Source organism: Phocoena phocoena, chromosome 10, assembly GCF_963924675.1.
Source record: "Phocoena phocoena chromosome 10, mPhoPho1.1, whole genome shotgun sequence".
Lineage (NCBI taxonomy): Eukaryota > Metazoa > Chordata > Mammalia > Artiodactyla > Phocoenidae > Phocoena > Phocoena phocoena.
Window position 1 is genome coordinate 17875003 of NC_089228.1, and position 144179 is coordinate 18019181.

The 144179-nt window shown below is 42.6% G+C and overlaps 2 protein-coding genes and 1 non-coding gene across 3 annotated transcripts; all 3 read left to right on the forward strand.

Annotated features, from left to right (window-relative positions):
• The first annotated feature begins 13584 nt into the window (after positions 1-13584).
• On the forward strand, positions 13585-102229 carry SHQ1 (SHQ1, H/ACA ribonucleoprotein assembly factor). The gene is given in 12 exon segments (XM_065885890.1): positions 13585-13727; positions 18573-18637; positions 20302-20424; positions 21421-21581; positions 27523-27635; positions 34083-34210; positions 44320-44474; positions 46731-46784; positions 49188-49311; positions 66347-66467; positions 101685-102188; positions 102190-102229. Coding segments are annotated over 12 exon segments (1731 nt in total).
• On the forward strand, positions 100043-100148 carry LOC136130151 (U6 spliceosomal RNA). Its single transcript, XR_010656341.1, has one exon. It is a non-coding gene; the product is annotated as a U6 spliceosomal RNA (small nuclear RNA).
• A 6266-nt stretch (positions 102230-108495) lies between the features above and the next one.
• Positions 108496-108993, forward strand: LOC136129526 (large ribosomal subunit protein uL11-like). Its single transcript, XM_065885891.1, has one exon. The coding sequence runs from the start codon at positions 108496-108498 to the stop codon at positions 108991-108993; it is 498 nt and encodes a 165-aa protein (XP_065741963.1).
• The last annotated feature ends 35186 nt before the right edge of the window (positions 108994-144179 follow it).

Here is a 144179-nt window from a genome sequence, read left to right on the forward strand (position 1 = left end):
AAGTAATCATTATTCTCACATCTACAACCATAGATTGTTTTGCCTGTTTCTGAACTTCGTGTAAATGGAAACATCTAGTATGAACTCTTTTGAATCTGGTCTTTTTTTTCCTGACATATAAACGTTCTTTAATAACTCTCTTATCTGAGTTATTTTATTACTTAGAAAGGCAGAGGGTATCTGTTTTTTGGATTTAAAATTTTTTTTCACTATTTTAAAAAAATTGAAGTATTGTTGATTTACAATGTTGTGTTAGTTTCAGGTGTATAGCAAAGTGATTCAAATATATACATATATTTGAACATATAGATATATTTATATATATATGCTTTTTTCAGATTCTTTTCTATTATAGGTTATTGCAAGATACTGAATATAGTTCCCTGTGCTATACAGTAGGTCTTTGTTTTTTATCTATTTTATACATAATAGTGTGTATCTGTTAATTCCAAACTCCTAATTTATCCCCCCCCCCCCCGCCACTTTCCTCTTTGGTAACCCTAAGTTTGTTTTCTATATGAGTCTATTTCTGTTTTGTCAATAAGTTCATTTGTATCAGTTTTTTACATTCCATGTATAAGTGATGTCTTGTATGTGTCTTTGTCTGACTTGCTTCACTTAGTATGATAATCTCTAGGTCCATTCATGTTGCTGCAAATGGCATTATTTCATTCTTTTTTATGGCTGAGTCATATTCCATTGTATATATACCACATTGTCTTTTGGATCTGGTCTTTTTGACTTAACTTGCCTATGTGATTCATGCATGTTGTATATAGCTTTAGTCCATTCTTTCTTACTTCCGTTTAGCAATATTGAGTGAATATACCACAATTTGTCTATTCTACTCTTGATGGGCATTTGAATTGTATCCAGTTTGGGCTGTTATGAATAATGCATCTATGAGCATTCCTGTACATGTCTCTTACTGGACGATTACCACTCATTTCTGTTATGTATCAAAAAGAGGAATTGTAGGATGCTAAGGCATACATACGTTTAGCTTTAGTAGATACTGGCAAATAATTTTTTAAGGTGGTTGTACCGATTTACAATCCCACCACAATCTTTTTTTTTTTTTTTTTTTGCGGTACACAAGCCTCTCACTGTTGTGGCCTCTTCCGTTGCGGAGCACAGGCTCCGGACGTGCAGGCTCAGCAGCCATGGCTCACGGGCCCAGGCGCTCTGCGGCATGTGGGATCTTCCCAGACCGGGGCACAAACCCGTGTCCCCTGCATTGGCAGGCGGACTCTCAACCACTGCGCCACCAGGGAAGGCCCCACCACAATCTTCGATGCCAAAAGAGCTGGGTAGAAATCATTTGTGCGTGATGGACTAAAATCATGTTCACTATGAATTAAGGAAAAGATTAGTTATGCTGAGGATAACAGGATTATAAGAGCTTTTAAAAAAGTAACATAAAAATTTGTGTCATGTATTCTCCATAGATATTGTAGATACTTTTCTCTAGTAGTTTTGAGGGACTGTAAGGAATGTTAAGGTGTTCCTCAAGATGTGCACATAGGTCAGGTACCTTCAACCTATTTCCTAGAAGCAGAACCTGAGACAAAGATTCGGATGCATGGGATTTATTGTGGGGTGTTACCCAGGGGAAACCCGTAAGGGAGGAAGTGAAGGACAGGGAAAGGGGAAGTGCTGAGCAAAGATACGGGCAGGGAAAATCTACTCTTGGCCCGATCCTGTAAGGAACTCTGGAGTGTAAGCCACACCGGACTCATCTGCCCTTTAAGGCAGTCTTCTGTACCCTGTACCAGTCCTCACAGTTGTGGTGGTAATTACTTCCGGGAGCCTTCCATCAATCTAGGGCAGTCATTCTCAATTGTGGACAATTTTGCCTCCTAAGAGACGTTTGGCAAAGTCCGGAGGTATTTGTGGTTCTCACCATAGCAGAGCTGCTATTGGCATTGAGAAGTAAGAGGCCAGGGATGCTGCTGAACATTTCACAATGCACAGGTGGGCCCCCCACAGCAAAGAATTATCTGGCTCCAGATACCTGAGGTGGAGAAACGCTGGACTAGAGAAAGTCTTTGGAGAAGAGGTCATCCCCAATGTTTGCAGCTAGTGACAGATGGGCTTCCCAGTTCCATAAAGAACATCTGGGCAGGGCATCAAAATGGTACCTTCTGTAGATGTCTTTTAGATATACAACATTAAACAATGAAGGAAGTTCATGGGACTTCCCGGGAGGTCCAGTGCTTGGGACTCCAGGCTCCCACTTCAGAGGGTGCGGGTTCGATCACTGGTGGGAGAAGAAAAATCCCACAACGCTGCACAGGGCAGCCAAAAAAAAAAAAAAACAATGAAGGAAGTTCAAAATGCAGTTTGGTTAGCATTCCCCTGTGATCTGCATTTCATCTAATGAGATGGGACTAGCATCTTGAAATATATGTTGCTAAGCCCTTAGCTACACACTGCACAAAAATGTCCAAAACAAAACAAAACAAAAATACCCTGGGATCAGCTGTAACTGTTTTAGATTTTCTTCAGAACTTTACTGAGCTTGTATGTATACAATTGGAATCAGGCTAAATCCTACCAGAAATACCCATGACTGTGCTATATTATTGCCAACACTGTGCTCTTTTAACAACTGTAATTTGAATGGGCTGACGGATTGGTGCAAGGATCAAAAATAGTTGTGCTTATAAAGGGGTTTTAAAAACTTTGGAGACATCATCAGTGTTAGATTCATGGTCTGTATCCTGTTGGGACCATCCCTTAATCCTCTTTTACAATCCAGTATTTATCTGTAAGTTATCTATGAATTCATCCAAGCCCTCTTAGAATCAGTTTGTAACTCAGAATTGCAAAACTTAGGATATCTAGTCCCATTGTATATAAAAGGATAATTGTTTTTCAAACTTCAAAATGTGTTATCTAGTTTGTATTCCAACTTTTGTATTTTTATTCTAGTTTTGTGATCTATGCTTATGATTTTACTACTGGTTTCATTTTTTTCCTCTCTCAAAATGAATCATCACCTTGTTAACTTCTTAAGAATTAATATTAACATTGATAAATAAGAAGGGTATAATTATGCTATAATATTCTTGACAAAAAAGTAGTCAAATTGAAATATTATAATGCTAAGTTAGGTGGAAAAAGTGAAAATAAGAGTATGAGACCATTTTTGTTTAAAATTGTTCTGTACTTTTTATGAATAGAAGATACATTTTATGAATTTTATGAATAGACTGAGTCTGAAAAGATGTATTCTAAAATAATAACAGGAGGAGCAAAACAAGATGGCGGAGTAGAAGGACGTGCTCTCGCTCCCTCTTGTGAGAACACCAGAATCACAAGCTGCTGGACAATCATCAACAGGAAGACACTGGAACTCAGCAAAAAGGACACCCCACATCCAAAGACAAAGGAGAAGCCACAATGAGATGGTAGGAGGGGTGCAATCACAGTAAAATCAAATCCCATAACTGGTGAGTGGGTGACTCACAGACTGGCGAACACTTATATCACAGAAGTCCACCCACTGGAATGAAGGTTCTGAGCCCCACGTCAGGCTTCCCAACCTGAGGGTCCGGCAACAGGAGGAGGAATTCCTAGAGAATCAGACTTTGAAGCCTAGTGGGAATTGATTGACAGGACTGGGGGAAACAGAGACTCCACTCCTGGAGGGCACACACAAAGTAGCGTGCGAATCGGGACCCAGGGGAAGGAGCAGTGACCCCAGGGGAGACTGAACCAGACCTACCTGCTAGTGTTGGAGGGTCTCCTGCAGAGGCGGGGGGTGGCTGTGTTTCACCGTGGGGAAAAGGACACCGGCAGCAGAAGTTCTGGGAAGTACTCCTTGGTGTAAGCCCTCCCAGAGTCTGTCATTAGCCCCACCAAAGAGCCCAGGTAGGCACCAGTGTTGGGTTGCCTCAGGCCAAACAACCAACAGGGAGGGAACCCAGCCCTACCCATCAACAGTCAAGTGGATTAAAGTTTTACTGAGCTCGGCCCACCAGAGCAACAGTCAGCTCTACCCACCACCAGTCCCTCCCATCAAGCCTCTTAGATAGCCTCATCCACCAGAGGGCAGACAGCAGAAGCAAAAAGAACTACAATCCTGCAGCCTGTGGAACAAAAACCACATTCACAGAAAGACAGACAAGATGAAAAGGCAGAGGGCTATGTACCAGATGAAGGAACACGATAAAACCCCAGAAAAACAACTAAGTGAAGTGGAGACAGCCAACCTGCCAGAAAAAGACTGCAGAATAGTGATAGTGAAGATGATCCAGGACCTTGGAAAAAGAATGGAGGCGAAGATCAAGAAGATGCAAGAACTGTTTAACAAAGACCTAGAAGAATTAAAGAACAAACAAACAGAGATGAGCAATACAATAACTGAAATGAAAACTACACTAGAAGGAATCAATAACAGAATAACTGAGGCAGAAGAACGGATAAGTGACCTGGAAGTCAGAATGGTGGAATTCACTGCTGCGGAACAGAATAAAGAAAAAAGAATAAAAAGAAATGAAGACAGCCTAAGACCTCTGGAACAACATTAAACTCAACAACATCTGCATTATAGGGGTCCCAGAAGGAAGAGAGAGAGAGGACCAGAGAAAATATTTGAAGAGATTATAGTTGAAAACTTCCCTAACATGGGAAAGGAAAGAGCCACCCAAGTCCAGGAAGCTCAGAGAGTCCCATACAGGATAAACCCAAGGAGAAACATGCCGAGACACATAGTAATCAACTTGGCAAAAATTAAAGACAAAGAAAAATTATTGAAAGCAGCAAGGGAAAAACAACAAATAACATACAAGGGAACTCCCATAAAGTTAACAGCTGATTTCTCAGCAGAAACTCTACAAGCCAGAAGGGAGTGGCATGACATATTTAAAGTGATGAAAGGGAAGAACCTACAACCAAGATTACTCTACACAGCAAGGATCTCACTGAGATCCAATGGAGAAATCAAAAGCTTTACAGACAAGCAAAAGCTAAGAGAATTCAGCACCACCAAACCAGCTCTACAACAACTGCTAAAGGACCTTCTCTAAGTGGGAAACACAAGAGAAGAAAAGGAGCTACAGAAACAAACCCAAAACAATTAAGAAAATGGTCATAGGAACATACATATCGATAACTACCTTAAACGTGAATGGATGAAATGCTCCAACCAAAAGACACAGGCTTGCTGAATGGATACAAAAACAAGACCCATATATATGCTGTCTACAAGAGACCCACTTCAGACCTAGTGACAGACTGAGAGTGAGGGGATGAAAAAAGATATTCCATGCAAATGGTAATCAAAAGAAAGCTGGAGTAGCTATACTCATATCAGATAAAATAGACTTTAAAATAAAGAAAGTTACAAGAGACAAGGAAGGACACTACATAATGATCAAGGGATCAATCCAAGAAGAAGATAAAACAATTATAAATATATATGCCCCCAACATAGGAGCACCTCAATACATAAGGCAACCGCTAAAAGCGATAAAAGAGGAAATTGACAGTAACACAGTAATAGTGGGGGACTTTAACACCTCACTTACACCAATGGACAGATCATCCAGACAGAAAATTAATAAGGAAACAGAAGCTTTAAATGACACAATAGACCAGATAGATTTAATTGACATTTATAGGACATTCCATCCAAAAACAGCAGATTACACTTTCTTCTCAAGTGAGCACAGAACATTCTCCAGGAGAGATCACATATTGGGTCACAAATCAAGCCTCAGTAAATTTAAGAATACTGAAATCATATCAAGCATCTTTTCTGACCACAACACTATGAGATTAGAAATGAATTACACAGAAAAAAACGTAAGAAACACAAACACATGGAGGCTAAACAATACATCACTAAATAACCAAGAGATCCCTGAAGAAATCAAAGAGGAAATCAAAAAATACCTAGAGATAAATGACAATGAAAACACAATGATCCAAAACCTATGGGATGCAGCAAAAGTAGTGTTAAGAGGACGTTTATAGCTATACAAGCCTACCTCAAGAAACAAGAAAAATCTAAAGTAAACCATCTAACCTTACACCTAAAGGAACTAGAGAAAGAAGAACAAACAAAACCCAAAGTTAGCAGAAGGAAAGAAATCATAAAAATCAGAGCAGAAATAAATGAAAGAGAAACAAAGAAAACAATAGCAAAGATCAATACAACTAAAACCTGGTTCTTTGAGAAGATAAACAAAATTGATAAACCTTTAGCCAGACTCATCAAGAAAAAGAGAGAGGGCTTCCCTGGTGGCGCAGTGGTTGAGAGTCCGCCTGCCGATGCAGGGCACACGGGTTCGTGCCCCGGTCCGGGAAGATCCCACATGCCGCGGAGCGGCTGGGCCCGTGAGCCATGGCCGGTGAGCCTGTGCATCCAGAGCCTGTGCTCCGCAACGGGAGAGGCCACAACAGTGAGAGGCCCGTGTACCGCAAAAAAAAAAAAAAAAAAAAAAAAAAGAAAAAGAGAGAGAGGACTCAAATCAATAGAATTAGAAGTGAAAAAGGAGAAGTTACAACAGACACCGCAGAAGTACAAAGCATCCTAAGAGACTACTACAGGCAACTCTATGCCAATAAAATGGACAACCTGGAAGAAATGGACAAATTCTTAGAAAGGTATAAGCTTCCAAGACTGAACCAGGAAGAAACAGAAAATATAAACAGACCAATCACAAGTAGTGAAATTGAAACTGTGATTAAAAATCTTCCAACAAACAAAAGTCCAGGACCAGATGGCTTCACAGGTGAATTTTATCAAACATTTAGAGAAGACCTAACACCTATCCTTCTCAAACTCTTCCAAAAAATTGCAGAGGAAGGAACACTCCCAAACTCACTCTATGAGGCCACCATCACCCTGATACCAAAACCAGACAAAAATACTACAAAAAAAAGAAAAAAGAAAATTACAGACTAATATCACTGATAAATATAGATGCAAAAATCCTCAACAAAATACTAGCAAACAGAATCCAACAACACATTGAAAGAATCATACACCATGATCAAGTGGGATTTATCCCAGGGATGCAAGGATTCTTCAATATACGCAAATCAATCAATGTGATACACCATATTAACAAATTGAAGAATAAAAACCATAAGATCACCTCAATAGATGCAGAAAAAGCTTTTGACAAAATTCAACACCCATTTATGATAAAAACTCTCCAGAAAGTGGGCATAGAGGGAACCTACCTCAACATAATAAAGGCCATATACGACAAACCCACAGCAAACATCATTCTCAATCGTGAAAAACTGAAAGCATGTCCTCTAAGATCAGGAACGAGACAAGGATGTCCACTCTCACCACTATTATTCAGCATAGTTTTGGAAGTCCTAGCTATGGCAATCAGAGAAGAAAAGGAAATAAAAGAAATACAAATTGGAAAAGAAAAAGTAAAACTGTCACTGTTTGCAGATGACATGTTACTATACATAGAATGTATAAAACTAAAAATGCCACCAGAAAACTACTAGAGCTAATCAATGAATTTGGTAAAATTGCAGGATACAAAATTAATGCACAGAAATCTCTTGCATTCCTATACACTAATGATGAAAAATCTGAAACAGAAGTTATGGAAACACTCCCATTTACCACTGCAACAGCAAGAATAAAATACCTAGGAATAAACCTACCTAGGGAGACAAAAGACCTGTATGCAGAAAACTATAAGACACTGCTGAAAGAAATTAAAGATGATACCAACAGATGAATAGATATACCATGTCCTTGGATTGGAAGAATAAATATTGTGAAAATGAGTATACTACCCAAAGCAATCTACAGATTAAATGCAATCCCTATCAAATTACCAATGGCATTTTTTACGGAACTAGAACAAATCATGTTAAAATTTGTATGGAGACACAAAAGACCCCAAATAGCCAAAGCAGTCTTGAGGGAAAAAAAACAGAGCTGGAGGAATCAGACTCCCTGACTTCAGACTATACTACAAAGCTACAGTAATCAAGACAATATGGTACTGGCACAAAAACAGAAATATAGATCAATGGAACAGGATAGAAAGCCCAGAGATAAACCCATGCACCTATGGTCCACTAATCTATGACAAAGGAGGCAGAGATGTACAATGGAGAAAAGACAGTCTCTTCAATAAGTGGTGCTGGGAAAACTGGACAGCTACATGTAAAAGAATGAAATTAGTACACTCCCTAACACCATACACAAAAATAAACTCAAAATGGATTAGACACCTAAATGTAAGACCAGACACTATAAAACTTTTAGAGGAAAACATAGGAAGAACACTCTTTTTTTTTTTTTGGTGGTACGCGGGCCTCTCACTGTTGTGGCCTCTCCTGTTGCAGAGCACAGGCTCCGGACGCGCAGGCTCAGCGGCCATGGCTCACGGGCCCAGCTGCTCTGCGGCATGTGGGATCTTCCTGGACCGGGGCACAAACCCGTGTCCCCTGCATCGGCAGGCAGACTCTCAACCACTGCGCCACCAGGGAAGCCCGGAAGAACACTCTTTGACATAAATCACAGCAAGATCTTTTTTGATCCACTTCCTAGAGTAATGGAAATAAAAACAAAAATAAACAAATGGGACCTTATGAAACTTCAAAGCTTTTGCAAAGCAAAGGAAACCATAAACAAGATGAAAAGACAGCCCTCAGAATGGGAGAAACTATTTGCAAACGAATCAATGGACAAAGGATTAATCTCCAAAATATATAAACAGCTCATGCAGCTCAATATTAAAGAAACAAACAACCCAATCCAAAAATGGGCAGAAGACCTAAGTAGACATTTCTGCCAAGAAGACATACAGATGGCCAAGAAGCACATGAAAAGCTGCTCAACATCACTTATTATTAGAGAAATGCAAATCAAAACTACAATAAGGTAACACCTCACACCAGTTAGAATGGGCATCATCAGAAAATCTACAAACAACAAATGCTGGAGAGGGTGTGGAGAAAAGGGAACCCTCTTGCACTGTTGGTGGGAATGTAAACTGACACAGCCACTGGGGAGAACAGTACAGAGATTCCTTAAAAAAACTAAAAACAGAATTACCATATGACCCAGCAATCCCACTCCTGGGCATATACCCAGAGATAACTGTAATTCAAAAAGACACATGCACCCCAATGTTCACTGCAGCACTATTTACAATAGCCAGGTCATGGAAGCAACCTGATAAAGAAGTGGTGGTACATATATACGATGGAATATTACTCAGCCATGAAAAGGAACGAAATTGAGTCATTTGTTGAGACGTGGATGGATCTAGAGACTGTCATACAGAGTGAAGTCAGAAAGAGAAAAACAAGTGTTGTATATTAACGCATGTATGTGGAACCTAGAAAAATGGTACAGATGAACTGGTTTGCAGGGCAGAATTTGAGATACAGATGTAGAGAAGAAATGTATGGACACCAAGGGGGGAAAACCATGGTGGGGTGGGGATGGTGGTATGCTGAATTGGGCGATTGGGTTTGACATATACACACTGATGTGTATAAAATTGATGACTAATAAGAACCTGCAGTATAAAGAAGCATACAAACAAACCAAAAAAACAACTGACACTAAATTTTTTGGGTTATTTGTATGGAAATATGTTAATATAAAATTTTCAGACGTTACATGAAATTTCTAAAAATCTTATATGATCTGGTATAATGTTAGAAGTCATAATTCTAGTTATTCCTTTAAAATGTATATCTCAGAAATAACTAAATTTCCTTGTCAATTGCATTATTATGAACTTTCATGAAATCGTTAACAGTAGTCATTTTTAAGTCTTTTGTCATTTTCAGACAGTTCTGGGTGTACTCTGATGCTTTCGCAAAAATGTTCCTGTAAAAGGGTTTCATCTTCAAGGAATTCATGGAAAAGACTCTGACAAGTACAGGTTTCTGGTAACTGACTATACTGCTGAACTGAATGAATAAGCGTTTTCAGAACTCTAATGGAAAACTGATGAATTCATAAAAGTGCTAACAAAAGATCAAGAGGAAAAAAAATTAATTCGATGGGACTGAGTGAAGTGATGAGGATGACTATAATTTTGGCGACTTTCTGTTTGAATAAAAAGAAAAATCTCACAAGGACTCAGAGGCAAAAAATATACAAATCAATTTTCACTGCAAAGTAAAGGAGCTGTTACAGTGGAGGATTCCTGGACTGAATGTCACTATTATGACATCGTAAGAGTGTGTTTCGTGTTTGGTAATTGCAACATTGTTGCTTTTGTTGTGGTCATCCATTTACAATGCTTGCTCTCAGTTTATTTATCTCTTGTGAAAATAAAATACAGTGTGTGTGTGAAAAAAATAAAAAATAATAAAAATCGGGAAAAAAGAAGGGAGGAATGACTTAGAAAATATTAGAACAACATAAGAAGTTTATAGAAATTTTTGTATCTGAAATGTACTGTCACCTTATTATCATAATCATTGATTAAAGGAATAAAGAGGAAAAATGTGAATTAAAAAATAAATAAAATAAAATAAAATAATAACAGTGGTTAAGGTGTAGTTTTCAGATTCTATGTAAGATCCCACCATCTCCCCAAAATGGCTCAGAGAATGAACTAGAGTTATAAACAGCTTATTCAGGAAGCTATTTCCAACACAGGTTAAAAGTATGTTCTTTAAGATAACGTTGTCTTACTTGCCTAAATGCCTGCCACCTTCTGGAAGCTAGGAGCACTTCATTAAAAGACTCCTAATAGTAGCACTTTGTAATAGGGTTGAAACTGGAATTGTTTATGGAAAAAAATTTTTTTAATTTGACATTTAATCTTGAGCCTTGTGAATCACAATTAAGTTTGTTAGACCAGAAGGGGGGCTAATTTAATATAATTGGAGATGGCAGGTTATATGCTTGTCCTCAATAAATTGGCCACAGAAAAAACTATTTTTAAAGTAGTGAAAGGCCATCCAAAAGTAGGCCTTAAGAAAATGGAAAAAACAAACAAAAATAAATAAATACAGCAACTTCAAATGCTCAAAAATAATGAAAATTTTCATTCTTGTTTGCGTTCCCTCTAAAGCAGAGTTAAAATGAAACGTTGAAATGATGTGTTTATTTTCAAGCAACGTCTATATCTAGAAACAGGAACTCAACTGGATCTTTGAATCGATATTGATATGCCTAAAAAAGTACCCAAGAAAAATAATAAAATAATGTTGCAGACTTACATTTATAGTGTGATAATGTACCCATGCACATACAGACATAAAGTAACAGGGTGCCTAGAAATATGTACATAGAAATATAAAAAGCTCTGCAAGAGTGGCTAGATGGATTACTCTTGGGGAAGCAGAAGAAAAGACCGAAGTTGGACAGCAATCAAGGGAACTTTATCTGTAGTCTGTTTTTTAAAAAAGAGAATGAGCTTCTAACTGGTGTAATTTATCACTAATTAGAAATCCAAGTAAACAAATCCCTGTTATATATATCAGTATTTTATGATATAGCAAATGCAATATATATTTCATCGAAATAAATAACAGCAGCAATGTACCATATACTCTTTCTGTGTTGCAATCTTGTGTGTGTGTGTGTGTGTGTTGCCAAACAAAGAGTAAAACATCCAGGAAATGCACAGCTCTACTTTGTAAAGTGCTTTCAAACAGACTTTCCTCATGCATAGCTTTTAATAATTTAAAAATATTAATGCTTGTGACCTCCAGGAATGAGGTCCCATGGTAAGTGTAAAGATTCTTTTTAGAGAAGCTAATTTGGAATGATCCAGCCAAAGGTCTATCTCAAGGGACCTTTTGAGAGCTTTAGTATTTCCAAGTTTGTATCAATTTATTTTCATTATTGAGTGCCTATTATTTATAAGGCCCAATATGTTCTGAAGCAGCGAGCCTTGTGCTTACAATGGGAAAAAAGTTGGGTATGTGGTAATATTAAAGGGAGTCAGCTCTATAGTATTTTAGAGCTTGGGCTCAGTTATCAGACTCACTTGAGTTTCAATTTCCATTGCACCACTCACTAGCTGTGTAATCCTGTGCAAACCATGGGGATATATAAAGCCTAGTTCACGGAGCTGTCAATGGGGAAATGAGATCATTATAAAGGATACTGTGCAGTGCTGGCACACAGTGAGTATTCAGTCAATTCAATTAGTTCCTCTGCCACCCAAGGAATGGATGAATGTGTAAAGAGTGCTCTTTAAACTGTTTTACACATAACCTCTTTGTCTTTATCAAAACTCCTAGATTTAAGCTGAATGATTTTTATTTTGAATTTTTTATTTTATTTACTCCTGTTAATATGCTTTAATGAGTCTTAATTAATTTTCAAGACTCATAAAAAATTGGAGGTTGAAAAGGCTTTTGAGGTTATATGGTCCACTGTCCCCAGAGATGACTTTCACCCATCTTCCACTGATATTTAAACCCAGGAAATAAAAACATTTCCTGGACTATTCTAGTTACTGGTGGAGTAACAGGAAATAAAATGACAGGGAAGAAAGGCCAAGGGAATATGCACGGGAGGAGGGAGACTAGTGAGAGAGGCATTAGGACAGTATGACCAGCATAGAGTAAAAAGGGGAAATACAAGGAAGAGAAGGAAAAAAGACAGAAAAGAGGACCTCGATTAAGTGTAAGGAGAAAAGTGAGAAAATGAAAGAGGGTAAAGTACAGAGGCATTGCAATTCGTCAATTGCAGGCACTAACAGTGTTTAAGAGTCAGACATTCTGGGTTTTGGTAATTGTAAAATGCATGATCATAAGACATACTGCTTAATCTCTGTGAGTCGTGTTCTTCGGAGTTCGTGGTGTAGATTAAACGAGCTAAGTGGGATGGACGCTCTCTAAACAAGAAAATTCTGTTTAAATAGGAGCTAGGAAGAGGAGAGAAAGTGGCAGAAAAAGATACAGGGAGAGGGACGTGTAGGGGGAGAAGGAGGAGATAGAAATCGGTAGAGACAGATGGAGAGGGAGAGGGAGAAAGGGGAATTGTTGACAAAGCAGGTGAGAACTAAGGAAAACCACAGTAACGATGCTTCTGTGGCTACTGCGGTGACGGCTCCAACACACCGAACACTGACAACTTGCCAGGTATGTTGTTAGAGCTTTACATGCATAATTCCGTGCTGTACTCACATCATCTCTACGAGTCTATGTTCCAGCCTCATTTTATAGAAGAGATATCTGAAGTACAGAGAGGTTTTGTAACTTCCCCAAGGTCTTACAGCTGCGAATAGGAGAGAAGGGATTCAAACGCGGGTCTCTCTGCCTGCAAAGCCAATGTTCAAATCATCTCTAAGAACCTCCAAAGAGGCTTGGTGGGTCTAAGGCAGACTCTAGCCCAGGTTCTTCCAAGTTATGCCCTGGGTTCAATTTCTGCGCCCAAAGGCTCATTCACCACTTTCCTTCTCCACCTCCCCACTAACAGCGTCCCGTCTCCACGGAGATCGCCGTGGGGCGGGACTTCCTTTCTCACGCACGAGCACTTCCGCCTCGAGCCGGAAGCGCCGTGTCTAACAGAAGGGGCACCGGACCGTGGGGACTTCTTGGAGAGTTTGAGCGGCAGGACTGCGACTGCTGCGAGAGTGACCGACTTGGGCACCAGAGTCCGGCGTGGTGATGCTGACCCCGGCGTTCGACCTTAGCCAGGACCCCGACTTCCTGACTGTCGCTATCCGCGTGCCCTACGCCCGGGTCTCCGAGTTCGACGTCTACTTCGAGGGGGTCGACTTCAGGTTCTACGCCAAGCCGTACTTTCTCAGGCGAGTTGCGGGTGCCTGGCTCCGGGAAAAGCGTGTTTTGGGGATTCATTTATACATTTATTCACTCATTAAATAACTGCTTATCGAGGGAGGATGAAAGAACAAGAGAGCACTTCTCAGCATCACGACTACGTTTTCCCGAGGTCCCTGCAGCACGTGCTGAGGAAGCGAACTCTTCCAGGCGTGCGTTCTGGATGTTGCAGAAGCTCATCCTTTCTTTTTTTTTTTTTTACATCTTTATTGGAGTATAATTGCTTTACAATGGTGTGTTAGTTTCTGCTTTATAACAAAGTGAATCAGTTATACATATACATATGTTCCCATATGTCTTCTCTCTTGCGTCTCCCTCCCTCCCTCCCACCCTCCCTATCCCACCCCTCTAGGTGGTCACAAAGCGCCGAGCTGATCTCCCTGTGGTATGCGGCTGCTTTCCACTAGCTATCTCTTTTACGTTTGGTAGTGTATATATGTCCATGCCACTCTCTTGCTTTGTCACAGCTTACCCTTCCCCCTCCCCATATCCTCAAGTCCATTCTCTAGTAGGTCTGTGTCTTTATTCCTGTTTTACCCCTAGATTCTTCATGACATTTTTTTTCTTAAATTCCATAAATATGTGTTAGCATACGGTATTTGTCTTTCTCTTTCTGACTTACTTCACTCTGTATGACAGACTCTAGGTCCATCCACCTCATTACAAATAGCTCAATTTCCTTTCTTTTTATGGCTGAGTAATATTCATTGTATATATGTGCCACATCTTCTTTATCCATTCATCCAATGATGGACACTTAGGTTGTTTCCATCTCCTGGCTATTGTAAATAGAGCTGCAGTGAACATTTTGGTACATGAGTCTTTTTGAATTATGGTTTTCTCAGGGTATATGCCCAGTAGTGGGATTGCTGGGTCATATGGTAGTTCTATTTTTAGTTTTTTAAGGAACCTCCATACTGTTCTCCGTAGTGGCTGTACCAATTCACATTCCCACCAACAGTGCGAGAGTGTTCCCTTTTCTCCACACCCTCTCCAGCATTTATTGTTTCTAGATTTTTTGATGATGGCCATTCTGACTGGTGTGAGATGATATCTCATTGTAGTTTTGATTTGCATTTCTCTAATGATTAATGATGTTGAGCATTCTTTCATGTGTTTGTTGGCAGTCTGTATATCTTGTTTGGAGAAATGTCTGTTTAGGTCTTCTGCCCATTTTTGGATTGGGTTGTTTGTTTTTTTGTTATTGAGCTGCATGAGCTGCTTATAAATTTTGGAGATTAATCCTTTGTCAGTTGTTTCATTTGCAAATATTTTCTCCCATTCTGAGGTCATCCTTTCTTAAACCTTCTTACATCCCCGCCTGGAAGAGATTCCGGAGCCACTGTAAAACGTGGAGTTTGGGACTATATCGCCTTTCCATTTTCTGTCCTGTTGCCCTAGTTCTTGTCCCTTTTTCTGTTTTCTTTTCGCTCTGCTTTAGTCGTCCTTGCCCTGGGACAGCGCGCGCTGACTTCCCAGCTGACCCGTCCATTTGACTTTTCTCAGTCCACGTTCTGTTCCCTGACCTCTTGGCTGACCGCTCCCTATTCCCTGAAATTTTCGCCTTCTTTGGCCCCACCGCCGCCAAAGTCCTCTCGTTCTCCTACCTCCTCGTTGTCTGCTTCTCTGTTTGGTTTTTGCCCCCTCATTGTGGTTGTTGCCCCCCAAGCCTCAGGGAGGGACCTTCAGCACTTGTCTGTTTGCATTTTTCTCCTTGAAGAACCGTAACAGCAGTTTGCAGCTAACCCCTTCTCCTCCCCTTTCGTGTGGCGGGCAAGCAGTGCGAGGTGGCGGGTTAAGTACTTGAGTGCATTGTCTCATTTTACCTGGACAGCGATCCTTAGAGATAGGCATTATTATTAGCCCCATTTTAGAGAGGACACAGCCAGATTATTCTTACTTAACATTGTCAATACCTTGTTCTCTCCTTTCCGCCAAGGGAAAATCCATTCTCCTCATCTTTCTCATTCCAGCCTACCTTTCCTGCCCAACTAAGTACTTTCCCAGCACAGACATTGTTCTTGAGTTGAGCTGGTTCCTTCACTGGGCCTGAATCAGTTTTGCTCAGACATCTATTAGGCCTTAACTTAATCCATCTATCCGAATATATTGCATTTCCCTACTTCTTCACTCTTTCGTTCTTTTGCTTGATTTATCGAGCTCATGGTATATTCCAGACTCTGTTTTTGGTATTGGGGATGTGGTGGTGTCTTACGTAGTTTTCATTCTAGTGGGGAGAGAAAAACAATAAACAAGTAAACATATAACTACAAATTGTGGTAATTTCTCTGAAGGAAAGTAAAGTGCACTGATAGAGAATAAAAAGGAGCCTGGGTTTATACAAAGTGGCCAGGGAAAGCCTTTCTGAAGAGGTGACATTTAAGCCAGAACGTGAAGAATGGGTAGAAGACGCTGATGGTGTTAAGAAACATTTATTGACTTTTTACTTCAGGTTACTGCTTTATGTAAATTATCTCACTTGATTTTAGGACAGTCCTATAAAGTAGGTTCTGTTATTTACCCATGTTACAGATGAGAGCGCAGAGGCTCAGAGAAAAGATATCAAATGAGATAGGATTGTAAAATAAATACAATACAATAAAAATTTCAAAATAAAAGCCACTTGCTTAAGTTTGGGAGTTTTAATGAAGACAAAGTAAGAGGACGTGTGAAGCAATTGCAATTTAAAGAGTAGTTTTAATACAAATTCATCCATTCCTTGGGTAGCAGAGGCTCGGGAGTTGTGGGTCTGAGCACACTTAAAGTTCTGTGACTTTTAGCAAGCTATTTAGTCTCAGTTTCCTAATCTGTAAAATGGAACTAATATTAGTGATCTTAAAGAGTTGATGTGAGGATTGAGATAATACATGCATGATCCTTATTACTGTGCCTGGTAATTATGTATTCAATAAGTGGTGGGTATTATTATTTATTAAGAGCATCTTACTGTTGCAGTTACCTGCTGCTAAATAACCAAACCTAATGGTGTTAAACAACAATCATTTAACTCCCTCTCCTGGTTTTTGTGCCTTAGGAATTTGGTAAGGGCTTGGCTGAGCTGTTCTGGCTTGAGGTCTTTAATTTAGTTGTAGTCACATGGTGGCTAGACCTGGGACAGGAAGGGCTGAAGCAACTGGGGACTGATAGGGTGGGTGGAGGAGGGAATCTCTTCTCGAGTGGTCTCAGGACCTCCCTGTGTGTTCTGTTTTCATGGTCTAGTTTGTGATTCCTTCAGGGAGTTGGACCACTTCCATGATACCTGAAGGTTTTAAGGGCAGATATTCCAGGGAGCAAGGCAGAATCCATGTCATCTTTTATAACCTAACCTCAGAAATCACAGTGTCACTTCTATATTATATGGGTTAAAACAGTTCCAGAAGCCCACTCACTTTTAAGGGGAGGGGACATAGATTGCACTGTTGGGAGGAGTGATGTGAGATGGACCATCTTTGGAAATACAGTTTGCTACAGTATACCAGAGATGGATAAAACCTCACCCCTGTCCTTGAGGAATTGAGAGTCTAGTGGGGAAGGCAGATCTGTGAGCGAATATGATTTCACCATCACGCATTATGAATTTAACTCTATAGTTACAAAGGGTTTAGGAAAAGGGAGATGATAATAATAGTTTACATTTTCTGAATGCTTGCCTACTGTACCAGCCACTAAGCTTTTTGCATTATCCTTTCTTCCTCAGAGTAACCCTAGGATAGATTCTGTTATTTTTCCCTTTTTATGAATGATGAATATGAGCCTTGAAGTTAATGAACTTGTACCAAGAAAGTTACAGAGCTAGTAAATGGCACAACTTGGACTTAAGTCCACAAAAGGACTTAATTTAGATTCTGAGAGTAAAGTTAGTGTTTGTATGCATGATAACAAACTAATTTATTCGTAACTGAATCTTTAGGCTGAGTTTAGAAGAGATTTTTGTTTGGAAAACGTGTTGTAGCTTCAGGAAACATTGGGATCAAAGGTAGGTAGGTTGGAAAGCCCCGGACCTTTTGGGGTCTGCCAAATTTGATGATGATGATGATGATGATGATGGTGATGATGTTAGAATAGGTGGCATGGAGGAGGGGGGTGTGGGAGGAAAGGAGGTTCATATTTTAAGTTTGGAGTGGAATGGAGTTGGCCTCATGTAGTACTGGTGAGTTTAAATTGTCTAGTCAGTATCAAGGCAGCGAGAGAAGCTTTTTTAATAGAAAAGTGACAATCAAATTTCTGTTTTAGAAGAATTCTTTTGGGGCCTCGGTGGAAGACTGACTGACCCAGAGTAAAACTGCAAACAGGGAAATCAGTTCATGTCCTTCAGTAGGAAAGAGGGGGAAATCCCCATATAGTATTAATGAGATATGAGAAAAACCCTTTTGCTTTCTGCCTTTTTTTGTACTACTTAAAAGTAGTAATTTGCCCAATATAAACAGTTGGTTTTGTTGGTTCTTTATTCTTTCTCATTTCTTGATTCTTTTTTGGAAGCTAATTAGTACACTTTTATTGAGCCCATGCTGTATCAGGCACCAGGTATATAAATAACTCCCACTAGGAAGGGAAAAAACTGTAACAGTAATGATATCTAATATTTATTGTGGCTTTTCTTTTTAAGTGTTTTATCAGTGACAGCGCCTATTCAAACAGAAAGATGAGTCATCTCTGATTTCTTCTTAGCTAGAGAAGAAATGTAAGTTATTTAGTTTGTAAAATTTAAATGCTAGGATTATCCTTTTAAAATTGTTGATGTTTACTATCACGGATGGTCCCTTATGATGCTTTGTAATTTAAGGACTTCATGAGACCTTTTATTAAATCTGCAGATTAACCCTTCCTGGAAGAATTGTAGAAAATGGAAGCGAGCAGGGATCCTACGCTGCAGATAAAGGTATTGCCTTTGGAATTTTTGTTAGTTTTTTTTCTTTGGATTCTTCCTGTTGGAGTAGTTAAATAATAATCTCATGTACTACGGGGACCTTTAGGTGTATGGCAAGTGCAATCTGCCCCTGTCACTCTTTATCGTTTCTTAATGTCCAGTGCCTGTTATTCATGGATTTTTAACAATTACATTTCCTCAGTCCTTTAAAGTACTTCACAATATTCTTTAAAGTAAAGTTCAATTGGTCATATACTCTGGCTTTGCTTTCTAGAAGTTTTATTTCCTACTTCTCCCTCCATTTAGTAAGTTAGATTGTTGGAGGTGACTGATTAGAAAAGATGTGGATGATTTTTGTAAGTTGTGAGTCGAATGTTTCTTTTTCTTTTTAAAAAATTTTTTAATTAAAAAATTACAGTTTTTAAAAATTTATTTTTTAATTGAAGTATAATTGATTTACAATATTGTGTTAGTTTCAGGTGTACAGCAAAGTGATTCAGTATATATATTCATATTTATATATATATATGTATTTGTATATATATTCTTTTTTCTTGTGCAATTTTCAATCTTAAAATTTAATTACATGTAAGTGAGAGAGAAACTGTCCATAGGGGGCATTTAAAGGCTGATTGAATTTTCTACTCCTAATTGATAAGCCCTTCATTTCAACTTGTCTTGAAACCATTTATTTTCCTTCTGTAGAAACCACTGGATTTTCCTTTGTCACTGGATCTGGAGTAAGAATAAACTTGTGTACTGTTGTGTGATTTATTCAGTGACTATTTATTGACCTCAGTGAACTAGGGTAAGGGAGGAAAGATGGGATGAAAGAGTTAAATGACAAAGTTCTAACCCATAGCACAGTATAACTAATGTGGTAATAAAGTATAATGAAACTGCCTTTCTAGGTAGTAAATCTGCTTTTAATTGCAGTAAGTTGCATACAGGAGTAAAGTTATTAAATCTTGAAAGTATATGGGGGTTTAAGAAGGTTGTATATGTGGAAATATTTGGGTTTAGTTGTAGCTGATACATTAGAATATGGGTTAAGTGCACTGAAAGAGGTAAACTGTTTTAAAATGTAAGAGTAGTGAATAATGTAATCCATTCATAGGCAAGCCTAGATGAAGCTGATAAACCCAGTCAAGGAAAGAAAAGGAGTACACAGATGGAATCTGGGTCTGCGTTAGACAGACTTTAGGGATATATTTCTTGAGATATCAAGAACTTTATCAAGCCGTCATTGCCTTATTTAAGATTTCATGTATATTTGAAACTGCTGCTGTTCTTCATTGGATTAAGTATCCTGATTTTCCCCCCCGAGTCCAGAAATAAATCTTATGAGTAGCTACGGGTAACCCTAAGCTATTGCCTTCTCAGGCCATTGCATTTTTGACTTGAACCTTTACTATTATAAATAGGTGAAGGTGATATTGGGTAGGATTTAAGCATTCTGTGGCTTTAACAGATTAATTTCTCATAGAGGTGACAGCTGAAACAGTGGTTCTGAAAAATCTTGTTTGAGCCTTTTTCACTAACTGTATAATAAGGGCGTAATTTTGGAGCTCTATGTAATAGAATTACAGTTTACCAAGATACCTGTTTCTTAACTGTATTTGTGAAGTCTTTGAATTTTTAAATCTAGCTAAGCATAAAACAAATTTATCTTTAAGGAATTTTTACCATTCGATTGCCCAAAGAAACTCCTGGCCAGCATTTTGAAGGGCTGAACATGTTAACTGCTCTACTGGCACCAAGAAAATCCAGGACTGCAAAACCACTTGTGGAAGAAATAGGTATGTTTATTGCCTTTGGGAGGAAATACAGGTAAACGAATATTTGTAATGCTGTGTGTTTCTAGGGGAAAAGGGATATAGCAAATAGGAAATTGGAGAAAATACTTCAGGTGACAAGATAAGGAAGTCATGTGACACCATGTGAAAATAGTTCATTTGCTGACACATAAGTTAAAGACAGAAACAACTCTGTTGAACCTGTAGGTCAGTCATGTTTTGGGACGAATTGAAATAGCATCTCTGTGTTTGGCAAAATATTGGCCTCTTGAGCTAAAATCAGAAGGTTACAATTCAGTGTAGTAAATATAAAGTGGACACTGCCTAGGTCAAGAAATGGAACGTTTCCCACATCCTGGAATCCTACCCTGGTTATTTCACCCTCCTTACTCTCCAAGGTAACCACTACCCTCAGTGTAGCCTGGTTTTGAATTGTATATATAATTCATACGGTAGGCGTTGTTTGCTATCTGGCTTCTTTCACATAACATTTTTGTGAGATTTATCCACGTATAGCTGAGATATGTTTTGCTTTCATTGCATTTATTATTTATGCATCCTGCTACTGATGGAACTTTGGGTTGGCTCTATTTTTTTTTTTTTTTCGCTAATAAGATTAGTGAGACTAGGGGTGGGCGAAATAGGTAAAGGGGATTAAGACATACAAACCGCCAGTGACATAATAAGCAAGCCACAGTGATGTAATATACAGTGTAAGGAATATGGTCAATAGTAGTGTAATAACTTTGTAAGGAGACAGATGGTGATCATTTCATAATGTTTGCCAATGTCAAATCATTATGTAGTACACCTGTAATGAACCTAGTATGGTACATTAACTGTATTTCAATTAAAGAAAAAAAAGAATAGCGGGGCTATTCATATCCTTATACATGTCTTTTGGGGACATGGGCAGGCATTTTTTTCCTATACTTTTTCTTCCCCAGGTTGTACCTAGGAAATCCAACGCTTTAACAAATTAGTATTTCGCACATTTAGGTGCTTCTGAGGTTTCTGAGGAAGGAGTAGAAGATGACGATGAAGAGTTTGATTGGGAAATTGAACAGTCCCCCTATGAAGAGGTACCAGAAAGTACTTTGAATCCGGAGTGCCACTATGGGTTTGGAAACTTACGCTCAGGAGTGTTTCAGCGGTTACAGGTATGTTTTTCTAAAAGACTTTGGTATATACCAAGGGTTTTACTATTTGCGTATTTTAATTTCAGTTCTGCTTATACCTGGAGGTTTTTTATGAAGATTGTAGGAGGTGACGTATTTAGAGCACAAACCACAGCTCCTTGTACGTAGTCGTTACACGGACGTTCACTCCCTTCCGTTGCACTGGCTGTGCTGCCCAGTCTCACTGCGCTTACACATGGAAGGTGCCCTGGTCTCCTTTTTTTTCCACTTCATTTGCTATTGTAGACTTGAAGTTTCCAAAATACAGAACAGAACCCCTCTCTCATCATACTTCCTGAAAAGCTTTATGTTTTATACCTCTAAAAAATGAAAATCGTATACTTGTGGCTTGATGTCTCTTCTGTTTTGTATGTAAATGAGACAGAATATTCCTGGTGAGAATGGGTTTGTGGCTTTTGATGAAATTGTTTAGTTCTTGATATACAGTAGGCACTTCTGTTTATTTACTCTTGATGGGGGTTGAATGTAATCTCTTGTTAAAATCTGATCGTTTGTCAGTTAGGCTAAAAAGGAATGACATTACTCTTTCTGTTCCTCAAACATTGTAGTAAATTCTACTTCATGAATGAAATGGAGTTTCTGGATTATTTTCTATTTGTACTACAGAAAACAACATAATGGGGTCTTAATTTTTTTTAAATGAAAGAAATGGTGGCGAACAGTTTTTGATTTTAACTTCATCCCTGTCTGGGTAGAGGATGTTAAACCTGCTTAGCATGTGGTTTATTATAGTAAGACATATTTGAGTCTGCTAAGGAAAGTTAAAGGACCTATGTTTTAGTCCCACTCGTACCTCTGTTTAGATTTCGGGTGCCGGCCAGTTATTTGACCACAAATCAGTTTTGTCTGCTCTTTGTAAAATAGGGATAAATTTGCTCACCTACTTTATAAGGCCATTTAGAAAATTTAAGGAGATGCTACATTGTGAAAACTCTCTGACAAAAAGAATAGGATGCTAGAAAGACCTCTGCCCTTGAGAAATATAAAATGCTCTCAAGACTCCTTAAAGGGAACAAAATTGGGAGTTACTTAAGAGCAAATATTGCTGATGAGATACTTCGTTCAGAACCTTATGTTTTTCTGCTGAGTTATCATTTCTCTGTATTCTCTCTCCCTAATCACATTCCCAGGTCATCTCTGAGGTAGTAAGAGTAGAGTCAGTTTTTTCTACAGCAGAAACTACAGCAAATGGATCTTAATTGTTTGGCTGAGAGTAGTATTAGTCAGTCTATTTTGGGATTACCCGTCTAAAGCTATAAAGGAATGAGAGAGAGAAAAAAAAAAAAAAAATATATATATATATATATATATTCTTTTTCAGATTCTTTTCCCTTATAGGTTATTACAAAATATTGAGTATAGTTCCCTGTGCTATACAGTAGGTCCTTGTTGGTTATCTATTATATATAGTAGTGTATATATGTTAATCCCAAACTCCTAGTTTATTCCCCCACCTAAGACCTTGCTCTGCTAGTAAACCAGCTAGAGGAAACTGAGACCACTATTGCATAAATAAGAGCTTTGAGAACATCTGTTTTAAAATGATGTGTTTAAGAAACCACTGTTTTCTCAACTAGTGAGAAAATGTTTTCTCCCAAGTTTATAGTTTCTCTGGTGCTGCCTTTGGATGAGAAAATATCCATAGAGTTTTGCTGACTACTCATACTTTACTAGTATTTTTAGTCTCTTTCCACCACCAGCCCTTTAAGTGAAATATAGCTTCATTTTTCTCTGACGATAAAAGTGATACGTATTCATTTTGAAAGTACAGTATAACAAAGAAAGTAAAACATCATCCATAATTCCAATACCCAGGTATCTTCTCTGAAGTGAATAATTTAACCCTTTATTGGGGGACAGGGTATAGTCCTTCATATTTTTTTTCCCACCAGCCATTTACACAGGGTTGGCTTGTGAGCATCTGTATTTTATACTGATACTGAGATGGAAATAAAAATATGTGTGCTGAAACAAATTCTCTGTCACCCCCCTCCCCATACAGATGCGTGCGCGTGCGTGCGCTCGCCCTCTCTCTCTCTCTCTCTCTGTCTGTCTCCTTTCTGAAGTTGCTGCCAGCCACAGGGCGCCTTTGGAAAGCTGCTCTGGCTGCTCCAAGTCAGGGCTTCACAGCAGGCTCCTGGTGACAGTGGCTGCCAGCAGCAACAATCCTAGAGTCTCTGGTCTTTAAATAGCTCTCCTAGCAGTGACCTTAGCAATGCTTTCAAAACAAAGAGAATCACTTTCACCCTGCTGTAGTGTGTCATTTCTCATCCTCTTTTCTTCCTTCCCTTTGGTTGACAGATGCCTTAGGCTGATTTCACTACCCCATGCTAACTTCACTTTTTAGTTCCAGTTTCTCTTGAGGGTCCAGTGGGCACAGGGCCGCTGCGGATGACCGTGCGAAGGACAGGCCTGGGCGGGGCTTGCACTGCTGTGGACGTTCACGTTCTGCGGGGCACGAGCTGCGCAGCTGTGTGGACGCCCTGAGTCTGGAGGCTGGGGGAGGAGGGGGAGAATCCTCTTCTGGCTGTTGAATTCTCACTCCCATGGGAACAGGGGCCTTGCCTGTATGTTTATTTCCAGGTCTCCAGCACCCAGAGCAGCGTCTAGCCCAGAGCAGACCCTCACACGCTGTTTGCCGAATGAGCAGTTTGAAAGTGAACACCAGGCAGGGTGCTGGGGGTACAGTAAGCAAAAACACAGACCAGATCTCTGCCCTCATGGGATTCTAGTGGAGAGACAGATAGTAATCGTCTAAAGGGCAAATCAACAAGATAATTTCAGATACAAGTGAAGGACAAGGGGGTGATGTGAGAGCCGGGGCGGGGTGGTGCTGTTTTGGCCAGGAGGCCCCGAGAAGGCCTCTTGGAGGAGGTGACATTTGCTGAGTCCTGAATGACGAGAAGGGTGCTGTAAGCGCAGAGACTCAGTGCTCCAGAGATGGCAAGAAGTCTGGTGTGTGGCTCCTGTGTATTTGGGCCAGAAGGGGAAGGTAGGAGATGAGGTTGAAGTACAAGACAGCAGCTAGATTCTGCAGCGCTTTGAGCCATGGTGAGAGTCTGGGTTTATTCTTGATGCAGTTAAGGTTTTGAAATGCCTGGGGTTACTTCGGTCCAGTTATCCTCAGAAATGTGAGTCTGAAAGATTATACCCCGTTGTTGACCTTGTATCTGGTCCAGATGAAATAATGAAGCAGGACATTATAATCCTCCCTGGCTCCCCAATTTTTTTTTTTTTTTTCTTACTACTTGCAAGTGAGGCAGCTGAAGAGGAGGGAGGGTATGTGCTCTCAATAGGAAGTCAGCGCCTGAGCCACAGGGAACAGCAGTGGAGCCAGGAGTCAGAGATAAAGCAACTGACGTTCTTGAATGATCACACCCTGTACTTAGGCCTTGCTCATATTAGTTCATTTAACCCTTCTAACAGCCTATGGGAGACAGAATGCTGTCCCTCACCCCTGCCCCTGATGTCCACGTACTGACCCCACGTACTAAGTACATGGCGAAAGGGACTGCGCACATGTGAAGAGGCTGAGGATCTTGCGATGGGACGATTATCCTGGATTATCCAGGTGGGCCCTGTCTAAGCACAGGGTCTTTACGAGAGGGAGGTCAGAGAGTCAAAGTGAAAACAGAGAAGCAAGCGCATGATGACGGAAGCCGAGGGAGAAGGAGCCTTGTGATGAGGGGCTCCTAGGCCAGGAGTGAGGACAGCCAGCCTCTAAGGTGGAAAGGGCAGGAAAGCACACGGTCCCGCGGAACGTCCGAAAGGGAACCAACTCTGCCTTCGCCTTCGTTTTAGCCCAGTGAGACTGACCTTGGACTTGTGACCTCTAGACCTCTACGTTTGTGTTGTGTTAAGCCACATTTGTGGCATTTCGTTACAGCAGCAAGAGGAAAGTAGTCCCAGCCTTGTGACGGAGGCGTGTCTAGTTTGTTCACAGTGAGGGTGCTGAGGCTCAGAGAGGTTGCACAGTTAGACTGGACCTGGCTTTTAAATTCAGAGTTTGTCTAACTCCAGAGTCACAGTTCTTCTACCTCATCAGGCTGTTTTCAGAAATGTGTGTGTGTCATGGTGGGCAGGAGGCAGGGAACTCCTTGGGGCTCGAAGGAGGAAACAAATCCAGGGACTGGAGGCTGCTGGGGAGAGGGACTTGGGGTCCCTGGGCAGGAAGCGGCTCTGAGTATTCATCCAGCGGAGGAGAGTCCTGCGGACACAGCACCGTCCTTGTCTCCCGCAGGGCCCGCTTCACCGCCCCTCCTGGCTCTGTGGCTGAGGAGCTGATGCCAGGCAGGTAAGGAGGCAGAGAAGCGAGGAAGAGTCCAGGATGTCCTGCTCAGGGGAGAGGTGCTTCTGATGGGTGAAACTAGAGCTCTGAAAGCGTTTTCCCATGGAAGCATTGCTGCACACTTGTGAACTTTGTATTGTGAGTGCTCTATTTACAGTTTATTTTGACTTGAATAAACTTGCGGGCTGCCCCGAGAATCTCTGTTATTTATCATAGTATGTCTATAGGAAAATACATTCTGAGTCTTCCAAAAGTAAATTGTAAAAGAACTTTTGGAATGCAAATTTTCCTAAGCTTGGGGACAGCCAGTGATCTGATTTTTGCCCAGAATGTTTGTACTTAAAAGTATTAAGATGTTCTGGATGTGACTTCCAGAAAGTTCCCTGGGCTCCTTCATTGTACTAGAATGTGCTTATATTAAATGTTGTTGATGTTACTTGAGCTCAGTGGATTGTGATAGGGATGAGAGATTTTTTTTTTTTAAGTGCAGAAATTATGATTGTGTGGGGAGTTCTGTATCCTAGTCTGTCCCTGGCCGATTCTGTGTAGCTGGTTTCATTGTAGTGATTTTGCTGTGCTATAGCTGCCGACTTTAAGCCTGGGTATTAGGCACTAACCTACCATTCAATTTACAAGTCTGTTCTAATGGTTTGCGTCCACAACTGTCTACCAACTTATTTCCCTTGACTTCTTTTCAGCTAATAGTCTTCAAGCTGCTTCCGGTTTGCCTACTATCCCTTGCGGTTGGTAGTAGGAAAGGGCAGACTGAAGAAAGAAAAAAAAAGAGCTTTAGGAGTATTTTGCATTGTACAAAGTTTCTTTCCTTCATAATTCTGATCAAAAGAAAAAAGACCATGTGGTATTGTAGGTGGTTTTACTAATACACCTGTTTTCTGTAGGGTTGCGCTTAGGAAACAAGCCATACAGCAGTGTGTATTCATCCAGGTGAAGATGATTATAGTAAGGTTGAATATTACTTGGGACTGGATTTGTAAATTTTCAAGTGGAAAGTCATATCTATCAAAATTGCCCTTAACAATTCTCGTTAGGGGTGAGAAGGGACAAGGAAATAAGGACAGAGCCCAGAATTAGCTTGGCCTTGGGGGGGGCGGGGGTCGACTGGATAGCCTGCATTTCTGTTCAAGACGAGTATTTACAGGGACACGGAAGTTACCAAGTTTTGGTTTGCTGATGTGGCACCCCTGGCAGCAGCAGCTCTGTCTTGGGTCTAGAAATTTATTTCATCTTGCCTTTCCTAACTTTCAAATCTCCGGGAGTAAATGGGGGGATGAATGCAGAATTAAATGTTCCTGTTTGCTTCCAGAGGATTACTCTGTTTTTCATGTTAAACTTTTATAGCCTTAATCTATGTTAATCAGTTTGTTTGTTTTAAGGATTAGATGACATAATTGATGTGAAAGCTTCTAACGGGGCCTGGCGGGTAGTTAGGTGTCTAACAAACATTTGCTGGATTTGAATCTAAATGTCACACGTGGTATCACGGCTTACCGATCAATTAGATTCTTCCTGTGTTTGGGCATTTTGTACAAAATGAGATTTTTCATCGCTGAAATAGGAGATAGCAATTATTCTTTCTTTCCTGGGTGTTCTTAGGATGAATTGAGTGATGTTATCGATCTTAAGGATCCAGATTCCACCCCTGCAGCCGAACGAAGGCAGAAACGCCTGGCTGCTGAGCTGGCCAAGTTTGATCCTGATCATTACCTGTGAGTATTGAGGGTTTTTTTTTTTTTGAGGATTGAATAATTTACTTGACGTTGAGTATTTAAAAATTTTTTGAGTATCTTTTTAACTGTTAGGTATGTGCTTTTTTGGACTCTAGAATTTAGTGATGGCTCACAACCTTAGTTGACATTTGAATTAACCTACAACTGTTACACCTCTGTGATCTTTGTAAGATACTGTTTTTCATTACCCCATTGCAGCACCAGAGAAGTCTTTTAATGTACTTTGAGTTTTTTCCTCGCCAAACTTAAAAATAGAACATTGCATTCATGAGAATAGTAGGTACCATTCTTTTCAGGAGACTCTTTGTTGTGATTAATGGTATATATATTGAAAACGTGTTTCAATTTCTTTTAAGAATTTGAATCTACATGTCCCACGTTTCTTGGCTGATCCAGGGTTTTCCCAACACTTTCATCCACTGGCACCTGTAATCAAGGATCTGTTTCAAATTAACAAATAACTGTTCATTGGGGTAGGGTATAAACAAAATCTACTTTTAAGTTTTGCTGTATTTCCCACCTGCATTAATTGTGTCTTGAGCCATCGTGTGTCTCTATCGGGCTTATATTTGTCTAAGGAACAGATCTAATTAATGGGCAGGTAAATAATCACTTGCCTCGGAAAGATTGTGATGTCTCTCATTGGACTCGATAGCAGCACTTCTTTCAAAGAAGTGGTTGTCCCCGGGCCTCTGTGGGTACTCAGTGGCTTTCCTAGGATGTGAGTCGTGTTTTGATGTAGACCTCAATTATTATTCTTCCCAAGTTCTGGGCCCACGATTTTTAAAACTGTTATATATATGCAGCTATCATCATCATATTCCCTTATACTTGTATAGTGCTCTCAGCTTGTCAAGTGCTCTCATGTGATTATTTAATTCAGTTTTCACAACAGCTGAGGAAAGGAGGTTAAGGGACTCATCCAAGGTCACACCACTACTAAGTGGCTCGGCCAGGACTTGAAAAGCGTCTTTCCATTTGTCATTTTGTGTTTCCTTTTCATGTACACTCTCAGTTTAACTGCCGTTGGTCTTGTGATTAACCCTCTATCTCCTGTGACACAGTGGGAGACTAATTGGAGTGGCAGAAATATATCCTGTGATGTGCAAATGGGCTGAGTGAAGTGCAGTGATGAATGGGGGAACTCTTGGACATCCTGAGGGAAGCTGAGTAAGAGCAGGGCGGGTTATATTTTGGAGGACGTCTGGGAGATTCAACTCCATTTACATTGCCATTTCTAATTACCTTTATCTCTCCAATTGTGATTTTAAAGGTCCACTGAAGAATAATTTGAAGAAACGCGTTTAAAATCATGCTGAATATTTAAAGCAGAAAGATTTCATTTCATTGTCACCAAATTTCCCGGGCAAGCATGAGAACAGATTGAGCCTTACAAGACAGAAATTTCGAGTGGGAGGGAGCTTAATTAGCAGAACTGCCTATCTCTTCTCTTCTAAAACTCGAAGTATAGGGATATGGTCTGAGAAAATCAAGAAACTGGAATTTATACTTAGCAGTGTGATATTAGAAGCAGCCCTTATTTTTCTCCATCTTCTGGTTCTTTATCCAGAAAACCACATTTTCTTTAACAGTATGCATGAAATGTTCCTCGCATTTCTCCAGGAAGATTTTTTTTTACACGAGTGGCTTAAGTTGAGTCACAGGCAAGTTGGAGAGTGGGTGTCAGGAGATAAAGGTTCTTTGTGACTTTTCTGGTAGGAATAAGACTTCAGCGAATTGTCATTTTTGCATTACTCATTACTTATTGACTGACTCACCCAAATGTATTGTATTAAATGAAGTGCAAGCAAAATTCTTTTAAATTTTCAGTGAATTTTTTAGCTCAGTGCTTTTTTTGTTGTTCTTAACGGTTAGTACAGTGGAGGAAAAAGTTTATTGTAAATTCTTATCTACCATGCAGACAGTACATTGCATGCATTGTATTAGACATTTATACCAATATACGTAAATGGGTAATACGTAATACATATATGTGCCAGTGTAATACATAATATAAAATATATTACATTAGCATAATGTATGACATTTTCAAGTTGTTTGACTTGTCCTCACAAGTCATGATGTCTCTTCATGTTGTCGGAGTTTTTAGGAGCTTAAGGAAAACTAATTTTAATTTCATCCTAAAGCGGAAAGGTAAATTGACTATGTACAAAAATGTACACGTTTCAAAGGCACATATAAATGACTTCAGATTATTATTGTTTTTAAAATCCTCTCTTGTAAAGTATGGGTACCAGTGTGTGACTTTTTTTTTGCCCCCTATGTTTTGCAGCCCAGCAGAATGCTGGTCATATAGATGATCCATAAACAATTATTTTTTTTTCTATCCATTTCTTGCCATTTATAATTCCTTTTGAGTAGTATTTTTGCAGTAAAATATGTTGAAGGCATCTTGAAACATTCCTTCATAGTCCTTTCCCTTTTGCTTATTATAGCTAAGTTTTCATATTTTCTCTTGCTGAGAGTGGTGTTTTCTTTTCCTTCCCAGGCAAAGTGTTTTTTAATTGTTGGCATATTTTTTACTTCAACCAGTTCATAAAATCTCATTTATTTCCTTCTTTGGGAGAAAGTAAAAGAATTTAGTCAACATTCAAAATATCTATGAGATAAGAAAAGGGACAAAAATGATCGTATAGCATTTGGGGTGCCTTTTTTTTGGAACAAGAGAAGGCCCTCTTTATTGTTTGTTTATTTTTTATTGAGATATATTTGATTTACAATATTATATTTGTTTCAGGTGTACAACATAGTGATTCAAAATTGTTATAGATTATACTCCATTTAAAGTTATTAAAAAATATTGGTTATATTCCCTGTGCTGTACAGTATATCTTTGTAGCCTGTTTATTTTATGCATAGTAGTTTGTACCTCGTGATCCGGGGCGTTAAGTAAAATTGTAATGTACAGTGCTACACATTTGTTAAAGAAGATGACAGACTGATCAGGGTTCTGGATTTACTGAGGAAATCTCAAAATGACAAGTAGTAATTAGAAGGCTGAGAAGAGGATCATCTGCTTCCAAGGTGGCTCTTTATTCAAAACAGCAACCTTAGGAAAAAGCACTGGGATAAGCATGTCACTTATTCATCCTTTCACATACGCACTTATTTGTTCAACAAATATCTGTTTGAATGACTTCCGTGCCAGGCAGCGTTGTAGACAGCAGGGAGAGTGTGGTGAATACAAGGTAGCTGCCCTCATGTGGCTTACACTCTAGTGCAGAAGTAGATAGTATTTGGACTGTGATAAGTGCTATGAAGAAAAGCCAGGTTAAGGGTTTAGAGAGCGACTGGGCATCTCACTGACTCCTTTGTTTCAACATATTCAAAATCGAACTCATCATGTTACCTGTAAAGTCTTCCTGAATTTTCTGCTTGGTGGAATGCCCTTTTTTTCATCCCAGTCACCCAGGTTAGATACCTGGGGTTCATCTTTGACTTCATTCTTATCCCACCCTTTCAATCAATCCTGAAATTGTACCGTTTATCTCCTTGCTCTGTCCTTCACTCCGTCTCTTCCTGGCCCTCGTCTGTGGTCTGTGTCTGGCTTGTTGCAGCTGTCCCCTAACACCCAGTTGGCATCTCTCATTCCAGCCTGCACTTCTGCAGATCCATCAACCATAAGACTACCAGCAAGATGTCTTAGGTACTGAGAGTGAAAATCTGCTTAAACCCTTACTGGGTTCTCCTTTGCCTACAGCATAAGCTTCTAACTCCTTAGCATGTATAGAAAGTTCTCTGTGATCTGGGCGCCACCTGCCTCTGTAGCATCTCTTTTGCCACCCCCTGCCCACATTTCATACTATGGTGGTGACGAATGTTTGCATCTCCCCGCCTGTACTACACCGCTTCTCACACAGTTTTTACTCCTGGTTTCCCTTTGCTGACTATTTCCCCACCCCGTCCCGCTTTCCCTGAAAAACTTTGACTTACCCTTTAAGGCTGGGCTCAGTTGTCACCCCCTGGCACCCTCCCTTCCAAGTTGGCATAGGAGCTGCTTGTGTGTTATAGCTCATCTTGTTTTTACCGCGTGGTTTTGTAACATTCTGGGTTTGTGTCTGTGGTTCCCATTAAACTGTGGTGCCCTGAAGGGCAGGGGCTGAGTCTTACTGATCTTCACTGGCCCGACCCCGCATGTAGAGGGTCTTCAGTGAGTGCTCGTTGAATTAATGGCATTTAAAAAGTTGAAAATAATTTATTTGGGAAAGTAGAACATCAGTTGACCTCAGATCTTGGGCATCATAAAGAATAAACCATCCCAATTTAGATGAGGGACTGTATTAGTGAGATTTTACTCAAAACACTTTGAAATTCTTTTGTGGGGTAGGGCATGAAGGTGGCAGAGATACTGTTCTACAGAAGCAATTTTCCCCAGTATTTTTCTCCTGGGGAGAAAACAACGTCTTTTCAGATGGGCTCTTCTTCTTCTACCCTTGACTTAAATGTCCTTGGTACCCCAGCTTTCGACACCCTTTCCTCTCACTGTGCCACTTCTTTCTCCCTGGGCACTCTGTCCTCTTCTTTGGCCTCAGTAACTGTCTGAATGCTCAGGACTCCTAGGTGTCTCTCTTGAGCATCAGATTTGCATGTCTGACCGCCTGTTGGACAGGTCTTTGTTTGTATGTCCTGCAAGGACACCTCAAGCAGCCCATCCCAAAGCAGAAGCCATTCCCTCTCCAGTCATGTCTGCTAACATCCCAAGTTAGCAAAGGGCACTGTGGTCCACCGAATTGTCGAGGCCAGTGTCCTGGGCAGCAGCCTGATCCTGACAGGAATTGATATTGAGAATTACTATTTCAAGATAATTGCTGTTCAGTTTTGTCCAGTAGGTGCCTCATGTCCTCAGTCATAAAAATTGGAATGTTTGTATTGGTTAATAGCTTGGGTTTCAGACTGAGACTTCAGTGGATCCAAATTGTGGCCACGCTTCTTACTGGTTCTTTGACCTTAACCATGATATACAATTTTTCCAACCCTCAGTTTCCACTCATGTAAAAGGGGAGTATTAATAGCACCCCTTGCCTGTGGGGGTGGTGTGAGGATTCAAGGAAATAATTGATGAAGAGTACTTAGTGCAGTGCTTGGCACATCCAAAGAACTCAGTGAGTTGTCTGTGATCTTTTTAATTTTAAAAATATTTCAGGGACTTCCCTGGTGGCACAGGGGTTAAGAATCCATCTGCCAATGCAGGGGACATGGGTTCGAGCCCTGGTCCGGGAAGATCCCACATGCTGCGGAGCAGCTAAGCCCGTGCCCCACAACTGCTGAGCCTGCGCTCTAGAGCTCACGAGCCACAACTACTGAGCCCGTGTGCCACAACTAGTGAAGCCCACGTGCCTAAAGCCTGTGCTCCACAGCCGGAGAAACCACTGCAATGAGAAGCCCACGCACTGCAAGAGTAGGCCCTGCTCGCCACAGCTAGAGAAAGCCTGTGCGCAGCAACGAAGACCCAACGCAGCCAAAAATAAATAAATGAAAAAAAAATTTCAGTATCTCAGTTGAAAGAAAAAATATTTAAGGTCACAAAACTGTGAGCTAGGAAATCCAGTTTACCAAAACAGCCAGTGTCTTGAGGTTCTAATTACCTGAAATATAAATGAATTTTCCACCATGAGTTATATACTTTTTGTTATTCTTTTCCCAAGAATATCAGTTTCCAACTTTGAGTGCAAGACCGTATAGTTTCTGAATAAGTGACCTCCAAGAGTATATTTTGAATGTAGCAGTTATTTTCCTAGTTAAAACTGAGAAAGTAAATTGCGGGAAAATTAATTTTTTGTTCTCTACAAAGGTTGCTTTTATCTTTTGCAATAGTTTTAAATAAAGGAACTATTAAGATTAGCACAGCTAAATAAAATAGATTGCATCATGGAAGGAAACATGAGTGCACATGCTAAAAAATAAGGGGTGTGTGTGTGTGTGTATGTGTGTGTGTGTGTGTGAGACATCTGTGGATATGTAGTATCCTAAATCTTCTCATGTGTTTATTTATTTTTTGTTGGTGGAGTGAAAAGATGCTTTCCTTTAACTATATAACCTTACAAAAATCTGTGATATTTGCAAACCTCGCACAAGCCCTAGGCTTCAGTCCATTGTGTGTTCAGATTCACTTCATCCCACATGGCTGTGGTACAGGGCATGGGACTTCAGAAAGGCACTGGTCTTCTCTGTACTTTCTGTCTAAAGAGATCACAGATGTCAAATATCCCTTTAGTCCAGTGCTTACTTTTTATTTATGACTATTAGTAACCACAACGAAAGTAATAGCAGTGCTCAGTCTTTCCTTGAAATGTACTTTTAGTCTGTATTTCTAGTGCAGATGTGATGAGTTAAGGTAAAATTTTAAAAAGTGAAAACCAGCCTAACTCTGTGTAACAAGCCCCTTCATATTTTTTTTTTCCCCAGAGCTGACTTTTTTGAAGATGAGGCAGTTAAACAGGTTTTGGAATATAATCCGTGGTGGATTGATCTGTATTCAAAAATGATGGCTTCTTTGGGAAAGAGTCAGGAACAAGAAAATCTTGCTGCGTTAGGTAAGAAACTCAAAATTAGGTCATTTGTTTACTGCCTTTCCTAAAAACACAATTATAATTGCCTCATAGAGTGAAGACGTTATTTTGATTTGTTAATTTTGGAAATGGGTCTTCATCCCAGACTGGGAAATGCCACTCAATAATTACACTTATTTGTCTTGGAAAATTCTTTTGGAATATGTTTTACTTTTGAATCATTGGGGTCTTTTAAATTTTTAAAAAATTTTTTATATTTTTATCAAATTTAGGGACACTAACAGAATATTTGTAGTTGTTGAATAATCTGCTTGAGAGATCTGACTATTCCTCTGTGGCAAGGGCATTTGAGTATTAGAAATGGTGAGAAGAGACCCAGTTTTCAATCCCTTTGTTGAATGAATTTGTTAAGTTCTTCCTAGTTTTTTCACATGTGGTTTCATGTGGAAGCAGAACTAATTATCTTCCTTTCTGTACCTTACAGAGAACAGGTGAGCCAGTTTTTACCAGCGAAGGCTGAGCTGGGGGTTTTATGAGCCACAAGAGACTGCTGTGCCATATTTAATATTAGGCTAACTGTTACACACAGTCATTTCTTAGATGGGCATTGTATTAACACCTCTAAGTGGGGGGTTGGTGTGTTAAGTCTGTAAATTAGAATTAAAACAGTTTCTAGTAGGTCAGTGTTTTCTGTTACACTGATTTAGTTACACTGTTACACTGATTAAAAATACTACACCTAGACTTGTGGTGTGGTAGTATATACAAATGCTGAATTTGTATATACAAATCAGTATTTGTATATACAAATCACTTTGTAGTATATACAAATGCTGAATTTTAACACTGTATACTTGGAAATTATATAATAAAAAGTATATTAAAATTTTAAAAGTCTATTCTGTGCAGTATTTGAGAATGAACAATTTTACAACCCCCCCCAAAATTTAGTGTTTAAATGAAAGGAATACACACACACACAAACACACACGCACACACACACACACACACAAACACACATGCAAATACGTTAAATGGAATATAGAATTTCCCCACTCCAAATTCCTCTTCTTGAAAGGAATCACTACAAACAATTTGGGTTTTTTTTTTTTTTTTTTTTTTTTGCGGTACGCGGGCCTCTCACTGTTGTGGCCTCTCCCGTTGTGGAGCACAGGCTCCGGATGCGCAGGCTCAGCGGCCATGGCTCACGGGCCCAGCCGCTCTGCGGCATGTGGGATCCTCCCGGACCGGGGCACGAACCCGCATCCCCTGCATCGGCAGGCGGACGCTCAACCACTGCGCCACCAGGGAAGCCCAATTTGGGGTATTTTTAATGCATATCCTGACACCTAAATATTTGCTTTAAGAAATGTGTACACATAGATTCATATACACTCTCTTCTCACTGCTTTCCCCAGTTTGTAGTGTATGCTGTACCTCTTTCATCAGCACCTACAGTCCTACCTGAGGCTTTTAAAGCCTGCCTAGTGTTCTGTTGTATATTTGTGTCACGATTAGTGGCCACGTGGTCTGTTTACCACTGGTGGGCATTCGGGTTGTTTACAGGGTTCTGCTATGGTCTGTTTTGACCACTCATTCTGAAGTAGCTGTTGGAGCACGGTATTTTGATCCTCTGCATAGCAATGCAATATCCTGCTATTTGCTCTCTTTCTAGAGCCTAGAAAGAACCTGTTATGTAATAGGTACTCAATAAATATTTGTAGAATAAATAAATATTGCAGTAAATATTTTTGTAGTTAGGTTTCATTAGAGTTTAGGTGATCTCTACCAGGTTGAAAAATTGCCATTGTAATTTTTTGGAATGGACTCTATGTTGCACAACGGAAACTCTTTTATAAATAATGACTCTTGTTTACATTGTTTTCAACAGATCCTTGGTTTAATATTTGATTTGAGTTTAAGAATCTTTCAGAGACCTCCCATATCATGTAGGCGAATTTTCAGGTACGAGATTGCTAACACAGTTTAGATAGTTAACTGTATATGCCATGTGGATCTGCTCAGAAAGTTCGCTCAAACTTAAATCATCAGTGCTCTCTAGTGAATCATTTTCCCCGGTTTGGGTTCAGTATTTTACTGAAGTGGTCTGGGGAGGAATTGGTGGTTGTGTAGTTAAGTTTTCTGTCCACAAGGGTGCGCTAGTTGCCCTAAAAATCAAGAGACGGCATTACCTTTGATTTGAATTTTAACTTGCTCTGCTTTGATCAATTGCAGCTTGTTCTAGGTCCTGTTTTCTGTGTCAGCCGTGCTTTGAGTTAGTTCTCTATGTGTAATTTTAGCAGAAGGTTAAGCCAGTCGGTGCCTTTAACCATTGGCCTTCCTGACCCTTTATCTTTATCTGACCTGTGGCATATATCCAGACTGGTGCTTCAGGCACACTCATATTCTGCTAGCTATTACGGTGGTTCTAAGAATCACCTTTAAAAACAGCAAGGGCATGTGATAAAGGTAGAACAACTTGAATTCTGTGTTGTACAGAAAGTACCTCTTGTAAATGTGCCAAGTATCAGGTTATGCATAGAAGGTAAATGTGGGTTTCTGGGTTTAATGCCTTGCTCCTCCACAGGCTGGCTGTGTGACTTTGCAACTTCTCTGGGTTGCTGTGGACATCCTGTACCTACCTCACAGACTTGTCATGAGGATTGAACTAGACAATGTACTTAAAATCCTTAGCATACTCTAAGTGTTGGCGATTGTCATCACAGAGTAAATCAGTGGCAGGAGAGCCAGGAATTACCTGGCTTCCTTTTGAAATCATAATTTTTATACATTTACACAGCTTTAAGGGGAAATTCTTTAACATGATTCCTCTTTCAGTTTCTTTTTCTTGTTCAAATATTTGAGACACCCAGAATTGGAGGCGTGAATTGAAGTGTGTCGAGCCAGGCTCAAATAGGAGAAAAAAGAAATAAACCAAAAAATAAACCTTAAAGTTCTCAGCTCACTCAAGCAGCGTGTTGCTGCTGTAGTTTTTTCCTCCCTCCTCTTGCTCTTTTTTCTTCTTTGCCTCCCAGGCCTTCCTCTCTGTCCCCGCAGTGGCACGTTGCCAGGAATATATAATGGTGCAGGTGAGGGGTGCACCTTTGATTCCTCCTCATAAACTATTAAGCTGGTTTGTCTCGATTTGCAGATAAGCCTTAGGTGGTGAACTTTGCCCCCCGCCTTTGCCTTGCCAAAGACGAGGTTATGACTCTTGTCATTTTCATCGTCGCCCTGAGTTACAACACGGAGACTTTCATTGCCATCTTCAGTTTTGTAATGATCCGGATCTTCCTCCACAAAGGCTTGTAAATGGAAGTGTTAAATGATGTACTCGCACTGAGCTCTGGTTTCACGAGGATGGACTTCCCGCATTTCCCATGTTGTCTCTCAGTGGTTAATCTCAGCCCAGGAATCTTGGCACACGATTGCTTGTTATGACACCACATAACATTTATAGTCAATGAACTTCCTACCAGGGACATCCTGTTTGGCACCAGTGTTTGCAGAGCTGTCAGCATCAGCCCTGAAAGCTGCAGCACTGTGGAGCTGCCCATGTGGGCCAAGGGTTTGAATGAGCACATTTTCTTCTGATTCCCTTGATCTGTTTCCAGAAAGTGGACAATGTGATGCATTTGCATTCCTCTGAGAGGAGCCAGATCATGGTTGATTTAATTGTTGACCCATGGAAGACAGAGATGTTTGGGAGGGGAATTAGGCAGAAGAGAAGATTTAAAAGTAACAGAACGAGGTGACGTTCGAAGTGAAGTGACAAGGTCACTTTCCACTTTGATGGGAGCCCCCGGGTAGTCCTCAAATGTTTTGATGGGGTTTTTCATGTTGGGAGTTGGTCCTGGGCCCTTTGCTTCAGTGTTAGGGCGCCAGTTTCTCCCCCAAATGAACTGAGCTTTAAGCTGGCTTTTGTTTGACTGTAGATTATGTATAGAAGTATAATTAACCGAAATGTTGTGAACTGTCAATATATAGCAAAGTTGCTTTGTCGTGTAGCTAAGTCTATACGAATGCTTGACAAATGTTACTTGTGGTGGCAATCATCCAAGTATTGCTGGCACCGTGTCTGTACTTATTTCTAGCGTTGCTGCTTGGTTAGACCTGATTGTGTGCAAACCTCCCCAAGATCCCCTTTGGGTGATATTATTTACAGCTCTAATAAAAAAGGCCTGGGGGAGCTCACACTTTTGGTTTCTCTAGTGATTTCCCAGGCTGTTGTTATTGTTATTTATGATCTCTGGTTTCTTTGAATTTCAGAATTTAAATACTTCTGTGTATTATTAATGAAGTACTTAGGCCAAAATGGAACTCAAAACCACTCAGAAAAAGGTGGTGGTGTTTCATTTTTAAAAATTTTAAATTTTTATTTTATTTTATTTATATATATTTTATTTATTTATTTATTTTGGCTGCGTTGAGTCTTCATTGCTGCACGCGGGCTTTCTCTAGTTGCGGCGAGTGGGGGCTACTCTTCGTTGTGGTGCGCGGGCTTCTCATTGCGGTGGCTTCTCTTGTTGTGGAGCCCAGGCTCTAGGCGTGTGGGCTTAGTTGCTCCGCGGCATGTGGGACCCTCCCGGACCAGGGATCGAACCCATGTCCCCTACGTTGGCAGGCGGATTCTTAACCACTGAATCACCAGGGAAGTCCCAGTGGTGGTGTTTTAAAGGACAGTTAGGGGCGCCCAGCATTCAGGAATTCAGAAGAGTACATTCAAGTTGGCCTTCCTTGTGTGTACGGTTGTGGGAAGTGACCCGTGATATGTGGAAGCACTTACTTGTGGGTCATGTAACATCAGAACACGCAGTTCCCAGGTCATCCTTTACAGATCACTGAACACATACAGGTGTGATGACCAAAGAGTAAGGAGTAAACATGTGGATGAGTTGATGTGTCGTTCAGCGGTTCTGGGCACGCTTACCTTGTGATTCAGACTTCCATGGAAGCAGAAGTCTTTATTAACCAACTAGGATCTAAAGGCTTTCTCTCTCTTGAGATACTGTGGTCACGGACACCTGGCACTTTGCTATTAGCTAAACTAATGAACGTCTCCAAAACTGTACCTAAGGGAAGGAATACTGTCTCAGCCCTTCTAGGGGTCTTCAAATACCTTGTGACATAATACGTTCTTCATGTAGTGAAGAAATGTTCCTCCTTACAGGTTCCTTACATCAGACCACTTAAAGTGAACTGAGAGCTTCTCTTTAAATTGAGAAATCTTCATACGAGCCCCGTAATGGAACACTCAACACCCAGTTGATCTGTCACATGAATTTCTTTTTTGAATGTCAGTCTTTAAAGAATGCTTCATTTGACAGTCGCCTGCATTAAGTTTAAAAATATACACATTTCTTTATATTGCTGGCCATCAAATTAAATAAATACATTCGCATAGTTATTTGTTGTTTATGTAAGCAATGCTTGTACAAATACATTTAAAACTTTTTTTTAAACATAGGGTTTTTAACATGGTTGGAAAAAATACATATTTTATGTCAAAACCTTGTTGTTATTGTTGTTGTTTTGGCACTAAATATATTTTAGTGAGTAAAGGAATATTGCTTCTCGTAATATCAAGTAAGTGTATTTAAGATTTTCTTCCCCCAGAGGACAGGCTGCTAAAAAGTGCTGGAAGGAAGCCTTACAGCAAAAAGAAACCACGTTAAACTTAAGGCTCCTAAGAGAGTACAGAAGTGAGTTTGGAAAACGATAGGTGAAAAGGGACCATTATGTGGGAGTAATCAGTCATATTCTTTTCCTTCTGGCTTTTGCCCAGTTGTGATGAACAGAAGGGCAGTCTTTTGTTGAGCAGAGACAGAAAGGGACTGGGACTTGACTAGGTATAAAGAGAGTGCTTTGGGAATATTAAAAAAGGCAGTTTAATAATTTTTGGTCTCTGAGAAGGTGTCAGAGACACGTGTCTTTTGTTAACCCTTCTAAAAAGAGGCTTCTTGAGTTAGAGCTGGGCTCGTGCCCACTTGGCTAGCGGCCGAGTTTCTTTCCTTCCTTGCCCCTGGGTGTGGTCATGAGACTAAGTCTTCGATGATGGGAAGTGAGTGGCAGTGCTGTGTGCACTTTCTGGATCAAGTCTTTAGAAAGGAGGTGTTTGTCCTCCTCTTCTGCTTTCCCATTGGTTGGAAAATTTTAGCACCTGGAACAGCATCTTGGACCATAAATGGAAGTCATGTGGTGGAGACTCTAATGCCCACCCATCCTGGATCGTTCACTCCGATTAGGCAGCATGAGAGAAAAACTTCTGTCTTACTGAAACCACCGTATTTTGGGTCTGTCTGATACAGCAGTTTAGCCTGTCCCGACCTGTGTATAATGGACAGTTCTAAAACCTGGAGAAAAAGGCTTCCGAGTTATTTTAGCATTACTTTGATATGCACTGGCACTAGAAGCTGAATGCCCCCCTTGACTGGGTTGGACAGCTTTTAACGTGGATTTGAAAGTGGTTGTCTGACAGGACATGGAAGGAAACTTAAGGATTACTTGGCAAGGGAAGAGATCGATGACGCTCTGGTTTAGAGGTAGCAATATATCTAGATGCTTAAGTTTCTTTAAAAATTGTTCTAAGGAACTAGTAGGCTGTGTTTTACTCATACTAACTAGGAACTCAGCACATCTGTGTGATTAGCTGTTACTCTCTCTGTAAATCTTGCTTGAAGACAAGACGTATTTTACTTTCTATGTATAGTAATGAGGAACTGATTGTGCTCATGTTTTCTTAACTTGAGAAGATGCATATTCTATGATAGCTTACCTAAATCGTAGACATTAAAGGCAACTTGGAAGGAACTGCAGTCTTAGACTTGCTTGCCTTCCCAATGTAGACATAAAGGTGTTTTTTTAAATCATTAGCTTTTATTAAATATGTTTTTTGGTCTGGGTAGCCAACATTTGGTAAGGTGACTGATACGTAAAAAGAAATAGCTTCTCATTCTTCTGTCAGTAATTTATTGGGAATGGGGAAAAATATTATATTTGCAGGTGACAAAACCCAAAAGTGCTTGGAAGTAGTTTTTAGCAAGAAAAGCAGCAGATTTATTTGATAAAATTGGTGGTTCAATACAGTGGAAAAGATGGATTACTGAACAGACTGTGCTGGCACAATTATCTCTTCATCTGGAATTAACGAAAATCTTAAAACTTGAAAAAATAACTTTCAGATGGATTAAAGACTTGAATTTTTTTATTTTATTGATGTATTTTTTAATAGATCTTTATTGGAGCATAATTGCTTCACAATACTCTGTTAGTTTCTGTTGTACACCAAAGTGAATCAGCCCTATGCATATTCATGTCCCGATATCCCGTCCCTCTTGAGCCTCCCTCCCACCCTCCCTATCCCACCCCTCTAGATCATCCAAAGCACAGAGCTGATCTCCCTGGGCTATGCTGCTGCTTCCCACTAGCTATCTGTTTTACATTCGGTAGTGTATATATGTCGATGGTACTCTCACTTCGCCCGGCGTCCCCCTCCCACCCTTTGTCCTCAAGTCCATTCTGTATGTCTGCGTCTTTATTCCTGCCCTGCAACTAGGTTCATCAGTACCATTTCTTTTTTAGATTCCATATATATGCGTTAGCATACAGTATTTGTTTTTCTCTTTCTGACTTACTTCAGTCTGTATGACAGACTCTAGGTCCATCCACCTCCCTACAAATAACTCAATTTCGTTATAAAGACTTAAATTTAAAAGAGAAAACAAGTAAATCTTAAAGAAAAGCTGAGAGACTCCATGTACAATTTCAGGGATTGGGGAAACCTTATCAAAGGCTATAAATTCATAGTCTGGTGAAGAAAAAAAGATAGATATACTGGACTACACACAAACATAAATAATTCAATGGCAGAAGATCCCCTAAGCAAAGTCAGTAGAGATGCCGTAGATTTGGAGAGATGACTGGGGTTGATGTCCGTAATAGCCGAGTTCTTAAATATTTGACAAGCCATCCAGAAAAAACTGGGCAAGACATATTCTAATGGGTAATTTACAAGAGAGCAAATCCAAATTGCCAACAAACCTATGAAATAATGTTCAAAGTTTAGCAGTTAGAGAAATACTAACTGAAGTAACAATATGTCACTGTATTAGTTTCCTCTTGCTGCATGACACGTTACCACAAAACAGAAACACAGTTCTAATTTGACTCAGTTTCCACGTGTCAGGAGTCAGGCATGGCTTAGCTGGGTCCTCTGCTCAGGGTTTTGGAAGGATATAAACAACTGTGGCCATCTTTTCTTTTTCTTTTTTTTAAAAATAGGTGTTGGCAACCATGATCCTTTCTGGAGTTCAGGGTCCTTTTCCAGGCTCACATGATGGTGGGCAGAATTTGATTCCTGCGACTGTAGAACTGAGGCCCTCCGTGTTCTTGCTGGCTTTCAGCCGGGGTCACTCTCAGATCTTAGAGGAACCCACAGCTCCCTGCCACGTGGCCCTCTCACAACATGGCATCTTAGTCCTTTAAAATCAGCAGGCGAGTCTCTGGCTCCAGTCTGCTGATAATGGAACATAATCATAATAATTATAACACCGTTGGCATATTTTTTTAAATAGAAGCAAGTTGCAGGTACTGCCCACACTCAAATGATGTGACTCATTGGGGGTCATTTTAGAATTTTTCTTACCACAATCACTTCGCATCCATTAAACTGGAAATGATTTTGATTTTTAAAATTTCTTTTGATTTTTATTTATTTGGCTGTGTCAGGTCTTAGTTGCGGCATGCAGGATCTTCATTGAGGCATGTGGGATCTTTTGTTGCGGCGTGTGGTCTCTTCGTCGCAGCACATGGGCTTCTCTCTAGCTGTGGCGCGCGGGCTCCAGAGCACATGGGCTCGGTAGTTTGCAGCACGCAGGCTCTGTGGTTGAGGCGCGCGAGCTCAGTAGTTGTGGCCCACGAGCTTAGTTGCCACGCGACATGTGGGATCTTAGTTCCCCGACCAGGGATCGAACCCGCGTCCCCTGCATTGGAAGGCGGATTCTTAACCACCGGACCACCAGGGAAGTCCCCTGGAAATGATTTTTTAAAAAGCATTTATTGCTGGGAGTGGGCAAGATATATGTGTAGGAAAGGGAACTTCTATCCATGACCATTAGAAAGGAGAGTTGTAGCCCTTAAATAAAGTATCTCTTAAAAACAGATAAACTTTTTGACCCAGTAAATCTAAAGCCTCCAGTATCCAGTGACATATGATATAACATTTATTGCAGCATTATTAGCAGTGACATAAAGCTGGAAGCAGAGTGAATGCCCATCAGTAGGGGGAGTGGTTGGATAGAGCATGCTACACCATGGAGTATTCTACTCCTTTACAAAATTAGCTAAGTACCAAGTGATTTGGGGGGATTTCCTAGAGGTATTGTTGAGTGAGATAGGCTAGATGGAAAAAAAAAATCTAATTCTCTGGGTGGGGGGGACAGTATCAACTCGCTTGTATACACATTTTTGTGTCTGGTTGTAAAGAAAAATATGAAGTGATATATACTAGATCTTTTTAACATAGGGGAGGCAGTTGATAAGGATGGAAACAGGGTGCCAAGCAAAAGGAGAAAAGGAAACTTCCTCTTCCCACAAGTCTGATATGTGTGGTATGGTCACATTTGCAGATTTACGTAAAACTTTGTTTCTCTGTGTAAATAATATTTTAAAAATGCGATGCCCTTAAAATTGACTAATACATGGGAATATTTCCGTTTCTTTGTATAGCACTTTCACAGTAGATAATGAATATTTACAGAGTGTTTCATTTAGCTTTTATATGTTTTCCGTTGTCAAAATGTAATTATCTTAGAGTCAATAACTCTGTCATTTAGCTGCCTTGAGTACAGAACAGTGTAGCGGGAAAAGATCAGGGGCTGGGGGGGGGTCTGGAAACAAGGAATAGATATTGTTTAGACATTTTTTTCTTTTTTTTTTTAGCTCTACTAGGATTTAAGCAAATACATAACTCTTAATAAAACTGTGACGTCTAGTTAAAAAGTTGTTTCTATGTCCAGAGTTAAATAGCTTTTTATTTCAGCTTCTGTAATCCAAGTTATAATTTTGACGGATCTTGTGCAATGAGGGTTTTACAGCACGTAATGGAACTAATTTTTAAATGCATTTTATTCTAGTGTCTTTTTCTGAAGAAGAGAAATATCAGCTGCGGAAATTTGTCAATAAATCTTACCTGCTGGACAAGAGAGCCTGTCGTCAAGTGTACTACAGTTTGATTGATATCCTTCTGGCATATTGCTATGAAACTCGTGTCACCGAAGGAGAGAAGAATGTAAGTGCATGTGTGTCTGTGCAGGTTGGCATAGACTGTTGTATGGAGTAAACTGTATTAATGTCATGAGTGAGACCAGTCGTGATTAGTTACTTAGTGACGCTCTGGGCGGAGGTGCACAGGTGTGCTGGTGATGGGTACCAATAATGTTTTTATTTGGTCTTTTTTTCTTCTCTCTTGGCTTTAGTCTCTGCCAAATAGCAGAGTATGGAAGTAAAGCTGAGGGTAGAGAAAAAGGATATCCTGAGCTCTCATCTCTTTTAGGAGATGAACTGACCAAATGAGAGGGCTGTTGCTACATGACACTTGACATTGGCAAGGGGTAAACTTTACTATAACCATTTCTAGTCTTTCTCCGACCTGTCCGTTAACAGATGTAAGGTATAGTATTTTATAAAGAAAGGAATGTGACGCGTTTATCTGCAGGTGTTCCTCAATTTTTTTTTTTTTTTTGTGGTACGTGGGCCTCTCACAATTGTGGCCTCTCCCGTTGCGGAGCACAGGCTCCGGACACACAGGCTCAGCGGCCATGGCTCACGGGCCCAGCCGCTCCGCGGCACGTGGGATCTTCCCGGACCGGGGCACAAACCCGCGTCCCCTGCATCGGCAGGCGGACTCTCAACTACTGCGCCACCAGGGAAGCCCTCAATTTAAATAGTGTGTGTACTTCTGAAAAATTATATATAAATCAGATTTTAAAAACCTGGATTGTATCTTTTTGGTATTCGGTGAAATCCTATTGTAAAAGTAAATCCTTTTGTAAAGTATGTTGTTTCTTAAATGATCTTTTTTAAAAAATATAGACTATACTGTATCTCTTCTTAAACCACACTTGATTTTGTAAATGAAGAGTTAACTTCTTTCTCACCTATGTCACTGATTGCATACATTTAAAACAAGGCTGGAAAACAAAACAAAACAAAACAAAAAAACTTTCCAGTTAATGTGTCCCTGCATCTGTATACAGTCGTCTTTGCTCAAGGGATTATTTTTGAGCTGTGCATATGCTTCCCTGTTTTTCATTTATTTATTTTATTAAAAAATTTTTTCAATTGCAGTAAAAGTTGATTTACAGTGTTTCAGGTTTACAACATAGTGATTCAGTATTTTTATACATTTTATTCCATTTCAAGTTATAAAATATTGGCCATATTTCCCTGTGCTGTACACTATCTTTTTGTATTTTTTTATACATAGTAGTTTGTACCTGTTAATCTCCTGCCCCATCATGCCCCTCCCCCTCCCTCTTTTTAAATTACACAAATAATTCATATCATTGTAAAGAAAAATACACATAGGAAGAAAATAATTAAGATTTCCTGTCATCTCAGCCATCGGAGGTAGCCACACTTACAAGGTGATGTTTCTCTCCTAGGCTTCTTTTGTTGTGTATGTGTATTTACTTTGGGTTATAATGTATATACTATTATTTAACCTGCTTTTCTCACTCACCATCATAGCATGAGCATAGTGTTAGGATAAGGATTTGATATGGGCCAAACGTTTTGCTGCTGGGATTCTGAAAATTTCAAAGGTGACTTTTGAGATTTGGATTTGTCTCCAAAATGAATATTAATGAGTGTAACAAGGGCATACTATGACTGAAAATGGATTTTGTTTCCGCTCATCTTTTTAGAATACCATAATCAGCGAAAATGTTTTCATTGACAAAAAAGTGCTTCATATTGCTTGAGAAGATGAGTGAGAGTGTTTAGTTATGCACGATATCACTTCGCATTTTTGATTTGATTCTTGGATTCACATATTTGAAATCATGAAGTCTTGCAACTTCAGAATCTTCTCTAGAATGCACTTATTCTCACAGGCATTCTCTGAAAGGCCAGATTCTTGAGCAGCTATCTAAGTGCCAGAAAGAGCACTTCAACATTATCTTTGAGTCTTTTGGTAGATTATTTATAGCATATTTGGGAGGCAGGTAACCTAGTTGAGAAGGACAGAAAGTGAGCACGCATTGCTTTGCTTTAGTTTCAAAGTCCTTGCTTATGTGTTCTTGTGTTCTGGTACTCTTATCAGTGCAACAGCTTTACTTTATAAATTTCCAAAGTAGACCGAAACTTGCCTTTGATCTCCTTGACATCAGTAAAGCCATTATTTTCCTGCAGTCATAGATGCTTCTTAGGTTTTACATATGTCAATACTATTTATATACTAGTTGAATAAGTGGATATATTTGCTTTAGTTTTGAATGACTTTACCTCTAATGTGACACTATTCTTTTCTTCAAAACAAATAAAGGTTGAATCCGCATGGAATATCAGAAAACTGAGTCCAACACTCTGCTGGTTTGAGGTATGATTGTCAGTTGCAGTTGTTTAGATTTTGTTTGTTCAGAGTTATTTTTTTGTTGTTATTAGCTCATTTGGGGTAATTCAAGCAATTCCTTAACTTTTTAAAAGTGATAGCTTTATTGTACAAAGTTTTTTTCCATCTTTTTAATAAAACTGATTTTGTTTGTTACGTTTACTTTAATCATAGTACACTAATAAGGCCAGCTGTAGGGTATCTTGGAAGTTTGGAGAAGGAATGGGTATACTGTCCGTTGCAGGAAGATGTTGGGTTGAGTTTGAGGCATGTATGTAAGTCAGCATATATTGGGGCTCAGAGCTCAAAGATGGGCAGAAAACCTAGGTGATACTACTGTTAAGTGTCACTTACCACCAGAAGCTGTGCTAATAAAGCTTTTGTGTATATTACTTCACCTATTCCTTTCTATTGAAGTGTGTGAGATAGAATTATTGGTATTTTACAGATGAGGAAACATAGATCATATAGCTTAAATAACTTATCCTAGGTCCTACACTTAGTATGTTTACATCTGATAACTCTTATAATAGAGTAATAATTGCTTTTATATCTATTTTGTAGAAAATAGTTGTGTAGGGCTCACCAAATATAGCAAAGAATGTTATCTTTAAATTTACTAGTTTGGGGACTTCCCTGGTGGTCCAGTGGGTAAGACTCCGCGCTCCCAATGCAGGGGGCCTGGGTTCAATCCCTGGTCAGAGAACTAGATCCTGCATGCATGCCACAACTAAGAGTTCGTATGCCGCAACTACGAAGTCCGCGTGCCACAGCTAAGAGTCTGCATGCTGCAACTAAGACCCGGTGCAGCCAAAATAAATAAATAAATATTTTTAAAAATAAAATAAATAAATTTACTAGTTTTGAACACACTGTTGTCCATCAAAGCAGAAGCTTTAAAGCAGTGTTTATTTAAACAGTTGATCATTGCATCATCTATTAAGGCAACTAGTTTTGTTTCTGTTTTTTTTCCAGTTTGAATCCTAGACAGTGTACATTTTAAGTTGGAAAATCAAAGTTGTTTCATGGCATCACTTTATTCAAATAATAGATAACATGTAAACAGGAACTGAAGCACTTAACTTTAGCAAAGAATCTTGCTATTCGTGAATGTCCATGAACCAACAGCTTGACCAGTGTCCTCTGCTGGGAGCTTGATGGAGAGTCAGAATCCCATTCCAGACCCTCTGAGTTAGAATCTTTAGCAAGATCTCCAGGAGTTCATATGCATATTTAAGATGGAGAAGTGCTGTTCTCCAGACTTCCCTTGAGTTCTGCATATTTCCATAATCAGCATATAATGGAGAAGCTGGCTTTCGTAATAATTGCATTGATTATTCCAATATTGAAAACAAAGTAGTTGGGGACTAGATAATTTCATAGTTTAGTTATAAAAGTCTGCATGAAGAGATCCACCTATTTATGATTTTATTTTGACATTTTTATTGCTTTTGAGATAACTTAGAATTGCCAGACATGTAACTAGCTCTGTCAAACTTCTATAAATGTTTAGTTTTTTGCCAGAATTTTTTAGAAATTCATCATTCCTTTTTAGATATAAAGTATCCTCTGTTGGGTACTCAGTATTCATAATCAGATCACTCATTTGTTAAGGATGAAAATACATGGAAGTGATATGTACTCCCTTACTTTTAATTTTATATTTTAATTTTTATATGTGGGTTACATTTTTAATGCATTTTAAATCAAAACCGAATTAAAAAACAATTTTGTGGAAAATTGCCTTTGTTTAGTGTTTTTGGTAAGTTTTGCATTGTTAGTGGTATCATTACCATTAACCATTACCATTCAGGATAAAGCCTTTTTTCCAGAAATGAGTAGTTTTCTCTTTGAAAAGTGAAAGCAGATTACTGAAGTAAATACCATGTATTACTCATGCCTAAAGCAAAAAAACCCCCAAAAAAAACACAAAAAATCAAAAGAGGGGGAAGGGGGAACTGAGAACACACTTCACTAAAGAGTTCTATATTTTTCATCTGCATTATCTCGAATGGTCCTAAAAGACAAAAACATGAAACATATATCATTTAGAAATGTCTTTTATGTGCATCTGTATTTTGTTAGTGCCATGTGTTTTACATTCATATTGGTAATTCTTAAAAGACTTTTTAAAACTTTCCTGCTACGTATGTGATTTCTAAGGAGCATTTGTGATACGTTGATAAAGTATGAGAAATTACAAAGACTGAGATAAAAATTTTATTGTAAGGTTTACAGAAAGAGTCTCACTTCATGGCTTTGTATTTGTCTTCCACTTGGCTTCATGTTGATCCAAACTTAGTTTTTAATTGAGAATAGTTTTACATTTCATTGTGTGCTTTTGTTTTGTGTAATATGGAAACGATTACTCATTTAAATGATACTTCACAGACTTGGACTAATGTTCATGAAATCCTGGTGTCTTTTGGAAGAAGAGTTTTGTGCTATCCACTTTACCGCCATTTCAAGCTGGTGATGCAAGCCTACAGAGACACTATAAAGGTGTTGCAACTAGGTAAGATGTTATTATGCTTGCAAATTTGAGAGTGAAAAGTTAAACACTTTTAGTCTGTGAGGATATAATCATGATTTTTGCTTTTTTTTTTCCCATACAAAAAGAAGTAATGAAAATCATCCCATCCAGCCCCTTTTCCTCCCAGGTATTGTATAAAGTAATAGTCCCTCCATATAGGTGTATAATCACACAGAGAAGTATGGTACTCTTTTCAGAGAGGAGTGGGGAGGGTAAATAGAGACAGTTTTCCAAACCATCTTGTGTTATAGTAGATTGTAACGTGCAGTATTTCTGTGTCATTCAGGTGCCTATAATTTTCTAGGCATTATTCTAGGATTGTGAGTATAATAATAAATAAGTTCCCTGCTCCTATGAAGTTTATGGTTTTGCCAGGGTGACGGATGGTAAGTAAGTAAGCAATTCCAACATTGAGTGAAAAGTTCTCTGCTGGGGGAAGGAGAGTGATCATAGGAGGGGGCATGGAACCTGGACTTGGGAGATCAGGAAAGGTTTCGCAAAGAAAGCACAGCTACTCCGAGGACTTTTGACTATTGCTATATCAAACCCGAAAAGACAGATATTTGCTATTTTTAAGGATGTGGCAAATTCTAAGCTCTGAAACAAATTCCGAAGTGCCTATAACAGCATCATTGGATTAAGTATATAGTTTCCAAGGTAATGACTTTGAAGGGGCAACATCCATTTGCATGTCTTAATTCTGGCACATTTATTCGAAAGTCACTTGCTGTACTTTATGGTCGTTTCTTGTATTTTTCCTCCGAGAGTCTTATTTCTTTGTCCTTAGATAAAAATGCTTCTGGGGGTTTAGTTTTCAGACTTGAGGATAAGAAGGAGAAAGAAAGGAAGAAGTTCTTTCCTTTATATCTAGGTGACTTCATTGGCTTAATGGGAAGAATCACATCTCTAACGTTTTGTCCCTCCTGGAGGTTTATCTCGGTTTTTCTTTGACTTCTGTGTAACCTATAGTCTTCTTGCTCTGGGGGAAAAAGTCATCTTTGAAGTAGATTCTTTCAAAGTAGATAATAATTGTAAAAGTGAATCATGGTTAAATGGAAGATACTTTTTTATTAATCCTGTTGGTTCAGACTGGCCATATTTTATTTTAAAGGATTGTTGATTATAGGATAGCAGAGCTACTACCTTTGAGGAATCTGTCTTAACAGTGGGAAACAAACTGCTTTGGTTGTTTTTGTTTTTGCGTGTTCTTTCTTCTTGCCTTCTGTCCAGGATATTTTTTGAACTGCAAAAATTACCTTGAAAAATTCATCTACTGTAAACGACTGTTGAACTTGAGTTACATCACAGTTAATTTCTTGTTTAAGTCATGCTAGATTATCTGCGCATCATTCATAGATTTAAACAGTGAGAATGCAGTTGGTGATTATCTTGTTATATCGTGGCTTCGAGATGGAAAACTGGCAAAACCCCCATGTGCGTGTGCGTGCACACACACGCGTGCACACACACCCTCTTACTAGTTACTTTTCATTCTGGGAAATAATCTAGTTCTCTGCATTTTTATTTGAAAAGTAAGCAGTGCTGTGATTCATAACCAAAAATAAATTTGATTGCCTTGACTTACACTGTAGTCAATTACTCAGAGTTTTAGTATGTTGAAATTGAAACTTTAGACTTAACTTTCCATCATTATCTATCTGACAAAAGACAGGCTTATCAGCTGTGTTGTAATAGCAACAGAAAAACCTGAGGTAGCACGCTGAAAATGAATACCAACCCTCTATAAATCATGCACAGTATGTTCTGTGGCTAATTTAGGTTGTGGCTCGTTAGTGCTGAAACAGAGAGCTGGATTGTCTAGAGTTCACACCATAAGCTAAGGGGATGGCAAGTTCTGGATGAGGATTGAAACCTTTGTTCATACAGGTGGGTGACACTGGGATGCCTTTAATGCCATGGAAGAGTCTCAGTTGTTTAGACACCTTATAATTTAAGTGCAGGTAGCTCTGGTTTAGCTTTTAATGTTTTCCAAGAATGAATTCGTGCCTACTTATAATTCAGAAGAGTGATCACACTTTTATTATAAAGGTCAGTATAGTGCTTCCATAGTTGAAAGTAATAAATAAGTCTTGCCCCAGAAGAAATACCAACCTCAAGTGAAACACGCTTCCAGAACCAATGAAGGAAGGCTGGTGTCAGAATCCACAGAAGATTGACTGAGAGCTAAGTTTTTAAACAGCCATGAATTTGCTTTTCGTGACTTCACAGAGGCCTTTACAAAGATTCTTTACTGGGCCTTTGGCTGTTTTCAGTTTTACATTCTCTCTGCTGTACCTTCCCCACCCCGGAAGACTGTACATTCATCTCTCATCGTTACCGTATGTCTCGCTCAAATTCCCGCAAGGCCAGAAAACCTACTTTGTCCCTGTAAGTGTTATTTTAGTGCATAACATAGGGCCTTGCATGTGGAATTGCTCTCCCTGAATTGATATTCTTGGGGCACATGATCAACCCCATTTTTCTATCTGTTCCTGTCTCTAGCAATTTTCACTTCCTCCTCCTTGTTCCATTCTTTGGGGAAGAGTGGGAAGAATCCTTCATGGAAGCATCACTTAGGTGCTGTTACTCACTGAAAAATCAATGAACAAAAGGAATCAAAAGAGAGCAGCTTTTCTAATATGTTTTAAGAAATTTTATTCTCTTTAGAAGTGACATAGTTTAGTATTTGATTATACGTTGTTTATACAACTTACCGTTTGTACTCCTGTCTACGTTTCATTCAGCTTTCTAAAGGGATTCTTTACTCTTCTTTTATACTCTTGTGCCGCTGTTGAACATATAATGTAACTGTTAGATTGAAAGGGCTAAACTTCAAGGGGTAAAAGGGGAAAAACTTAATTTTTTCTCCCCGTTCCCCGCTTTGAGCTCATTCTGTGGAGTCTTTCTTTGGTTGTTTCTGGATGGAATATGTATCCTATAAATATCACATCACACACGTATATCCTATAATATATGATATTCTGTAACTTTTTCTATTGCTTTAGATTATAAGAGGAGTCTGATTTCAGTACTCAAAGTGTTTCCTTTGAACTTGATTAAAAAAATAAATCTTGCCTTCCCCAGCTCGGGCCTGCGTCAGGTTGGGAAGCCAGCAGTGGCGAGGGGCCCGTTGCCCTGCTGCACAGCACTGCTTGCTTCCAGAGCTGCCCTCCACTCGGCCGCGGGCTGTTCCTTCCTGCTTCTCCCTGGGGGCCTGTGATCAGGTTCGGGTCAGACACCAGGCTTTATATCCCCACAGCTTCCGGGCCAGGTAGGTTCTGTTCTTCAGGGTTCCCCCACAAAACCTCCTTTCTCTTGGGGGTTTAAGGTGGTAGGAAAGTACCTTCTCCTCTCCCTCCAGAGTGGTGGTAGAAACCCCATAGCGCTCCAGCGAGCTTATCCGAAGAGACTTTCTGGACCTCTTTACACTTAAATTCCCAGAGGTGAATATTGTTCTAAGGGGTCATAAATCAGTTTTTGGTTAGTGTCTCTACAAGCTTAGCACAGAGGGTTTTAGCATGTCTTGTTACTATATGGGAACACTCGATATCTCTTTTGTCCTTTGTGAGCCTTATTGGAAGTGAGTCAGAGAGAGTCCTGCCTTAACGTGCTAGCACAGTAGGCATTCTAGCTGCAGCGCCCTGTTGACTCCTTTCTGTGTGCCAGCGCTAGGCTCAGTTCCTCATTTCATCCACACTGTCTTCCTGAGAAGTCAGGATTTCTGTCTCCATTTTGCAGATAGAAGACAAGCTCAAGGAAGTTCACTCTACTTGCTCAGGATTACCCAGCTAGGAGTTGGTGGAGCCTGGACTGGACGCCTGGTCTGTCTGACTCAAAGTCTGTGCCCTTTGAAGTGTTGACATAGTTATAGTAAAGGAAATTATATGAAGCCAGGATTCACTTCACAATAATCCACAGTGGGTCGGGGGAAAGTGGGCAGGGTGTGGAGGAAACAAGGCTGGCCACGAGTTGGTACTTGTTGAAGCTGGGTGATGAGTACTTGGGGGTTCACCGTCCTGTGGTCTCTCTTTGTACATGTTGTGATCTTTGTTTATTTATTTAAGTCTGGACTCTTAACCCCTATACATCTGTGTTTTAAATTTATTCACCGTTTTGTAGAAAATGCTATACTTTTTGTTCAGACAGTTGTATAAATTTTTTTGGCTAATGAAAACACACATTTGAAGGTAGTATTATTATTATTTCTGGTTCTGTTTTGTTTTTAGGGCTAACCAGAAACCTGCCTTTCCATGAACATTTGGGGTCTGATGCCTAGTGGCTGCATGGCAGACCATAACCTAAGAAACAGGCTTCTGGAGATTAGTTATTGTTACCAAGTAAAAACTGGCATTACTTCATACAATTAATAACCCTTACATATTAGTCTCACTGGGCTCAATAATCAATTTTTCAGAAATGACTGCTTCACTAACCTCCTCTGTAGATAGTTGTAATAACACAATCAATGTGAAAGAAAAGAACCACAGCACAGGACTTGGGGGCTGATCTTTTCCTTTAAGGAAAATGATAGTTCAAGAAACTGAGCTATGGCCAGTATGTTGTGTGAGCTCTGAGTCCTCACGCAACCTGGAAGATGAGTTTGTTTTTAGTGTTTGAATTCTATTTAGTCAAAAGTCCAAATGCTGCTTTTTAATTGAATTGTAAGGATTACTCTAACTTGAAAACTAGAAGATGAAATCACTAGGAGTTTTCGGTGTTGACATTCATCTGTATTTCATTTTTGTGGCTTCTCTATTAGGGACATTTTAAGGAACCATTAGACCTTTTAGTTTTTCCTCAAGTGCATTATGTAAAATGATTTTGGGGGTTATTCAACAAGTGTTGGTTGAGCACTTGCCATGTGAAGATGCTGAGCTGGGTCTGAAGATCCAGGAGCGAGCAGGAAGGATGCGACTCGCACTCAGAGAACTTAAAATTCTAATGGGGGCCCTGGAATAACACAGCTACCAGGTTTAAAAAAAAAAAAAATTACATTCGTAATAAGTAGCTCAAAGCAGAAATACAGCGGGCGAAAACATAAAGCCAGGAAAATTGGCTGAGCTTTAAGTCACGTAAGACATTGAACCTCCTACAGAGGGGAGCTTCTGCCTTATTTGACTTCAGATTATCGGCTCCTCAATTTCCTGTTGCTCTGAAGTACTTGTACATTGGTTGATGCGTCCATCTATTTACTCATTCAGTAGGTATTTTGTCAGTACCTACTAAAAAGCTATTTATTATGTACAAAGCACCCTGTACGTACGAAGAGCAGCAGAAAGCTGAATTAGATTCCTGTACTGTGTTTGGGAGCACCTGCGTGAGTAGGGGAGCTAGGATGTCCATCACAAATGTAAAATACAGGGTAGGCAGTGGTGAGCACCTTACACGAAATGCCAGCTAAGTAGTTCAAAACAGGGAGAGGTGACATTTCATTGGGGATCAGAGGAAGCTTCATTTGGGACATGAGATTTGAATTGGCACTTGAAGGGTGGGTAGTATTGGACATAGGAGTAGGAGAAGTGTTCTAAGTATTGTGAGTGCGGGGCATGAGGCAGTTCATAGAGGAGCATGATTTCATCAGTGAAACTTGCGAGTTATAGGCTCTCTGACCCTGAGATTTGCTCTGCAGCCTCTAAAACTAGTTGACAGTTCGTTTCCTACCTGAGTCAGCTGGTCTCCAGAACTGATTTCTCTGCTTCCCTAATATGATCACTTAATTCCCTGCTCCCCAGCCAGGAGATGATAATTCTTTCTGTTTTCGTCTTCATTCTAAATTGGGCTCGAACTTTTCATTTCCTAGTCAATTCCCCATCACAAAATGTCTCAAAGAATGGAACAACTGTAGTGCTTTCAGGAAATTTCAGTAGCGTGGAATTCAGATCAAATATTGAAGTACTTTTGGTACCTGCTTTTGCTGACTGCTTACTTGCATACCAGCTAACCTAAGAAAGGAGGGGCTTCTGAGCCCTGGTGCGTGGGAGCTGCAGCTGGAACGTGTGTGGGAAAGAGTAGGACTCTGCTGGGAGGTCCCCATGTGCCAGTCTTTGGCCTCACTCTCCTGGGTTTCTTCCACCAGGCAAAGCAGATTTCTTTTACTCACACCTCTTCATCAGAGCCTAAATCTGGGTTCCCGGTCTTAAATTGGAACCTTCTTGGTATCTATCTGTATTATTTACCCTCAGAGCATTTGCGGGTTTATACGTACACTTTTGTGTGGAAGGATGCTGTGTATGTGGATAAACATTAAAGGGAGCAAAATCAAATTCCCATCAACTCCATAGACACTTGTTTCCTCTAAGGATCCTGTTAATCATTAAATATTGTTAACCTCTGAAATTTTTTTAGATTGCTCACGTCATAATCGCTGGGTTATTACATTTGTATAAAACATTCTTTGTTCCCTTAAAATACTCTCTAGGGAGCAGCATTTCCTGTATGGTTTACAAGTGCCTTTTAATTGCCGCAAATGATTAAGATCTTATGGTTATTCTGCTCCAGAAACACTTAAAGTATCTTACGGGTGGGTGATGGCTCAAAATCCACTGCTGATCTCAAATATTTACATATATGTGTGTGCGTGTATATATATAGATAGATAGATAGATAGATATAGATATATACACATATACATATACATATATCCAATTTAAATCTACATTGTATTTCCTGTACTATTTATATAAGATTTTTTGTTAATTTCTGCAGTTTCTGAGCTGAGTGGTGTAAAAGAACCCCCAGGAGGTTAGTTACATGGTTTGATATTATGGCTTTTAAAAAAACTTCTCTGGTTAGTGCCTCTTTTAATAAATCTAAAGTCAGTTTAGAGATTTTTTTTATTGATCTATTTTTTATAAGGAAGTAACTGTAAGTTTACGTTCTTGAAGTAAGCGGATAAAGGCAGGAAAATGTATATATTTAAGACAAATTTGGGAGAACAAAGAGAGAACATTTTATTTACCCTCATGAGTGAAAGTCCTGTTGCATGGTGATACTGAGACCTAGATGAAGTAAGTTGAATAATACTTTATATGTTAAATGGAAATCATGGAAGAATCCTATTTTTGCAAGTTAGGGTTTCTTTCAATAGGAATTAATACTGAAAAGTAACAAGCAAGCAGATATTTATTCAACAGACACAAATCAAATCCCTTCTCAGTGCAAGGCATTAAAGGAGAATCATCAAAGAGTTATGAGACTATATATGACTTGACCTTGGCTCTTGAGTTTATTGTGTAACAGGAATGATAAGACAAAAGATAGTATACAAAATATAAGGATTTGTAATATACAAAGGAGAAAAATCCCTTAAGAAAATACCTTAACTACCACCCACAGGCCGAATCCGTGCTGTATGACTTGTGAGTTAAAAATGCTTTTTACATCTTCAAATGTTGAAAAAAAATCAAAAGGAAAATAGTATTTCATGACACATTTAAATTACATGAACTTCAAATTTTGGTGCCCAGAAATAAAGCTGTATTGGAACACAGTCATCCTCCTTCACTTGGGTATTGTTTATGGCTGCTTTTGTGATACAGTGGCAGAGTTGAGTAGTTGCAACAGATTATGTGGCCTGCAAAGGCAAAATATTTACTCTCTGGCTCTTCAGAGAAAAAATGTGCCTCCCCTTGCTATAGGTATACCTGACGTTGGCCCTCGAACAACGTGGGTTTGATCATGGGCAGGTCCACTCCTAGGTGGATTTTTTTCCGTAGGAAATACTGTAGTGCTACAGTGTCTGTGGTTGGTTGAATCTGTGGATGGGGTGGAACTCCAGATACGGAGGCTGCCTATAAGTTACATGCGGATTAATCCCTTCGTTGTTCAAGGGTCAGCTGTGTACGGGATTGGAGGGGAACCCTCTGCAAGTGAGCCAAAGTCTTTGGCTGCCTTCCGTTCCAGGTAGTAGCCAGTATTGAAGGGGATCCTGTCAGCTGTTTCTGTCCTCCCCACAAGACGAGACAGACCTGAACTAGTTCGTTCCTGTTAGAGTAGGTCCTTCAACATTAGGAGAAACAGAGATGCCTGCTTGGCCAAGCAGGCGAATGAATGAGGGTGGCAGAGTTGAAGAAACATGGGAGCATTGAGGCCTGTGTGAGCTGGAGACATACATGCTCCATAGGTAGCCTGTTGTTGCCATGTGGATATGTAGAGTTGCCACCTTTAGGGACTTAAAAAGAAGTGGAAAGTCATGATCTTTAATATAAAATTGCTCAAAAGTTCGAATGTGAACAATGATGTGAAGATTTAATGTGGTACTATAAGAGCCATGGCATGTCTGGGCACCCAGGTCAGCCTACGTGGGCCATCAGTTTATGATTTCGACTCTAGAGCAAGCTAAGTGCCAGCCTGATTTCTCACACCCTCTTGGTCCTGCCCGTTTCCAGCTGCAGTGAGGCCTTGTACCGGGTCTCTGCTCCTTCCGTCGCAGCTTGAGACCCAGTCTCCCCCTGGTGTGGGCTCCAAGATGAGGTGGGGAAGGAGGTAGAGGTCCTGCATTCTCTTAAGTGACTATGACCAGGAACCTTAAAAAAGCAGAACAGAACAAAACCCAGATCCCTTACCTCTCTTTCTACTTGCTTTTGTATTGCTACCCTCCTGAGCTTAGCCTGATCCGGGTGGAGGGGAGGAGTCCCCGGATTCCAGTACCATGCCTCCTCACTTGGACTCCAAAGGGTGCTTTTGATACGGGGGAGGGGAGGGGCTAGACAGGGCAGAAGCAAACAGCCTGATGCGTGAGGTGCATGGCCCTTATTACTTCAAGAATGTGTAGGATTTAGAAAAGTGGAGGAAGGTATTTCCTGAGAAAGCAGAAAGTAAAGAAAATCAGGGAGAGGAAAAGAAAAGAGTTACACGTTAAGAAATGACACATATTCTGCTTTGTCTGGAGGCCTGGGCTGTGAGGGGAGTTGAAGGAAGAGGCGGGAGTGGTGTGTTGGGGAGCACGGTGGAGAGCCTGCAGTGCTTCCTAAGGAGACTGGCTCTGATTTTTTTTTTTTTATAATTTTTAAAGGTTACGTTCCATTTACAGTTATTACAAAATATTGGCCATATTCCCCGTGTTGTACAATATATCCTTGTAGCTTATTTGATACCTAATAGTTTGTACTTCTTGCTCCCCTACCCCTATCTTGCCCCTCCCCCTTCCCTCTCCCCACTGGTAACCACTAGTTTGTTCTCTCTGTCTGTGAGTGTGTGTCTTTTGTTTGTTGTATTATTTAGATGTCACATATAACTGATACCATACAGGATTTGTCTTCCTCTGAGGGGACTAGGTCTTATTCAGTGAGGGACCACTGCAGAGTCTGGCGTTGGGGTCTGTGACAGGCCCATGGAGTCACATTGATCTGGCAGAAGCACCAAGTCATTGCAGGGGGTGAGATTCGAGGTGTGGAGAACAGAGGAGACTGCCATTCTTACCTGAAGCCGAGTAGTCTGGGGACAGGTACTGGGTCTGGACTGGGGTGCCAGCAGTGGTGCGGAGGAGGAAGGAGTACGTGGGCACGTGCTTTGCAGGTAGAAGGGTAGGAGCTAGTCAGGGGAGTCCCGGGACCCTTGATCCCATATGACCTGATGTCCTCCTTCCCTTGTCATCTGTAAAGTGCTTACATGTCCTTGTCTCGCTCAATTCCCACAGCAATTCTGAAGAATTTCCCCTCTCCATCTATAGACCTGGAAACAGATTCAGATTAAGTACCAAACAGCTAAGAAATGACACCAAGGCAAGCGGACTCTGGGCTGTACAGCTGTTCCACAGTGCAAGAGTTACCATTGTTATTTTTACTTTGTAAATAAATGAGCTAAGAACTGCACAAGATTATTTATGTGTAGCTTTTTAATGATCTTTCCTTAGCCTTTTAGAATTTTGAGACTAGAATTCTAAGACCTTAATTTCATAATCAAAGTTTTTATGTAACTTTTTAATATAAATTAAACTTACATGTAGATAGAGATATGTAATCATCTTTACTAGATTCTGTTTCCAGTACACTGATTAAAATGTAAAGAAGCGTAACTCAGTTCTCCCAGTATGTAAACCATTCAGGCATCACAGACATTCTCAACTGTGATACAGTGAGGGTGTCGAAAGGCTTTGGTTTTTTTCCTTTTACCTTGACCTGGTCAGTATTTCCCATCACCAAAAGGGACTCGTAAGTCTGGTCGGACTGGGTTTGTTTTTCCCCTTTGTGAGCCATTTAAGGAATCCAGTTGTCTTTCTTCCTATATGTTTCTTCTCTCTGACTGCATGTACAGTCTTAGTTTTCCCAACTGGAAAGTAAGCTAATTCCAAAAAAAAAAAAAAGTCAGAACTTTTCATATTAAGTAATAGCTCCTGGGAAAATGAAGTATAATAGTCTTAATTAAAGGAGCAATGCAAAAAATTTATTTTAAATTGAGCTACCAGGCATTGAGATACATGCTGTATTCATAAGGTGGAATAGTTGAAATAAAATTTTATCCACAGAATTAAGAAGTTTTAGGTGCTTATGGATTTTTTTGTTTTTAATTCAGGTCTACGTTGCAACTGTTCCAAGAGCTTTTTTCCCTGTATGTTCAACTTCTTAACCTTTCTACTTTTATACTTACTGTACAGATGGGATTTTCTTTTTTAATGTTCTACCTTGAACTTGGATGCCTCACTCTTAACTGTCTGAAGAAAAATTAGTCATGCTGCCATTATGTAATTTTGATGACATCCGGCCATGTATTTCTAAACTGACACAACTACTGCTTTGACAGGTGACTTAAGGAGGAGGATAGAGTGAATGTCCAAGCTGTCCTTTCAAAGCAGCAAATCTGGCAGGGACTGTTAGAGCAGAAAAGGCAAAAAGCAGCCTTGGGTTAAATTCATCATTTGAACTTCTGATGGTGTGGTGATAGAAGAAAGTTGGCACAGCTACATCCTTTTCTTGTCAGGGAATAGAAATAAAAAGGGGAGGCAAACCCATTGTATAGCCCACATCTGTCATGACATCATGGCTTAAGTGTACAGATCACAAAGGTGTTACAGCTAGTACGTGTTAACTGAGCAATTTGACCAGGTGCTTTTAAACTTAGGTTCTGTGTGAGCTAGGCTACATTAACAGCCAGCCTTTACTGAACAGGATCCTACAGTTTGCCAGACATTGTTCTAGACCCGGGAAGACAGATGAGAAGCCGTGTTCTTTCCTGTCAAGGAGGTTGCCACACAATGTGATAAATAGTGACGCTATATATTACGCAGTGGCTGGGAGGCAGATGTACCTGTTTTCATCCTGACTGTTGCTTCCCAGCTGTGATCTTGGCCAACTCTTTCATTACATTGAGTCTCAGTTTCCTCATGTATGAAATGCGCAAGAGGTCACCAACTTTAGAAGGGTTAAATGATGCAGTGTGTGGAGAGTACTTGGTGCAGCGGAAGTGGGTAGCTATTAACTACCGTAAGGGACAGTGTGGCAGGCGTTATGGAACAACTCAAACCGGCTTGGGTCAGGGTAGGGGTTGGGTGAGTGGGAAGCCAGTTCCTAAGGAAGTACATGCTCATTTTGAGACTGGATGGTAAGTTAGGTTTGGGTTGAGGTTTGTGCATTGCAGGCAGAGGGAACACTTACAGAGTGTATGTTTGCTTTGTGTTGATTTTGTTTGTGGCTATACAGACAGTATATGTAATTTTAATAACAAAAAAGAATCTAAAAATTTATTTAGGGCTGTGAATTTGTGCTCAAAATGACAACTATCATGGCTTCCAGTATTTGTTTCTTATTACAGCTCCAAAATGTAAGAGCTTAAATGGCATCTGAGGAAGTTGAGGATAAAAATACTAAACAGACTGAGAAGCTTTCATAAAGTTAAATTTAACGCATGTTTGTGTTAATTGTTAGGGACTGGACTTTATGCTACTTCCTAACAGGGCCCGGTATTGAAGCAAATTACCACACTTCGATTCTCTTAACTTGGATTAATTTGACACAGTTCTTCTGTCATCTCTTTTTATGGTCAGATGATCTCTGAAAATTAATGTTAAGAATAATTCATGAATTATCCCTCCTGATAATGTGGTCTCATCAAAAATCCCAGAATTCTAGCCAGATATCTACTAAGTTATGCATTTTAGCATGATAGCCCTGTCGGCTTTCATTTTGAGATGATTTTACAAATGAAGACCAAGCAATGCTTTCCTCCAGGTGTTTTGAATAACCACTCTTTTTCCTTTACTCTTTTTGGCTTCTTGTCTTGTATGGCTCAGACTTTCAAGGACAGAAATAGCTACCCTGAAAACCACAGCCATATCATTGCTATAATGTACCAAGAGTTGAAAAGAAATTCAGCTCTTGCTATATAGAGTTAGCAGTTTTTATTATCTTTTTTCTATGCTGGCTTTTAGCCAGTGGAAACATCCACTATCCTTTTAATCTCCTAGAGATGGGAGCCATTTCTTAAGAGCCTTCAACCATGAGCTTGGTCTGTCAGTGAGCGATTATGGCCAAACCTCATCGGCTAATAGGAAGATTTCAAATAGCCAGTGGATTCTAATTTAGAACAGCTCAATCTCGTCTCTGGTTTAAGATATATTAACCTGAGATGCCGCATCTGTCCAGAACAGGAAAGCGCATTGTTCTTAGTTTACATTCCCTTTAAAGAAAAGCTGGAGAATGCGTAGCCAGAGACTGTGTTAAATACTGTTTACTGCCTACCTGCTTGTTACTATCATCCTTTTTTTTTTTTAATGTTGTTACTATGTTTCTCTGTTGTCATTAGACAGTCATTTTCCCTGAGGTAAAACGTTCATGGCACTTGTCATTTATATGCCAGGTTACTAGTTTTAAACTGCCTTCACTGGTTTTAGACTCTCTTGGAGAGACCTTGGTGTCAGAAGTCTTTGCTCCATGGATAGGGTTGGCTTCAATGAGGACGAGGTTGAGCATAGAGAATCCCTAACTCTTTGGACAGGCCTGTTATTGCATCTCTGTGGTGAAAATAGTTACCATGGTTACTGTGCAAGATACCTGCTTTTTCCTGCTCTGGACCAGGCAGTGAGCTGGCAAACAACAGTCACTTTCCTGCAGTGCCTTTGAGCAGAAATGAATCTCTCAGATTTAGGCCTGAGCAGTTTTTCAGGCGCATGGGATGTGTGACGAGCCCATGACTGGATACAGCCCCACAGGAGGCAGGTACACTGAGTCCCCTTCTAACCACTGGCTGTGTGACAGCCTGGAGGAGGGCCAGCTCTTTCCTTTGCTGATAGCTGTTGGATGAGTGGTTGGCAACCTGAGAGAAGGAGCAGTCAGTGCAAGAGAGATGTTATTAAAAAAAAAAAAAAAAAAAAGCTGCATGCTTCCTGAGCTTCCTGGCTGTAATGTAATCATCTATTGATGCTGTAGTCACCTATGGTGATTTAGTGGGAACACACGAGGTCAAGTATGGCCTTGGGGTAACAGTACACAATGTTGGGGGCAGGATGGTTTTAATGTACTTTTTGTTCTAGAGTGTCAGCTGCCGGGAGCCTACTTTTCTTTTACCTTACTTGTCACGTAGCACACTGAAAACAGTTTGAGAATGAAAACACAAGCTTTTGAAGAACGCGTAACTTTCTCTTTCAAAAGTGCCTCTCGTGTGATTTTCTAGAATCACCTGATCTAAATATTGCTTCTCAGTTGTGCAAAAATACAAGGTAAAGAAAATTGAAATAGGAATTTAAAAATTTTAACATTCTTTGTCAGTATTTCAAGGGTTAGCTATGTAGTCAGGAATGTCTGACTTTTTGTTAAATAGATAAATGTTTATTGTGCCGAATTTTGAAAATAGGGGAACGTTTAAAGAAGAATAACTGTAATCCCATGTGTGAAACGATGCCTGGCACACACCAGGTCCTCACACATTTGTTCAGTGACTACGGAGACGAGTACTATTAATATCATTTGGGGGTGTTTATGTTTAAGAGTTTTTTCCATGTGTATTTGTCTTTTTTTTTTTTTAAGAAAATAGGGATCAAAACATGTAAGTACAATGCAGCTTCACTTTAAATTTGATTACTTTGGGTGTTGCTATTATTATTATTGCTGTTATTTTGTGATAACTGGAAGATTTCAACTTGCCTGTGGCCCTTAGCAAGGGACAACCTCACGTTAGGCATGTCTGCAAAACGGAACTAGGAATTTTTTTTTTAATTTGAAGATTTAATTGGCTTTATTCAGTGATTCATGAATCGGGCAGCATCCCATCTAGCAAGTATCAATAGAAGAGAGCTCCTCTAATTTCATCAGGTAACGGTTGCAATGGGTTCTCATTAAATACGTGACCTTAATTCCACACTCCTTTTCAGAAAACTCTCTGGTGTGTAGGGTCTTCTGTCGCCGCCGTGCACACCTGCCTTTAGGTGTTGTCCCCACAGTCCTGCCTGACTGTGTTCATCTCCTGCTCTCTGTCACAGCCTGGCTTCTCCCAGGCTCGCCCGTGTACTCCCTTTGTTCTTCTCCTGGAACCATCTGCTCCACCTAAATGGTCTTTTTCTGTTGTACCCCAAACCTACCCTGTTTTAAGTCCCACTCTGCTCCTTTTCACACCGCCCTCCAAGCTGGCATACCTACCCCTTTTCTTCACTTACTGAATTATTTGCTGTGAGGCCCAGCTCCAAGTCCTGGATTTTCTGTTAACCCACTTCTGTTAGTAAGGCATGTCCTCAAGAGGCAGTATTCAGGGGCGTCACGCTATAGAGGAGCTTATACAAGCTTCAAGTGAATGGTTTATTTTTTGGGTAAAGACCTATGGCTGACTTTTAAAACTTTAAGTTAGTAGTTGTCATAAACCCCCCTGTCCCCCTCCCCACAAACAAGCGAGAGAGAGAGAGAGAGAGAGAGAGAGAGAGAGAGAGAGAGAGTAAGAAATTGGCATACCCTTGCCCTGACGTTTTTTCTCTGTTGCAATTTAAACTGTTCCAAAAATTCTCACAGTTTAGTTAGCTCTCCCTTGATTTTTTTCTGTTTGGATAACATCGGTTTTGTGAGTTTTGATTGTATTCTCTCCTCCTGTCATCAGACTCTGCCTTCTAGGCCTGGGGCGTGGGGGGATCCCCACTCTTCGTTACACGTAGTTGCCCTGGGCCACTTTGATAAGACACAAAGACCTTGACTTAACCAAGTGTAGTTTTAGGCCTTCTAAGTATTCCTTTTAACCCCTTGAGCAGTGGAGCGTTTATTGACATTCCTCCCCTCTGCGTATGAGGAAGCCACATAGTGAAAATTTTTGAAAAAAACATGGCCCCTGTTTTGAACTTACTACCTGCTTAACTCAAATAATAAAAACGTGATGTAGACCGAATGGCCCAAGAACACATGGGTAGCATAGCGGGTAGCTTCGGGAGTCAGTAAATTAAGAATTTGGATCCTGGGCCCTCCACTCAATGGCAGTGTATCTTAACGGTCCTTGAGCCTCAGTTTCTCCTTCTGTGAAGTGAGCAAAGGAGGTTATGAGGAGAATCAGCCGAGTTTCCTTTCCCTTTCTCTCCTTTGCAGGGTTTAGTAAGAGCTCTGACGATTAGGGAAGTCAGTCCGGGCTTCCTGCAGGATGAAGGCTTGAGCTGGACTGTGAAGGCAGGCTAGGATCCCTCCAGGTGGAACAGAGAGGAAAAGGCCTTCCAGGTGTGGGGAAGCAGTTGAGTAATGGGCCACGGACAAGTCCACAGAGTCTTGAAAGCAAGCGCAGGTAGGGCCCTGATGAAAGCAGTGCATCAAAATGCAATGTCAGAGGGCTCAGCGGGAGAGAGTCCGAGGGATGCGGAAGAATTTATAATCTCCGCACGAGTGAGGATGGGTGGTCCGGGAGTGGTGGGGAAAGGGCAGCTACAAGAGGCATTTCCAGAGAAAAGTCGTCAGGGCTTGGTGTGTGAGGCTAGGGGATGGAAGACATTGTGAGGCTTTAAGCAGGTGATTACCGGGTCATTCATTCATCCTTAAAATACTTCAATTGAAAATGTACTGCTTCAAGGTTCTGTTCTAGGTATTGGGGATTAATGACTAAATAAAACAAGTCCCTGCTCTTATGAAGCTCACTTTCTAGTGTTAATTGTGTTAAAAATTTAGTGGCAGCGATTTTGGCATCTTGTGAGGTCATTAGGTAGCTCACGGTCCTTTCATCATATCTAAAAGTCAAGTGGGAAATGTCGATGAAAGCACATCCAGTGTCTTCACGAAGTCAGTGTACAGCATTTTCACGTTTTAGGACTATAAAGATAAGAATGAAACAGTGAAACTGAAAATGCCGTATTTCACAGATCTAAGGAAGTGGTACTACTGTAGATATAGTAATTTGCCTGATGGTTAATAAATTTCAGGGACCGTCTTGAAGTTTGGAACACCTAGGGAATTGTCGAGTTGTGTGATTCCTTTTGTAGGCTTGGGTTTGGATTAAAATTAGGTTCATTTAACAACCAGGAGGAAGTAATTAGGTTGAACAAGACTTCAGTATTTGATGGCTTTTTTTCCAAGTGATTTTGTCAGCTTGTTTTTGAAGTAGGGCTATGATATTTTAGTTTTCAGTCTGAGTTTTCTTCAGTTCTTCAAGGTGAAAAAATTTAAGTTTGTACTAGATAATTCCTTGACAAAAAATGTTGATGTAAGAAATAGAGACATTTGAAAACTAAAATATAATTTTCTATGGTATTTTGAAAGCTTGAAATAGAAGAACATTGTCTAAAGTTATGATGCATTTAAATACTCATTTACTTAGGAAGCTTCTCTCCTTGTCATTTAATGTACCTACTCATGTTTTATGTTATTTTTAAGGTAACCACAATTAATCAGCTATAACAATAGAATATAAAGATTTTTTCATAATTCTTAAGGAGAAAAATAAAGAGGTTTGGACTTAATAGTACTGATACAATTTCTTGCAATAAAAGAATATGAAAAATATTCAAAAAATGATTAAAACTCTGAGCTGCCATAAATATATTACCCCTCAGTGTGTGAATTTCTCAGTTAAAAAAAAAACCAGATGTTTTTCCTTGAGGATGATTTGATTTTTTTTCAATTTCCTTCAGGTAAAAGTGCAGTTTTAAAGTGCCTACTGGACATTCACAAAATTTTTCAGGAAAATGACCCAGCTTACATTCTAAATGATCTCTACATCTCAGACTACTGTGTGTGGATTCAGAAAGCCAAGTAAGTTTTCAGTTACAAATTTTACATGCTCCCATTTCCGGAACACCTACTTACCTGGAAGGAAGCACATGAAATAACCTGGAGGATAAGTTTTAATCAGGGACAAACCCGTACAGGTACCAAACATTTGAGAAGTCCTGTATCAGCACAAGGAACTTGGTGAAGTTGCTTAGGGAGGAGGTGCAGATGACAAAAAGGTTAATTTTCCTAGAAAAAAATTGGTACCGCCTGGAAAATATGTGTTAAAACTGACAGTTGTGACTCTTCACTGTTACGCTATTGACTGTCCTCAGTGAAATCTCAAGACTGGTCTATCTGAACCTGTGTCTGTGGTTTAATTACAGTGGGGTGTGAATGTGAGTGTGTGTGCAGGCATATGTGTAAACATCACAGGATACAAACCTAATCAAATGTAATCACAACGAGAGCTGTGCCCTCTTTGGTTAATCACTGGCTTACAGAATCCTTTATTCAGAGTAGAAGAACGAAAGTCTTCAGGGCCTAATAAAATGTATCTAAGGGTCTGAACATTTACAAATAGCCTCCTTGAACTTGGTATGTAAAAAATTTTTTAATTGTTTGCCATTGCCTCACTCAAGGAAGCATATCAAGTTTAAAAATGCAGTGAATTTTCATTTTGTAAAGGGTGTTCTATAGACCTGATTCTTATCAGACGTGCCCAAAATATCCATTTTAGTAGCAAGAGACTGTTAATGGAGAACATACAAAGAGAGCCTTTGATTGGAATAATTCTTAGGTGCTAGAGAAAAAGATGGCACAACATCATTTGTGACTTAGAAGAAAAATGATCATGATATTTTTACTATTAGTGTGATCGGTAAATGAATGCTTTAGGATGGCGTTTAATGCCTGTTTTGAGTGAACCATTATATAGAATTTATTTTTGATTTCTGTTCATGGGGAAGCAATTATATTGCAGAGTGAAATAAGGAAAAAACTTGAGGCTCTACCTGTTGTAAGCAAAATGCCTAGGGACTGCTCAAGATATCGCCAATAACATACAGCAGGTGGTGTCAGCATTCGAGTTGGAAATCTAGATTTCGCCAGATGGAAAATTGCATCTTTAACCCCTGAGGTCATGATGGTATGTCATCACTTCATTTGATCCTCCTGCTAATTGAGCTTATCGAATACCCTGCTGCCATTTCCTGTTGTTTTCATAATAAAATTAAATTGAAATAGCCTATTTGTGAGGGTTTAGGTTTTTCTTTTTTTCTTTCAGGGTGAGGATTTTATAAGCATGTAATGAGCATCGACGTTTGTGCTAGGATCCCATTTCTGTGAATGCCTCCTTCCTCTATTTGTGGCATTCTTTATTGACTAGAGAGAAGATCGTATTTCATTGAACTAGAAGGGTATACACCCTCAAGTTGATGTGGGGATTAATAGGACTTTTTTTCACTTAAAAAAATTTTTTCCCCTGGGTTTCAAGTTGCAGGAAATGAAACGACATTCTTAGGTTTCTAGTCATTGTTATGATAATAGTAATTTTTAAAAAGATGTTAATGTATTGCGAGCAAGGTAGAAGAGAGAAACCAGCAGGAACTCTTCAAATTACTTTGGAAAAAAAATTTTCACCTTTACCAGTTTGACTGTAACTTTCCTATCCCTAAATAAGCTGTGTGTTTTCACTTGGTGGGTTATGTTTTAACTCTAGTCTAGCCCAACTGTTTTCCCCTCCCCCTTGAAGTAAGAGAACCTAATTTTAATCAAATTTTCTAATTTTATTCTTAATATTTCAAGCACAGCATAATTGAACTTTCCAGTATCATCTTTACTGTGAACTTTCTTGGCTCTGAATTAATAATACTGTGGTGAATGTCCATAATTTCCATAATTAATTTCTTCCTTACTTTTCACCTATTTTATTTCTTTCCCATACAGTTTATTAGTGAAATCTAGCACCTTATTTTTATGTATTAAAATAGTTCTGCATTTTTCTTAGTCTCTATTTGATGTTTTTGATTATAATAATAATGACTGTGTGAAGTTTTATTTGAAATACCAGGCAAGTGCTAAATTCTGACTAGCATTCCATTTTTACAGTCAGACAGACATTTACTCTGGCAAAAACTTACTAGAATATGGGTAGCAAAGTCATTCTTATACTGAATTAATGAAGTTAGGGCAACAACTGTGGTAAGTTTTGCTCTAGTGCTTCGTAGTTAGTTTACCTTGTGATATGTGTCTTGTAGAGCACATTTGCAGAGCTTAAAAACTGAAGCTGCTGCATTTTTGAGTTATAGACTCTGCACATAATTTTTCTGAAAAGGAACACTTCCTGCCATCCTTTCCTGTAAGCTTCATTGGAAGTTTTGAGTGTGGTGGCCCCTGCAGCAAATACACTCTGGGTGGCAGCATGCAGAGTGGTTTGCTTGAGGTCATATAGGTTATAAGAGATAGGTCTGTGATAGTCTCAGGTCTTCTGGCTCCAGATTTCATGTTTTTCCAGATATACCACCTAGACAAGCCGTTGTCTTTGCCCATGGTATGGGGGGGCGGGGTGAGGTGGTGTGCAGGGAGCCCTCCCTGTAGAGCGCTTTTCCTATAGGAAGAGGGATTAAGGATTTATCTGTCTTCCTCCGGGATATTAGGCACATGTCCTCTCTGCCTCACATTGGGCATACCTCTTTCTCCCTTTAAAATTTTAAAGTCCGTGTGAATGAGCACCTATCTGGGCCCATTACAGTCCCTTGTGAGCACAGTAAATTTTAGTTTAAGTGAATGGTATCTAGTAGAGCCAGTTGAAGGAGCATTTCATTTTTTTCTTTTTAAACCAAACTGTAAATTAGCTCTAACTTATTTTTATTGACATTTTTAGCTACATTCAATAAAAGACTTCGCCCTTCCCCTCATTTCTTTTCCAGTGGGCTGTACTCACCAGTAGCACTGGTAGTTCTGACCTACTGAAAGTTCAGCGTTTTACACCCTTCGGTTTAAGCTGGGGTGGAAAAGCTTGTCCTGTAAAATATGTTCCAGCCCTGCCTCTCATGGACCATAAGACCTTAGCAAATCACTCCATCACTTCATCTAATGCACCAGTGTTAGTATTTTCTCTATTTTCCAGTGCATTTTTAAACCAGTGGAAGTAATACTGCACATATCATTTTGTAATGTGTTTAATATTTATAATAGTACCCTATAAATCATTTTCCTTTATAGCATAATATCCATAGCATAGTATTTTTAAAATAAACTAATTGGTTCCTCATTATACAAGAAGTACACACCCACTGAAGAAAACTTGATACTTTATGGTTTTAATGCACGGTGTAATTTGAAATGACATGGGATAGAATATGGTGTTATTTTGTTTTTCTGCATGGAAAATTTTTCATTGTCTATTTTTATTTAAAAGAAATTAAGATCTAAAGTCCCAGCTAACTTGAGTACAAGTCTGAGCTTGTCATGAAGGTTCTGTATCTTTGTATTCTCTAGTGTAGTTTTTTAAGGTAGGTACTTAAGGGGGAAAAAGAAAATGTATGTCTTTGAAACACTGAACCTTTTTACATTGAACTGATAGATGGTTTACTGTGATTAATACTCTCCATGCATTTGTTTTTTCACTGCTTTTTCGCATTCTTCCCCCCACCCCCCAAAATGAAATCTTACTTTGCAACCCTTTGGACACTAACGTGCAAAGTTTGTAGAGGGAAACAACTCCATCACCTAATAGTTTTGTTTTATTTGATAAATCCTGGACCTCAGCTTCCTCAATTGTGAATAAACCCAAGGCATTTCTGCACTGAAATCTTAAAACTTTAGAAAACTTAGGACCATATCATTGCTTCATACTGCTTTGCTTCCTCTGTGTATGTGATTTGGTAGGGGATAGGGTTATATTCCTGAGAACAGTGTAGCTCTCTTCCTTTTGGCTTTCTCTTGTTCCTGGTTTATCTGCCAAAAGCCGTGGGAGTGGGGGGTCACTCATATGCAGAGGTAAAACATCGGCACTGAATGTAGAAACAGAATTATTTATTTTTTTCAACCACTAATTATTGAGCCCTACTCTATGCCAGGTACTGAGATAGGTGGTGGGGATATTCCGGTGAACAAGGGACACAACACCTTGAAGCTGATCTTCTAGTGGGGAACATAGACAGAAGGAAAATGTTATGCCGTAGCCTGATAGCAGCAGCCACAGTGGGGAAGTATGGGTGCTATAGGAGCTAGGAGGCCACATGCTTAGTCTTGGGGTATAGGAAACCACTTCCGGAAGGAAGAGTTGAAGCTGAGAGCCGAAAGGTCAGGAAGGGGTGGTCAGATGCAGATGGGGAAGCAGGGGTGGAGGGCATTTCAGACAACAGGGACGGAGGAATGTGGCCCTTTTAAAGAGCTCAGAACGGTTGGATCTCGGTACAGGAATGAGAGAAAGGAAGTGAGGCTGGAGAGTTCTTGTAGATCATTGGCCACATGAAGATGTTTGAGGTTTGTCCTGGGAGAGTGTGGAGCAGCTGAAGAGTTTAAGCGATGGAGTGTCTGTGTGAGCGACACAGTAAGATTTAGATTCTGGGAAGATCCATCAGGTTACATTGTGGGGAATGAATTGGGGTGAGGGCAGAGCTCAGACTCAAGGCTGAAAGGCTAGTTAGGAGGTGAGTGATCCAGGCAAAAGGCAGCTGTAGCCTGAGCCCGGGCAGTGAGAGTGGAGAAGGAGACTAGTGGTCAGGTTTAAGGGGTAGATGAGACAGGACTGAATAAGGATGGGATCTCAGGGGAGAGTGAGAATGGGGCCAGTCAAAGGTGAGGTCTGGATTTTGCCTTGGGCCAGTTAATGGGGCCGTCGGAGGTGCCTTCGCTGAAATTAAATCATACTGGAGGGGGTAGGTTGGAAGAGAAGTGAGAGGGTGGAAAGACGAGGAGTTCAGTTTCAGAAATGTTGATTTGAGGTCTCTAAGGAGTATCCATAAAGAAAGAGTCGGGAACATTTGGATCACAGCTGGAAAAGATGTATAGAGAAGAGTTGGACAAAGAAGGGATATGAATTAATAGGAAAACATAAAGAATGGTATCTGGTTGTACAGTACTGTTACACATATGAGTATAATGATAATCAGGAGTGGATGCATTCCAGGCTGGGAAAATAGCATCATGCAGAGTCGCAAGTCAAACGTGTAAGCAACGTGGAGAACAGATTTCCTGCTTGTAGCTCTGGTGGCTTAGAAGGGCAAGAATGGACGTGAGGCGTTTTTGCATTTGGATCACAGTTTTATCTGTCCTTTAGTTTCCCTTTGTTATTAAATAAGAGAGTCTGCAGTTAGCCTGAGGTCATGATGTTTTAGTAACAGGGCCAGATCTGAAACGCTTATTTCTCCCTTCGGTGTGCTGGAGACTGTCGCGGTATTTTTGACTTAGAAATCACTTGGTGGGCTTCCCTGGTGGCACAGTGGTTAAGAGTCCGCCTGCCAATGCAGGGGACGTGGATTCGAGCCCTGGTCCAGGAGGATCCCACATGCTGCGGAGCAACTAAGCCCATGCGCCACAGCTACTGAGCCTGCGCCCTGGAGCCCGTGAGCCACAACTGCTGAACCCACGTGCCACAACTACTGAAGCCCGCGCACCTAGAGTCCGTGCTTCGTGGCAAGAGAAGCCACCGCAATGAGAAGCCGGTGCACCGCCACGAAGAGTAGCCCCCTCTCACTGCAACTAGAGAAACAAAGACCCGACGCAGCCAAAAATAAATTAAAAAAAAAAATCACTTGGTTACATATGAGAAAACCAGTCGGACTTTTATAGTAAAAATGGGGACTTTATTAGGAGGCTGCAGGTTATCTTCTGGGACCCAGGCGCTGAGTACAGCTGGGCCCCGTGAGCTCAAGGCACGAAGTGTGGGGTTGGCTTACTTTCTGGTGACATGTGGTCCCTCGAGTTGCTTATTTCTGCAGGTCCCTGCTGCTCTTCTCCCTTTGGTGCATATGGAGGAGAATGGCTCTTCTACAGCTCTGAGTTTCCATGTGCCTAGTTTCAGTAGAGATGGACTAGAGTCCCTTGTTTATGATTCCAAGGGAGAGGGGATGTGGTTGGCCCAGCATGGGTCCGTGTTTTTTCCTGGTCTAGTTGCCTTGGTCACAGAGGGCGTGGAGTGGGGGTGCCCCCTAAAGTGGTACACACAGGGTCCCAGGGCTTTGTCACCTTTGACACCCTTTGTCACCAGTGAGTACCCATTCTCAGAGCAGGGTGCATGTGGGGCATGCGGACCCCTTAAGAGGTTGCTGCTGGAATTCCATGACAGCATTCTGAGCCATAGCTAAGGGCGAGCCCTGACACCTACCACTGCCTGTGTCACTGATACTCATAATAATATACAGTGCTGAGGCTGGTTTCAGAGGGCTGTTCAGTTCAGGCTGATCATCAGTTACTCTAGGTGGTTCCACTTCTGCAGGGGAAGTTACTTCTCTGACAATGGTACAACATTAAGGGTTACATTAGCTGCTAATGGTTAGCATGTAGAAATTTCAAGAAACAATTGTGCAGAATTTCAAGCAAGTTAAACCTCCCTTGAATTGAAATCATTCTTGGGAAGGTGCTTATTCAGGCCTGTCAGGTTGCTCCTCAGTTTTACTGTTTATTTTTAATTAAATCCACCAATTCGTCCTGGATGGGAGTGGGTTTTATCTCCATAAGAAAAGATTAGTACATGCCAATATCCATTCACCGTAGCCCTTCAGTGCGGTTTCATATAGAAAGGATTTACTTAATGCTTCTTCACCTTATCACCGGTAGTTCAGCAATGCCCACTGGGGACTGCTGCTCTTCATTAGACTTCTCTAACAAGAAATGTGCCAATAAATCATGAGATTACGAATGTTCCTAAAGATTTCAGGACAAAATAAACCTTTGTAAAGATATGAATGCTCCATGTCACTGTACACATTGAGAAAACTAGCCAAAGAATTCTATATCTGAATGTTCAGGTTTTGTGGAGCTTTTTGTTGTTGTTTTACTTGTTGTTTCTTTGTTTTTTTTAATGTGTAATATCCTTGTTTTTTTTTTAAGGTGACCTTTTTTATTTTAGAATAGTTGTAGATTTACAGAAAAATTGTGAAGATGATACAGAGAGTTCCCAGATACCCCACATTCAGTTTCCCCTATTATTAACTTCTTACATTGGTATGGTAACTTGTTACAATTAATGAACCATTATTGATACATTATTATTAGCTCAAGTCCATAGATTCATTTAGCTTTTCCTAGTTTTTACCTAATGTCCTTTTCCTATTTTAGGATACCACATTTTGTTTCGTTGTTTACTAAGAACTGGAACTCAAATCAGTAAAGCTCCGTTTCTTGCACATTTTGTTTTTCCAAGAGCTTAAATGCTATTGAAAGGCAATGAAATATTATTGAGATATATTAAGATGCCTGAGGGGCTTACTACATACAAACATTCTAATCTAGACCTTGAAAAAAATAGGTTTGGCAGGTGGGAAAATGTTTAGAAATTTGGAAACATAATTCATTTATCATTTTTACTTCTACCTGTACTGTGGGCATTGTGATTTTGCTATATTAATAAAAATTGAGGTTTGTAAAAATAAAGTGAGCAAGGCTTTATATTTTCATATTAATTTTCTAAAGGTGGTAGACATTAGAGGATAAAGTGTGAATACAAGTTCTTATAAAAAAGATACAGACTTGCAGGGGTGAGTGGGCAGCTCCCAGACTGGAAAGTGAGGGCATTTACAGGGAGGCTTGTACGTGTCAGGCCATTCGAGGACTACAGCTGGGTGGCTGTGTTTGGTTTTTGTCTCTGTCCTTACTCGTTTTGTTCCCAGATACTTGGCTCCAGACTTCTTAAATCCTTGGTTTTGGCTTGCTGGAGCCCTGGCTTTTCACAGAGTATAATTAGCTACTATGTGAGCAAATTGGTATTTTCCTTCACCTCCCTGTTCTAATGTACTTTTGCACGTCATAGGTCTTGGGAGGATTCTCGGTGGAGGAGACTGGCAGGATCAAGTGAGTTCCGGTGGGAATTGATGTAGTCAGGTTTTGTGAACCCGTATTCTCTGCTTCAGATAGAATTTTCCTTGTGCTCGGATGCTCTTCACATCTCACTCAGAGAAGAGGCTTACATTGATTAATGTGGCATATGTGTGGTTATCTAACTTAGAAAGTGCTCTGTTTAAGGAGAGCTTTGTCAAGAGCATCCTTTGAATGGAGTCACAAGAAAGCTTTTTAAAAAAACTGACAACTTCAAGTACAATTTCCTTTTTCTTCTGCCAAATATGACTGAAACCCAATCCTTGTTATAACATAATTATCTCAACTGAAGCCAACTGGGAGTTGCTGCCTTAATGTAAGGGGTGTGAAGTCCCCTAAACAAATAGAAGATTAATTACATTCACAGCATGTTATGAAGGTGATGAGATTGATTGTGATCATTTGACTGGTCCCATTTCCTGCTCTGACTACTTTCCTGAATAAATAGAAGCTGGGAAAATTGTAAATAGAGCTTTTGAGAGTACTGTTGTGCCATGGGTGGGAAAAGGGCGTCCCTGAGGTATATTCGTAGATTGTAAGTGATATATGATGTTAATTGTAGATAATTTTATCATTGATTATTTGCTGTTCTCAGTTTAAACAGCTTTCCAAGGATAGTTTTTATCTTTCAAAATATAGATATTAACAGAGCATTGGAGGAATTTGACAGAGTGTATTTTAAGTGTATAGATTTCAGCAATTTTTTAAAATTTTTATTTATTTATTTTTGGCTGCATTGGGTCTTCATTGCTGCGTGCGGACTCTCTCTAGTTGCGGCGAGCGGGGGCTACTCTTCGTTGCAGTGTGCGGGCTTCTCATTGCGGTGGCTTCTCGTTGCGGAGCATAGGCTCTAGGCGTGTGGGCTTCAGTAGTTGTGGCTCATGCGCTGTAGAGCACAAGCTCAGTAGTTGTGGCACACGGGCTTAGTTGCTCCGCGGCATGTGGGATCTTCCCAGACCAGGGCTCGAACCCATGTCCCCTGCATTGGCAGGCGGATTCTTAACCAGTGCCACCAGGGAAGCCCAATTTCAGCAAATTTCTGATCCATTTTTAGATGTTTTTACTTAGTGTGGCCTTTTGGAAGGTTTAAACTAAAGAAAATGTCAACTCTTAGATGCTTATGTTGTTTTTTCCTCATAGAAGCTTCTGCTTTTGTTAAAATGATACATTAGTATTTTCATGAGGCACTGTTTTCTGTTTTTATTATATGTTTGTCTTACCTCTTTTTCCTGGATAGTTTTCTGATATTGTAAAATTGTGATTTTGATTTAGATGTTTATTCTCCAAATCTTCTATTATAGTGGCCTCTAAAGTGAGCTTCACTTAAGGCCACGGAGTGCGTAAAACAATCTTTCTAGAGTGCAGGAAAACTATAATAGCTCTGTGTTTATTGATTAAGAAGAATCTTAAGCTTCACTAGTATTTAATGTATGGATCAGTGGCAAAAGTCATGTTTTGTGGGTCCCAAACTTTTTCAATGATGGGCTACTTGATCCAAAGTTTAGAGGAATAACCATCTTTATTTCCAAAGGGAAGCACTTAGTAAATTTATTCTCAAAGCCTGAATTATGGCCGGGGAGGGGTTGTCTCGCCTAAGAAACTGGAGTTGGGGTTCAGGGACTCCAGTCAGCCTCTGCTAGTTGCTTGAACGTAGTTGAAGACAAAGAAACTCAACTTCCAGAGCTTGAGATTTGTGCCAGATGTAAAATGGTCCCTTCCTGCTTCAGTTTTATGTTCTGTTTGATGAGTGGAGAGAAAGAAGCCTAACTCTGGAATGCAGAGCCTTTGTCATGATGATAACATGTATTTCTTGTGCCCAGACACCTTGTCTTTTGCTTTCGGGATTCTTATGTATTAACTTAAAACGTGAAAGAACAAAAAGCCAACTATCCTTATGAGAAAAAAAGAATGCAATTTGAAATGGATGCTCCTATAGGTTTGGGAGTGGGGTATAATAGAGGTTCAGTCTCAAGATGTTAGGATTCCATGAGGAGTGATTTTGTGATTTCATTGTTAATTACTGATCCAAAGAAAAGGAGCCAAAGAAATCTGGACTGTGAATGTCCTAAAGGGCAAAGCACCTATTCAACTTGGTACCCTGGCACCTAGCAGGATGCTGGTCACTTATTAGTAAATGCTCGTGGAACTGAAAATTTTCTTTCTAATTCAGTAAAAAGCTTCAATGAAAAGTAGCAGTTTTACCCTGTCTTTACACGATACTAAACCTCTGTCTCTAGGACCTTCAGTGTATGTCCTGTTCTTCTTGGCCTAATGACAAGATAAGGATACATGCACTTACCTACACAGACGTTATGTGTCCAGATGGATGTCAAAGGAAACAGAACTTTTTGCGGGTGCTTATCTACTCAGATCTGAGAAAGTCAAAATGGGCTGGAGGTGTAGGAGAGAGAGCAGTGTGTGGAGGTTCGGATGGTTGGATGGGTGGATGTTTAGGTCACTTCCATGTCCCCTGCTTACTGTTGAGCAGTATGGACCCAGAGGTTGGTGTGGGGACTGCCCTGCAACCTCCCCGAGGAGTCAGGCGCAAGAATCGACCATCAAGGGACCAGCAGCCACACGCTGTCCGCAAGTCCCGAGACAGAGAACATGAGCCAGTTGAGGAGGAGGAAGATACTCTGGCCTTCAATTCCAGGACATTCCCCAGGTCATCTCCAAGTTACACACCCGAGCAGGAGACAGACAGGCGATCCACTGTGTAACTGAAGGATGTCGTGGATAGCCATTCAATTTAATTCTCTTTCCAAAAGGGAGATACCTATGTGTAATAGTGTCTTAGATCACACCTTCTTTATCTAAAATATTTATAGTTGTAATTGCTTGTTAATTATTAATAGTGTATTAATTATAATTTAATTATTAAACTCAGTTACTTGTAATTATAAATATTTCTTTTCTTTGTGGTTCATTTGTTTAAATGAATTCAGAGTCTGATTGAGTCCAAAATTTATTGAATATCTACTATGACCAGTGTTGTACTCAGTGCTGGAGGTTAGATCAAGGTCAAAATTTCCACAGCAAGGAACCCACTGTCTGGGAAGGTTAAAGACACTACACTATCGTGAAAAATCATAACTGGAAAGTTAAATGGCAAAAGCCACGTGTATAGAGCTGTACATGCTGAGATGGCTCAATCACATTAAGAAATATGTATTGGGCTTCCCTGGTGGCACAGTGGTTAAGAATCCGCCTGCCAATGCAGGCGGCATGGGTTCGAGCCCTGGTCTGGGAAGATCCCACATGCTGCGGAGCAACTCAGCCTGTGTGCCACAACTCCTGAGCCCATGTGCCACAACTACTGAAGGCCGCGTGCCTAGAGCCCGTGCTCCGCAACAAGAGCAGCCACCGCAATGAGAAGCCTGCGCGCCGCAACGAAGAGTAGCCCTCGCTCGCCACAACTAGAGAAGCCAGTGCACAGCAACGAAGGCCCAACGCAGCCAAAAATAAATGAATAAAATAAATAAATAAATAAATAAAATAAAATAAAAGGCTGGCCAACATGGCTGTTCATTCTAAAGTGATGTTACTGTTTAAAAAAAAAAAAAAACATATTCACAGAACAAAAACCCTAGAAGGAAGCACATTAATGTTGATAAAAGTTATCTCTGGCTTGTGGATTTACGGGTGGCTTTTCTACTTTATACTTACTTTTTGGGTATGTTTACATTGAACATGTATTTTATTTTTTCCCTGATGGGCATTTTAGGAAATTACAAGGGTGATATCAGTGCTTGTTTTTTTTTTTCCTTACGTGTAAGAGAATATTACAGAACTGAATGAAGTAAAAAGTGTGGTGATCTGCACTTAAGGCCCAACTAAATCAGCAAACGAATGAAAAAAGAAAGCCCTTATGTCCTGAATGAAATGAAGTAGACATACATAGATAATCTATCAGTACTTGCTTGAGCTTTCTCAAATATGAACTTAGCATTTAAGTCAAGTAGTAATTTGACATTATCTTCAGATGTGGAGTTTCTCTCCTTGCTGGGTGCACCATTTTATTATTTATTCAATATAAAATTATATAGAGGGCTTCCCTGGTGGCGCAGTGGTTGAGAATCCGCCTGCCAATGCAGGGGACACGGGTTCAAGCCCTGGTCTGGGAAGATCCCACGTGCCGCGGAGCAACTAGGCCCGTGAGCCACAACTACTGAGCCTGCGCGTCTGGAGCCTGTGCTCCGCAACAAGAGGGGCCGCGATAGTGAGAGGCCCACGCACCGCGATGAAGAGTGGCGCCCACTTGCCACAACTAGAGGAAGCCCTCGCACGGAAACAAAGACCAAACGCAGCCAAAATAAATAAATTAATTAAAAAAAAAAAAAATTATATAGAGCAGAAAAAAGACACCAGACCATCAGACGTCTCCTGTGTATCTGTTCTCAGGTTTACAATACATCAAGTGGCAGAATATACTCTGATATCATGGCATACTTGTCCTTTGTGTAGGTGAACTGCTGTTGGCCTTGTGATGGATGAAATATCACTTTACATCACAGATTTATAATTATGTGGTGTGCCTTAAATGATGGTGAAATGTGAAAAGTGATGTCTGTTCTGATGATCTTGTTTTCTTCAGGCTCTTTCTTGCCCTGTAACCTCAAGCCGCATACACACCCAAAGTTGTTCTTCGGCGATCTCATTTTTGATACCTTCCTAGAACACAAAAGACACTTTGAGCAAAGAATAAAACACCATCTCACATCTAGTATTAAGTACCCTTGGCCGTTCCAAGTAAGCTTGCCAGCCAGTTTAGATTTTCTATCCGTAGAATATCCTAAAGCTTCAAGAAAGTAAGGGTTTTGTTCTTACTGAAAAAAATTCACTTCATTTCTAACTTGATGTTTAAAATTACAGTTGTCAGCACGTGTCCTATATACCTGTTTTAACAGATAAAACAGTTAAAAGGATTTCACTTGAGCTGGGTAAGCTAAAGCCATCTGAATGAATAAAACTATTGGCAAAGGGTCTCCACTTGACTAAATACTAGATTAATAAAATACAAGCTTTCAAAACTCAGGAAGTTGTGAAGCTTTTATTCTGAACACATCTGTACTCTACATACTTATGCTTCAGAAGCGTTATCGTAACCCATGATTTCAGATGGAAATTTCAAATCTAGAATGTTCAGGAGGTACGTACTAGGTTTATGTTACCTTTTTATCAGAAAGATCCAGTCTTGCTCCAGGTTTATGGGAAAACATCTTTGTTTTTGGTTAACACAAGCTTACACAGATCTTCCACCATGTTTCCATTGATCATACTTTTTCAAAGGTCACCTGCCAGTCAAAGATGGGCTCTCCCCTTGAGGCTTGGGAGTGAGAGGTGAGGCCACACACCTACTCTGTTTCACATCTTTGGGGGTCTTGTTACCAAGTGGCGGTGATGGTGGTTTGTAAGTTGTGACTGCTATAGGCTAGAGTATCTGTTCTCCCAACCATCTGTTCATTCAACAGATATTTATGAGTTCTTACTCTGGGCAGCATTCCGTGCTAAGGTTCTGAGCCTCCAGTGGTAAGCAAAACCCAGACATGCTCCCACGCCCCATGGAATTTATGGTCTAATGGAAGAGAGATGTTAATCAAAGAATCGCATACCCAAAACGTAAAAGCAAAAGCTTGGAAAGTGCTCCAAGAAAAAAGATTCATGCTCCTGTGAAAGCACATTATATCCAGCCTGGTCTGGTGGGGGGATACGAAGAGGGGGCAGGTGATGACCGGGGAAGCTTTCCTTGGGGAAGTACTTGCTTTGAGTACCAGAGTACAAGCAGGAGTTAACTTAAGCGAGGTGATGGATTTCACAGAATGTAGGAGGCCCACTAGCAGAGGTCATGCGGCAGGAGGGAATTTTGTATGAGTTCAAGAAATTGAAAGAACATTAGGATGTTCAGCCAGGGTGGCTGAAACATAAAAGGTATATGTGTGTGTGGATGGATCAAGATGCGGCTGGTGATTCAGGCAAGGCCCAGACTGTACAGTAGCTTCTGCATAATGTTAAGAGTTTTTATCTCGGTCTTGAGAACTGTGGGAAGCTGGAGAAGGATCTTAGGCACACGATGGGAGAAGATCACTGGGGTAGTAGTGTGAATTGCATGTTGCACCAGCTAGAAAGCTCCTTGTGAAGGATGAGTGTAGCCTGACCAGGGAAGTAGGATTTAGGGACTAAAATGGATTTGGGGAGAGAGGGAGAAGCCGTCACGGAGGACAGCGCCTGAGTCTGTGGCTTGCGTAGCTGAACAAGTGATGAGACCTCATTTGGGAAGAATAATTCTCAGGCAGTTGGCTTTTGTTAGAGAAGTTCTTCTGTTCACAGAACTTAGCCTCTTTTGTGGTGATCTGCACTATAGTTCATAATTCTGGGTAATGGCTAGTTTTCTTTCTTTGCCTCTGTGGGGTTTTTTTTTAATTAATTTATTTTTGGCTACCTTGGGTCTTTGTTGCTGCACACAGGCTTTCTCTAGTTGCGGCGAGCGGGGGCTACTCTTTGTTGCGGTGTGTGGGCTTCTCATCGCGGTGGCTTCTCTTGTTGCGGAGCACGGGCTCTAGGCACGCAGGCTTCAGTAGTTGTGGCACGCGGCCTCAGTTGTTGTGGCTCGTGGGCTCTAGAGTGCAGGCTCAGTAGTTGTGGCACAAAGGCTTAGTTGCTCCATGGCATGTGGGATCTTCCCAGACCAGGGCTCGAACCCATGTCCCCTACGTTGGCAGGCGGACTCTTAACCACTGCGCCACCAGGGAAGTCCCTTTTTTTTTTTTAAAATGGAACTATTGGGTTCAATTATCGTTACCTCTTATTTGCCTTTTTTGTATGTGTATAGAGTTTGGTTATTTTCTTAAAATATTTTCTTATGAAATATAAAATATTAAAATAATATAAAATATGTGTACAGTTTAAAGAATAATAAAAAGGTGAACATGCATGTACTTACCAGCAATCTTAAGAAATAGAGCATTACCAGTTTCCTAGAGGTACCCCATGAGACCAGTCCCAGTCATATTTCCCTCCTCCCTCTGGTAACCACCATCCTGAATTTTGTACTAATCATTACCTTGCTTTTCCTTATGGTTTTGCCATCTGTGTATTTATCCCAAGTTTAGTTTTAGTTTTACTTGCTTCTGAACTGTATGTAAATGGAATCATACTGTATGTGTTCTTCTGTTACTTGCATTTTTCACGTAATGCTTTTTCTTTTTGGGGGGATTTAACCATGGTGACGCACAGAGGTGTAGTTTATTTATTCTCCTGCTATCTGAGTCGACTGCAGTTTGTTCATGTATTGCAATGTAGATTGGATTGTTGATGAATGGTTCCCATTTTGGATTATTAGGAAAATCCTGTTCTGAACATCTTTGTTCACGCTTCATGGTACACTTGTGCAACTTTTTGAGTAAGCCCTATACCCAGGAATGGAATTGCTGGGATTTAGGGGATGGTTGGAGGCCAGTTAGACTTTACTGGGTAATGCCAAAGGGTTTTCCAAAGTGGCTGTACCAATTTATTTCAACTTATACTCCCAGCAATGGGAATTTCACTGGCTCAACCTTCACGCCAACACTTGTATTGTTCAGATTTTAAAATTTGGCATTCTCCATGGGTGTGAAAGAGTTTCTTTTGTAATTTTCATTTTCATGTTCTTGGTAACTAATGAAGCTAAGCATCCTTTCATGTATTTGTGAGCCATTCATGTCCCTTCTTCTGTGAATGTCTGTCTGTTGTGTTGCCTACTTTTTATTAAGGCTATCTTTTTCTTTTTGATTTTTAGGTTTCCCTGGTATTCTAGATACTAGTCCTTTATTGATTAAATATGTTGCAAACATTTCTCCCCAGTTTGTAGTTTATCTTCCAGTCTCCTTGTAGTGTCTATATAAACAGAAGTTTTTAATTTTAATGTTGTAGAATTTATCGATATGTTCCTTTATGGGTATGCTTTTTGTTTCTTGTTTAAGAAAGTTTTTTGATTTGCTTGTCATAAAGATATTCTCATATAGTATCTTCTAAAATTTTTATTCTTTTGGGTTTAGCATCTAAGTCTTTAGTCCACCTGGAACTAATTTCTGTGTATTTTATGAGATAGGGGATCCATTTTCATTTTTTCCCCATATGGATAACCTTATCCCGGCTTCATTTATTAAATAGTCCATCCTTTCCCCATGCATCCTGCAGTGCTCACTCTGTCATACATCGTTTACATATACACATGGATCTGTTTCTAGGTTGTCTCTTCAGTTTCACCGATTTACTTGTCTATCATGTGCCAATACCATACTTTCTTAATTACTGCAGCTTTGTATCTTAGCATCAGCTTGTCAAGTTCCATGAATAACGCTTTAATTGGAATTGCTTTGAATCTATTAATCAGTTTTGGGGGAGACTAAAACATTTAGTCTCTTTGCGATAACATGGTGTGACTCTCTAAGTTTTCTTTAATGTCTTTTAATAAAATTTTATAATATGCTCCATAAAAACTTTATACGTCTTTGCTAGATTTATTGCTTTATTTTTTGAGTTGCTATTGTAAATGGTACTTAAACAATTTTTTATTTTCAAACTCCTTGTTTAAAGTATATAGAAATGTAATTCACTTTTTTATATTGATTTCTGTATACAGCTACCGTGCTAAACTCTATTATTAACTTATGTACGGATTCTCCCCAGTTTTCAATATAGGCAATAATAGCAGTGCAAATAATAACAGTTAGGTTTCTTCTTTTCCAATCTTCATATCTTTCATTTCTTTTTTGTTATTCTTCTTCATCATATTGTACTGACTAGATCCTCTAGTAAAATACTGAGTAGATATGGTGGTAACATACTTCCCTATCTTACTCTTTATTTTTTAGAAAATGCTTTCAACAGTTCGCCATTAAATGTGACGTTTGCTGCAGGCCTTTGTAGATAGCCTGTATCAAGTTAAGAAAGGTTCACGTTATTCGTAGTTTGCCAAGAGTTTTGATCCCAAATGGTCATCAAATTTTATTGCATATTTTCCTCATCTTTTGAGATGACCTTAAGTGTTTTCTCCTTTAACTTTTTAGCATAATGAATGACATTTATAAAATCTCTAACTTAAATTAGCCCTTGCACTCGTGGGATAAACCTATCTTGATTATGATGCATTATTTGAATAATGATGCTGAATTTGGTTTGCTAACTGTGTGTGTGTGTGTGTGTGTGTGTGTGTGTGAGTTGCATGTGCAAGAGAGGGAAACAGAAGACCAAGAGAGAAAGACAGGGAGGGAAGGGAGAGGGAAGGGAAGGGAAGGAGTTTGGCCTATGATTTTCCATTCTCGTACTATCTTTATCTACATTTGTTATCAAGGTTATGCCAGCCTGATAAAGTGTATTGGGGGTTGTTGCCTTTTCTGTTCTCTGAAATAGCTTATGTAAGACTGAAACAATCTCATCAGTGAATTTTCAGTAAAGTTCACCCCAAAAGCCATCTTGACTTTTTTCTTTCTGAAATTTTTAAACTATTCATTCAGATTTTCCAATTGCTATACAAGTATTCTAGTTCTCTGTTTCTCCTTGAGTCAGTTTTAATAGATTATATTTTTTTAGAAGTTTGTCCCTTTCATCTAAATTTTCAAAACTTTCTAACATAAAGTTGTTCTTCTTTCCTCTTATCTGTTTTCTTCTCTACAGCATCTATAGTTTTCTTACTTTACATTCCTGTGTATTTGTGCTTTCTTGTTTTTGTTTCTTCTTTTTTTGATCAATCTTGCAAGAGAGTGTATTTGATTAGTTTATCAAAGAACCAATATTTTACTCTCTTGATCCTCTCTCTTTGTCTTCTATTTCATTACTCTTTGCTTTTATTTATGTCATTTTATTCGTTCTGTTTTGGGAAATCTGTTATGCTGTTTTTTCTGACTTCTTATGTAGATGCTTAACTGGTTAACTCTGGACCTTTCTTCATTTAAGTCTATAAACTTTCCTCCAAATACCTGCTTTGTATGCATCTTCAAGGTTGTGAAATATACTGAATTTTCATTATTATTCTATTCCAAAATTTTCTGATTTTACTCAGGAAATGTTTAGAAGTGTGTTTCTCCAAGTGTATGGGGTTTTTATGTAATGTCTTTATTACTGATTTCTAACTTGATTGCACTTCTGTCAGAGAATTTAATTTGTTGAGATTAATTTTATGCCTAGCATGATCATTTTCTTAAATTTTGAAGCTTGAAAGTAAGGTTTATGCTCTGATTGTTAGCTGCTAATTTGTATGTCTGTCTATTGTTGAAGCTTGTCAGTTGGGCTGTTTACGTTTTTATATCCTTAATGATTTATTTTGTCTAATTTTGTTAATTTTGTCTAATTTTTGTTTATTTTGTTTAATCTATCAATTTTTGGATTGCAAGGTGTGTGAAAGTCTCTTACTGTATTAGTGAACTTGTCAATTTCTTCTTGTCGACCTGTGGTCAGTTTTTACTTTATGATTTGAGGCATGTTATTTGGTACTAGTAGTTTACAGTAACTAATATTTTGTCTCCCAGTTATAGCTCCCTGGAGAACTGCAGTGTTTATTATATAGTGGTCTTCTTTTATCACTGATAATGCTTTTTTGCCTTACAATCTATTTTGTCTGATACTAATATGGAGATCCTAGCTTTCTTTTGGTTAATATTTGCCTGGCATATTTTCTTTATGTCCTCGGAGGAGTTAATTTCTGGGAACATTGTTTCAATAAACTTTCGATGACTGGTTTCAGATTGAAAGATAACTACAAAATCTTACATTTTTTTGTATACTGAACATTTGATATAAAGCTGTGATGGATCAGTAATTTGGGAACCAGTTTAGATGTTTTGGGGGTTTCTGGTCTTACTGTTAGGTACGTTGTCCTGTCTGGGTTCCCTGATTCAAGCGTGTCTGTCTCTGACACCCCACTCCACACTGGATCAATCCAGCAGGTCTTTTTAATTTGTCCTATATAACTTCTTTCACTTAAATTCCTCTTTTTGCTGTCACTGCCTTTCCTTTAATTCAGGCTTGTATTTTCTCATTTCCTGCCAGAGTGTCCCCTATGTTTTTCCTTGCCCCCAGAGTCTCACTCCCTGTCTTGTTTTCTTCCAGCAACAATGCCAGTCCTGTCATCCTGAAATGCCATTTTGCTCATGGCTGTCCTGCTCAGCAGTTCTCCACAATTCCCCCTGCCAAGGTTAAGAGCCTAAATGATGCCTGAGCCGGGTTCAAGACCCCTTGGGTCCTCGTCCTCATCTTTCCTACTTCTTCCCTCACTCCTGCTGATTGCGCACCCTCCCTCCCTCCTTCCAGATACACTCAGCATTTCCCAAATTTGCCAAGAGCTTCAGCCCTTCGTTGCCTTTGTACGTTCCATTTTCTCTACCAGAAACGTTACATTTTGCCTGAAGCTTTCTCTAATGACACCAACAAAGTCATCTCTCCATTGTAAGGCTTGAAGCTGATGATGGCATCACTTGTCTTGGTGATGATCATTGTAATCCAGTCAGTCGTAGAGTTGAGATGTCTGGCAAAATCTCCTCCTTTGCCAGCCTTTACTTTGTGGGTCAGTTCCCTGTGCACTGTCGACACTATGTGATTTCTAGTCCTTGGCACGAGGCACTTGGCATGTCTGGAGACTGACTGATGGAGGAGGGGACTGGTTCTACTCTGAAGCACCTTAGATTGTTTGAAAGTTCTCCTTTGAATTGGACTGAAATCTACTTTTTTTCTCATTAGTTTTAATTCCGGACCCATATGGAATAATTCCTTTCTCTCTTCAAATACCTGTTTTTATCTGTCTAGGGGATTGCTATTGCATTCCTTCTGAGTCTTCTCGATCAGCCTCTTCTGCCTTTGAATGATTCTTACAGGTCCAGAATTTCTACTTCTTTGCCCTTCCTGGTCTCTCTCTCTCTCTTTGTTTAATATTTACTTAGTTATTGATTATTTAGTTTGGCTTCACTGAGTCTTAGTTGCGGCATGCGAACTCTTAGTTGCGGCATGCGAGCTCTTAGTTGCGGCATGCTTGCGAGATCTAGTTCCCCGACCAGGGACTGAACCCGGCCCCCCTGCATTGGGAGTGCAGAGTCTTACCCACTGGACCACCAGGGACGTCCCCCTTTCTGATCTCTTTTTAAAAGGCAAATTGTACTTTGTCAGTGCCTCCCCTCTCCTTTTTGGGGTCAATACCCTTTTAAAGTATCCTCCAGGTTAAATATAATCCTCTAGGTTTGGCCAGAAAGTAGAAAGGAGCCGTCACTCTCATTTTTTATCACCATCTCTGTATTAATGTGGTCTGGGAGCTCATCTACTTATATTTGGAAACCTCAACACACTCCTTATTCCTAGTTTACCATTAACCAAAACCCTTAAGATTTTTGTCTCAGATGTTGTTGAATTAATTATAATTTGTCTTAGACGTTGCTTAATTATTTACAATTATAATTTCTCATGTATCAGCTATTGAGAACTTTGTATCTGTTCCCTGGTTTTTACCCTGTTGAATTTGGTTTTGTCCCATGCACCTGCTTTAACCTTTTTGGAACTAGCATCTATCATCCCAGCTATTTCCTGATCTTTTTACTTTTGTAACACTCTTTGTGAACTTGACTCCTGAAATCCAATAAGTAATCATTTTTGGAGCAGCTTCTGTATGCGAAGCACAAGATGAGGGACCCGGGAACTGAAGAGGAATTAGTAAGGCTTATGCCCTTAAGGAATTAGAATGAATGTTTTATGTTTTCACCTAAGACAGTGAATACACGTTGAATGAAGAAGTCTGGTGTCAAAACTTTTTACTCTTCCACTAGGTCCCTTCCTTCAGGTTGAAATTAATCTTACCTGTAAGGTCAAATGTGAATCCAGTCAGCTTTATAACCGTACACCCCATGTTCTGTATTTCACCCATAAGGAAGCCACAGGAGACTGTCATATGCCTTCCTAAAACCCAGGCACAATCTTTGCCCAGGGCTCACAGGCTGAGGCCAGTCCAAGGGATGGCATCCATTTTTGTGAACCCATGCCAGCTCCTGGGGACACCACTTCATCTCCTAATGCGCACAGTTCATGGGTTTTGAGTTCACGGTCTGCAGTTTCATCACTTTCCTTCTTCACTGTCTGAAAGATAAGCAAGATGCATTTGCCTCTTCCCTGTCTTCTGTGTGGATGTTGGAGGCTAGAAACATTGTTCTTAGCCCCTCTCCAGTTTTTTTCTGTGATCAGCAAAATGCCTTTTCTGTTAGTATTAATCTGTGTCACAGTTTTTGCCTTCCATAATGATAGTTGTAATTTTATGGTACTTCCTGGCCCTTTTTCTCTTTTCTTCATCATTCTCTTTTTATTGAACAGACAGCCCTTGGCCAAATTGACAGAAAAGCAAACTCCTTCTTCTTGGGACTTCTGAGATATAGTCTGGTCCAAATGAAGCCCTGATCATTCTGTCATCTTAAGCCATGGTCCACAAAGCCAAATCCTGTTTTTGATTTGAAAAGGTTGAGGTCGAAAACTTGTCCCTTGCCATTAGAAATGTAGAGAGGCCATCGAGTATCATGGTTAAACGGTTATGGGAGCCAGTGGGCCACTTGGCTGGCTTCAGATCTGTATGGCCTTGGACAGGTCATTTAAACTTTCTGTGCCTCAGCTATCCACAAAATTGGTAGAATTAGGCAAATTAGATGAGCTGACACACGCAGTATGGTTAGAGCACATTAGCACAGACTAAGTAGTCAATTAATGGCTTGCAAACAACACAGTTCCTCCATTGATGCATTGCTTGTTTAACAATGCCATTGGCCGAATCCGGCAATTGGTCCATGATAATAATAGTAGCTTACTGCATGCCAGGCATTGTGTTGAGTGCTTTATATTCATCATGTCTCTTAATCTCATAGGTTTTATATGATTTGGGTTATGTCCCCATTTTATTATGGCCCCAGGTTACAGGTACGGAAACGGAGGCTCAAAGAGATGAAGAAACCCAGGCCTGCTTGTCAGAACCTGAGCTCCTAACCACCTTGCTGTGGTCAGTCATTCCCCTGTCATCTCCCAGAACATTAACCCACCCTCTCTGTTAACACTGCATGCTCTGTCTCTGTTGACGAAGTTCCAGTGTGGTTTCTATTCATGAGCATTTAGTCTTGCTGGGGAGAAAACATATGTAGATGGCAGAATTAGTGGATTACGGAGAGAATCCGCCTCATTGCCAGTGATACAGCGGGTGATACAGCCGTAAGAAAGATATTGATTCAGGGACTTCCCTGGTGGTCCAGTGTTTGAGAATCCGCCTTCCAGCGCAGGGGACATGGGTTTGATCCCTAGTCAGGGAACTAAGATTCCACATGCCACAGGGCAACTAAGCCTGCACACCACAACTAGAGAGCCCGCGTGCCGCAACTAAGATCCAATGCAGCCAAAAATAAATAAAATAAAATAAAAGGTATTGATTAAGAGAAGAGGGAACTTGGCGTGGTCTACAGGGCTGAGTGGAGTACGGGGCTTGACCTGGGAACTAAAGATGGGTGGGGTCTGACCAGGCACAGAGAGAAAGGAGGGAGGTGTGCAAGGCAGGGACACAACTTGAGGCAAATCCGCGAAGTTAAAACAGTTGTGCTGGGAGTGAGAGCAGTGGTGAACTGGTCGTGCTGGTGGAGCGGGAATGTGCTGGGGTATATAGAATATGTTAGAGCATTGGGGAGATGCAGTTATGTCTGCAGCATGTACGAGTTGCAAGCTGGTGGCCCTTGGGTCACTATTGGTTCTCAGTGAGTTTTCTAAAACTTCGAATTGGTTGTCAGCACTTAAAAACCGGAAGATTTTATGTCGAAGTCTGGATTTACAGCTGCTCTGGAGCTAACGGAGAAGTTCTGGCAGTTGCTGAGCCCACGTCCCCGCTTGTTGACAACTGGCCAGAGCTGAGGCCAGCTGTTTCCCCTGTACGGGACAAGGGTGCACCATTCTGCACAGACCCCCGCCCCTTCCATGTGACTCCATCTGCCTGACTGGTGAGGGCAGCAGAGTTTGTGACCTTGGCCTCTTGGATACGGGCTCTGAGACTGGCTCAGAGGACCCTGTCCTTTCTTCCTTTCAAACTGCAGGCTCCATGAGAGCAGGATCCAGGCTTTGCTTGGGCACTGCTGCGCTGCTCGGGCTAGAGAAACACCCTGCAGATCTCGGGCCCTCAATCAATGTGGCACATGGGTGGCAGCAGTGACCACGTTACAGTGGGCTCAGTTTCCGAAGCCGAACACAGACGGATGAGGTGCACAGCAGTCAACCGGGTGGCTCATTTTAAGCCCTGTTTTTAAAAAGGCAAACTGTGGATGACCCTTAAGCAGCAAATAGGCCACTTATGAAGTCGAGACTGGTCTGCGTGTGTGTCAAGGAGAAAACTGCTGGTTGTGCTTTGCTCTGTTTCCAGCCCCATTCCTGGACCCGGGGAGGTACGCTTTTATTCTCTTCTTCTGACACACACTAAACAACAGGAGTGGAAAATGCATCAGGAAGACCTAAGGCACATGCTTATTGGCTTCATTCAGCAGGAACAGCAGCACGACCGAGAGCACAGCCAGAGGTCCCCGCTCTGTGCGATTTCACAAATCCTGTAAAACCCTAGTTGCTTTTCACTAGGGATGTGATCTTTCCTCCTGGCTGCGGATGGCAGCTCTCTGCCACGGCTCAGTTTAGCCCGGGTTCTTGTTCTGTTTATTTCTTTCTTTCCCTTTCTTCTGCACGTGGTGTTCCTCTGGGCTCCGTCTGCAGTCACCTTGCCATGGGAGCCCCGGAAAAGAATAAAGTCCACCTGCCTCTCCGCCCCCCCCACCCCGGGCTTGGCTCCAGAAAATCAAAGCCGAGCAGAGGCAGCTCTTCTCCACCTGCAGCAGGGTCAGCGATTTGTGTATTGTTTTCCGTGTCAGCTTATCTCTGCCGATTTCTTGTGTTTGTGAGCAAGGGGAGGAAGTGCCGCATCGCCATGGCTGCCTTTTTCAACAGGTGGGAGCCGCAGCTGCGATCAAAGCCCAGCCCCGCGCTCCCCGCCGACAGCCGTCCCTGCTTTTTTGTCAAGTGTTCCTGGTGGGGCTGGATTCATCCCTTTGGAGTGAGGTGGCTCCAAGAAAAAGCTTACCCGGATGCCCCTACGAGGAGCGAAAGGAGAAAAGCCCTTACGTCTCTCGCCCCACGTGGGAAGCTTTTTGATCACATCGTTTGAATCTAACCATAATTAAGCTTTTGCATCCAGTTCTCTTGGGAACACGAAATGCTGTTCAGCCAGCAGGTTGGGTACTCACAGCCCTCTAACTGGGGGTTTCAGTTGTGCTGTGTATTCCTGTATTTAGTCACACGATATTTTGGAGCCACTTTTTCATTCTTATTTTTAGTAATCAGTAATTTTCGTGGATAGTAATTTGGGTCTGATTGGACATCTTGGCAACTCTTCAGTTCTCATTATAGCAGAGCTTTCGCCTGTATGTCTTGATGCTAAAGTGAACATAGAATTCTTAACGATGTCCAACAAACTAATTTTTGAGAGTCATGGTCACTACCTTAAAATAGAGAATAAATTTTAGTTCCCATCCTGATACAAGTATCCTAGAAGGCTTAATTTGCGTAAATGTTTTGCCAAGGGTTGGATCCCCCAACACAGGAAAGGTTCTTTAGGCTTAATTTGCGTAAATGTTTTGCCAAGGGTTGGATCCCCCAACATAGGAAAGGTTCTTCAGGCTTAACTTGCGTAAATGTTTTGCCAAGGGTTGGATCCCCCAACGTAGGAAAGGTTCTTCAGGCTTAATTTGCGTAAATGTTTTGCCAAGGGTTGGATCCCCCAACGTAGGAAAGGTTCTTCAGGCTTCATTTGCGTAAATGTTTTGCCGAGGGTTGGATCCCCCAACATAGGAAAGGTTCTTCAGGCTTCATTTGCATAAATGTTTTGCCGAGGGTTGGATCCCCCAACATAGGAAAGGTTCTTCAGTGATTCTCCTGGCTAGTGTGGTCTTCCAGCCTCTTGTTTCACTTAGGTAATAAGCCCTGTGAGTACCCAGATGGTGTCACTGCTTCGGTGGGAGCTAGCACACAGCAGGTTGCATGTTAGAAGCCCTGGCCATCCCCCGGATTTACCCTCTGGCATCAGGCCCATGTTGGCCTGTGAGCACTGGTGAAGTATAGAGAGTCATTCATACCTGCTTAGGCCATGTGACTGAGGAAAGGATCACACGTGCTCACGCATATGAAAGCAGTTCAGAACCCTCCAGTCTGGTGCCTGTGTGGACTGTTAGTGCTCCGGGCTGTGGTAGCCCTGTACTCTTAGCTTTGTCTAGGCCTCGTCTTTGTCACAGGAAATTAGGGCTTTCGATTCGATCTTGTTAGTCGAATTTTGTATACATAGCCACGTGAGGCTATTTTGGTGGAGATTAATTTAAATAAAATAAGATTTAGGATTCAGTTCCTCAGTCACGCTGGACGTTTCAAGTGCTCAGTTACCACATGTGTCTTGTGGCTACCACGTTAGATAGCACAGATCTAAAGCATTTCCATCTTCACGCAAAGCTCTGCCAGACAGCCCTGGGCTCAGTTATCTATCAGGTTCCCTCCAGCCTGCGTTTGTGTAGACTTCAACAGAGTGGCTTGCTCAGTTCTTAAAGGAGAATTAATTGTGCCTTTAATGCCCCATCCTCCACCCGCACCAGGGGCGTGGATCTGCTGTAATCTTTGCCCTTGTTTCCCTGGTGGCTCAGCATGAGGCCTTCCTATGGCATCTTTCACAGTTTCTTAGTAGAGAAAACTTAGCTGTAGAAAGATACATTCTTGAGCCCTTAAGTAATTTTATCTAGCTTATATTTATAGTATGAAATACTATAAAATTCTGGCTTGGCCAGAAGTTTTCTCCTCTTTTACTAAACCTCTGGGTCTTCCTTTTTAGAAACAAGATAGCCTGTTGTCATTTTCCTTGAACGTGGGACAGCACAGATTGGGTATCAGGCTCAGGTGAGTGGAAGGTAGGAGAAGCAGTTTTCTAGGCATGGATACAAGATCTGGAGATTAGAGACAGCTACGTGGGAATTGACATCCACATGGCTTTTAGGCTGGGAGCAGGGGTTGGATGTGAGTATTGTACCAAGTTCAGTGGGCTGGAGGTTCAAGCCAGGAAGAAATGGACTAAGTAAAAAGCAAGAATAAAGCCAGGTCTCACACTTTAGGCTATTCGATGTATTTGGTCCCTTATGTCACCTTTCAGTGAGGTCTTCTCTAAACACGTAAAAAATTGAATCCCCTCTGTCCTTAGCACTCCTGGGCCACTTTTCAGCTGTGTTTTTTCCACAGCAGTTATGCCATCTAGCACACTGTATTTACTTAGTTTCTGTTCGTTGTCTATCTTTTCCTAAACAAGAGTATAAGCTCCGTGAGCATGAGGGTCCTTATCTGTTTTGCTCAGTGCTTAGTCACATAGTACTTTCGGTAGATATTGAATGAATGAATGAATGAATGAGAAATGCGTCTGCCGTGTTGTTTCAGTGAGACCTGGAGGTAGAGGTTACTTGTGGGAGAGGCCCATACTGGAGGTAAGGAAGCAATGGGAGGAGGGCAGGGCGGGGCTAGGGCAGGCCCGGGTGGGGTCTAACCTGGCTGGAGAGGGAGTGGGGGAGGAGCAGGCTTCTGGAGCCTGGCCTTGGGAGAGATCTCTGCAGAGGTTGAAGATTTTGTGCAAGAAAGCAGCTGATCCCAGCTTTGTAGAATCGGTGCTGGGAGATGAGATGGTTCTGAGAACGAGCCTCAGGATCAAGCGGGCTTAGAAGAAAGGCCACAGAGAGAACTCTTGAGCCAAACGGCCATTAGAGAAGGGCTCCTCGCACCTTGACCTGGAGCCCAGGTGGCTGAGTGGCTGCAGGCTGAAGCTTCAGAGCTGACCCAGGAGCGGGGGAGAGCCTCGTGCCAGTCCCATCCTGCCAGCTGTTTGGTCAGATTGAGTCAGCGATGCTGAGAGCTGTATAGCGTAAGGTGGTCATAATCATCACTCCGACACGGTCACGGCTGTCTGAAGCAGTGCTTCTCAGACTTCACTGAGCATACAGGTCCCCTGGGAGCTTGTTAAAATTGCAGATCCTGATTCAGGGGTCTGGGATAGGCCCTGGGGTTTTGCAGTTCTCACAGGTTCTGAGGTGATACTGCTTCTGCTGTCCAGGGACTCCACTTTAAGTAGCAGGGCTTTATTAAGGAGAGGAACGAAATATGCGTCATTGATATCAGTTACCTTTATTAAGACTATTTGAAAATTCTCCTTGGATAGGCTAGGGACTGTCACTTAAGGATGTTCCGATAGACAAATGCTTTTCACTGTAGTTGAACTCAAGTAGTTTTGGGGAGAACATAAGCGACCATTAAGAAAATTGGCCTTCCCCGATTTTGATTTTCTGTAGATGAACGCTTGTCAGCACTGTTGTCCAGTGTGGCTTTCAAATCCAAGGCTTCCTAAGGCAGTTCTCGAAAGTCCAAGCCTGAGCAGACTTTTACGTCCATCGCCTACATGCGAGAGGTGGTTGTACCCAGCAGGGTGTGGTGTGTGTGCTGAGCTGCTGACCAGCTGGTCTTGACAGGCGCCTGGATCGGGGTTAGAAGTCTGCTCTTGTGCGTAGCAAATGGACTTGAGGACATGGGGAAGGGGAAGGGGAAGCTGGGACGAAGTGAGGGAGTGGCATGGACATATAGGACATATATACACTACCAAATGTGAAATAGATAGCTAGTGGGAAGCAGCTGCATAGCACAGGGAGATCAGCTCGGTGCTTTGTGACCACCTAGGGGGGTGGGATAGGGAGGGTGGGAGGGAGATGCAAGAGGGAGGGGATATGGGGATATGTGTATATGTATAGTTGATTCACTTTGTTATACAGCAGAAACTAACACAACAATGTAAAGTAATTATACTCCAAAAAAGATGTTTTAAAAAAAAAAACTAATGGAATTTGACCTGTGTGTTGTGAACTTGCCTTGCAATGGTAACTCCTTTATCCTTTCCATTTTCTCCCTTCTGCAATGAGGATGTCTTTTCTACACCTGTCCAACCATTATATTTTGCAACAGATAACTTGTTTTTTAGTTTCACAGGTCTGTGGACAGAGAGGAATTTACCCCAGGATGGAGCATACCCAGAGACTCACCTAAACCTGATTGAGATGAGGTTTAGATGAGATTTTGGACGTAGAATTGATGTTGGAATGGATTGAGACCTTGGGGATGTTGAGACGGGTGAATGTATATTGCATGTGGGACAGCCATGAATTGGGGTGGCTAGAAGACAGGCTGTACTGGGTTGGATAGTGCCCCCCCAGTTCATATCCTTCTCAGAACCCTAGAATGTGACTTCATCTGGAAATAGGGTTGTCGTAGATATAAATTATTGTTAAGATGGGGTCATATTGGTGTAGGATGGACCCTTAATCCAATATGACTGGTATTCTTATGAGGAGAAGAGACACAGAGACACATCCAGAGGGAAGACAGACAGACACACAGAGAGAATGGCAGGTGGTGACAGAAGCAGAGTTTAAGAGTGATGTGTCTATAAGCCATGGATTCCTGGCAACACCTGAAGCTAAGAGATAGGCATGGAAGAGATTCTCCCTTCTGAGCCCTCAGAAGGAAGCAGCCCTCCTGATACCTTGATTTTGGACTTCTAGCCTCTAGAGCTGTAAGAGGATAAATTTCTGCTGTTTGAAACCACCCAGTTTGTGGTAGTTTGTTATGACAGTCACTGGAAACTAATACAGGGAGTTTTTGGAAAATTATTCTAATGGTCTAATGGACTAGGTGTTGTTTTTCATAATCCAGCCCCAAAGAATGGTATTAAGTCAAGTTGAAAATAGGATGAAAAATTATTTCATTGGCCCAAACTCCATATGGCATAAATGACTCTTTTTTTTAACATTTTTATTGGAGTATAATTGCTTTACAATGGTGTGTTAGTTTCTGTTTTATAACAAAGTGAATCAGTTATATATATACATATATCCCCATATCTCCTCCCTCTTGCGTCTCCCTCCCACCCTCCCTATCCCACCCCTCTAGGTGGTCACAAAGCACCGAGCTGATCTCCCTGTGCTATGCAGCTGCTTCCCACTAGCTGTCTATTTTATATTTGGTAGTGTATATATGTCCTATATGTCCATGCTACTCTCACACTTCGTCCCAGCTTCCCCGTGTCCTCAAGTCCATTCTCTACGTCTGCGTCTTTATTCCTGTCCTGCCCGTAGGTTCAGAATCTTTTTTTTTTTTTTTAGATTCCGTATATATGTGTTAGCATACGGTATTTTCTTTCTGACTTACTTCACTCTGTATGACAGACTCTAGGTCCATCCACCTCACTACAAATAACTCAATTTTGTTTCTTTTTATGGCTGAGTAATAGTCCATTGTATATATGTGCCACATCTTCTTTATCCATTCATCTGTCGACGGACACTTAGGTTGCTTCCATGAATGACTCTTATCTTGTAGTATTTTCTGTATGTCAGATGACGTACAGAATCGGTAATTTCTTGTTCAGAGAGATCTGTTGTTTGTGTTGATGGCTGAGATGGAAATGTTTTTACTCTTAGAGAGTAAGGACAGGCTGTATTCCTCTGTGCATCAATTGCTGTTTGTCTTTCATGGCACTTTTCAGAGCAGAGTTTCACTAGCAACTTCTACCTAAAGCTAATGCATTACCTTTTATTTAGATCAGGTTGCATAAATGTATTTGGGGCAGAGGAGTTTGAAGTTTGGAACTGGTTCTTTTCAGTAGAGAAGAATTATGGTTAGACGTCATTATCATCATTGCCTTTTAAAAAGAAAGTTGATATACTGTTCGTTCCCAGAAAGAACCCGAGTGTGTGTTTGTGTGTGTGTCTGCGCTTTGAAATTAGAAGGCCAAGTCAGCGTATTCCATCGTCATCCAGTATGAAATGTGTCTGGAGTGGCCTCGCTGGAGTCATGTCCCACGTTATCAGTTGCTGGCTCTAGTGTCAGTATGTCATGCCTGGCAGGTTAGCAGGGTTTGGCAGAGGAAATGAAACCTAGTCAGTTACTACAAGATTTATAGTAGGCCTGCTATTGCAGGAAGTGGTGAAAAGTTGATTGATAGTTTGAGACAAAACTCTACAGCAAGAAACAGGATGTATGCTTTCTATTTATACTTAGTTTTCCTTTTCCTGCATTTCAGGGCTCCTTTTGCACTTTGTTTTGGCTGTTTCATAAGGCTAAGGTTCCCTTTATTTTTTTCCCCCTAAATTCAGTTGCCAAATATAAAATAATTGAGGAAATTTTATATCAGCTTAGCCACAGTAAAGGCATATACCCTCAGCTGTTACTGTTACTCTTTCATGGCAGTTGGATTTACTGTAACTTGTCAGAAGGCAGTCTTTAATTAAAAAAAAAATTCCTCCAGATAGGATTTTATTTCACATCTATAAACAGAATGGCAGGGTTTTGGGGTTTTTTAAAGCTACATGGCAGGATTACATTTCCAAAAATTTTCTAAGAAAAACCTGTGTTGAGTATAATTCTATTAAAATACGACATTAGTACGATCTATCATGTGTCTTTTAAATGCTGAATCTCTTCACTCTGTAATTAATACATCTTAACAGGTAGGAGTTCTTCACTTAGATATAAAATATATACTATAAGTACAACTAGTAACTCAGCGTATGTGTTCATTGAGTATATCCACATGTACCTGGTTTTTGTAAGCATTCTAGTTAACTAATAATGTCACTTGACAAGGCTTTTTGACACGACCTAGCCTGGTCTGTTTTGAGTGTGACAGTGAAAAACCACTAACTGTGTTAAATGAGGTGTTTTCTGAAATGGAAAGGCCATTACAGAGTTAGATTCTAGAATTTACAAGGAGTGGCAGAGTTAGAACCAACTCCAATTGTGCCAGTGCTTGAAAGAACAAAGAGGCTACTCTTTCATGGCTTAATTTTTTTCTCCAAAGGAATAATTTCCTTTTCTGTGAACAGTGACTGCTAAGTTATCTGTGTAAAATGATTGAATAGAAACAAACCCAACTTTCATTCCTCAGGCTGTTGGGTCATATTCTACACCAATGATATTTTGAACATTTTAATTAGTTTTTTATCCCAGCATTCTTTGAGAGGTCAAAATGCTTCTTCTGTACAGTTTCTATAAGAAGTTTAATATCAACTTGGGAAACTAGACAGCTTGAGGTAGTAAAAGTGGGATAATAAGAAATAGAGGGACTTCCCTGGTGGTGCAGTGGTTAAGAATCCGCCTGCCAATGCAGGGGATACGGATTCGAGCCCTGGTCTGGGAAGATCCCACATGCTGCAGAGCAACTAAGCCCATGCGCCACAACTACTGAAGCCCGCGTGCCTAGAGCCCATGCTCCGCAACAAGAGAAGCCACCGCAATGAGAAGCCCGCGCACCACAGCAGAGAGTAGACCCCACTCACCGCAACTAGAGAAAGCCCGTGCACAGCAGCAAAGACCCAACGCAGCCAAAAATAAAATAAATTTATTTAAAAAAAAAGAGAGAGAGATGAATCAGGGTGGCAAGGAATAAAAAAAAGAAACATATAATCCATTTTTTACACACATTATATAAATGGGTCATCTTAAACATAATACAGTGCTAAAAGTGAGAAACAAACTTTTCTCTGAAGCATAAAAAGTCATCTCAGCTGGTAAGAGGCACGAGTTTCTGTTTGGGTCCTGGGCCTCATCCTTGCCACTTTCCTGCCTGTTAGAGTTGACACTTTTTAGTCCCAGCATTGTGAGGGATGCTTTCTGAAAAGAGCCAAGATGACAGGTAGGGAGCTTTGAAATTCCAAATTCATGCTCTTATAAGTGACAGATGTAATATTATAGTAGACAATAACAAAGATACACATAGTTTTAACTTGAGTAGATATATCTACTGTATTCATGAATAGCCACAAAAATAATTCACATTTTTTCCCCTGGGATTCTACAACCTCTGTAGGTAGAGCTTAAATGTATACTCCATTTAAGATTGCTGAGCTAAAGGGACCAGTCCTAGTTTCTCTGGAGAATTCTGGGCCTTAGGCAAGTCAGAACTTGCTCCTTTGAGGTGTTGAGTGGTATCACATTGGGAAGGAATCAAGAATGTGGGCTTAAGAAGAGAAGCTTTTCCGAGCCTGAGAATTCCTGGGAGCCCCTGTGGCGGGGAAGAGAGAGTGCGGGAGCTCAGAGGCCTGGGCTTCCCGTCCTAACTGCCCCTCATCAGCGGGGTGAACTTCAGCTGGTCTCTTAACCTCTCCAAGCTTCTGTTTCACCGTGTGTCACGTGGGGATAAAAATGAAGCTGATTCATAGGCTTGTCGTTAGGAGCCAGCGCAATGAGACATTTGTGGAGCGCCGTCCTTCACGTATTGTTGAAAGTGTTTATCGTGGCTCTTAAACATGTGAGGCGTGTGCTTACTGAAGTGTGAAGGCTTTTATTTCAGATTATAATTTTGCATATGATAATTTAATGTGAGGCATTGTCTCCTTGCCCAAGTTCATGGCTCTTTATCTCTTAAAGCTGTGTGTCATTACCCAGAGAGGACCTTTTTCAGTGAGAAAGATGGCAGTGAACTAGTCCTGAGGCTGGCAGGGCCTTGCAGTAAGGAGGGTTTAAACTGGTCCAACTGGCTCTCACCAGATCCGTGGCCACTGGTAGCCAAGGTTTCAAAATATACGGTGGGCATCACCTACAGCTGTCTTGGACATGGATGTAGATTATACTGCAATCATCTTATTTCATAACTGTGTTTTTAAAGATGTCTCAAACCCACCAGGGTTCACTCAGAGTTATAGCCCTTTGGGAATCATTCACCAACTCTAGTAGATCTCATCCCAGTTTTCCTCTCTATCCCGGACCATCTTTCCTTTTCTAAGCTCTGGCAATCCCAGCACCGATACATGGGATTTTCCTCATTTAAGAGAAAGTTGTGCATCCATGACGGCCATTGGCCTTGTCCTACCCTCCCTTGGACACTGACTGCAGTGGAAGCTTCGGGTCCTGGTTACACTTGTGGAGGGCCGGGGGCGGGGCGCGGAAGCTCATGGTTAACGTTAAGTATTTTGAATCAAAGGGGTCTCAGGTACATCCAGGCACTTAGATGAAAGTCCCCAAGTCCCCATCTATCACTTAAGCCCTATTGAAGTGAAGCCTCATTTCCCCAGTTTTATGGGATGGACTTGGCTTTGACGAACGAATTCATCCTGTGAACTCACCGCATCCAGTTTGTCTCAAGGCACTCACTTAATCTTTGGAGCTAGGGAAACCCAGAAGACATGTCACTTGTCACACCAGATTTTCCTCTATGGAACAGCAAAGATATCGTTTTTGGAGAACTGCAGTATGCCTTACACGTTGCTTCAGAAACAGAACTACTAAAATGAATCCAGGTTAATGAAAAAGTTTATCTGTTCAGTATAATGTCATGTTATAAATGTAGCAAAAATATCCTCTGAAATAGCATGAGATGGTTTTCTGCTAAAAATGAAAAGCACTCCATGTCGCTCTCTGACTGCTGTTTTTTTTTCATTTTTAGTTAAAAAATTTGAATAGGTATTCCATTCACATAGGTTTAAAAATGAACGATAGTGTTTGGTTCAGCAGCACGGATACTTAGATTGGAACAATACAGAGAAGATGAGCGTGGCCCTGTGCAAGGATGACATGTAGATTCGTGAAGTGTTCCATATTTTTATATTGTGTGATATTGCTTATGTGTGGAATCTAAAAAAAGGGTACAAATGAAGTTATTTACAAAACAGAAATAGAGTCACAGATGTAGAAAACAAAGTTATGGTTAACAAGGGGGAAGCAGGGGAAGGGATAAATTGGGAGATTGGGATTGACATATACACACTACCATATCTAAAATAGATAACTAATAAGGACCTGCTGTATAGCACAGGGAACTCTACTCAATACTCTCTAACGACCTATATGGGAAAAGAATCTAAAAAAGAGTGGATATATGTATATGTATAACTGATTCACTGTGCTGTACAGCAGAAACTAACACAGCATTGTAAATCAACTATAATGAAAAATTTAAAAATAAGACCCAGTATGCGGTGACAAGTCTCCCTCTCACCATCATCTTCCATCTTTCCAGCTCCTGCAGTGCCCCCTCCACATAAATATTAGTGTTTTCTGTAGCTCTCCAGAGTTCATGGATAAGTGTACAAGCAAATAAAATACGTTTTTATGTCTTTCCTTTGTTGTGTGTGTTTAACATAGAAGGCAGCATATACATATGGCAGGCCTTTTGTTGTTACACAACATATCTGGGTTAGCCCCTGGAGAGCCTCATCTGTTACATAGCTGTAGACTTTTCCTTCGTGGGGATATGCCATAGCCGTATGCCACGTTGATGGACATTTGGGTGTTTCTTACTTTGGAGTATTAGAAACAGTGCCACAGTAAATAGTACCTTGGGTCTGTGTCGTGTAGCTTATGTGTTTAATTTCCAGATGCGGGTTTGCTTGGGTCAAGGGTATGTTACGTTTTCAGTTTTGAAAGGTATTGCCAGGTTCTCCTTCATCGGGACTGGAGCTGTTAACTCTCTCACCAGCAGTGTATGAAAGCGCCTTTCCTCCACAGCCTTGCTGGCAGTGTTACCAAACGTTTGGATTTTTGCCAATCTGATAAATGAAAAATATATCTCAGCGCGACTTTAATTTGTATTTCTCTTATTTGACTGAAGTTGTTGAACATCTTTTCACATATTTAAGAGCCATTTGTATTCCTTTGTATGGGAATTGTCTGCTTGTGTCTTTTGCCCATTTTCCTGATGGATTATCATTTGCATTTTTAAGAACTCTGTTAGGGGAACTAGGCCTTGTTTTGTGATATGAATTGCAAATATTTTTCTCAATTTTCCATTAGCCTTTTGACTTTTCTTATAATTTTTTTTTCCTTTTGCCCTACAGAACTTGTTGATTTTTATTAGTTGAATTTATCAATCTTTGCCTTTCTTTTGTGGCTTCTGGATTTTGCATCCTAGTTAGAAAGGCCTTCCTCATTCTAGGCTCATGAGGGAAATCTCCTGCGTGTCCTTGTAATACTTGGTTCCTTTTTTCCATTCGTATCATTGATCTGTTTGGGGATTCATCCTGTGTGCCATATGAAGTATGGATCCAACTTTATTTTGTTATCTCTTTAAGCTGTGGACCCTGTTATCCCCAGATCAGTTAATGAATAGTCCTAACATTTCTTCTTAAAATGGTCTTCAAGGTCCAGAAAGTTGGCAGCTCTTGCGGAAGCCTTAAAGAAAGCATCCCCGACCAAGGCCCAGCTGGGGTTGGAACTGCAGGAACTGGAAGCAGCGGCATTCTTGGTCCAGGAGGAAGAAGCTGCATCGAAAGCAGGAGCCCGATGCATTTCCGGGCAGCAGACGCCTTCCTCCAGCTCTGAGACAAGCGATTCGGAGGAATCAGAGAGCAGCACATCGTCTGAGACGGAGGACTCAGACTCGGAACACGAGGAGCCCAGAGGTGGTGAACGTGAGGCAGGGCCTTCCTTGCTCGGTCCCTTTGTTGAGGAAAGCGGCACGGCCCTGCTTCCTGACCATGGTGGGATGTGCAGAAGCGTGGTCCTCCCAGGGTCTGATGATGGTCAGGGACAGCCGCTCGCCTCTCCCCGGGCTCCTGGGGCATCTGAGCCTCTAATCCAGGAGCTTGGAGAACAACTGGAGACTTCGGTTCAGATTTCTGAGCCCAAGGGCTCTGCTGCTGGACAGCGTGCTGAAGAGAGACAGCCGGCAGACACCCAAGATTTGACTCCGAGTGGTCCCATTCGTTATTGAGAATTACGTCAGATTTGGTTTTGTTGACCGAATGAGAATTCTTCGTATTCACTTTGTACTTTTCCTTAGTGTATACAACATCGTCAGTGAGCTAACGTTGACACCAGTCGGTTTTCTTGTTGCACCTTTAAAAATAAAGTTCTAAAGTTTCTCTTAAAGCAAAGTGTAATTAATACTTGGAGATGAGAATAATAGTTCTGCCAGAATCTCTAGAAGGTAGAGCCCTAAAGTACTTTGAATAGCTTTACAGAGATACGCAGGACATACGGTAAGCCTCAGACATCTTAAGCAGATAGTGTGATAAGTGGTGACAGATACATACACCGAATAAAACCAGTACTGCAGTTGAGATGCTGTACTTACCCTCCTGCCCCTTCGTCACCCTTCTCCCACCCGCGCCTCTGCATGCCACCCACCCCCATTCCCCAGGCAAGCCTCCGTCTGCTCCGTCACTGTACGTTAGGTTGCATTTCCTAGAATTTAATATAAATTGAATCGTATGACATGTACTGTTCTTTGTCAGGCTTATTTCATTCAGTATAATTATTTTGAGATACATTGATGTAGCGTGTATCGAGGTTTGGAGGTGTTTTTTTTTTCCATATCTGAGTACTAGTTCATTAAATGGACATTTGGGTTGTTTCCAGCTTTCAGCTGTTCCAAATAAAGCTGTTATGAACATTTGTGTGCAAGTCTTTGTGTGGACATATGCTCTTATTTCTCTTAGGTAAATATCTAGGAGTGGAATGACAGAGCCGTATGGTAGGTGTATGTTTAACAGTTGAAGAAACCACCAAACTGTTTTCCAAAGTGGCTGTACCATTTAACACGCCCACCAGCAGCCTGTGAGAGCTCCGCTTCTCTCTCATTCTTGTCATCACTTGGTGTGGTCCATTTTTAACATTTTTACCATTTTAATAGGTGTGAAGTGGTATCTCCTTTTATTTTGCGTTTTTAAGACTTCTTACGTTGAGCGTCTTTTCACATGTGTATTTGTCATCCACATATCTTTGGTGAAGTGTCTGTTTAGATCTCTTGTCAATTTTTTTAAGTTGGGTTGCTTTTCTTATTTTTGAGTTTGGAGGGTTCTTTATAAATTCTAGATACAAATCCCCAGAGGAGTCATCCTTGCATGCCTGATAATCTTTGATTGGATAAACATTGTGAATTCTACCTCGTTGCGTACTGGATATGTGTTCTTATAGATATTCTTTAGCTTTGTTTTGGGATGCAGTTAAGTTACTTGGAAATAGTTTGATCCTTGTGGGTCTTGCTTTTGTAATTTGTTAGGCAGGTCTGGAACAGTGCTGTCTAGGACACACTGTTTCCCCGTCCTAAGGAACGATTTTCCCATGCTCCAGGGATTATGAGTGTTCCAGTCCGGCTGATGGAAATAGACACCTGTGTGAGTGCTGAGCACTGGTCCCTCAAATCCTTTCATGTGGTTCTTGCCTGGCCTCATTTATAGGCTCTCCTCTGAGTCCTCGACCCTCTCCAGGTATCTGGGGTTCTCTGCAGCTCTCCCCTCTCCCGTACTCTGTCTTGCAGACTCGGGCTGCCTTCGACTCCCCAAGCCCCCAGCTCTGTCTCCTGAACTCCGGAGTCCATTGGGTTCTGCCTGGGTCGCCCCTCCCTATGCAGCCTAGACACTCTTCCAGGGCAGTAGGCGAGGCCCTCGTACTGCTCCTGGGGTTTGTTTTCCATCCCTTGGGATCACTGTCTTTCATTGCCTGATGTCCAGTGTCTTGAAAACCACGGTTTCATGTATTATTTCTGTTTTTCTTGTTTGGTTATGTCATGAGGGAAAATTCATCTGGTCCGTATTACTCCATCTTGATTGGAAACGTAAGCCTCCATTAATAATTTAAATGTGGATTTTCCTACTTGAGTGTAAGCTCCTAGGGAGTGATGTCTGTGTCGTGTCTTGTTACCACTGAATCATCAGTGCCCATATTCTCAGAGCTCCATAAATATTTGCTGAATGAATGAACAAATGAAATAAACCAATTTGCTTTAGGGAGGAAATGAAATGAAATCTGATATGTATTAATCTCAGTAGCGTTTTTATTTCAGGAAAGGGTATGATCCCTTTTACTCTGGGTCTGTATAGGTTGCAAGTATTTGTATTTCCACTATAAATTCCAGTTTATATTAACAGGATAGTTGGAATGACTGTGCTATTTGACACACATGTTAACTCCTGAACACCATAACAGCTTTTTTAGAATGTGTTCAGGACTTTTCTCAGGCTCCCCAGAGACCTTCAGAATCCCTGTGACCATTGAAAATGCATTTCTCCTCAGTAGCACATGACCTGAGGCCAGTTTGAAAATGCATTATCTGTTATTCCCCTCATTTACTTCTACTGACGTCAAGTTGAGCAAATCCACTCTTGTCTAAAAGTTTAAAGCCATGGAAATTTCTCCTTCCATCACCTTCTGTCCTTACTTAGGAATCTAAACAGGATCTACTTTGGTGAGAATTGTCTTGGGTAGAAAAATCTGTTGCTCTCTTCCTCAAAGGATGGGCAAACATGATCCTTCCCGGACATCCTCAAAGCAGAGGAACTCGCTGAACGACTCTCATGAGTTTTAAAAACAATGTGAGTGAACGCCTTAAATTTAGACTCCGTGTCTGCCGCGTTACTTTTACCCTTTCTTTGTTCTCAGAGGGTTAAAGCTTTGTAATATCGCATTACCCTGTCTTTGTTTAAGATGAGTTAAGAACACTATACCATGTCTGTAACCCAAAACACATCCAAGGGTGCTGCCTTGAATATTTTTTTTAACTAGATGACCTGCCAGGCAACTCGAGGGATTTCCTATAACCATATGCATTTCCCAAGAACCCTGGGTGATGGAAGAAAAAATAAAAAGTTAGGGAAAGCACAGAGAGGAGACCTCAGCAGCTGCCTAGCTGCAGCTCAGTGGCAAGAACCAGGGCCTCGGGGCTGAGGAGACCAGGCGTTGAGTCCCAGAGCCATAGTTCGGAGGTACGCCAACCTCTGAGCCTCTCCCTTCCTCTTGGAAATGGGAATACAACGACTTTTTTTGCTTATCTTACAGAATGATGAGACTGCATGTTCAAAACACTTTATCAACTGGAAAGTATTAAACCAGCATAAGAGTTTATTATTACTGTCACGCTCCCCAGTGCCGCACAGGGCTCTTTTCAGCTACCTGACAACAGGTTTCTGGGGGAGCCAGCCCTTGGAAAATGAGAGCCCTGTCAATCGCTTCTGAGGCGTGCTCGTGGTAAAAGTCTACACAGTTCAGCAGATTAGACAGAAATATTAATTACATCAGTGAATCACAGCACTGCCTCATCTTCTGGGCGGGCATTATCATTGACCTGTTTTCTGTGTTCTGTCTCTCCTCCCATTATCCTTGAAGAATGACACGGGGCCTCGCCGTGGACATGATCGGTTTTAGGTGCCAGGGACTACACCGATACCATCTTTCACTGGCACGGGATTAATTTACAAATGACACAGGGCTACTCCCTACCACATTCTAAATTGGTTGAACAGCTGGGGGGTGGTTTTCACACCTGCTAGTGAAAAATCCATTTGGGTTGCATGGATCAAATTCTATTACCAAGAATTGGGCATATGAGAGAAAGGATCAAGTTTTCTCAGCCATAAGACTTTATAAAATTCTTCTAAATCAAAGGGAACTCCTGGGTATCTATTTTGTTATAAGGAGATTGTTATTTTCTATCTTGTAACTAGAAATTGACCCGTATAGTCAATGGTGACAAAAGATACATCTAAAAGAAATGGAAAGGAATGAAAGACAATATAGGAAGGAAACTCTAGGCAGCTTTAGAGTTGCCGCTGTATTAAAAATATACCAACGCTTCAGAATATATTAATTATAAAATCTTGGAAGATGTAGACATCCTCTTCCTCTTGTATAAAATGATCTTTCATGTAATATCATTGCATGTCCGGTAGATTGAAGTTAAAGCTTCATAAACACAAATCTCTGTGACTGTTTGGTCAGGCGTCTCCATGAAAGCAAATCAGAGATTGCAAATCTTTCCTTAACATCATTCCATCTAAATCCCCGATGGAGTTTTTGTTCGTGATCGGCTGCTCCCTTTCCCGCCCATTTTCTAAGTGCGTTATGTATAGTTTCAATCCATACCAAATGAAGGAAGCATTGATTAGACTTGATTTAAGGCAGCAAGTGATAAATGCAGCTGGAAATTGATTCATGCCTCTCCAGTGACTGGGGCTCAGCCATCCACAGTTGACACAACTCTTGTCTCAAGGCTGGAGAAAACAAACAGGGAAACACATGTCAAACAGATAAATGCCTCGGCTGTTTAGAACTCTCTGCAGAGGCTATTTGTTTCCTAGATAAGGAAGACTGCTCTCCAAAGTCATGAAAAGATAAGCTGGAGGAAAAGGATGAATGTGGGAGCAGATGCCTTAGCACTTGGAAAAAAAAAACAAACAGAAAGGATGTACCTCCCAGAAGAATCTTGCTACGTGGATCCGCTTTCCCTTCCCCCCAGAAAATGCTGGAAGCAGCGATTTGGCCACGCGAGCCTCGGTCCTGGCTGGGACCACATGCTGAAGGCTCTGCCTCTGGTATTTTAGGTATTCCAAGTGGTAGGCCATCGTCTCTTAAGCTCTTTCCAGGGGGACATTCCCCACCTCTTGCTGGAGTGAGCATTCAGGGGAAGGAGTAGCTGAGCGACTGGAGAGCCCTGTCTATAGTCCCATGTAGCCTGAGGCTCCAGCAGTTTCACCACCAGCCCAGAGACCCCCCGGAAAACAGGAGCCCTGCTGCAACCCAGGGACTCCCGTGGAGCCTCACCTACAGCACAGAGTTCCATATTTACTGTCTTTGTTTCTGTACATGCTGTGTTTTCCCACCTCCACCTGTTTGCTCGTGTACTGCTTTCTCTTCTCCCTGTGAGTTTGCCCAGATTGGCCCATGCAAATGCCACCTCCTCCAGGAGGTCACCCTTCATTCTCCCTGGCTGGAAATAATTTCCCTCCTCTGAACTCCCACTGAATCAGAGCCAGGTCCTGCTGGAAGAGCCTGGAATCCAAGGAAAGCCGAAGGGATTGGAGCAGGGAAGAGAGATTCCTACCAGGCTGTCCCCTAGGGCAGTGGGTTCCAGAGTTCTGTATTCAGACTTCTTAGAAACAAGAAAACGAGGGTGGGGGGCAGGGAGGAGTACAAGGCTGCCAGTGGTTAATTTTGTTCATGGATGTACACAGGCCATATTCTACTGAAACCATGCTTCCACACAAACGTGTTGGCATCAAAAATGTAAAATGACCTTTCAGAGTAATAGTCCTCTAAATCCAACACACTCCCCTACAAGAAAAACCCTCTCACCTGAGAATCACAGTTAACTGCTTGGCATCTGTAGTTCCAGTCTTTTTTCTGTGTATTTGTATACAGATCTATATATACCCACATTTTAAAAAAATTAGAATCATGCACTACATAAATTGTAAATCCATTTTTTTCTCTTAACAAGAGGTCACGACTATTTTCATAAGTCATTGAATAACCTCCCAAAATGAGGCTTTTCCTAGCTGCACTGATGTAGTTTCACTGAAATAGAAGCGATTACTCTCACATGTAAATTGTATTAATCAGTTTTCCTGCTGTGTAGTGTGTTAGCCAAGCATGGGCACCTAGATCCTCCAGGTACTTCCTTGGCAACGTTTCCTCAGTCGCATTACTGCAGCCTGGTGTATTTTATAGAAAGAATACCCTCGAATTAGAGAAGGGACAGGATTTTCAGAACATCCGTCACTGTGGAGCCACTGCATGGTACCAAGCTCTGTGCTAGGCTTGTCTTGTTCTAAGCATGTCACGCAGGGCCTGTCTCCCCGTCAATCCTTCTATAGGCATAGACCCGCCGATGGGGGCAGCTCTGGGTATGTTGAGACCAGGTAGCTCCGTTCTTAGCTGACTGGATCGGGCTTGAACTTGACCCAGGGTGGGATCTGCTAGTCCGGAATGCTTTATTAAAACCAGGGATTCTCGGTTTTCGCAACACCCTTGGATCATCTGAGAAACTTTACAGAAATACTGATACCCAGTCTTCTCTGAAGACAATGGAATCAGAGTCTCTGGGGATGTCTAAACAGGCAAAAAGTGGAATAATGAGGTTCCTGTGCGATTTCGGCTTTCGGCTCAGAGGAGGTCAAGGTGCGACTTTCTTCGGTCCTCCCAAATCCGGGTTCATCTGACACCAGCCACCTCTACCATGCCACCTAAGTTCCACCCCAACGAGGTCAAAGTCGTGTGCCTGAGGTGCACTGGTAGGGAAGTCAGTGCGACATCTGCCCTGGCCCCCAAGATCGGCCCCCTGGGTGTGTCTCCAAAAAACACTGGTGATGACATCACCAAGGCAACTGGTGATTGGAAGGCTCTGAGGATTGCAGTGAAACTGACCATTCAGAACAGACAGGCCCAGACTGAGGTGGTACCTTCTGCTTCTGCCCTGATCATCAAAGCTATCAAGGAACCACCAAGAGACAGAAAGAAGCAGAAAAACATTAAGCACAGTGGAAAAATCACTTTTGATGAGATTGTCAGCATTGCCCGACAGATGCTGCATCGGTTTTTAGCTAGGGAATTCTCTGGAACCATTAAAAAGATCCTGGGGACTGCCCAGTCTGTGGGCCGCAGTGTTGATGACCGTCACTCTCATGACATCATAGATGAAATCAACAGCTGTGTGGTGGAATGCCCAGCTGGTTAAGAACTGCAAAGAAAAATAATTTAATAAAGTGTTATTTGACAAAAAAAAAAAAAATTCATGCTCTCAGAAATCTGCACTGGGAAGTGCAGAGGGCATCAGGCCCTTGGCAGCAGATGTTGAGGGTGAGAGATGCACTGAACGGGATCTAGAGTTGGTCTTGCAAACTCAGAGAGGAGGGCAAAGAAATATGAATTTAGGAGGATCTATGCAGTGGAGAAAAGATAACAGCAGAGAGGGTTGAAGACACCAGCTGGTCATAGAAAAGAGAGTGGCTGGATGGAGAAGGATGCAGACACCTGAAGCTGTTAAGAGGACCCAAGAGCAGCCCTGGATCCCTACACCACCCTCTCACCAATTCCAGTTCCATTAGGCTTGACTGTATGCCTGTGCTTACTCTTTGAGATCAGAGAGCATCCGTTTCCCTTATTGCTGGTCAAATCAGAGGTCTTTCTTAAAGTAACAGGAAACCTGAGACAGCTGCTTCAAACTGTAAAGAGGGTTTATTAGTTCATGATGAAAGTCCGGTAATAGCGTAGATTTCAGGAGAGGCTTAACCCAGCTGCTGACTTTGTGACCAAAGCCCTGTTTCTTGTTTGTCTGTTCTACCATCCTCAATGTTGGCTTCATCCCAGTTTGGACACCTCTCACATCCCAAGGCGGCTGCCAGCAGCCCCTGCAACTACCTACTTTCTTCTTAACATCCATCCAAAAAAGAGAGTATTTGTGTTCCAGCATCCGCAGCAGGTGTCTTCAGGTTCACTCTGATTGGATCAGTTTAGGGACACACTCAGTCATTCACGGTTGGCCAATGAAATGTGCTGGCTGGCTTTTTCTCAGTCAGGTGGCCAGCCCTGGAGCAGGATAGGCAGAGGAGTGTCAGCTCAGCCTGCAGTCCAGGGAAAACCTGCTGGGGAATGTGGTGAGCCGACAGCTACCGGCCGCCACAGCTTCATTTCCTGATCCAGCACGGTGTTCATGTGGGGGCCACATGTTCCCCAGGCTGTTCCCAGGTGCTAGTGCTGGGCCGTTGCCACCCGCCGTGGGACTTCCTTCACAGCTCTGAGACTTTGTCAGGCTGAGGACCCTGTGGGGCTCTCCACCGGATCTTCCTTGCCTCCTTTCTTTTGCACATGTCAGTCCTCTTTCTCCTTGAGGCCCTCTCCTCCTACTCTTGTCTCCTCTCCTCTTTATCCTTCACAGAGGTTGCACCTGTAATTCTCTCTTGGCTTCTGCTTCCCACAGGACCCCCTTGACATACCCTGGTTTTCCAAGTGAACCTCTAATTTCACAAAGGAGCTCAGCTCAAACGTACTGAGTCCCACAGTGCCTGAGGGGCAGAGACGATCCCCAGCACTATACAGACGAGGAGACCAGGGTTCCAGGCTGAGTAGATTGCCTGATGTCACCCAGGCAGCAAGGGGCAAGCCTTGGATTCCAAATCGTATCTTCACCTCTCTGCAGCCCTTTACAACCTTAGATGCTGTCCTCGAGGAGCCTGGTGAGGTGGCCTGAGTCTCTCAAGGTCACCCAGCTCCTCGTGGGAGGAGAGGCTGAGTCCCAGCGTGTGTCCACTGCAGAGGGCTTTTCTTGACTCCTTCACACCTGGGGGACGAGGGCTGTCGGTGGAGATCGTCACTGTCTGTCTACCGCGCAGGCTGCGGGACCCGCTGACCCGCGGAGCTTGGGGACTTGACAGGTGAGCCGTCAACATGCCTGTCATCCTTTGCGCATAACTCGTCCTGGCATGGTGTTTTAAAAGAAAAAGAAAAGTCAGACGTCGCTGAAGAGGGCCGGGAATTCAAAGCGCGGGAGCAGGCGGGCGATCCGCCAACCGGGATGCTCTCGCTTGGCCCCTGCTCCCTCCGGGCTGGGCGGGGGTGTGAGGGCCGCACATCAATGAGGACGCCTGTCCTCCGTGACGCGAGCCCCACCCCCTCTAATCCGCCGCATTGTCCATTGAAGTGTCTAATTATGTGTCTTACAACCGCAGAACTCCCCCCAGAGCAACGGGGCCCTTCTGGCAGAATGAAAGGGATGATCGCTCCATCTGTTCCTCCAGCGCCATCGGGAGGCGGGCGAGGGGGCGGGGGCGGGGCTGCGCGACTGCGCGTGCGTGAGGGCGGGGGCGGGGCAGGAGGGCGGTGGAGCGCAGGTGCCGGGAGAAAGGGGATCCCAGCGGCAGGTGCAGATGCCAAGCTCGCCGCGGCTGAGTATATGCTTAATTACAGTCGACGAAGGGGGCTGTTTTAGTTAAGAATTATAGGAGGCAGGTTCAAATGGAGCTCGGAGCCGAGCTCGAGAGGGTAGCAGGCTGGGAGCTGCCGGGGAGGGCAGACATCTGCATCTTTAATTGGGGGTGGGCGCGCTCAGAATTTCCTGATATGTAAAAATAATCACCTGGAACACCGGGAGGCTGTAATGGAGAAGTCAGAGCGCCCGCTCCCACCCCCAAGGCCGACTACATTGTTTGGCCTGAAGCAGGTCCTTAAATTACAAGCGTATTTCATTCCCCTCCCAATAACGTTATTTCTCCGTGTGTGGAGACCTGGCTCCAGGGGCCTATGGAAGTACCACCTGGGGTGGAAGGCACAGAGGGGACGATCGGAAGTAGGCTGTCTTTGGAACCAAACGCCAATATGAGCTTTACAGTTTTCTTCTCCGTTGCCTGGTTTTCAACAGGGGTGGGCCCATTTCAAAGCGAGGAAGCGGAGAGGCGCTCAGGCTTTCCCGGGGGAGGACACCGCTCAGCGGGAGCCGAGGACTCAGTAGGAGTCAAGGAACATTGCGGAAGAAAGGATAAACGGGAGTTGGTTAAGCAGGCGGAGGGTGGGGTGGGAAGAGCGTGTCCCAGGTGGAGGGACGGTGATGGGTGAGGGAACCAGATTGCTCTAATGGCTGGGACAGAGAGGCGGGTGAGTTAGCTACCCCAGCGGACTGGAAAAGCAACCCATAGAAATTACAGGCCCCTGTGGGCCCTGACTTGGGGGCGGGGGCGGGGGTAGGAGGGAGGGAGAGAGAGAGAGAGAGAGAGAGAGAGAGAAAGAAAGAAAGAAAACCCCGTACACACAATAAGTGAAAAGTAATTGAATATTATAGTCCCTGGTGAATTTCATTGTAAGGCGCACCAAATATTGTAAACCCGTTCCCCTCCTTCTCTCTGTTTCTTACTCTCTTGTTTTCTATCACTCTTTTATCATAGTCTCTGCCTGCCCCCAAATGAAGAGTCACCTTTCCCCTCCAAACCTCTCTGACTCTCTCTTTCACTCTCTGCCCCCACAGTTACCTTCCCTTCTTCCTCCTTCCCCCTCTGTGGCTGTGATTTTGATCCTAGAGCACCCTCTTCCCTTCACTATAAGTTCTGCTCACTTATGGCTCCTTCCCCCTTGCATGGTTTAGGGCAGGAGTCCACAAAGCAGACCTCGCTCTGGCCGAATGCATCCCATCACCTATTTCTTTACAGCCCATAAACTGAGAATTTAAATATATATGTGTGTGTGTGTGTGTGTGTGTGTGTGTGTGTGTGTGTATTTAAATGATTGAAAAGAACTTGTAGAAATTTTTTTCTCTTGTCATATGTTACATCTCATTGTGTGTTTCCCTGTGTAATAGCCTTGAATTTGCCTTTGGCCCGCAAAGCCTAGACTATTTTACCAATTGGCCCTTTTCAGAAAAAGTTTGCTGACCCCTGGTTTAGAATTGGGATATGGGTACTTACGCAGTAGCATTTGGGGTGCCTGGCCCGGGGCTTCTGGGGTTTTCCAGGCCCTCCTAGGGGGAGGGTCTGAGAGAGGCTGGGGTGAGAGGGGTGAGGCTTCTGTGGCCAGTCTGGGAGGGCAATTAAGGGGACGGGGATGGAGGCTGCTTTCAAAAACAAAACAAAACAAAAACAACCCATTGGTAGTTGTCACAGGGGCCAGCCAGGGTCATACTTGTTTTCCTGGGATGGGAAGTGACTTAGAACTACCTTATCATTCCTGAGATTAGGAATGGTGGAGTCCGGCTTCAGGAGCATCTTTCCAAAAGCTGTGGCCCTTTTGTAATCCTTTTTGGAGTCCTTCTCCCATCTTTTCTGAACATTTTTAAAAGCTTGTCATACGAAGCATCTTCCCATAATCACCTGAGCTCCTGGGCGATAGTAGACATGTCTTTTGGTCTGTCTGGCATCCTCCCGGGGAAACCATTCCTGTCCCACTCTGTAATAATGGTGCTCTGTCCCTGACTATCTGAAGGGCTGACACTACACTCTGGTCCCACCACAGGGGTGGACCCATGGCAGTAAAGCAAATCACAATAAAATGAGGTGTATCTGTACTAAGCATGGAGCCCCTGACACTTACTGAATTGTGAGAGGGGCCACCCAGGTAGGCACCGTGCCTGGCCCTGCCCCTTGACAGCCATTCTGGGCAGTGTTCATTGCAGTCATCACAGCCAGCACAGATCTGTCTTTAGGATGGAGTGGTCAGATACACATCTAACAATTTCGAATTTTTCTTAGTTATGTCCTAAAGCTGTGACAGTCAGAGTCAAAAGGTTGCAGTGTATTGAACACCTGCTGTATTCATACTGTGCCCCAGCACATGTTCTTCTATAGGCCTGACAGTATGCTTCTACTTTTAGTATAAAAGTCTCTCTGACTTAGTTTTTATTCTTTTATCAGGGGTGATTTGCTAGGTGTAATTTATAATTCTCTCCCTATATGAGATTCTTCATATCATATACAAAAATACTACTACTAGTATTAGTGACAGCTCACACTTATTGAACACTTACCAAATGCCAATCTCTGGACAAAGGGCTTTACTGGCCTGATCTCCTCTAATCCTTACTACAACTCAGGGATATGGGTGCCATTAGTCCGATTTTACAGATGACAAAGCCAAGTCTCTTGCCCAAGCTCACAAAGGTATGAAATATTGGCATTGGCAACTAAACTTGGTTTTATTTTAAAGAAAGACTAATAATGGGCTAGAGAAATGGGGAGCTTTCATGAAGGACACCCATCACCTGCTTTGAAGACAGGTCAGGATTTACCGCGCATTAGCTCTATGACCTGGAGCATCTTACCAAACTTCCTTGGGCCTCGATTTCTTTGTCTCTAGAGGAGGGGTGATAATTTCATCTTGAGGGAGAGAATCAAATGAGAAATATAAAGTTCCTGAAACATCGTTAAGGCCACAGTTGGAGCTCAATCCCTTTTACTTTTTTATTTTTTTGTTTTGTTTTTGTTTTTGCGGTACGCGGACCTCTCACTGTTGTGGCCTCTCCCGTTGCGGAGCACAGGCTCCAGACGCGCAGGCTCAGCAGCCATGGCTCATGGGCCCAGCCACTCCGCGGCACGTGGGATCTTCCCAGACCGGGGCACGAACCCGTGTGCCCTGCATCGGCAGGCGGACTCTCAACCACTGTGCCACCAGGGAAGCCCCCTTTTACTTTTTATTCCACCAGAGTAGACTGAATCATACTGGTTTCCAGAGAGTCCATGCAGTGCAATTTAAGCTCCCTGAGAAGTTGGTTTTTGGTCATTTTGTTTATGCCGTATCCCCTGCACCAGAACGGTGCCTGGCACATCACAGGCACTCCATACGTGTTTGTTGAATTGAGTTCTCTCTTTCTGTGAGTCTGCAGTTCTGTCACATGTGATTAACAGTGGCTTCCCAACAGTGGTTGGGACCAGGGGGCGGAGGGGGATCCAGGAGCAAAGCTTTGCATGGAGGAAGGGAAGATCCACGCTCATCTCACTCAACAGCCCTCCAGGAGCCAGATCTAGTGGCCTGCAGTGTTGTTAAGAGCTCAGCCCTGGCCGCCCTGCCTGGGAGAGCAGCTTGGGAGTTAGCTGCTGGAGATGCCCGATGTGTGTCCTGAAGCAGTCAGTGGATGCAGCTCCAGCCGCGCCTCTTTCTTCCTTCTCCCAGGCTTGTCCGGTCCTCCGCTTGCGAGAACCCCCCCGCATCTGCACAGCGGCCAGGCTCAGAAAGAATCCTTCTTCAACGCCAAGTATCAGCAGGGCTCTCAGGGTGTGAATTATTCATCGACAAGCCCAGCACCCATCTGTCTCCAGTCAGCTCTGCTGGCACCTCTCCGCACCCAGAGCTGCCCAGGGCACCCCCGTGGTTTCCTCAGAGTGAAGACGAGCCCCTGAGCCTTTTGCCTTAATTGGAGAGATGATGGGGCGAACAAGAGGCTCTAAAGTGTGTATTTGAAATCAATTTGCTCCTTGAAGCGGCATGAAAACAAAAGGCTGAGAGATGCCCACTGTGAGGAGATCGCCCTGGCGCCACGTCAGCTCAGGCTCCGCTAATGACCTGTGGCCAACAGCCCCCTCACACCTTTGCTCTGAAGAGGCTGGCAGAAGCCGGGTGGGGGTTGAGGGCACGTGGCTTTCTAGTCTCAGAGGTTTCCCAGGGCACAGCCTCTGAGAATCACGGACAGAAGATGGGGGGCCTGATCACTTGCACATTTGCGGTGGCAGCCCTGGGAGGCCTGGTGCACCCCGCTGGCTCCTGGGGTGGAGCAGGGGTGGGGGAAAGGCAGTAAGATTTCAGAGGTTTAAAGAAGAGGTTCAGTTGCCTGTGAACGCAACCAGCTTCTAGAAGTCTCTGGAGGTAACGGGTGTGGCAGCAAATCTGTAGGACAAGAGGCAGAGGAAGGCATATATATGGGTTGCTGGTTAATTCTAAGGGGCAAAGTGGCCATTTTCCTATGTTGAAATAATAGGCAGGAATTAGTCGTGTGCATCTTTCATGACCAGTGACTGAGAGTCTCCAGGGGAAAAAAGTAGGGGTTTCCTCAGGAGGGAGTTATACTCTAGTAAAGAGTTCCCCAAGAATAAGTAACGATTGTGACTTTTGCCTCATAGCAGGCCATTTAAAGATGCTATTGGCTCTGCTTTCTCTTTTAGAGCCACACACCCTACACTATATGTTGTATCAAACATTACATCGCAACCACTCGTAAGTATATATATATATTATATATAATATACATTATACATATATTATATATAATACCTATATTATATATAATATATATTATATATAATACCTATCTTATATATAATATATATACAGTATATCCTATATATAATACCTATATTATATATTATATATATACTATATATTATATATAATACCTATATTATATATACCACATACATATTATAATATACTCCTATCATATGTATATATGTAGATATATTTATTTTTATACATTATCTATATTGTAAAGAAGTTTCAGAAGTTTACTTTTGAACTTACTTGGCTATGAATAGTCACTCATTTAATTTGCTATTGGCTCTGCTTTCTAAGTAATCACCATGCATAATCAAGAGTTCTTGCAAAGCAAGGTAACCAGCTCACAGATTGTCTTCGTATGTAATACAATCTTTATGAAAACTAAACTTGACAGTGAACAAAGTGGACCTAATGTTTGGAAACATTGAATTAGACATTTATTCATTCTGATTTTGCATATTTTTCTTTAAATATTTCAAGCCAGTGCCTTTTATTTTTTCCTCTTCTCTGACATGTTTGTGAGACCTGGAGGGTGGCGTGTGCGTGTGTGCCTCTGTGTGTGTGTGTGTGTGTGTGTGTGTGTGTGTCCATGTGCGTGTGTCTATGCATGTGTCCTAATGGATAAAACAGGCTTGCTTGGCTGGGGGTGGGTCGATGGGGAGCCTGGAGGAGGTGCTGTCAGGGTCTCCAGGCTTCCAGAATCTTATTTCTGCACGTCCTCCTGGCTCTTTCCCTTGAGTGAAACAATAAGCTTGGCAAGGTTTGTGCTTAGGTAAAGAGGCCCAGCACTCGTGGTCAGTCAGCACCTCCAGGTGAGGAAAACCTTAGATGGTGCCAAACCCAGGAGGACCTGCTAAGAAATCCAGTGACAACCATGGCCCTTACACTCAGAGCACAAAAGTCAAGACACACAAAGAGAAGGCGGGTACCCCCTCCTGGCGTGGGGTCTCCTGAGGGGCGTGTGTTTGTGCGTCACTTCACCCAGCGGAGGAGCAGTGGAGGAGTTGTTTTCATGCCAGCCCGAAGAGGAGGGAGGGGAAGAACAGATGGGACGGGAGCTTTGTCACCATCACCTGATCGGTGGCCTCCTTTCATTAACATTTTATAGCCTGGCACTAACAGCGGGATCATTCAACACTAGCATGGGGTTGACCCGGTTCTGAGTATCAGGGGGCCTCGGAGACGCATGCGCATGCATTCCAGGCTGGCCCTGACCACTCGGCGAGCCCCACTGGCTATTTGGGGAGAGGGGCGCAGGAGGAATGAGGAGGGACCAGTCCTGAAAGGGCACCTTCTGACTGCCAGGCACTGCACCCATGATTTACTTCCTAACTTTATGCCTCAAGCCATATGTGTCCTTTCTCAACTGAGGCAGTGGAAGCTACGGAGCATTAAAATGATGAACCCAAAGTGACACAGCTAGGATGTGGCAGCGGTGGGATTCGAATTCAGAGCAGTCACACTCAAACCCCACACTGTGTCTTTCACAGTCTGCTGCTGCCCGGAATTCCCTGGCTCAAGAGTACATTGGTGGGATTTCTGCTATGCCTCTAAAAAGATGAGCGTCCCTTCCAGTAAATTGTTCCTTCCCTGAAACTGAGAAGAGAGAAGAGGTAGATGCCACGATGCCTCTGTGTCAGGCAAAGATGCCCAGCAGAGGAATCAGGGCTGAAGTCTAGCCCGCATGTCACCTGCTGGTCGGTACACTGGCGTTGGGCTTCGTCAGGCCAGAGAGGGTTGCCTGTCAAGTCCTATGCCCCTGAGACCACATCTACCCAGACAGGTGCCTCTTAATAAGTTGTACAAAGACACTGTCTTAGTTTGGGTTTTCCTGGGAGCAGACCCGGAGACCAATATTGTAGTGCAAGTCTTTTGTCTGGGAGGGGATCCCAGGAAGCACTAGCAGGGAGGAGGGAAGTAAGACAGGGAAGGGGGAGGCAGAATTATCCAGGTATGTATCAAGGTGGCTATCACCGTGGACAACCAGAGCCCCAGGTCGCCGCGGGGAGCTCTGGGGAACAGCAGAGAAGGTTGCCCTGAAGTCATCCCAGTGCCTCATCGGCCGTCACTCAGGGCTGCTTCCGGGGGGCTGTTCCTCTTTCCCCACACGCAGGTCGTGCTCTCGGGGCGGCAGACAGCCCTCCTGCCTGATGAGCTGTCCTGGTTGCAGGTGTGTGCAGAGGACGTCTGGGCAGGGTGGAGCCAGCGTCTACCCGGGCGCCCTTTACGTGAACCTGACACCGGGTCCAAGACTTCTATTCTGCTGGATCTAATCGACCCAAGTGATTATCTATGCCCCCCCCTCCAAGCCCATTCATCAACTGCAGGGTGAGCATAGACACCCATTTGTGACATTGTCTGGAGAAAAAGCCCATGGCCGCTAAAGCATCATCATGACATAAAGCCTCCTGACTTTATAATCAAGCCTGGGCTCTGTTCCTGGCTCTGATGTACCCTTTCTTGGTTTTCTGCCTCTTTCCCTTCCCGCACCCCACCTTCGGAAGCCAATAAGGAAATCCAGGTTTCCTGGCTTCCTGCCTTCCTGTTTTTATCCTCTGGACCTCCGGCAGGGCTGGCAGGAACAGGAGGTGGCTGCCTGGAGTGACTGCACGAAGCCCTGGAGTGGGGCTTGCGCAGTGCTGGGGTGATCTTAAAGCTGTGTGTGCCACTTTCTCTGACATTGTTCGTTTAATGGGGGTGGTGGCCAGTGGAAACTTGGAGGAGGCTCAATTGACCCTTGGCATCTCCCCCAACAAAGCTGAATCCTTGCCTCGGCTGAACCCCCAAACCTCAGAACCCTCTGCGCCTTCCAGCACTCTCCCCGGACCACCTGGGGCTGCAATTTTGCTTGTTCTCAGGCTAAATGGCCAACTGCAGAAGAGCTGAAGCAGGAGCTTGGCAGAAGTGTAAAGAGTTGCTTCAAATCAGAAACACCCAAACGCAAAATTGCGACTACTTTAGTTTCCGTTTCCTCCAGTTCTGTTGCCGTCGTTCCCTGGAGGGTTATGATCCTACTTTCCAGCTCCCCTTGACGATTTTTGCCCAGCACAGACACAGCTCCGGAGGAGGGAATGACCCAACCCTGTTGCTTCATTTGGCACTGCTGATCTAATGAGGTGTAAATCCCACAGATGCCGCTCGGGGCGGCCAACATAGTAATTTATACCAATTGGTGTGATTAGACGAAGCCCTCAATCATCCTGCAGTGTCGCGCTGCAATCTGTCACAGTCCTCACCAGACGTGCTTCACCCTGGCTTTGTGCTGGGATGAGTACGTGCTTTCCTGGGTCCTGCTCAAGAGCCCAAATATAAGAGTGAGAAAGGGGCCCAAGGACTCATGACCGCCTACCAGGAGTGAGGACGCTTCCTCCCCTTCACCCGGGAGGGGACTGGCCGAAAGGTCACAGACGTGGTCTCAAAGCCTGACTCCTTGGGCATGAATCCCTGCTCCGCCCCTAATAGGGTGCTTTCCTCGGGAGAGTGACTCCACCCCTGTTGCCTCAGTCTGTTCATCTGTAACATGGGGTGATAATAATGCTGCAATCCTCATAGAGTTGTTAGGAGGGTTAAATGAGTTAATACTGGTAAAGTGCTTAGAAACATACCTGGCACATGGTATTTGTCAAATAAGTAAATTCTCTTACTTTTTTTCTGTCCACTCCAGAAAGGCTCTGAGGAATCCACCAGTGAAGATACACAAAGACCAGTAAAATGACTGAGGAACTCAAGAACCACATAAGGAAAGGGGTAAGGAGAGAGGGTTGTCGTCTGTTGTATTAAGGAGGGCTCTTTGGGCTCCAAGGAACACTTACTCATCCAATGACTATGTACGGATCACTTAACCGCGTACCAGCCAGCATGCTCGTTGCTGGTCTTAACAGCAGTGACCTCGTGGAGCTTGCATTTGAGTGTTACTTGTACAAAGCCCAAGTAAACAACCAAATAAATGAGATGATTTCAGAGTGACAGAGACATGAAGAAAGTAAACAGGATGGAGTGAAAGGGCGGAGTGGGGTGGACGGCAAATACATGTTGGGTGATCAGGAAAGGCCTCTCTGACAAGGTGACGTGACAAGAAAGAACCAGCCATGTGAAGCTCTGGGAGGAGAACTTTCCATACAGAGGGAGCAGCACGTGCAAAGGCCCCGAGGTAGGTGGGAGCTTGGAGAGTTGGAGGAATAGCAAGAAAGCTGTTGTGGCTGGAGCAAAATGAAGGAAGGAGAGCAGTGTGTAGAGGTTGGATGGGGCCAGATCGTGCAGGGCCTTATTGGGTAAAGTCTTCGACTTTTATTTTAAGGACTTTGGGTGCTTGAAGCAGACAAATGGCATAGTCTCCGTTACCATTTTAAATCTTTTCTTTTTATTATTTTGCATTCTTCTCTTTTTTTTAAGTCTTTATTGAATTTGTTACAATACCGCTTCTGTTTTATGTTTTTTGGCCGTGAGGTATGTGGGATCTTAGCTCCCCAAGCAGGGATCAAACCTGCACCCCCTGCATTGGAAGGCGAAGTCTTAACCACTGGACCGCCAGGGAAGTACCCTCCTTTACCATTTTAAAACGTTTAGAAATCCAACTCTAGGTAGCTTTAACAAAAGGGAAGATTTCTTAAAAGACTGTGGGAATGTCTCAGAGAAGCTATGGGCAAAAACAGATCTGGGCTTGAACACTGGAGGATGAGTTCTCCACCCCCATGTTGGGTTTTCTCTGCGCTCTCTACACCCCAATCCACATGGAGCCAACAGCTCCTTTGTTGTATGAACTTGACTTCCACAATCCAGCGTCTCAAGAGCAATGCATCTCTCAGTTCCAGCATGCCTCAGCTAAGGACTTAGGGGCCGGCTTGAGCCCGGAGTCCATTCCTGGACCCATCAGCTATGGCCAGAGGGGGGTGGGGTCACGCTTGACATCCTGGTTGCTTCTGAGTAAGGATGGGGGTCTGGGCAGGAGGAATAATTCTCCAAAAGGGAAGTGAGGGTGTAGGGCAGAGTAAGCAAAGTGTCCAAGTTGCCAGAAAACCAGAAACTAAAGAATGTAGCTGTAAGCAAGCTCAGAATTTAACCCTGAGTTTCCTGGCAGCCGAAGCTCAGAAAGAAACATGAGTGGGTTTCAGAGTTCTCATCTGCTAATAAAACAAGGCAGAGCAGATCACTAAAAGAGAAAAGCATTTTCTTCCGCTAAAGCTAAGGGGACATTCTTGAGAGGTTCTCTGTGGAAGGGGAACTGAGAAATACGATGGAAGATTCTCAGCAACTTTTTTTTTTTTTTTTTTTTTTTTTGCGGTACGGGGTCCTCTCACTGTTGTGGCCTCTCCCGTTGCGGAGCGCAGGCTCCGAACGCGCAGGCTCAGCGGCCATGGCTCACAGGCCCAGCCGCTCGGCATGCGGGACCTTCCTTGACCGGGGCACGAACCCGTGTCCCCCGCATCAGCAGGCGGACTCTCAACCACTGCGCCACCAGGGAAGCCCTCAGCAACTTTTTAATTTAAATTTCTCAGGTGATTTAGTTTTTCTGAATGTGTGGAGACTCCCTTTTGGGGAGTTCTGAAAGTAGAGGGAGGGGACATCACGGAATCTCAGCAGTGGGCTGGGCAGGATATATTTGTGGGAGCCAGAGTAATGTGTCTCCTTCTGATGACCTCATTGGTTCGTAGGGACTTCAGCGCAAGGCTTGAAAACTCAAATGCCCGTATACTAGGGAGATGCATGTGACATGGGCTGGGTGCCTACACGATGGTCGACGCAGCTGGTAATCCAGCTCAGTCAGCAGAGAGACCATAGGAAATGGCTGCTCTTCAGCCCCCGCCAAGTGTGACCTCTTGGGCCTAATGATTTTCCAAGAGGAACTGGAAATTCTGGACTCTAAACCTTGAGTGTTGACAACTAATTGAAATCTGTCTGAAAACTTTCCAAGAGCCCAGCAAAATGGGGGTGAGGGGTGAAGGCGGCTGCAGCCAGGGGGGTGCAGCCTCTGTGTCCCCGTGACCAGTTAGCCGGCCTCACGGGAGCTTCCTGGAACACGAAGGGCTCAGTTGGGATTTTGTCCAGATCTGGGCACAAGAGCCCCGGGTGTGGAGACTCTGGGTCCTAAGGAGAGATGCTGCCCTCCCCCATTCTCCCATTTCAGACTATGTGCTTGGCCCCAGGTATCCGGTAATGAGTGAAACAAACCCACCCCTGCTCTCAGGGGCTTTATAGTCCAGTCAGGGAGCCAGACTTTGGACAACTAACTGCACAATGAGGTCATTGACCAGAGTTGTAAGAAGTGCCAGAGGGAGGCCCACCGAAGGCTGCCTTAGGTGTTCTTGGAGGTGTGACCTAGTCCAGGGGGTTAGGAAACTTCCCTTGAGGACAGACTTCAGCTGAAGACTTGAGCAGAGGAGTAGGAAAGGGGAGGAGTAAGGAGGTTTGTGCTTCCAGACAAAGGAAGCAACCGTGGTGGCGCAGGCTGGGGAAGCTGTCTCAGGAGGGCAGCATTGCGGAGGGGCTGGGCCGGGGGAGGAGCTGATGTTGTCTGCCACGGTGAAAGCTTAGAACTTGTGAGAAAAACGATCCAAAGCTTAGAAAGAGAGCAAAAAGGAAGACCACAGATTCTTTGATGTCAGACCAGAGCATTATTTACTCAGCCCACCCAAGGATGACTTAATTCTCTATGAGCTCGTACCTTTGTTTGATTTTACTCTTTACTGTTTGGGCCTGATCTGTCTGAAGTTACATGTATATCTGCAGAGAGCTGCCCTTCTGCAGAGAAGTCAGTGCTTTTGGTCTGGTAGAGTAGACCACCCCAAAGGTTCTCGCTTTATTACCCTGAAGGACTTTAGTCAGTTTTGTTTCTAACTTAAAAAAATGAACAAGTAGGGAATTCCCTGGTGGCCCAGTGGTTAGAACTCCACACTTTCACTACTGTGGGCCCGGGTTCGATCCCTGGTCAGGGAACTAAGATCCCGCAAGTCGCGCAGCGTGGCCAAAAAAAAAAGGAACAAGTAAATAAAAATTGACTTCCATACATCTTTCCTGAGGGACTGTTTAAACCCCTGTCATCAAATGCTTTTTGAACCAGCTCTACTATGTCACTGGTTCTCTCATTAATGAGTTAAATAAACATCTGACACATTTTTATCCCATATCAATAAGAGTTGGGTTTTCAGAAAACAGTATCTCAGAGGTATCTGCACCACCGTGTTCACTGAAGCATTGTTCACAGCAGCCAGGACATGGAAACAACCTAAGTGTCTAATGACAGATGAACGGGTAAGGAAAATGTGGTGTACATATAAATGGAATATTATTCAGTCATAAAGGAGAAGGAAATACTGCCATTTGTGAGAGCATGGATGAACCTTGAGGGCATTATGCTAAGTAAAATGAGTCAGACAGACAAAGACAAACACCATGTGATCTCATTTATACGTGGGACCTAAAAAGCCGGAACTCAAAAATATACAGCAAATAGACTGGTGGTTGCCAGAGATGGTGTAGGGAGTGGGCGAAATGGATATAGGGGGTCAAAAGGTACAAGCTTCCAGTTATAAAATAAGTTCTGGGGATGTAAGGTACAGCACGGTGACTACAGTTGACAGTACCATTGTATATTTGAAGGTTGCTGAGAGTATGTCTTAAAGATTCTCATCCTAAGAAAAAAAAAGTTGTAGCTATGTGAGGTGACAGATGTTAACTAGATTTACTGTGGTGATCATTTCATAATATATACAAATATCAAATCATTATGTTGTACACCTTAAACTCATACAGTGTTGTGTGTCAGTTATATCTCAATGAAACTGGGGAAAAAAGAGTTGGGTTTTTATTTTCTGAATATTATTTTTTGACTGAACTTTCTCCTAAGCATGATGAGAAACCATGGAGGGTTTTAAGCCAGCACCTGCCATGATTGGATTTGCCTGTGGATCAGTGTTAATGTTCTGAGTATAAGCAAACCAGGCTTCTATTTTGATTGTCAGATGGGGGGATTTCCCTCTTGGGACAAATAACCGATTTGGTTGAGGACCATTCTGCTGTTGTTATCATCAAGTGTAGGTTTATTATAGGGTCTTTCTGCAAACATAGGAGACTCTAATCATGGCAGCGTCCATTTTTGTTAAGATTGAAAGCAGTGGCTAATAATTTATTGTAAAGGAATCTAAACTAATGAACTCCACTTACAATTAAAATGTTTGAGAAAGCTCTCTTTTCTCCTGGGTCTCCCCAGGAGGCCCAGCTCCGACAAAGGTGGCACCACTCAGCCATCGGGCAGATTGCTCATCGACTGTGTCAAGTGTCAGAAATTGGGCGATCTCTTGAAAAAAAAGGGAGGGGAAGATACCAGCATCCATTTCCATAAATTATTGAATGTGAATTTAACATCTTCTCCTTGGAGAAGTGTTGAAATTGCACAAGGTAATTGGCGAGTCGGGGAAGCAGTGTTGGGACTGCAGACAGCAGAGTCATTGTTGTTCCGTGGAGGGCAGAGTGAGGGGGCCCTGCTCCCTGGGGCAGCCACGCCCATCCAAGTGGGTCTCAGCCAAGAAGGGCACCTGGAATTATGCCAGAACCTTCCTCCGTTATCTCCTTTAACCCTCACAGCGCTTTTGGGGGCCCTTATCACCTTCCCTCAGGTAGGAAACTAAGGCTCCGAGAGGTTGAGTGACCTGCCAGAGGTCATGTGGCTAATAGGTGGCTGTGTTGACTTTTCGGTCTAGGTGTTTCGAATTCATGACGCCATTGTGCCTTCCTGTGACTTGTAAACATTCTTCACTTTAGTTGTCATTTCCTCAGTGTTTATACTCCAGCAAAATCATTCCAACTGATACAGTAGAAAGAGTGTGATTCCCCCCACCACCACTTGGTAGAATTAATACTCAGCTTTAGGCAACTGATAGATTATTGAATTGGGAAATAATGATTCCTCCCTCCCTTCCTTCCTGCCTCTGTTCTTTCCTTTTTCTCACCAGTATGCATCCTTCAAGTTTCTGCTGAAACATCGTCTACTCACTAAAACGTCTCGTGGCTGTTTTACTTCAAATGGCAATCTGTGTGAGCCCTCAATGCTCGTTCTGTTTTTTCTTTTCTTCCCCCCATAGCGCTTGTCGTCTTCTAACATACCTATATAATATTGTATACAACATATATAAGTTATTTGTATTATCTTTACTATTTATTATTTGTCTCCCCCAAACAGAATTTTAAATCTCAAGAAGGAAAGAATCTTTGGTGTGTTTCATTTGCTTTGAACAAGGTCTGGAATGTAGGAGGTGCTTAATAAATACTTGTTGCTTGAATGAATGAATGAATGAATACCCGTTCTATGGCCTCTTATAGTTTAATGAAAATCAACAAGGACAGCAAACCAAGCTTATTGCACACATCCAAATTCTCAGTGTTTGCAATATTCTCTCCTTTAATTTTCATGACATAGCAACTGTTATTATCATCATTTTACAGATGAGGAAACCAAGGCCCAGAAAAGTAGAATAGCTTGCCCAAGGCTACACTTCTAAAGCTACGTTAAAAATGAATTTTGTTGAGGTATAAATTTCATATAATACAGAGCATCCACGTTCAATGTGCGGTTGAGAAGTGGATACACCCATGTGACTATCACCCAAGCGAGATGCAGAACCTCTCTGTCACCCCCAACAATTCACTTGTGCTACTTTGCAGTCGATATCCTTCAGCCCCTCCCTGGTAACCCCTAATCTGTTTTCTGCCCTTATACTTTTACCTTTTCTAGAACGTGTTATACAATGGCATCATATAGCAAATGCTCATTTATGCCTGGCTCTTTGGCCCAGCATAATTATTGGAGATTCATCCGTGTTGCTCTGTGTACAACCGTTCATTCCTTTTTCAGCACTGGGGCTGTTCTGTAATATGGGTAGACCATAATTTCTTGATCCGTTTCCCTGTTGGTGGACGTTTGGATTGTTTCTGGTTTGGGTCTGTTGGAGATAAAGCCACTGTGGACATTCGTGTACCAGCTTTGTGTGGACGTCTATTATCGTCTCCTGGGCAGATGACTAGGAGTGGGCTGGCTGCACTGTACCGTCGCTCTGTGTTTAACTTTAGAAGAAATGGCTATAAACGCTTTTCCAGAGTGTTCGAAGTGCTTTGCGTTCCCACCAGCAGCATGTGAGAGTTCCAGCGGGCTGACATCCTCCCCAACCTTTAGTGTGGTCAGTCTTTTTAACTCTCAGCATTGAATTGGGTGTCCAGCAGTGCTTCCTTTTGGCTTACATTTTCGTTTCCCAAACGACTAATAACGTTGATCGTTTTTCATGTGCTTATTGGCCAGTAATGTATCCTCTTTGGTGAAGTATTTCTTCGGATCGTTTGCCCATTTTTAATTGGATTGTTTGTCGTATTATTACTGAGGTTAAATGATGCTTTATATATACTTTTTTTATGCATTTGTACGTTTATACATTGTGAACATATTTATACATTTACATTATATAATATGATTTTTCCCCCAGTATGTGGCGAGTCTTTTCATCTCCTTAATGGTGTCTCAGAACCCCTTTTTTTTTTTTTTTGCGGTATGCAGGCCTCTCACTGCTGTGGCCTCTCCCACTGAGGAGCACAGGCTCCGGACGCGCAGGCTCAGCGGCCATGGCTCACGGGCCCTGCCGCTCCGCGGCATGTGGGATCTTCCCGGACCGGGGCACGAACCCATGTCCCCTGCATTGGCAGGCGGAGTCTCAACCACTGCGCCACCAGGGAAGCCCTCAGAACCACTTTTGAACCACGGTCTGTCTGCCCTTCATTCCTTTCCACTTTCCCAAGTAAGGTCCATCTCGAGGAATTAGACCCTCAAGGGGTAAGAAAATAATCGTGAAAAATAACTAAAATACCCAGAGGAAAAACACAATCCTGGCCTGTGTTTGTTCAGTGGGTTCAGAAGCGAAATTTCCGTAATGTGAGGCTGAGGGAGGTGGAGAGAGAGTTAATCACTAGCCCCGGCTCAGTGTTATTTTAATTAAGCATAATAAGAGTAATGCAGTTATGCACCTCTTAGGATTTATGGCTTAGCTATTGGTATGGCACGGAGAGGATTTCAGGAGCAAATATAAGTGATGGAACCCCAGGGACTTTTCCTGTCTTGCTGGGTTGTCCTGTAACCCCACAGGGTGGGAGGTGGTGCTGTGATGCGGTGGAAACAGCAGAACAGGGCAGGGGTGGGGCTGTCGGGAGACCTGGATGTGTTACTTGGAGCAGGTGCTCTCCCCTCTGGACCCCAACCTCCTCACGTGAGGAGGATTTGATGCAGCAATGTGTTGGTGAACGTTTAATGCTTAATAAATGCTTCTCCAAAAAAAAAGTACCTGTATGTGTATACATGTATATATATGTACTATGTATATATACACATGTATATATGTATTTGCATATATTCATGTGCTTATAAAGTTACTGATATTAGTGACGTATAAGATACAATTTAAAATAATAAAACATAGGATATTATGCATTCCACATAGCCAAATAATTTTCACAAAATGCTTTTGTTGATTTTTGCCCAACTCTCCTATCAGTATCCAACCAGCAGTTACAACTGACAAATGAATGTGGTTCTGACATGAATATTGGTTGATATTTTTGTTTATATTAAAGAAGAAGATGAAAGTGAAACAACAAAGACATATGTCAGGACGTTATACATTCATCAATGGCATAAGTGACTTCTTTGCTGAATTGGATAACAGCGTTTGAATACTGGAAGACTGTTTCCTTGACTTTTGCTCTATTCACAGTGTAACAGCTGTATATACGATGCGCTTAATTGTTGACATTTTCGCCACTATTCTCTTAAGTCTAGACAATCAACAAAACAATAGATTGAGCTCTGATGTGTAGTGTTGGCCAATGTCTATGTTGTAAAGACTCCTACTTTGACCTGTGTTAAGCTACCCATGTGATGTCAGTGAAACTGGGTTTCAGAAGAGCTGTGTGGTTGTATGCCCTTATGTGGTATACCCCCTTTACAGATACAGGAGATATAAATAACCTCAGAAGTATACATAATAGTAAAACATAGTAAAATACTTAGGAAGAGGTGGTTTGAGTATTTATGACCTTTATTTTTAATATAATTTATTTAATAGAAATTTATATAATTTAATTTTTAATTATGGCTGTGTTTTAATAACCAGCTTGGAAAATTCCTAAAAATGTTAGAGTCAGCTCTTGGGAGGGTATGAGCTGGTGGTAGCACGACAGTGGTTTGATGAGATTCAACCCAGTGTCCATAGCCAGGTGAGACTTCCAAGAAGGGCCAGCACTTCAGAACTTCCCATCCCATGTCGCTCTCCCCTCCCAGCCAGGGCCAGGCCACTTCCTCTCTGAGAGAAGCAGATGCAGAGAAGTATATTAATCCGCTTGGGCTGTCATAACAAATACCACAGATTGGGTGGCTTAAACAACAGACATTTATTTCTCACAGTTCTGGAGGCCAGAAGTGCATGATCAAGGTGCCAGCAGCATTGTTCTGGCAGGGCCTCTCTTCCTGGCTTGTAGACGGCCACCTTCTAGTTGTGTCCTCACATGACCTTTTCTCTGTGCACCACGCTCGTGGCATCTCTTCCTCCTCTTGTAAGGACACCAGTCCTATTAGATCAGGACCCCATCCTTATGACCTCATTGAACCTGAAACACCTCCATAAGGTCCCTATCTCCCAATGCAGTCACATTGGAGGTTAGGACATCAACAGATGGATTTGGCGGGGAGGACACCATTCAGTCCATAACAAGCAGTTGGGTGTTTCTGCTCTGCCACAGGAAAGGAAGAGAAACAGACAGGTGACGAGGCGGTACTTGATGCCAGAGGCAGGGCTGGGGATCCTTTCCTGCGGTCTCCAGAGTGTGTCAGGGCCAGATGCCGGCCAGGCCGAGAGAGGAGGGTGCGGGGGGAAAGTGTAAAGACAGATTTTGCAGGGCTGATAACCCAAGCCCAAGAGTGGGGGGGATGTGACAGTGCCCTTGGCTCTCATATCACTGGCATGGTTAGGACCCTCGCCATTGGAACAGTGTCACCCTGCATGGGCAGTGGAGCACAGGAGTCAAGGCCATGGGCATAGAGCCAGGCTTTCTGGGCTGCAAGTCCGAGCTGACCATTTACTAGCTGAGGGACCTTAAGCAAGTTACTGACCCTCTCTGTGCATCCGTGTTCCCATCTAAAGACTACAAATAATGCCGGTACCTTCCTCAAGGGTTGCTATGAAGATTAAATGAAAAAACATATATTTGTACTTATAATTAGAATATAAGTGCCTGGCTCCTTGTAAGTGATGTGTCAGTGTTATCTTTCGCAGCTGCGTTTACGATCTGTTTCCCTTTCTCTAGTGTGTGTCTTTGAGAAGATGGATCCCGTGTCTCCTCTGTCTTTGAACCCCCAGCCCCTAGCACCATATCTGGCGCTTAATAAATGTCCAATAAGCCTGTTGAATTACAGATAAATGTCGAAGTGCTTTGGAATGATTAAACAGCCAAGGAAACAAAATTCTTTCATACATGGAATCATCCAATTATTAAATCATACATTCATTTAACAAATAATTTTTAACAGCTTGATTGAAAAATATTTCACATTACATACAATCCATCCATTTAATATATATAATTCAATGGTTTTTAGCGTATTCACAGAGCTGTGAAACCACCACCATAATCAATTTTAGAACATTTCATTACCCTGAAAAGAAACACCATACCCATTACCAGTCATTCTCTGTTTCCCCCTAAACCCCCCATCCCTAGGAAATCACTGGTCTACTTTCTGTCTCTATGGGTTTGCCTCTTCTGGACATTTCATTTGTGTTGTATCATATGATATGTTTTCTTGTGACTGGCTTCTTTCACTTAGCTTAATGTTTTCAAGGCTCGTCCATGTCATAGCATGTGTTGGTACAACAAAATTTTTTTTTTTCAATTTTTAAACATCTGCTGAACTCTGTGAGATAAACCAGAGAATGTGCCATAAAAGTCATATCGTCTGGAAAATACGTGTTCACATAAAGAGCTGCACATGACTGTTTTAGCAGCTAAGGGCAGCTCTGGGCTAAGTATTTCACAGTCTCTTGTTTATTCCTCTTACCTTCTCAATGAGGTAGGTATTACTGTTTACCTATTTCACAGATAAGAAAACTGAGGCTCAGAGAGGTTAGTAGCTTGCTCAAAGTCCTCACACGGCAAGGAAATAATCAAGCTAGGATTGAGACACTTGTTTTCACGTGCTGGCTATGCCATCTCCCTTCTACAAACAAAACACTCACAAAAACATTCCCCAGATCCATAGGAAACCTGGCCTATCGCAGCTGCACCGTTGCCTGTGTTCTCAGGTTGATCCACGGGGCCGAGTGTCGGTTTTAATTTAGGAAAAGTACAGAAGAAGGAAGATGTTGGCTCTGCCTGCCTTTATAGCCCGCCTGTGGGAACAGGGCCCGGGTGGACAGAATTAGCTTTATTAATGTCTCATTTCCCGGGATCAATATTTGGCAGTGCCTTCCTGTCTTTACACGGCTGGATGGAAATTAAAAACGAACACGTGTGATGCAGTGAATCCAATGGCAGAACCAGGGATGGCTTTGGAGCCGACCTCCTTCTGGAGCCCACTGACATCATGATCCGGGGCCTGGGAAGTGAGTGTCCGGGTGTGTGTTTTCAAGAGTGATTTTGATCAGGGAAAAAGCTCCAGCTTTTAAGCCTCAGCGTTGTGGACCCTCTAAGGCCAAACCAACAGTGCTTCATTCCAACATGCAGACACTGGAAAGGAGAATGTCTCAAGGTCAGGCCACCCCCAGGAGAGGACAGCAGCCTGACAAGGTCACGGCCAGGAGATATTTACCTTGTGAGTCAGCTATCACAGGTCCCACACGGGCTCAGATACTGCCTGCTGCAACATTCCTGGGAGGCAGACATCAGCTAGGAAAGCAAAGTGCTGTCATCTCCTGGATGCCTGCTGCACCCTCGGCCCTTTGAGGCCATCCTCTGACCTTCAGAGCTCAGCAGTCCTCGTGATGCCCACTTTCCAGATGAGGAAACCAAGGCATGAGAGGAGAAGTGAGCTGTGCAAGCTTCTGCAGGAGTAAGCAGTGGAGCTGGGATTCTTAACCCAGGTTGATCTGGCTCCCAAGTCAACACCAAGTGATTCACTGACAACAAGAAACAGAAATGTCTGGCGGATGGGAACCTGGTAGCTCCCTGTAAGGAAGAAATACAGCTGGAGGCTGCAAACGATGGACACAAGTCTAATCCTGTTGGCAGCGTTGTTTTGTTTGGCCTGAAGAGTGTTTCTTTAAGAACGTTTGAATTTATTACCAGCTCTTAAAAATAGGGAGTTTTCATATAGAATGCAGATTTCTGGCTCCTCTTGGGAAACCAGAAGATCTGGGAACAGTCAGTTGGAGCCGAGGATGACTGCCCTTTCTAGAAGGAACAGGAACCATCTGGAGTGCCATGGCCCCTGCTCAGCCAGGGGCCTGCTCTATGGGAAATTACATGATCCCACAGCTGTACAGGGAGGCTGGGCCCAGCCAGGGACGTTCCTGGATACCAACGTGGAAGGGTACCAGCCTGACGGAACTTCCTCGGTGTATTGGTTTGCTAGGGCTGCCCTAACAAAGTACCACGCACTGGGTGGCTTAAACAACAGAAATTTATTTCCTCACAGTTCTGGAGGCTAAAAGTCCAAGGTCAACGTGTCAGCAGGGTTGGTGTCTTCTGAGGCCTCTGCTTGGCTTGCAGATGGCTGTCTTCTCCCTCTGTCTTCACTCTGAGGGCGTCTCTGCCCTAATCTGCTCTTCTTATAAGAACACCAGCTGTACTGGATTACGACCCACCCTAATGACCTCATTTTAACTTGGTCACCTCTTTAAAGGCCCTCTCTCCAAATATAGTCCCATTCTGAGGTGTAGGAGGGTAGGACTTCAATATACGAATTTGAGTTGGGCCACAATTCAGCCCCCAACGATCAGGTATTGATTGTCTCTCCATAGGGGCAGACCCCGTTTTGTAGAGTCTGAAGCTTATACAATGTTGGAAGCCTTCTTGATTAAAATTAAAAAAAAGAATATACAACCGTGAATGTAGAATTTGGTGCAGGGAGCAGAGCTCTTGGTGCCCTGCCCATGTCCCACAGGCTCTGGCACTCAGTGTCAGGACCCCCAGCTTTCTCCAAGTGCCCCTGGCCACCAACAGTGCTGGGGAAATAACTCCCACCAGAAGCCCTCAGCCAGTGACTCCCTCTCTCCAGGGTGGGACTGCTCTGAGGTGTGTGTTCTACCCTGGGCATTAACTATGTCTTTATTTTCTGTAAGGCTGTTGTTTTGACCTCTGAGGCTTTGCTGACCCTGAGGGAATACTCCCTCCCAGGGTTAGCGGATTCAAAAATGCGGCCTCGGGTGTATCTTTCAAATGCAAACCAACCAATCCAAGCACCTTCTTTGTCTATCAGGCTCTCACACTCCCAAGTCACCATCCCCTTTCCCTAACCATTCCAGGGCCAGGTACCAGCCAACGAGGAACAGCCCTGTGCCCAGAGCCCACAGAAATGAGTCAAGTTAGCCAATGGTAAGCATCCTTACCCTGCCTCACCTGTTCCTTCCTGCAGAAACCACAGTAAAGGCTCTTCATGGCCCCCCACCCCCGTCCCTCTGCCTCCCGACCAACGCCTGTGCTTCTCTGTGTGGCTCCCCATGTGCTGTGCCCCCTCCTCTTGGGAACTATGAGTAACAAGCTACCCTTTTGATGGCAGTCGCCCCCTGATCTGTTGGCCTTGCCTTAGCTAAATAGTGAGAAATCTCCTATTTTAAAACATTCTGTTCCCCAAAGGCCTCCATGGGATTAAGCTCCAGATACCCACAGTGGGAGCTGGCTTGATAATGTGGCCTTTGTTGGCTGAGTGCCCTTCCAGGTCTCATTTCCCCACAGGCCTGCCAGTACACCTCCCAAATAAACCAACCGTATTCCCATCCTTGTCCCAGGGGCTGCGTCCAGGGGAACCAAATGAAGTCAGCACAGAAGTGAATATTTATTTTAAATACAGAGAGGAAATAAAAGTGGAGACAGTGGCCTTAACTGATGGCCACTGAAGGATCTTACACCGACAAATTTTACAAAAACATGTGACCACATGAACATACTGTTGGGGCTCTTGGAAGGGGCCCAGGCGGCTGAGGGCCCCAATGCTCAGACTTCGTTAGTTCATGTACATCACCCTCTGACTAGGATGTGGGTTCCGTGAGTGCGGGGACAGCGCCCAGCACAGTGGCCGGCACATAGCAGGTGCTCCGTACGTGACAGTTCAGTGAATGCGTAGCCTAACGGAGCGGACTAGGTGTACCCACCTCTCTCCTGGGTGGCGCTCGATGGGCATCCTTTAAGTCCCCTTTTTGACGGTGTCTACTGGTAGTAGCCCAGCCTCCTGTAGAGGGACAATGATTTTCTTGAAATATGCTGATGTCTTCATTCTTAGAAACCTGGGAGCCAGACTATCTCTTTAGAGCTGCCTTGCAGTTTGCTGATTGGACCCACTGTGGGCTGACTATATGGTTTAACTCCAAAATGGCAGTTCTGCCTTCGTTATTTTCGAGTTCTTTGGTGGGACAGGATGGATAGGCGGGACACCTGGGCAACGAGCAAGGAGCAGTGTATTATATTGACTAACGTATGATGTGGAGCTGCACAAACCAGTTGGAGGCTTCTCAGCAGTGTTTTTTGGGCAAGTTACTTAGCCTCCCTGAGCCTCAGTTTTCTTATCTATAGAATGGAGCAATGATGATACCAGCTTCCAGAAGAGCAGGAAGATTCCTTGAGATAATGCATGCAGACCCTTTGCACGATGTCTGATCCATTGTCAGAGCTCAGTCAGGGGAGGCTGTTTATGGGAAACGTAATACTAAACCCAAAGACTGTTGACCCCTTGAGGCTATTGCAGTGCTATCCACAGGCCTCCGGCCAGCGTGGAGTTGTTCTCCAAGTGACATTTTACCAATCTCCAGGAGCTTGTGAAGCAATCAGCAGATGCTGTAATGTGAACAAGGCATCGTAAATGATGTGCTTTGTTTCCTGTGGGGGTGGATTCCTGGTGACTGTATCAGAGGTCAGGCCTCTCCTGACCGAACAATAGGGCTTCCTGAGGGAGACAGCCCTCTCCTGTGGTCAGTCCAGCAAGAGTGAATCACCATTTGCCTGTGACAGCTTCTGGTAACACAGAGAGGAGAAACTGAGTGAATGATCTGTAGGAGCGGAGAGGCAGAGAAAGAAAGATCAAGGGACAAGAGAGAGTGCAACAGTGAGCTTTCTCGCTTTCTCGGCAAGCTTAACACAATGGGGGTGTGGTCTGTAGGAAACAAGATTTACAGAGATGTGAAATGTGTGTGAAGTGCAGAAAGAAAAAAGAAGGAAAAAGTGAACTGAGAGAGTATAAGGAAGAAGAAAGGAGCAAAAGAAATCAGAAGTACAGGAAAATGGCACATGAATCCACAAGGTTCTGCCCCAAAGCCTGGAAATTGAGTAAATAACAGAATCTATAAGTACACATGCCACTATTTGCCATTCCTATGTCAGTGGCAGACATCACTAATCAATCATAGCACTCTTTCAACTGAGCTTAAATGTAGCCTCAGAATCCTTCTCAATCAGAGATCCAGGTTATAATCCACTAGAATAGGTGTTTGCATTGAAACCCTCTTCCTGTCTGGGTTGTAAGCTCTTGCCATGCATTATGGAGAAGGCTTGGACCAGAAGAGCAGACCAAGGCACAGAGGACCCAAGAGCAGTAAGGAGGGGGCATTAGGACTGGCACATTCCTGGCCAAGGGGCAGAAAGAATGGGCCCTTCATAGTCTCAGAGGCTGAAGCCCTGTCTCCTGCCCTGTTGCACTTATCAGACAGTTTTATTTCTCTGACAGTAAAGTTGAGAGATAAAGCTGCCAGACTGAAATGAGATTGTGTTCTAGACATCTCCAACAGTGCTGGAAAACAGTGGCAGCTCAATGAAAAAAATTGTTGAAAGAATTGAACAAGGAATGCTCAGGGGTGGTAAATATAGGGAAAAGAAATATTCATTTGCCACTGCGGGAGTGGTGCACCCTTCCTGGAGGGTGCTGTGGTCCTATATATAACCCTAAAAATGTGCAGAACTTTTGACCTGGGAATTCTATTTCTAGGAATTTTTCCTATGGGAATAGACCTTGGAAGTGCACGGTAGTTTATTTCTGAGACTTCATTTCAGTGTTGTTTTTAATATTGTAAAAAGATTGGAAGCAACCTAAATGTCCAACAGTAGGGGATCAGTTCAATGAATAGTGATATATTCAGGAGATGGAAGGCTACACAGCTGTTTATTATGATGCTGTCTAGGAATATTTAATGACACATGGCTATATTTATGATATGTGATTGGTGAAGAGAGCACGTTATAAAAAAGCAAGTACCAACCTGTCTCAATAGGAAAGGCATCAGTCTCATAAAAAGGCAAGTACCCTGAAAAAAAAATTAAATATATGTATGCACATTGAAAGGAACTGGAAGGACACAGGCCAAAATGTTTTAAAAAAATGTTTATCTGCAGGTAGTTAGATAATAGGTGGTGATTATTTTTTCTTTCCACTTTTCTATGTTCAAAACATTTTCCACAGTAAACAAATTACTTTTATAATAATTCACCTGTTTAGAAGTGACTGACAAGAGGCATGTATACTTGGTCATTTTACACTGAGACACACACATCCACGTGGCGTATGTGACTCTTTAGATATTTGAACTCTGGAATACCTGATAATAATGACATGGAAATAGCTGATATGTAATAAACACGAACACTTAGTACGCAAGTGCCAGGGACTGTGTTAGGTTCTTCTCATATTTGTCTCCTTTAACCTCACAGCAAGGCTGGGAGGCAGGTTCTGTTGGTCTCTCCATTTCAGACGTGAGGAAACTGAGGCTTGGCCATGAGGTGCCGGGGCCCCATGGGTGCTATGGGGTAGGGGAAGAATTCGAAGGCAGGAAGGCTGTCTCTAGAACACACACCTTCAACCTCCTTGCTCCATTGCCTTCAGCCACAGAAAATCTGAGCCAGAAATTTTTGAAATTCTACCATTGAACCAACAGGTATTAAGATATCACAGTAGCAGTGATTCTGAGAGCCCCAGATTAAGGTAGGTTCACATTTTTGTGTCCGTGTGTGAGTTCTTGTCAGGGAAAAAAAAAAAAAAGAGGGGATTAACGTGTCTTGAAAAGATTCCTTTTTACAATTAAGCCTTCCTTGCCTGCTTTCTGTTACCCGCACTGTCACATCACAGCGATAAATAGTGCGGGAAAGGCAGCAGCTCCTGTGTTATGTCAGGGCGTGAAGATGAGAAATCTAGCGCAGAAACCTCTTTCGCTTTGTTGGTCGTTTTCTGGGTGCTCTGTGTACATCCTCAAAGCTGCCCCTGCACTGGACATCCACTAGGATAGATATATTTTTTGTCCCTGAATGGCATGTGTAGTTTCAATATGTGTCTCCACAGAGCATTTTTGGGGGAAGTGGGGCCTGAAAGGGAGCGGGACGGAGGAAAATCTTCTCTGCTGTCAGAGGTGATCCTTGTAATCACTCTTCTACCTTTGAACAAATCAGAGCTTCTGCTCAGGGAAGGAAACTCTTGGGAGAGGCTGTTCGGGAAACTGGGGATTCTTTAAGCAAGGGTGAAGGGTCAAAAGATACCCTTAACTCTTACATGTAGAGCGGTATTTGGGACCTGGCAAAAGTATGGCTGCAGACTCGCCAGGGCAAAGGGCTCACGGACCCAGAAGGAAGGAAGTGTGGAGGATGGAAAGAACAGAGGCTTCACCTCCTGACGCGCTAGCCCTGTGACCTTGGACAAGGGGCTTCCCTTCTCCGAACTGCAGTTTCTTCATCTATAAAATGAGGAAAATGTTGGGCTCCTAGGTTTCCTCCCTCGCCCCCCCTCCCCCTCCCCCTTCCTCTTCCTTTTTCTCCTTCTTCTCCCCCACCCCTTTTCCATTCTTTTATGACTAAGTGAAACAAGATATATAAATGCATCAAATACCTGGCACAGAGGAGAAAGTCAGCAATAACCAGTGAGGCAGTGTAAATTCATGGTTGTGGCCGAGGGCTCTGGAATCCAACAAAGACAAAATGTGGTGACTCAAGAGGCTGCAGACTCTGACACTCCTCCCACTGAGAGGTGGAGTCTGTGTCCCTTTCCCTGGGTCTGGCTGGACTCTGACAGCACTGGAGAGATGCCCTCCCAGGCCTCAGGCAGCTTCCACTGGCTCCCTCAGAACTCTCTGAGAGCCCTGAGCTGCCATGTCAAAGTGCAGTTGCTGTGAGACAGCTGTGCTGGAGAGATCATACCTGTTTTCTCCAGGTGACAGTCCCAGCTGGGTTACCCAGCCTCCCGGCCAAGGCACCGATCACGTGAGAGAAGCTGTCTCGTACCCTCCCGATGAGCCCCTCCACCAGCTGAATACGACCAGGTGACCCCAGTCAACGCCACATGCAGTGGATCCCTGCCCTAATGGCTGTCTTTTTAAGTCGTCAAATATCGGGGTGATTTGCTACCCATGGTACATAACTGGAGCGCCAGGGTCCGAGGCCCGCCTTGACCACTTGCTAACCAGCTATCTGATCTTTAGCTATTACCTCTGCAAGCTTCCGTCTCCTACCTTTCAATGGGGATGGGACCAGTCCTTGCCTGGCAGGATCTTAGTGAAGATGACATGAAGTGACTCCGTCAAAGCGCTCGGGGCAGTGCCTAGTACATAGTAAGCGCTCCAGAATGCTGTTACTGTTATTATTCCCTTCTCAGACTTTGCTGGCAGGATGACGAAGAAGACGCAAAAGGAGGAAAGCTCTCAGACCCTGTGTGTTTGAGGGCAAGAGGCCCTGGTCAGCCATCTGCTTTTCCCAATGAATAGAATTGTCTTAATCATACTTAATCCTGTTCTCAGGAGGGCATTTAAAATTGGAACAGTCATCTATTTGATTTCCTCTGAAAGAGTTGCCCTAATGAAGCCGTGTAGTTTGCGAGGGAATTAAGAGCCTCTTCTCCATCCCGAGGTCACTCTTCTCTGCTGTGCGATGTGTTAGTGCACGCACACGGGGCTGTTGGCACAGCTGTCTTCTTGTTTTTCTCCCTCCTTTTGCTCCAGTGACTATTCTTTGAGGGGAACAGTCTCTACTGACTTCTAGTCCCAGGTGGACACCGGGGATGTTTGCCTTGGTCTGCAGCCCAGGACCACGCCGCCCACGGCTGTGCCTGCTTCCCAGAGCCACGGCTCCCGAGTCAGCTCACAGCTTGCCTTGGCTTCCTTTTGCTACTGATTCCCAGTCTTAGAGACCGAAGGTGTAACGTCAAGCTGGTTTGCCTGATGTGTGAAACCGTGTGGTTTCAGAGGAGGAGTTGGGAGCTGTAATATGCAGGAGTCCGGGACTGAGGGAGCGGCAACCAGCAGAGTGCTGTAGAAAAAACGCTGCGAGCATCAGGGCCCTTCATTCGTCCGTTCAACTAGTATCCCGTGAGCACGCCAAGTGCTGCCAGATACCAGGCTAGACCCTGTCCTAGATCTGATGCTCGGCCCCTCTACCCAAAGTTTCTCTGACCCCAGCAGAATGGCTAGAACAAAAGTGAGAGGCAATCCCAAATCTTAATGAGGCAATAAAGCACCTGGAGCTCTCCTATGCCACTGGTGGGAGTGTAGCTGGGTCCGAACCCTTAGGAAAGCAGACTCTACTAAAGCCAAACCGTTCCCTCTGAAGTACATGCTGACAGAGGCACCTGTGAGCAGCAGAGGACCCCTTCAGGAGTGGGCGGGGCCACACCATTTGTAAGAGCCACCCACGGGCAACAACCCGGAAGCCGGTCAGTTACTGACCACACCATTCCGTCTCCATACCATTCCAGGACGTCACAGGACACTGTGAGCAAGAGTGACTACTGCACGATTCCAGTTCCGTGCCTTTTCGAACGGGCAAAATTAGTTTATGGTGTAAGTCAGGGCAGCGGGTGCCCTCGGGGGTTAACAGGTGGGAGGAACAGAAGGGGTTCCTGGGGGGCTGGTAATGATGTTCTGCTTTTCGACTGAGATGCTGGTAATGTTCACTTCACATGGAAATGTTCACATGGAAATGTTCACTCCATGAACTCCATGCCCCTGTTGCTTACAATGTGTATATTTTTCTGATGTGTATTTGAATAAAAGGTTAGAAACACGCTAGCCAACTTCGATCAAATGGTTTTTGCCTCTGTAAGCTTAGTTTCCTTACCTATAAAAAAAATGGATAATATAGCCTTCTTCTTCAGGGCTATTGTTATACTGAGATTCAGTGGATGTGAGCATTATAGTGAAAACCTTGAACACGTTAAAGTGCTTCATAAATGATGATTCTTGTTATTTTTTTTTTACTAATTTCTTTTTCTTAGATTTCTCTGAATGCCTAATTTAAAAAAAAAATCTGGGGAAAATGTCCCCAGATTCTTCAAGTGAGAAAGAAATTTAAGAAACAGCCCTACAAAAGGCTTTTTTTTTTTTTTTTTTTTGCGGTTTGCGGGCCTCTCCCGTTGGGGAGCACAGGCTCCGGACGCGCAGGCTCAGCGGCCATGGCTCACGGGCCCAGCCGCTCCGCGGCATGTGGGATCTTCCCGGACCGGGACACAAACCCATGTCCCCTGCATCGGCAGGCGGACTCTCAACCACTGCGCCACCAGGGAAGCCCTATAAAAGGCTTTTCTGTGGGTTGAAGTTATTTTGTGATAGGTGTCAAGTCACCGCAGAAGATGAGAGAGAGCTCCGTTTTGAAAATGTTCCTTTTCGTTCTATGATCCTCAAAACCCCTTTCCTAATTGGGCTCTGAGTGTGAAACTTTGGAGCGAGGATGTCGAAGCACCTGGAAGAAATCTCCCCCCTCCCCGACCTTTTCCCACACATTTTAGAGAACATGACTCAGAGCAGATTTTTCAGTTCCTCCGGAGCTGAAAACATGTTGTGATAAAGTTGATACCTCTGGGCCTGCATTTTCCCTCTGGGTCCCGGGACTGTGTGTCGTGAAAGGGTTTAGCAGCGCAGGCTATACTCTGCTGTGGTCTGAACGCTATCAGACACTGGAGAAACGCCCTGGGCTTTGCTGCTGGGAGCAAGTCCACAGTTTTTACACTCTGGATATTACATTTCATCAACTTACAAAGTGTAATCCTGGAATTAGCCATTGGCGGCTGGAAACAGCCCCAGCTGGTCACAGCTGGGAGAGGAGAAGGGGCTTGGAGGGAGGCCTAGGTTCCGGGCGGCTGGGAGAGCCAGAGAACCGTCCGCGCCGGTCCCTAGTCCTCGCTGTGAAGGGGTGGCGCTGGTTCCAGACGTTTCCCTTGCCCACTAGAGACAGGCCAGGTTGGGGGCCGGAGCCCAGGATAGAGACGCCTGAGTGTTCCACTGTTACACGTTGGCAGACCTAACTTCAAGGTCCAGGCACGTCTAATGTGATTTAGTCACAGTGAGGGAGGGTGAATGCTTCTTTGCCCTCGGGGGATACTGGCCATTTCGCTGTTTCTTACAGGCACTCGACTCAGGAGTCCTCACCTCTACAGCCTCGAGAAACTGCTATGCCGGCTCCAGGCCCTCCCTCCCAGCACAAAAGGAAGACATATTAACCCAGCACATACCTAATTGTGTTTGTGAGGGTTGAAGAGAAACCAGGATTCTTATTTGATAGTATCAGTTAAGTCTTTAAAAAGTGTAGCCCTGGGCTTCCCTGGTGGCGCAGTGGTTGAGAGTCCGCCTGCCAATGCAGGAGATGCGGGTTCGTGCCCTGGTCCGGGAAGATCCCACATGCTGCGGAGCGGCTAGGCCCGTGAGCCATGGCCGCTGAGCCTGCGCGTCCGGAGCCTGTGCTCCGCAATGGGAGAGGCCACAACAGTGAGAGGCCTGCGTACCACAAAAAAAAAAAAAAAATGAGGAACTTATCCTAAGGAGTTTTGACTAAAGTGCAAAGCTCTTTAGTGATGTTTCAGTACACTAAGTATTTGGTAAGTGCCTGGTAAGTGACCGAGACTTAACCGGTTCCGGGTGCCCTGCTAAGACCTCACACACGTGATCTCATAGACTGCTCAGGACGAGCCCCTGAGATGCCACCATCCCCATCCTCATTTCATAGCCAGGAAACCGAGGCCTGTGGAGGTTCACTGGCTGCCCAGAGTCACAGAGCTGACTGGCATTGGAGCTGGGTTTGACTCGAGAGTGTCAGCTTATAACCATTTCATGTTAGAGCTTTCAGCATCCCAGGTGAGGCCGACATTGGGCCAAACCTAGACATGTTCACTGTTACTGAAGGAAAAGTGCAGGGCGCCATGGGAACCTGCACCTCGAACATCCCTGCGTGGTTGATCATCAGCCTGGCCACAAAGGAAATAACCTAAATGTCTGACAATTAGGGTTTGGCTAAATTATGTTATGTCCATACCTAGGAATACTGGGCAGCATTGAAATGAATGTTACAGGACTATGTTACAGGACTATGTTTACTGACATAGCAAGATGTTCCCATCACATTATTAAAGGGAAAAGAATGGTTATGGTAAAAGAAAAAAAATTTCTTTCCCCGTATGTGCGTGCGTGCGCGTGTGTGTGTGTGTGTAGGCATAGAAACAACACATTACTTACTAGTTGGTTTCTCTGGGTTTTGGGATTACTTATAGATAGATGTTTTTTCTTTCCGTCTCTCTGACCTTTCTGATTTTGGGGGGTAATTAGCATGTGTTACACGTCTAATTGGAATAACAAGCTATTTCCATTTGAGGGCAGAATAGCTGCTGCCTCTTCAGACGCACAGATGGCTTGGTGGTCCCAAAGCACCTTACTCCTTATTTTTTTACAAAAGGGAAAGGAGTCACCTGCGGGTGGTGAAGGCTACTCTGTGTACCTGTAGAGCTGAGGTCCCTGAATTGGGGCCCAGGGATCTTCTGAAGCCGAGTCGCCCGGGGCTGCTTGTTAAATGACAACTTCCTAGATTGTAACCTGATATTAATAATAACTCACATTTATTGAACATGTCTTATGTGCCGGCCACTGTCCTAAGTGCCTTTTTCACTTACTAACTCATTTTAGCCTCACAAACCCTAGGATACGTACATGTTCACACCCACTTCCCTGATGAGAAAGCGGAGGCACAGAGCAGGTTACTGGCATGCTCCAAGTTACAGCGCTGCTGGGTGGTGGAGGGCACTCCAGACCCCCGTCTTGGCTCTGAACCCAAACTTGCAGTCACTACCCTCGGAGTGTGGAGCTCAGGAATCCGGATTTTTAACAAGCTCCCAGGGGATCCATGAGCACATCAAGAGAAGTAATGCTGCTCTAAAGAATCTTTTATCTCAGAGCCACTTGCATTGTTTTGGATTAAGAAACAGCTGATCCATTGACTCCACATCAGCCGTAAACGGACTTCGTCTCCTTGAAGTCATTACAACGAAAATGTCGATCAGAGATTCTTAGCTGTAGGCGAGTCATCAAATGGGAAAAGTAGACGAGCTTTGACAACCCACTAGCCTAATTGTCAGCCCCCCTTCCTTCCTGTTTTCCCTTCTTTCAAACACATTCTTATTCAGAGCCCATGAGCTGCTCTCTCGGAAGTTGGGATACCGGAGTGCTGTATACGCAGGGTGCAGAGAGGCCCCCCCAACAAGGCCCCCTTCCTCTGGGAACTCTGAAACAACCTCGGAAACACCATTTGGAAAGCCAGGGATGGTTGAGGAGCGGAGGCCAAGGTTGCCCACAGGCGCCCAGACTGTTGCCTGCCTCCTACCTTTAAAGACTAACCTGGGGCTGTTTCCAAGGTTGTCCTGATGCGTTAAGGTGCCCGCGGGCTCCAGTGGTGATTGCAAAGCTGGGCAGAGTTGCTGTGTTCAAGTATCAGCCCCAAGCTGAGTGGCACAATTGCAGGGGCCTCATCCCCATTACATGAATGGAGTTGGGCTTCGGGGGTGAGTCCTATATGTTACAAAGGGGATGGTAAAATGCCTAGGACCTGCCCCAGCTCTTCCATTCGGGAATCAGGATGAGGGGCCTGGTGGCCAAGTTGGACCCCAAAGGAGCCAATTAGCCTCAAGCAGTGGACATGATGGCCCTTAAGCGCAAGTCTTCCCATCCCAAGGTGGTGAACCATAAAATGACCCTTCCAACTGGCCACTTTGGTCCAGTGCCTGCTATGGTAGCTGCAGTGCTGAACAGAAGACTGGGCCACTGGTGGTGTGGTCAGCAGAGCAGGGGAACTAGGAAGCTTGTTCCCTCTGCTCGGGGGCTGGGGAAGCAACATATTCACCGGGAAAATCAGCTCTGGTGCCCCGCGAGCCCTCTGAGTGAGGGCTCACAGCTGTGCGGTGTGAGACCACAGAGCTAGGGAGAGGAGGTGGCACGAAGGCATTTGAACCTAGAGTTTTTCTCTCTCTGAGTCAGTGACTGATGCCAGAGAACAGACGTCCCTGGGTCAGATTAGGAGAGAACAATGAGTGGTTTTTCTATCTGGGGAGGCATAAGTTCCACTTTTCTTGGAGCTGCAGTAACAACCTGTGCTTGGCTGGGATTTCTTTATATCCCTCTGTTACCTCAAGACCTGACTTGACGGCTCCGATTTCTACAGGGAATGAAGGAATGAAAAAGAAAACACTCTTGACCGTGAAAGACACCACAGTCTTTCTCCAGAATGAAAGGCTTTTACAGGAGTGCAGAAAAAACACCTGGTCATTCTTGGCTGCTTCTGAACAAATTGGAGTATTGGGAGAATGGATGAAGGAGTGAGGGAGGGGCGTGTCAGAGAGGGATGGAATCCCTGGGCTACCCAAGTGAGAGCCTGCAGTGACTGTGAAGTACAGGGGTCATGCTGGAGTTCAACACTGGAAGACACAGCTGTCTCCCTTCCCATCTCAGCTTGGACCACACCTCCCTCCCCAAGGAGCCTTCTCAGACCATAGACCAGCTTGGCTCCTCTGTCTTTACTGGCTGTCAGTCCTCTGCATTTGACCTTTGTTGCCCAGATTACACCTGTAATCTTTGTTCAGCACCTGCCTCTCCCATTTGACTGTGAAATCCATAAGGGCGGAGGCTGGGTCTGCCTTGTTCGCCACTTGTATCACTTGGGAATCTTTTGGTTGCAGGGAACAGAAATCCCAACCCAAGCTGGATTAGGCAAAAAGGG

What these genes read in the sequence shown, in the direction of transcription:
- LOC136129526 (XM_065885891.1), top strand. Translation starts at nt 108,496, where the DNA reads ATGCCACCTAAGTTCCACCCCAACGAGGTCAAAGTCGTGTGCCTGAGG.